The sequence below is a fragment of the Oreochromis aureus genome, linkage group 12 (assembly GCF_013358895.1).
Source record: "Oreochromis aureus strain Israel breed Guangdong linkage group 12, ZZ_aureus, whole genome shotgun sequence".
Classification (NCBI taxonomy): domain Eukaryota; kingdom Metazoa; phylum Chordata; class Actinopteri; order Cichliformes; family Cichlidae; genus Oreochromis; species Oreochromis aureus.
The window spans coordinates 27834443-27978238 of NC_052953.1; the positions used below are offsets into that span (position 1 = coordinate 27834443).

Consider the following 143796-nt stretch of genomic DNA (forward strand, 5'->3'; position numbering starts at 1 on the left):
ATACGAACAGATCAAGTTTGAGACTAGGCTACGTTCACACTGCAGGCGAAAGCGCATCAAATCCGATTTTTTTGACCCTATGCGGCCCATATCCGATCATGGTATGACAGTCTGAACGACACGAATCCGATATTTTCAAATCCGATCTGGGTCACTTACGTATGTGGTACTGATTACGATACATATCCGATGTTTTAGAAAGCGACTGCTGTTTGAACGGTCATGTCGCATTAAATCCGTCTTTTACGTCACTGACACAAGACAGACGCCAACTATCAGCGCCGGAGAAGCGCCCGAGAAGACATCGCGAATGCTTCCTGGCCATCCAGTGTAGATGTCAGTGAAACTGTTGGGAAGACAACGTGAACATTTTATTTGTACTGTATAATCTGCAGATTCTGATAGAAATCTGCAACTATCCTTTGAAGCACCGCTCCTCTAAAACTGCAATAAGGATCATTATTAGGTTATTTACATTATTATGTAAATGTAATGTATTTACATTATTATGTAAATAACAAAATAATTTAAAGCAAAAATTTGGAAACGTAAAGTCCGAAGTCTTTATATTAAGGACCATCAGTCAAACAATATTGTTTGCTCTGGGTCTAAACCAGGGGTCGGCAACCTGCGGCTCCGGAGCCGCATGCGGCTCTTTAGTCCTTATAGTGCGGCTCCGCGTGGTTTGGGCAAATAAATTAGAAGTATTTAGCTGAAGTGTATTTTATTTATGTTAGTTCTTTTTAACTCGTAGTTCTAAAATGGAAGAATATTGTGATACTGAAATATAAAAATAAAATTATATTCTATTATTTTTCATCGCTCAAAATAAGAGTCACACTCGCGGAAGCCGGTGTACCCACTTGAAACACCGTGCATTTATCGAGACTTTCACCCCAGGTAGGCCAATTATGGATCTTCGGATCCACATTATGTCAGCAGCTGTTCTCCACCGTGAACTATGTTAAAGACAAACACCGTTCACGCCTGACAGATGACAGCTTACAGTCCTGCGTAAACTGACTTCAGTATAGCCCGATTTGCGGACTCTGTGCGCAGAGGTTCAGGAGCAGAAGTCCCATTGTAAACAAATCACGGCAGACCCGACGATGTTTCCATGAACACGCTTTTGAGCATCTCTTTATTGACCACTTTTCACACACGGTTGCTGTACGCATACAGCCGGCTGTAGCTTTTCAGCTCACAGCCCGACATACACCACCAACAACACAACAGCACAGATAGCGCAGACGTAAAGGCAGCGAGGCGTGATTGCGGGTGTCGCTCAGGTGCGTCCGCCTCCCCTGCAGGCAGCGGCGCTGCAAACCACGCCCCGCCGCACGCATTAACCAGGTAAAATACATATTTAGGCAGAATTTTGCAAATATCCATTTTTCAGCAGCATAGTGCTTTTTTCCAATTATTTTTTAAGAGTCAGGTCAAGGCTCCAACAGCCCAAAGGCGATATAAGGTTGGCGGCTGACAACAGTTTTTGTTTGCTCCATGGATCATTTTAGTTCAGGTTGGTGTCTTTCCTTTTGTTATATTTCTTTAAGAGTTCAAAATGTGTTGATTACATAAATATAATTTAATTTTCTCTGTTGCACTTCATGGATTTCATAAGCAACACACTTTAGTTGTTCACACAAAGCATAAAGATAAAAAAAACAATATATACAGTGTTATCTTCATTTTAGATGTCAAAAAGTATTTGCGGCTCCCAGTGGTTTCTTTTGCGTGGAAACCAGGTCCAAATGGCTCTTTGGGTGTAAAAGGTTGCAGACCCCTGGTCTAAACAGAGCGCGTTGTGTGTGATATCTTCTTTTGCGCATGCGGGCCGCTTTGAGCGTTCACACTAGAGCGCGTTTGCTGTCGTATTTTATTTGTAGTGTGAACAAGCAGACCAAAAAATCGGATTTGATCAAAAAATCGGAATTGAGCATTAAGACCTGCAGTGTGAACGTAGCCTAACGGGGCCAACCTCGCACAGATCCACAAATGTGAGCTGCTTTCAGGTCCCAGTGTAAAACTGGGACATTTGAACTTCAACCACTACTTTCTCTCCATGCTGATTAGCAAACACAAAGCTAACTGCACTACTAGCAAGGGAGGCTGGTGAAAGAAAATGAACCAGTGTTCCAGCCCTGTTGCATTTGACTAGTAGCATTAAGCTAAGTTGTTCTCCATTTGGCATATTGATTTCTATTTTGACTGATAATTCCAGCTTTCGCTCACGACGGAGGTCAAATGTCACTGCTGTTGTTTTCTTTAATCCCCCTGCACTTTCATCACATCCAGTGGCGAGTGAGCTAACACTATAAATAACACTGAAATTAAATGAATTTCAATTGAATTATAACTCTGAATTATTCTGGCTTGCTTATAATCCACTCTTACAAAATGTTGATCTCAACAGGCCCCTCAAGCTTCACCTTCATCGAAGTCAAGAAAAGTTGGTCTGGTAGTTGAGGATACCTATTCCAGCCAATCGCTACTCATCGTTACAGGTCAGTAGGGACTATGATGTAAGTAATGCAAGGACTTAAAAGAAATTTTTTTATGTGTAAAGTAATACATTTAGCACAGTTGAGGAGACCTGTAAGTATTGCTGTGCCATACTGCAAATTTAGTACAGATACCAAGTAAATACAGGGCCAGTATTGCTGTTACCAATACTTTTGAACTTCGAGCCTATCGCGCTAGTATCAATCTGATACCAATACCAGGACTGGTATCAATACTATCGATATTTTGATCAAACTCTGCTGGTGAGTAACACTGAGCACAGCAGAGTAAGAACAGAGTATTACCTTTATTGACAGAAAACTGCAGTAACAGGACAGTTTAATATATTTCTTTAGCACTGCTGACCCGTGGTAGAAGATGACCACCACATCACGATTGCTGTGGTGAGTCACTAAGAAGTTTAAATATCTCTTATTTATGGTTCATAAAATGTTCATATTTGTATAATTCCCCTTTCAAACTGACAGATGGCTGCTTACAATTCTCAATCTATTCTGTGGATTGTGGGAGATTTCCCACTAATGACTAACAGTAAACTATTATTCAAAATTTGAAAAGGCACTAATCCAAATAATTAGTCAATGCTCAAAATACACTTTTATCACTCACCATGCTTTAACATTGACATATTTCCACAGAAATTACTCATCCAAACCAACCAAGTTAAATCACAGTTCTTAATGTCCCCTGATTTGACATGTAGGATGAATACTTGGGGAAAAAATGTCCCAGAGTTCATATTTAAGGACATTCTGTGATATTTCATTCAAAGTGCACCTCTGAAAGAGCCTTTGATCTAAGTCAAAGGAGAGAAAAAGAGAAGAAAGGGAAAAAAGATCTTGCCCTCCAGGGACTCACTTCCACTCTCCTAACTAATCTTGTTTGGTTGATTACACAGAAGACAAGTGCTTTGTGCAAAGTACTCATTAGGCCCGAAGTAAACAGCAGCCTCTGTTTCTTTCCGCTTCTTTTAAACAAACTGAACGTCCAAATGTTTGAAGTGTTATTAGAGCAGGCAAAATACCCCTAATTTTGTCTTAGTCAGAGATTTTATTTTATTTTATTATTTTAAATATCTGGATAGCCCCTGTATATTTAACTAAGAAGTTTTTAAGAAAATAAACAAAGACAGGACTTTTCATTCTGGATTTTTTATTTATTGCATTAGTTAATATCTGTCTTTTCAGTATAAAATACAAAAATCAAGCGAAAAACAAAAAAGTATCAAAATAAAAATGTGTGTTCTTGAAATATTCTTCCAAGAGTCTCACATTACTGCATGACTCTTTTCACAGCAGTATTTCAGTCATCACACTCAGTAGCTGTGACAAATGCACTTGAATAAGTTAAGGTTTCATATTAAAATGTCAAGAAGGCACATTTACAGTATAACAGTGGATTGTATGTGACTACATGAAATTCCTAAAGGTCTCCTGAGCTGTGGTAGTTTAACATTCACATCACACAAATAAGAGTACATATATATACAACAGGTAAAAAGGATAAAGCATGTACTTGAACATGTAAACACAAAGTATGCCATCAGTGTACAGAGAAGTGAGCTGGTCACATGTTTTGACACTAAAGCAGCAGTTTGATAAAACTGTGACATCCATCAGCTTACACAATTCAGGGTACACCTGGGACAGTCATTCATCTACAGTCAGTTAAACAAACCCCATGTGTGTCTGTGGGAGTACCTAGAGATAACATGTGAACTCCACACAGAAAGGCCCCAGCTAGCTGGTAGACCTGAACCCTGCTGCAGGCAACAGTGCTAACCAGTGTGCCACTCTCTGGGCAGTTGTTGTAGTTTTATTAAATTATGATAAAAGAATGATATGCTCTCATGTCTGTGTTTAATATGAAGCAGCAGCCAGCACCTATCGTAGCCTGGGTAAAAAAAAAAAGTGTCTGTGGCATGTTTATTACTTCAAACATGCAAGTTATACTTAATCCTTTAATCGAACCCTCAACAATCACCCAAATCATTTCCCAAAATGTCAAACTGTTTCTTAAGCACAAACAAATCTATTTAACATGGGGGAAAAATGGCAGCAATATAGAACATCAGTAATCTGTATTGCACAGACGTGCACAGCATAACACAGGGGCCGATGGCGCTCTTGTCTATTGTAACTGGTTCTGTGTGTTGATTGTTGCGTTTTTGTTCAGGGCTGATAGCAATTATGATGTTTTACAATTAAAAAGAGAGAAAGAACTGATATTTGGAATTGATATATTTTTGCAGTGAAAATATAAACCTTGGTGTGAATCTTTAGAACCACACAAAACAGACTACTGCTGGACCACTACTCTGTGACCTAGAGCAATGTCCCAATCACATCCGATTAGTTATATGCATATAGCAAACAATCGAAACTAAAGGCTATTCTGGCACAGTAAAGTACACACAGACTGGAGCTGACCAGTAGCTAGATGAGCTGTGTTTTGAAGGTAGAATAGCAGATATCCTTGAAGTGGTACATCCCACAATCTTACAACCTACTTCTGTTATGACAAGTATGCCCACCTCTTTTCCAGTTTTATTCAATAAAACTCATCAAAAATAGGAACAAATTTCAGAGTATCGTTGATGTGTGCAGCAAAGTTGCTGCCACAACCTTGAATGAATTTTCCCAAGTTATGAGATTAAAGACGACCTGGTCACTCCTGACTGATCCAAGGCATCCCTGACCCAGGATTATAGTATTTTTTACTGATTCTCTCATCAGTACATACAAAACTCCAATTCTATAAATTCGCAGTAAACATATCAGATTTTTCAACTTAAACATTTTACAACTTCATGAAAAGATGAGAAGAGGCTCACCAATTTGCAAGACCAATTATGGAACAATTTCAGAATAAATAATGCTTTATTCTTTCATAAATTTTTTCAGTTTAAACATTTGATATGTTTTCTGTGTCCTATAGTGAATGAAATATGAGGATTTGCTTTTGCGAATCATTACATTCTGCTTTTATTTTTACATTTTATCCCAACTTTATTTTTTAGATTGGAGTTGTGTTGGTACTGCTGGCTAAAATATATTTTGTCTCTTTATCATCAAATATAAGCACCATGTTTTCATTAAGGCATGAAACTGGCGACTGAGGCCATTAACTCCAAAGGAAAGTGTTCAGGAGCCGAGGAATATTTTCCCCACCAAAATCTGTTGCACTGGACTCTGCTGACCACGAGAAGGAATGCATGCTTCTAATTGGACAGGCAAAAATGAAATTTTAAAAAAGCATTCAAGAATAGCAGGGGTACCGGGAAGAAGAAACAAACAGATCTATATCTATATACGCATCTGCTGCTAAGGTTTAAGCTTTGATTCTTTTTTCTTTTAATTAAGAAAAGGTATTAATTAACACCAACATTTGTGTCCATCATGTAAATATGCCAGATCTGCTTTTTTCATATGTAGTGAAGTGATGTAAACAATAAAACTTTCTTTTACCGTAAAAATGTATCAATTCCAAATATCAGCTGTCGGTTGCCGTGTTATCAGGAGTCATTGTTTTAAAAAAAATAACAATAATGGGGAAAAAAGACATCCGTCCTGCACCTCTGCTGGATGGAGGCTGACAGTCTTCTTATGAAGCTTGTAAAAGTTTCATCACTTCTGACTGCTGTGGAACTGCACACGATGAAATTCATTACTCAAAGACTCCGACTATTATGATGAGTAAAAGTATGAAACCTCCACACATGGCAAGATAGAGAAGTTTCTGTCAAAAACAGGAGAAAGGAGTAGTCAGAGGAACTGGCTACATAAGAGAAACCGCAGATCCAGTGAAGCATTCAGCAGATAAACATAATGTATAATATAGATTCATAAATTAAGAGATGGATGTTTGGTTCAAGAAAAGGAAGTTGTGGATGTGGAAGTGTTGTTACCTCACAGGAGGTCTCATGCAGGGGGTTTGGTTAGTCCGACAGACAGGCCGACAATTAGTGCAATAACAGCAAGCAGGATCAACAGAGCAAAGGCAAGAATAATGTATTTCTGGCAAGTGAAGAAGATGACGGTGTTATTTAAAGTTCATGAATGAAAAGAAATGCTGCTTAGATCAGAATATTATATCAAATTTACCTTTGTTAAAAATACAAATATTTGTAACAATGCATCAAGAAAGAACCAGAAAGGAGCACATACCCTCCGGGATTTCTTCTGGTACCTGACTGCTTTTTTGGTCTCTTCCTTTGCGCGACAAATGTATTCAGCTGCATTAGAGACATTTTTCTCGATGTTGTTAACCATATCCCCCTGTAAATGAATACAGGTGCTTTTATTTATGGCAGGGATGTCAAACCTGTTTCACACCGTGGGCCACATACAGGCCACTTTGATGTTAAGCAGACTGGACCATTGAAACTACACGAAGGTTTCGTTAATTCATGAAAAATCAAAACAAACAAAAAAACCCAGTAATTTCTATAGTAGAGGAAAAACAGGAACTTTATGTCCTTTAATTTTGTATCTATTTGGCATAAATAGTGAATGAGAATTTGGGGGGGGGGGTCGTTAAGACAAAGCTGTAAAACTTATTAAATTATAGCTAAAAGTTCAAAATCTATGCACCCCTTCACATTTTCCAAAGCTGTCCAGTGGGCCAGATTAGAGTCCTTGCTGGACAAGTCTTAGTGCCCACAGGCCTTATGTTTCACACCTCTGATTTGATACTGGTATTTATGCTATGAGCTCCATTCTGATATACCAAGTAGACAATATTAGAAACAAGTTTTAAAAGAAAAATCAACAGATCTGCCTGTGAAAGTTTCCACTCAGATGAGGCTCTTACCTGAGTTTCTACCAGCATCGCCATGTCCATGAACATCGCATGGAGCTCTCTGATGCTCGTCTCCAAGCGCATGATGTCCTGGTGTCGTGACTCTATCTCGTTCACGGCTTGCCGTGTGATTTGGGAATCAGAAATGATCTGAGGGAGAAAGATTTAATACCTTCAAAAATCCATCCAAAATCACCCCATCGGCACACAGCCCCAACTGCAAAAAAGATTTACTCATCAGCCACTAGATGGCAGTCGTGGCATTTTACCAAGCAAGCACATTAATGCTTGAGAAACCGTACATCAGAGGTGAAGATGGATGGATTTCCACTTTCTAACATGTCTTCCAGTTCTTCATTGGTGGTCACTCTTCCAGCTAGAATTAAACAAATAAACAAAGAATTAAAAATTGTCTGGCAGTTTTATTTGATTCATAAGTTTTGGCATTCCTAACAAAAGTGACTTTTTTGGACCATGTATATTTGCTCCCACCCATGAAAGTAATATCCCTTCATTTGATGTTAAATCTCATTATGGAACGGAGGAAGAATCCCTCTGAATATATTTTATTTCTTTTGCCCCATCTCTGCCTGCTGCAGCTGTCAGTGGATTCATGCCAAAGGGTTGCATAAGAACTATCTAAGGTACAAAGGAAATCCACACAACCCCCCCAAAGCTCCTGAAACAATCTCTCCAAACAGAGGGCTTTCTTTTACTGCAACCATGCCTCCTGTTGTAAAGTACTCTCCCTGGAGAGAGAGACCGCTGTGCAGGTGCTTACTGTATATCGCACACCTTTACCGGTGGCTGTTCCTCAGAGAGACACTCAAAGCAAAACACACCACACGCTCAGCTCATCGCTACACATCAAGGCTTTTACTTGTGAACGGTGTCGGTTATTGGTGTTCTGCGACAGCACAAACTGAGTCTGGTCAAAGACAGGTGAACTACTGTTGCACAGGCCGCTGAGTGCTCTGCTCGTATCCCGGGCAACGCAAACACAGAGAGGCGTCTCCAGTATCAGGCTCGCCCGTCTGCAGAACTAGAGCCTCTCATTAATGCTGGCCGCAGGGACTGGCTCTGGGAGTCAACCCTATTTTTTTTGCTTTTCACTATTGTTACTCACATGTACTTAATACAATGGATCTGCCTGTTTGTTACAGGGATACTGAACAGCGAGGACTTAACAGAATAAGCAGAAAGCATATTACAAATCTGGAGTTAAAACAAATATGAATCTTAATGTACCTAAACAATCATTTCTATTTGATATAGAATATTTGTTAATGAGACTACATTATATGTTGCTAATGCGGGAACCAATCAGTACATTTCTTTCCAAAACACTGGAAATTTAGTGTCTGGGTGTTGCAGAAACCCTATGCTGTTGCTCTTCTCTGTTTATCAGCACTAAGGCTGGTGTCCAGAGAAGCAAAGAGGAAGCTGGTGTGGTCTGTTTCCTGGATCCTGCCCTAACACAGATGGGGGTTTTACTTCTTTTGTCGCCTTTTTAGCACTACTTTTGTAAGTTTGTCAAAAGAATTGAAAGTGTCATTAAATTCAAGTCCTGTATGGTGATCCATTGGTAGTTAATGTAGCCCATTATTCCTGGGCTTATTCAGATACAGGAGTACAATTATTTGTCACTCACTTATCTCCAGCTGTCTCTGGATTCTTCCTTTGCTTCTTTCCCTGAAGGATACTTGAGTCTCGTTGTACTGGGTCATGACCTCCACAAACTTCCTGGAGAGCACAGTGTGCTGAGGACAAGTCAAAACACAGGGACACAAAGTGATCATGTGCTGCAGGCATTCCAGACTTCTGCTTATCCAGCTCAGGGTTGCCTATCCCAGCTGTTTTAACGGGAGAAGCAGAGTAATCTGCCACAGAGGTAACACATATAGAGAAAACCATTCACTCTTATGTTCACACCTGCAGCCCTTTTAGAATCAGTTCATCTAACCCAGTGCATTTCTTTGGACTGTGGGAGGCCAGAGTACCCAGACCGGATTTAAATCCAGCTCCCTCTTGCTGTGAGCCAACAGGGTTAACAACTGGACCATCATGTCACCCCCTGCAAAGTTTTAACACTTAATACCTTCAGAAGTACAAGATACAAAGTACATGTTGGAAGGTTAATCATACAGTTTTTGCTCTTAAACTAGAGAAATATACCATCAACAAAATATAGAAGTAAAGCTGAGAGCTGGATAGTCAGAAGTTATAATGTCTGGATTTATTTATAATAAAAACAAAACAGCTTTTATGTGTATGAAGTTCTGCATACAGCTAAGAGAGTAGTGCTTGGGTCCTCGTGTGATCAGGTATGTGATAAGTGTGCGTGTGTGAGGAGATCCTGACCTGTGTTTTCTGGATCCTGAAGTCTACGGAGGCCCTGTTAGCAGCATCGTCTTTGGGCATGCTCAGCTCAATGGCTGTGACAAAAAAGTAAAAATGACATCGTTACACAATTTGAAACACATGAAAGAAATGTGGACGACAGCTGAACTCACATTTTAGTTTGGTTCGCACCACATTGGCATTCCCTTTGATATCATTGGTCAGTGCAGCCAGCTGATCCTTTGTTCCTTCGCACACAAACAGGAAACGTGTTAGATTTGAGTTTGTTTAGAAGAAAAGTCGTCATCCAGGTAATCCAAATATTTGATCTGCTCTGATTTCAGCTGGTCACTCGGCAACGACCCCGAGGCAATAATGGAGAGGTTACAAAATAAAGGACAATTTCCACGTCATGGACACTGTGATGAACTACATTAACTGATTCCATGGCAAAGTAAACTGACTTATCCTGTGGCCAGATTTTCCACTCACACAATAAAGAAGGCAAGACACTGATTCGGATCTTGTGTTCCAGTCATAATTTTAAACCATTTGGAATTTGTAGAAATTATTTTTTAGTAAAACAGCATGTTTAAATCCCTGATTGGGTCCTGAATCTCACAGTAGTTTGTCAGGTTTGATACAAATTTGAGTGCTATTTCCTTCACAGGTTTCCGGTCGGCCAGCCATTCATCGCAACTAAGGAAGGAAGACATCTGAAGCACGTTGACTCTGTGCCCAAAAAGACAACTTCCATCCATGCATTTCTAAAAATAAAGCAATAAAAAAACCTAAGGGATGTTAACATCCTAAACGACCCAAACTTACTGTCATCTGTGTTGGGTGCTGATAGGACCATGCTGTGGATCTTCCTCACTTCTTCCACTTGTATGGAGATCTTATCGATGAGTCCTCTGACTTCTTCCACCTACACCAACCGATAAAGAAGTCAAGAACTCATCAGTGTCCTCAATTATTATTATTTTTAGTCTTAATGCACATCCTGGAAGTCACAGGAGTACACACCCTTCTGAAAAAGCTATCCATGAATCCATCTTGGTTAACTGTAACTGCAACATCCTCTTCTGTTTGTGGAGCGCCCTACGAGGATGAAAATGTGTTTGAGTGACTTTTTTAATGCAGCTATGATATTTCATGTCACGGTCCACGAAGTTGAAGCTAAAACAAAAACACTTACAGCGGTCAGTTCAGCCAGTCGATCCTTCATCACACCGGTCAGCTCGTCTCTCGCTCAGCTAGTTGTAAACCATAGGCTGGCTCATCCTGTACATCTCCATGTGGAGAGGAACATTGCCGCGCAGTCAGGTCCAGGTGGCTGAAAAAATAGATTTAGTTTAATCTCTGAGATCCAGGCCCACGAGGTTGTGAGATGACAGTCGCAGAAATAGGAAGTCAGTGCCACAGGTCGAGCAATTGTTTTATCAAAACTGGGTCCAAGACACAAGTCAGAAATAAACCCAGAAAGGTTGTTGTTCCTGTTTCAACTCTGCCGATATTCCCCGCTCAACAAGTGCATCGGATCCGTAATAGATCCACAGTAATATCCCTTTCCCCGGGATACGCCTCTCTCTCTGTCTCCCTCTCTCTCTCAGATGACGTCGATGGATGATTGGGTCCTCCCTTAATCAAATTTGAACTTTATGATAAATAAACTAAATGACTGCAATCATATTTCTAAAGGGCTGAACTTTGTAGAACTATTACACAAATCTGAAACTATTTGAGGTAACAATGTCAGACTTTAATCTTTTGTGGCATTTGTGAGTTTGTTATAAAGCGATATTTTTTATTTCAATTCGATTTCTTTATTTAATTAATTATTTTTTTAGACAGCAACAACAGTTTGTGGTTACATGAGAAGGTTTCTATAAATAATATATGAGCGCTGCTGGATGGCCGCTAAGCTATTATTCACCTGGCCACACAGTGGCGCTGTTTACCCGCGTAAATTGACTTTTGGAGCCTTCGACGGGACTCCTGATGACTTCCCCATATGTGGATATCATCCAAACTCTAAATGCCCAACTCTCATTAAGCATTTCACAAACTGAAATTACCGAGCCAAAAGTCAAACAAGGGCCCACTTCTCATCTGACAACAACATATGTCTTGTTTTATGTTTCCACTTGGAGTGCTCTAAGTTCTTATTTAATACTGATCTTATTTACAGAACTTTCATTCTTTAGTGTGTGTGTGTGTGTGTGTGTGTGTGTGTGTGTGTTGTTTAACTGTAACTCAATTTGTTTTTAAAAAAGGTTTCCGCTCCTTTCCCACATATCTAGGCATATCTGTGCAACTTCGCAGATTTACACACTGTTAAAAAGGAAGGAGCACTCAGCGTATTCCTATTATTCCTAGAAAGGTTTTGCATGCTGCTTGTGTAGCTACTTAGTCATCCAGGTTATTGCAGTCTTCAGAGCTTGAAAAGAAAGCAGCTAGACAACTGCTAGACGACTCTCCACCAGTTGTCGGAAGAAGCTTGCTCGAAACGTCTTTAAAATCGTATGCTATTTACAAATATTTTGAATACAAACTCAGATGTGCATCTGTGGATCACACGGTGCACACCCTGATCTCACTCCTCGTGCAATCTCCAATTACGCACAAGTAACGCCTTTTACGCACAAACTTTAACGCCCCTCCTTAGAAGATCCAAAAAGAATGACATCACATTTTGCAGTTCCCACGTTCAGTCCAGCAGCAGCCCAGCACAGCTCAGCGGAGCTCCTGTACTCCTTGAGGCTCCCAGATGCAGGCAGAGAAATTCTAAGAAAACTGCTTTTTAAATTTTCGGATAAATATTAAGGATTACAATTTTCTGGAGTTGGGCTTCAGTTTTTTATCATGAAAAGACAACTTCTGAAGTTTTTCGGCCTCACGCCACAACTCTAAATTGAATGCTTTATTGAGTCAGTGCTTCTATTTATTTTTCTTTGGGTATTTCTAACCTTGGACAAATGGACTGATCCGAAGTTTTATCTTTTTTCTATTGGAACAATGAGCGGCGCTTATTGGATTCATCTTCATCCGTGGAATTAAGTTGTTTCGGAGAATTGGTGTTATATTTTGCAGAGACTATGGCATTTTGTTTGCGGATTCGCATTTTTACAGCTTTTGTCTCCTTTATTAAGGTAAACTTAAGAAAAACACATCATGCGGAAAATGACTAGCAATTCCTCCCATATAGCAGAACGAACTGTGCACTGCAGACTTTATAAGTGATAATAAACCTGTTCATTTCTTAACAGGTTTATGCTCAAGTGGCGCAAGCTCAGAAGCATCCAGGTAGTAAGAAATTTCTGGACTGACAATTTTCCTGTGTTTTCAGTTGCTAGATTAAAATAATTATTGGATAAAAAAAAAAAAGAAATAATTTGTGAGATCCTGTTTTACCATCTGCTAATTTCCATGCCAGAGGATGTTATTGCTTTGTTTACTTCTTCTGCTTAATCAAAATAGTCTGCTGCATAAACAACTTTTTCCAGTTGTTTGCATCATTATTATCATCACTGTTTTTTTAATCCACCCCAAACCCAAAATGTGGTTCTTGGAATGTAAATTCTGATTAATGAGGCAGTGCTTGATTGGATGAAAAGCCCTTTCTGGATGCCTGTCTATGCTTGACTTGTCCATCCAGGCCTGGAGGTGTTGGACACAGCCTCGCATTACTGGCCGCTGGATGCAGTGGAAGGAATCCATGAACTGTGGGATCACAATGGAAACAGATCAGGTTATATTAACGGAAGCAACATAAGTATGTGAATATGAAAACACCTGTTCCATTTAAATGTGTTTTTACCACTCATCTTCCAGCCAAAGCCATCGTGATTTTAATTTTAATGCCAGATTTATGAGTGAAATTACAATTTAAAAAATCTAGGATTTAAGAACGCTGCAGTACATCATGTACAAAAATCTATATTTGGAGATGACATTTGCCTAATTTTTAATTAAATATCATTTGTAGCAGTGTTATAAATTGATCATTCAGTGAAAGATTAAAGTTAAAGAGGGATCGGGTATAGACTTGGGCATGATGTGTGAAGTCACACTGAGTTTCTCTGACCGCTGCCACCGCGCACGCTGGTCACCATCACTCTGTCTCATACCTGTGCATCACGTCCCTCCCATCGCTTTCCTTTCACTGTTCTGTCTTCTGTTTTTTTTGTCCGTATTAGTGTGAATCACTTTTTTTGTCTCTGTTGTCTTTGTCCAGCTATCAGAATCCACAACCACACTGTGCTCCCTTCTTCCCATAATTCTTCCTATGTGTATACCAATGACTCTGCCTACACTAACATTTCTGCAACACTAGGTGAGGATCCATCACTTTTCCTCTCACTGAAATCATTTGTGCATCACCCACTGCCCTCTGTTGTTCCCTCTGTATTGCCACACGGTTGTGCTGAGCCCTCCACACTTTTCTCCCCGTTCAGTCTTCGGTTCTTGCAGACTGAAATGAGGACTTCTTGGTATGTTGATGATAAGGGATCGTTCTTTAACATTAATTAAACCTGAAGTCAAGTAGGAGACTTATTGACTGGCTTCTGAGATGAGATGCAAGGAAAGCTGCAAAATCTTTATGTTTATCAGATGCAAAACAACATGTGGTTACATGACTATAAAGTCACATAAAAGGGTTACAACACCTTCCTGTTTTTAAAAGAAAATTTTCCTCTAAATTGTGCTTTGTCCCAGACATTGTTGAAGGAATGGTCAACAAGGGCATCTTTCTGAATGGAGATAACGGTGGCACCTTTCTTCACTTTGGTAACTACCAGAACACGTGCATTAGTGACCCTAATTTATGTGGTCCTGAGGGTGAGTGCACTGTACTTAGTCTATAATTGAACAAGTTATCGTTTAGCTTGTAAAACCGTTCTGTTCCTGTACTGACGGCTGCTGGGTTTTCATCATCCCCTAGGCATTACCTTCTCCTTTTTTTGGAAAAACCACGAGTCAGCCTCCCGCTTTGCTGTCGCTTCTGGAGGAAAAGTTATCTCCAATGGCTTCTCAGTCTACACAAACCCTTTAGGAGGATATGTGGAGTTTTACACTCGTAGCAACAAGCACAGATGGCGGGCCAACATCGACGTTCCAGGTACTCTGAATACATTTCCTTTCACATAGTTACATTTCCCACAAGGAATCTATTTTGGTCTTGAACACACCATAAACTAATGGTTATATAATTGCATTCATCACTTGGTTAACTGAGACCAGATGTAACTACGGACAGTTGATTTGGCAAAGGCGGTGGTATATTTCTCAATCTTTTGCCGTAGCACTAAACATACAATTTGTTGGAGATGGCAGACAACGTGCAAAATAATGTTCGGTGTTTAGTTTTGATGTCAAGTTAGAAGAGATATGAAACACAATAAAAGTCAGAGTGTGACCAATATTTTGAATTCATTTCTGAAAATGAAATTACTTTCTTTTCTTTTTTTTTTCATGAGATGGGCTGATACTGTAAACAGTTGACAAAATGGAATAAACCATATGAGATTCAACATTACGTGAAACTTTTACCGATCGCTATTCTCTTCTCAAATGACTTGTGTCATCCTTGTTTTTCCTGCAGTTACTCAAGGTCTTGGTCGTAACTCAATTTTGATGCTAGTGTTCGGTTATAAAGATCCAAACGTCATCTGGTTCTCATACAATGACATGTTGAGCCTTGGGGACATAATGTCAAAATATGTCACATCTCTTTCTTCTGATTTGTGAGAAAAGGTTTTTGTGGGTGAATGAGTAAGACTCGAGGGCCTGTGTGACCCAGCGTGTGATTGTAAGGCGAAAGTTAACAATATAAAAATGTACATATAGAAGTGAATGAGAGACTTGAAAGCTGAGCTTGGTCTTTGGTGCATCCAGTACTGCTTATATTGTAACCACAAATGACATGTGTTTTGGTGGTTTTGGCTGTCTGGCATGTGTGACGGAGAAGGCATTGTCTTTTGGGACTTCTCTACTGTTCATTAATTTCTCTGTTCTTGTGATGCACAATTCATTGTAAATATTGGCTGGAGTTTTTGGTTTGTGCAAACCATAAAATCTAGCATCTGGAACTGAAGGAGTTATAAATTACTCTATCAGTCAAAAGATTAAGCTGGATCAATTAATGGAAAAATCAAGCATTTTAGTTGACAAAGTTAATTCAATTCAGTTCTGTTTTATTTATAAAGTGCCAAATCATAACAAGAGTCGCCTCAAGGCGCTTAATGTTAGTTGAGTTTTGGTTCTTTGCTTAAGACGGCGCCATCAGCTGGTCAAAATGTAAAATTGTGTAGTGTTCTTGCTATTCTAACTATTCTTGCTAAACTAACTTAGCATCATTCTGACCTTAATAGGCTATCTCACAAAAGCCATGTATCTCTGTTCAGCCTCACATAGCTGTTGGCGCGGCTAGGAACTAGTGCTTAAGACACACAAAAATTCTGTTCAGTTCAAGCCAATATTGTTTATATAGGCTCAGGTAGTAGGACAGGTCACCTACAAACTGGAAGGCTTGTGGGCTGATCCATGGCTGCCCTCCGATGCATCCATCGGAGTCCAAATTTGCAAAGCACTTGGTGACAGCGGGAATGAAAAACTCCCTTTTAACAGGAAGAAAGCTCGAGCAGAACCAGGCTCAGGGAGGGACAGCTATCTGCCGTGACCGGTTTGGGATGAGGGGAGGGAGACGGGCAAAAAAGACACAATTTAAAAAACAAATATTAAATTTAAAAAGCTAGAACCAGCAAATATCAGTGTGAGTTTTATTTGATAAAAGCTACTGTGTATTGAGTACACGTCATCATTTACTTTCTGGGTTAACCCAAGCATGAAACATGGTGTCTGCAATATCAGTCGCTTTAAAAAGGCGACCAATGACTGAGAACATTTGCAACACCACACTTCCTGCTAAACTTATTCACACTTATTCACACATGAAAAGCTACAATACCTAAAATATTATAAAGAAATCCCAACAATCAGGTAACCCCCTGTGAGCAAGCACTTGGCAACAATGGGAAAGAAAAAACTTCCTTTAAACAGGAAGGAAGCTCCGGCAGAATCAGACTCAGGGAGGGGTGCATTCAATTCTTCAACAATTGAGCGTTTCTTTCATTTTATGTTTACCTTATTAGGGCCATACTGGACGCACATCCTCTTTACATGGACTAAGAAAGATGGCCTGAAGGTCTACATCAATGCGACCCTAACAGCTGAGAACAAAAATGGAAGCATCTCAGAGGAAACCTATGGAGACCCCTACCCTGACCTCGTCATTGGAACTGCCAACAATAAGAGATATAGTCACTATGTAACAGGAGCCTTTGATGAATTCGTCATCTGGGAAAAGGCCCTTTCACCTGAGAACATCTCACTCTACTACAATGCAACTATAGGTAGGACCTGTCTACTATTAGAAAAAACCTCCTGACATTCTTGGAGATGCCGTATTTATGAAAATGCTTCCTCTCTTTTGACTTTGCTCTGAGGAAATCATGGGTTAAAAAGCAATTTCCGTCCTTATCCATGCTACATTCCATCCACAGAATTCATGCTTAACAGAAGGACATCAAACCATGCAAATAAAACCTGCCTCACTGTCATATGGCTCTTCTTGCAGAAACCATTTTCATGACCTTCAAGTGCCATGGCTTACAGTTTTTCCTTCTAAGTATTTGTAAGAGTGCAAAGACCTGAGTTGAGTTGCAGGGGGCAAATCATTTTAATATAATGTGACAAGTTACAACAAGCTAGGACAAAACACCCAGAATCTTGTCTGTTTTTGTTCTCTTTACCTCTGTTGTTCAGTAGAGTGCCATAAAAGGACACAAAATGGCATTTATGAGAATGTAGAAAAAAATTAACATTCTGTTTTGTGGCGCTTTATATTGTAAGGTAAAAACTTAAAAACAATATTAAAACAGAGAAAACCACAACAATGAGCTTTGGCAACACTGGGAAGGAAAACCTCCCTTTTAACGGGAAGAAACCTCCAGCAGAACCAGCTGGGGTGAGGGGAGGAAGACAGGATAGACTTTCTGTGGAAAAGAGCAAGAGATTAATAATAACTATATTGCAATATATAGTTATGGTTATATTTTCTAATATAAGATATTAGAAAATTTCCTTTTAATCTGAAAAATATTCTAAGCGTAATGAAATGTAGCTTTTTAGCTGAGAGGTTAGAGCATTTTTGGTTTGGTTTTACCGATCAGTAAAGTTGAACTCCTCTTGTGTTGACATATAAAGACTGCTACTGAGAATTATTTATGTGGTCACGATAAAGCCAGAGAGTCTTGATTTCTTTATTACCTGACAAGAAGAGCCTGACTGTTGTGGTTACAGAGAAATATTTTTACCTCTCCAGAACATGCATATAAAATGCTGTATTGAACCGAAGAAGAGCTGACTAACATGTCTAATGTACATCCATATATGGTGTTTTTCTGGTAGCTGCTTAGAGCTGTTTTCATTAAATGACAGCAAAGATATAAAATGTGTCTGAGCCCGGTACAGAAATTAGTGGCAGAGTATTATGTGGTGGAGTATCCCACTTTTGCGGAGGCTGTAAAATACCTCCTCTCATGACCGGGCATTACACTCACACTGTAAGCTTGAAGGTGATAAAATCCAGCCACACTACTGCAGCCTGACCCAGCTGCACTCAACAAAGGACCTAAAAAAAGTCGCAAAAAGGCAAGGTTAGACTAAACCATGACTAAAGACAGGAGTGATGCTAAGCTATTCCCTGTCCTGTTTTAACCCTTTGTATTGTCTTTTCTAGCTTGGGACATGGTTTCTAAAACAACACCTAGAATCTCCAAGGAAGTGATCTCAACTACGCCGATGGCCGTAAGTGTCTCAGGGTGTCTTTGAACAATAAAGCCCAGTAGAGGGGACAGTAGAGGAGGGTCTTGCCACAGAACACAAGTGAGAACTGAGGCCCTAAAAAATTGGTTTTATATCATTAAACATATTAGATTATTTTTGTAACAGAGAATGACTGAGCACTCAGTGTCTTGTTAGCTGTACAGAAGGTAATCTTAGCTCCTTGTTAGCAAACTACATTTGTTAGCTAAGACACATTACTCACAGTTTGAAACTCCAAGAGCTATAACTCCATGGGCTTCAGTTAGCATGCTAAATGTTAAAGTTCATGATAGTACAATTAGCAAAATGCTGTATGTCTTTTTTGGAAGGACTGCCAGAAGAAAAGCCTCTTCTCTTAAAAAAAAATCATGGTGGCTTATCTTTGGTTTGCAAAGCTGCATCTGAAGTAATCATAAGCCTTCTGGAACAGTGTCCTTTAGATAGATAAGATAAAAGCGGAGTTGTTTGGGCAACACGCCCAGCGAGATGTTCGGCGAAAAACCAAAGCATATCAGCGCAAACACCTCATACCAACTGGCAAGCACAGTGTTGGAGGGGTGATGATTTGTGCTTGTTTTGCAGCCAAAGGACCGGAGTGCCTCGCAATTTTTTAGTCGACCATGAACTTCTCTGTATACCAAAGTGTTCTAGAGTCATATGTGAGGCTATCTGTCCGACAGAAGCTTTACCCAAAATGGATCGTGCAACAGGATTACAAGCACGCCAGCAAATCTACGACAGAATGGCTGAAAAGAAAAGATTGACAAATACTGTACGACGGTAATTTGTCAGTTTTGGTATAGATTAGGAATAACTTATTGGATGTTAAAAATATAGTACTCTTACAATGTGTGGGTGATGACACCACATCTCTGTACCTCAACATCATTGGGACTATTACCAGAGCGTCTTTAAGCTAAAACACATATGAAAGTCGATAAAGAAGTAACAATGAAGGACTTTTGGTTGAATCCACACTAAGAGTTTATTTCCTGTTGAGGCATTGTTTCCTTTTAAAGACAAATGCAAAAAAGCAAATAGATAACACATGTAAATAGAAGCAATCTTTTTATCGAAAGGCTTTGTTTGCAGGAAACTAATAAAGAAATAGAAGATAGTAGGCAGAGCCAGTCAACAGTGCACACTACAGCGCACTCCTTGTTGGGCACTAATCTGAAAAAGACCAATGCCAAAACTCTCGTCTAAATTCAAGCTATCAGTCACTAAACATCCTGTGTATGCTGGAACTCGCTGTTCCTGGCAGTAAACTTCATTTGATGCCTGATGTGCTGTCTCCCCAGAGGGCCGCTGATATGAGTCCCCCTGTCATCAGCAGTCTCCAGGAGGAGCTCCGACCCACAGACTTCTTGCCAGTGCAGAGTTTCCTGAAGACGCTGCCCAATGGAACCATTTCTCGTAATACTGCGAACAACCTCACGCAGGTCTCGGCGCGCAGTCCAAAACACATGTTGCTGTTGCAAAACCAATTCATACACACAGATACAATGCCCACCCATGCGCCTATGATGCAACAGTTCTGTGATGTCCATTTTCTTCCACCCAGGGTTTGCTCAAAAGTGTGGAAGAAATGCTGTCTTTTCCTGGACTGACAGAGGTAAATGGGTTCACTCTGTAGTTGTGCAGTGTCCAAACATGACGCAATGTAACGTATGCAATGTGGCGATTAGGTTAATGTAACACACCGAGGATATCTGGATGTTTAAAACTGCGTAACTGACTATAAAGATCTCTGCTTCCTCCACTGTGCAATCGTTATGGCCAAATCACAAACACAAGAGAGCGGTTTCAGTACACTGGGTGTTCAGAACAACCTTGCTTGTTTTTGTAAGAGCAAGCTGAAACAGATGTTCACATCAAACTTGGACAGTAGATACAGTGTAGAGTGAGTTTGAGCCAACCGAATTATCAAGTTTTTGTCAGGTTTACAGTGTAACTCTAGACGGTGACACTATCACCTGTTTTTATACTCTGAGCAGTACTCTCCGTGACAAATAACCTGGTGTTTTATGTTTGTATAAGACATCTGCGAAAGCTCGAAAGAAAAACGTGAGACCATTTTAATAGGTCAACATGAGTCAATGCTAGATGCCGAAAATCAGAAAGAGTGAATCAGTTGTCAACTTTTTCACGTTGGGTCATTGTTCTCTAGCAGCAGTCCACCCCTGTGGTCAACGGTCTGGTCAAGACAGTGGACAGAGTGATGGAACATGTAGTGACTAACCTGGAGGACAGCCCGAACTCTCTCATCTCCCTGGATGGAACATCTTTTGTTGCAGGTCAGTAAAGTGTCAGGTTCTCCATAAAGTAAGTCATTGTTTGTAGCTTTTGCGGACTCCAAGCCTCAAGTTGACATCATTAGTTTTGTAATCACGTCAGCCAACTGTTGTTCAGATAAGCACAAGTTAAGCTTCTCCACTTTTCCTCTCCTGGGTTTTTTTCCTCATATTTTATTACTGTCTCTCTCCCAAGGGGTCGTTTGATGTTTGTGATTCCCCCCCGACAAAGCAAATCGATCTTGTTACTTGCTTGTCACTTTGTTTTTCTCAACAGTTCTCCCTTTTCTTAACCTTTGACCTCCGCAGATTACTCTCTGATGAAACTCCCACAGAATTTTGAGCTGTCACATTACCGCTTCCCCACAGAAGGCAAGAGCTACATCTCTGTGCCTGGAGAGGCGTTCGCAATGGAGTGTAAGTACTAGCATTACAGCCTCTCCGTGTTCGCTGACAGGTGCTCATCGACGTGCAAGGAGGAACTTTCGGAGGATTCTTTGCGTAGACAAACTAGTAGCTGGGTTTGAGTTTGAATACCTCACATTAGCCGTGCACTGATTCTGCCAAGAGAAAATTGTCCAGCTGGGAGACTCTTGTTACCGAACGGTAATTTATTATCGTAAGATTTAGGACTACTAACATGGCATACAGTTAAGGACAGGAGTGCCATGAGAGCTTTTGTGTGGCTTTATGGTGTACTGTAGAAATCCAGCTATGACTTTAATGTTGGCAGTTACCCTTTTATTCAGAACAGAAAGAATGAGAGAGAGCGCACTTTTTCTCCACTTTCCTCCACCGTTAAAAGGAATGGATCCACGTAGTGGAGCAAGGGAGAGCAGTAATTACAGTGGGCATTAAAACTCTGTTTGTTTGACTTTGTGTTCAGGTCAGATTCCCTTGGCTCCACCTGGCTCTCGCATGCACTGAGTTGCCATACGGAACGAGCTCTTAATAATTCGTTAAAGGGCTATTATCAGAAGTGGAATACATGTTATTGCTTGACACATTAGAGCCAGGACCAAATTAACTCTGAATACCTGGCTGCCCAAAGTGCTCCAAGGGCAGATTTTATATTCTAATTAAGAACAGAAAATGCTGCATATTTTGCATTTTGTTTTTTCTTGTTCTCTCTCTCTCTTCTGTAGGAGAGTTGTACAAGCATGCTGGCCCAGTCTGTGCTGAGGCTCACTGGGAGGCATTCTGCTGAAATATACATAATACATAGTACATAAATGTACTATTGTTTTGTGATTTATTACTATTACTCTATTACTGAAGGCTACTTGCCACCAAGCTAACATTGTTAGCTAGTGTTAGCTGAGTTCATAGAGCGCAGACTGTAGACTTGATGGATAGCATTAACAACCTGCTAGCTGCAAATGATCACATGCAGTTCTGAAAGCAATACCAGCTAGATTCTTAAATCTTAATATAAAATGAGTAACAGTTGGGTGGACTTTAGGTAAGGCTGCACTTTTTGCAGTGATCTCACATAGAAAACTATTTCTGTATCAGTAATATGTTTTCTTTTTGTCTGCTTTCAAAACTGCACATGATTATTTGCAGCTAGCGGGTTGTAATGCAGCTTTCAGTAATAGTAATATATCACACAGCAATAGTACATCGAAGATACTGAAGTGGCACATAACCCAGGTAGCTACTACAACTAAAACAAGGCAGTTGCAGTAGGCTAACGTTAGTTTTTTAAAAAGAACTTACTCCCAGATGTTTCCTTAGGTTGGAGTCTTTTGACGCTGAGAGCAGCTTGGTTGCTGACAAACAGTTTGCATTGCACAGTCAGCTTTCTGGTCAGAGCCTCTTATTGCGTTTTGTTTGGGTTTCCACCGGCGTGAAATTACCAAAATTAGAGAGGAGATAGAGAGGGGATAGCCTAACATTTGAAACAGGAAAAGACCACCGTGTAATTCACTGATTTCAACAACGTAGCTGTATTCCAATTATCACCTATTTAAGCAGTAACTGTAACGGAATACAGTTACTCATATTTTGTATTTTAAATACGTAACGCCGGTACATGTATTCCCCAACACTGCATGTATTACATATTTATTAACAGTCTTCTGTTGCGTATCCATATTGTTTGACATCTGCTTTTGTTGCTCTAGAGCAGTTCCCAAGTGAAAGGCCTTTGAAAGGAGGAACAGGGCCATTAAGCATTTCCTCCAATTTCATTGTTTATCTTAAAGTATTAAGGTGGGACCGAGCTGAATGATAGGTCAAGCCAGGGGTGGGGGAGCAGACCCCCAGCTCTCCTGGTGAAGTCATTTAGACATTTCACAAGCTTTCCAGCATCCACATGGGTTTGTGGCAGTCTTGCTTTTCACCCCTGTGCGAGTATAGGACTGTCCCATTAGCCCGCCGGTGCCACCACACGGTAGCGAGCCAATGTTAATTAACTTGCCTTCTTTGTGAGTGTTTTAGCAGCACTGCTTTACATTCCCGGCCCTCGGCTCATTTTTTTCATATTCAGTCTGCGCGTGTTGTCTTCTTCTCCTCAGCTCAAACCACCATTGTTGGCCTCTTTTACCACAACATGCACAGCTACTACAAAGAGATCAGCCCTGTGAAGACCAGGTAAGATGACACAGCATGCCACCAAACGTGAAAAGTAAAATCTTGAAAGGTCTAACTAATAATAAACAGCAACAAGAACAAAAGCGCCAAGTCAGGGACGCTGTCTTTGTACGTCCTGTGTGGGAAATGGGTAAGCTGGCACCAAAGGCGCCCCTGCTTCCTGAATTGCAGAACAGCTGATGCCCCAGGCCAAGGACTTATCTGTTTTTTTCTCTCCTATCTCTCATCACACCACTCAGCTCCCACTGACTGATACACCCTGCTATTAGCTCTTTCACTTACTGTTCCAACACTGGATCAGCTTGTTCCAGCTTTTAACCCAATTTGACATAACAGTGATTAAGCATCTTGTTGTTCCCCACTTTTGCATCCATCTAAATTAAGTCAGAAATGTTTACGCCAGTACATTTGGAGGCTGCTAGGCCTCCCTTTGTATCGTAAGAGGGAGACGATGTTCGTGTGACCGCAATGTCAAATTGGGGTCACATGATCATCTCGAAAAACTTGTCATGGAATAATTCTGGCACTAAGTGTGATTCATTAAACAGACAGATGGTTAAAGTCTCATCTAAATGTCACTGCTCTGGTCCTGTGTTTAACACGTATGTGGGAATGCCAGTTGCAGATAACAGTGGTTATAGATGCTATTGTGAAACAAGAGATCTGGAGTACTTCTCCTTTTAACCAAATATCAACTTTGATCCCCTGCTGAATTTGTAAGTTTGCTCACTTACCAAGAAATGAACAGTCTCTCATTTTTATGCAATCCTCTTTTAATGAAGAGACAGGAAATATTACCAAATATCCAGAAAACAAAAACACATTATATAAAGGTTATAAATTGATTTGCATGTCATTTCCCGAAATAAGTATTTGATCCCCTACAACCCAGCCAGGATCAGTGCTTAAACAGACAGTCAAGCACGGAGGAGGAAACATTAGGTAATGGATGAGGCCATGTAATGTAAAATCAGCCAGAACACTGAGGATGGGTCATGGATCGGTCTTCCTGCATAACAATGACTCAAAACATACTGCTAACTAGATACTCAAAGGAGTAGCTAAAGAAGAAGCATGTAAAGGTCAGCTGCCTAGACAGTCTTCAGACTTCAGTCCTATAGAAAATTTGTAGAGGAGCTGAAGCTTCAAGTTGGCAAACGACAGCCAAGAAACCTAAAGGATTTAGAAAGTTTCTGTAGAGAGGAGTGTAACAAAATCCCTCCTGAGATGTGTGCAAGCCTGGTGACCACCTACAAGAAGCATCTTACTGCTGTGCTTGCCAACAAGAGTTTCTCCAACAAGTGCTAAGTCATGTTTCGCCTCTGGATCAAATACTTTTTTCACTCAATGATGCAATGTCTTTTTTTTCTATATTTTTGGTTGTTATTCTGTCTTTCTCCATTAAATTGAAGCTACTATAAAATTGGAGATGTTTCATTTCTTTGTAAGTGAGCAAACTTACAAAGAGTTGGGATCTGCAGGGGATCAAATAAATCTCCCCCACTGTATGTCTGCCATTTCTTTCCGTCTCTTTCTTTTGTATGTTTGTCTGGATTTCTGCTTCAGTTTCTTTCTTAGATTATCTAAGCCTGTTCTCCCCTTTTTATCTCTTAGGATTAATGAAGCAGCTGATTACAAGGATCACAAAATCCATGTAGCAAGCTGTCTGATTTCTTTGAAAGTGGAGCCTCTGCCAGCCCTGTCGGTCAACCTTTCTGGAGCGCCACTCATAAAGATTGTGCTCACCCATGTTTTGGTAAGACTGTAATTTGCGTGTCCCATTTCTTCCTCTCTGACTCATTTATTTATCAGTCTTTTTTTCCATCTTGGTGAGTAATACTGGGAAAACTAAGAGAGTTTCTGCTTGGCACAATTGTTGGGTGTGGGATGTTATCAGAGGGGAGAGGTCTGCCTATGGTTACGGTAGCGGTCTGATCTCGTCACATGAAAACTATCGGCTCTATTTTTGGTATGTGCTTATGTAAGATGATGACTGTCCATCACTGACTGACTGAGGTTTGCGCAGCTGGGCATTTACCAGCACAAAGAGCGAAGCCTGGTTTGGTTTTCATTAGGCTGCCTAGCTTTTCCCTTGCGGAGCATTTGGCTTCTAGAAAGCGAGCTGATTATGGGCATTTGAACTGCAAGCTTAGGGCACTTTAAAAGAAACAATAACTTTATTTTATGAACAACATATTTTTCTTTGGTACTTTATGGCAGGGACAGTGCCAGCTTTCCATGGGAAATTCAGTCAAAACTGGAAATTAATTGACCAATGTCTATTGCATTAGCTTGTGTTCCTGCAAAGTCATAAATATGGTGGTGTGCTTCACAATCTTGTATTTGTTTTATCTTAATTAGTTGTGTTGATAAGCTGTTAGATTATCATGCAATGGTATTAATGAGGCTGTTGACTTAACCACACTGTAATGTATTTCTGTTTCTTTTATAAGTCCTGCATGAATGATCGACTTTCTGTAGAAGTGAATCAACCCCCCTCCCCACCCCCCAACCCCAACTCATAAAAGCAAAAAAGAAACTCATGCAGCTTTATGAAACCATGGTAATATTGCTTTGTTTGCCTTCATCTTCCCTGGTGAAATAAATGTTTATGCTGTAATTATCTGGCCTGGTTTCTGTGACAATGATTGCTGTGTTTGTTTTAGCGGACACCATGGGAGAGGAGTTAAAATTTCCTTTGTTATGGTAGTGCTGGAGATGCTCAGCAGTTCTCCGTTCTGTTTCTGTTTTAAGGTGTTTCTATTTTAGTTGGATTGCCCTTACGACTGATGTAAGGATAAATCAGGTTACTTGCATTCTTTCCTCTCTATCCCATTACAAATAGGCTGTTATACTTATTACTAATGCATGCTGATTGGAACGCACCGAGCCAGCGCATTTCTGTTGCACATAGCTCAGGCCGTGATTTATTATGAGGAGCCACATCGTAATTTGGCATGCAGAACTTTTGGCTCTGGTCGCATCCAGAACAGGTTGTTTTTGCTAAAACTGCACAGACCTGTTGTTGGATTTAGTCAAAAAGAAACTATTTTGGTTGTTTTACTGTTTTTGGCGGGGTGTCGATACTTATCACCTCCCTAGCTTGAAGGCAGGGTGGGCTGCTCACACAGTATGTGGCAGACATTACCCGTCATTGTTTATGTTGGTCTTTACTGTCCGTACTAAACCTCAAACATGTCTGCTCATGGCACCGGTTCACTGGGCTGGAGCAAGTGATTTGCCGCTGACCTCTCTGTTTACCCCCTGAGAATAGGTAAGTGCACAGTGACTTCATTAAAGCCCAGTGGGAGTGCTGAATGTGTCTAGCACAGAAATATGTCAGCTCCCTCATCCGTCTTTTCGTGCTGTCGTGGCTACGACAAGCTCTGTGTTTCGTCTCTGGTACTGTACAGTCAACTACTATCCTGGCTCAGACACAAAGTCTCATCCATTTTCTCTATCTGACACTTGGAATGCTAAAACAAATGATATCATGGAGTGATGGAGTCACCAGCCTGTAAATAAACTTTTGTTATAGCAGGTACTACTCATTCAAGTCAAGGTCTAAATCATGTGGTTGCCATCTGAGTGACCTTGCATCCTTGATTGATGCTCCGAGCTCAGTGAAACGACACTGTGTTCATGCCGTTCCTACCCGACTCAATCGCTTCTGCAACCACGCTTTGTGGCATGGAGCTGGTTTGATAACCTGACTAGGTGTTATCATCAAAGGCCCACAGGCTTTCTCACGCCATTCAGCTGCGGTGGTGATTGGACCCTGGCTCTTTTGGTGATTTATTACGGCTGTCTGACTCTGGTTTACTTTGAGAGGGGTGAAGGCGGCGAAGAGGGGAAAAAAAAGGTGTGAAGCACTGAGGTCTGTAGTTAAACATTAATATATACATAAAAAAAGAGGCTGGCACCTTCTTCTTATCCTCTACTGGCATCAAAGCATCACACTGATGGTATGAAGTGAACAAATGGAAAGATTGACTTCATGGGTGAGGTCTATTTATAGAATTAAAACTATGAGGATTAAAAAAATGATTTTGATGAGGGCGCCTGACTTTAGAGGCATATAAAGAAGTGTATTCGCTCAGAAGGTTTATAAGAAGATCCAGAGTCACGAGTGGAATGGCACGGCAGTATTTTGCTGCTAGTCTCTCAATTCACTTGAATGATTTTTATGGTGATGTTTAGCTTTTAATGACTTCTTTGAACTGTTGTTTTTCCCGATTGGAATGACTGTACACAGCATACATCTTTAATGACTTAAGAAAAGAATTGGGTGCACAAGTTTAAATGTATTTGTGTGACAGTGACTTCTGTCGGTAGCCTTAAGCAGATGTAGGTTAGAAACTCACAGCTTGAGTAACTTTATACATCTGTTCAACTGCTTAATAATACAAATACCTAATCAGCCAGTCAGATGGCAGCAATTCAGTTCATTTGGGCATGTAGACATGGTGAAGACAGCGTGCTGAAAACTTGAAAACTGAGTATCAAAATTGCAAAGAGGGGTATTTTATGTGGCTTTGAGTGTAGCCTGGTTGTTGGTGCCAGACAAGCTGGCCTGAATATTTCAGAAACTGCTGATCTGTTGGAATTTTCCTGCACAACCATTTCTAGGGTTTATAGATAATAGTCTGAAAAGCGAAGCTATGCAGATCTGATTGGAAGGCAGTAATAATTCCAACAACCTCTTGTTACAACCAGTATGTGCAGAAGAGCATCTCTGAAAACACAACATGACCAGCCTTGAAGCAGATGGTGCTACAGCAACAGAAGTCTGAAGTCTGCACCACTGCTGTCACCTAAGAAAGGAAACAATTTTCACAGGTTTACCAAAATTGGACAACAAGAGATTATAAAACACATTGCCTGGTCCAATGAGTCTAGATTTTTGCTCCGACAGTCAGACAGTGCAGTCAGAATACGGCATAAATGAAAGTATGGATCCAACCTGTCTTTTATCAGTGGGTCAGGCTGCTGCTGCTGGTCTAATGGTTTTCTTGGCACACTTTCAGCCCCACAGTACCACCTATTGTTTAAACACTGTTGCTGAGCACACTGTACGCCTCTTCTGATGGCTGCTTCCAGCAGGATAGTGTGCCATGTCACAAAACTCAGATCACTTCAAACTGGTTTCAGTGGGATCACTGTACTCAGGTGGCATCCACAGTCACTGCATATCAGTCCAATATAACATCTTAGGGATGTGGTGATTCTCATCATGGACGTGCAGCTGACAAATCTGAATTTATGTGATGTTGTCGCGTCATTATGGCCCGAAATCTCGGAGGAATGTTTCAAGCTTCTTGACGGAACTGATCCAGAAAGCATTACAGCATTTTTGAAAGCAAAATGAGGTCCAACCTAGCACCTGAGAGGTGTACCTAATAAAGTGTCCAGTGAGTGTGTTATGCTTCTACTCTTAAAGACCTCAAATATTTACCAGGTAGCCATACAAAACCTCTGAGAGGCTAACTTTTTGATTTATTTTCACCCACTGGTTCCCGCTTATAACAAAGAAAATGAGAGTTCAGCAGGAAGTAATTCTTGTAATAAGGTCAGGAGAGAAGAAGGAAAAATGCTTACTTGTGCATGAAAACATGTCAAGGCTTGTTAGAGCTTTCTATATGTGTGGAAAATAATGGGCTAATTGTTCAGTACCATTGAAAATAAACACGCAAAGGTTATTCAAAACATACTGATACCCACGCTCTTATTCGTTTAATCACGCAAGCCATGCTGATCCTGATCAGACCTTTCTGCCACAATAGCATATCTGCTCTTTTTTGCCAGTCTTTTTATAACTCCAGCACACGCCCAGCTTAAACCTTATGGGCAAAACCCATCACTCTGTTTTTCTCTCTCTCTCCCTCTCTCTCCAGATTTCCCAGCCACCCACACCCACCCGTGCACTTGCGCACACAAACACAAGACGTGTGAGCCAACTCACTGATCAATCACAGATGGAGGTCTGGCTATTGCAATTCCCACTGCAATAGACAGCTCCTCCCATTTAGCGCCCCCTTTCTGTCACCGCTCCAACTTCGCGACCACCACCTCTCGCTACGTGATAAAAAGCAGATCTTTTTTTTTAAGCAAGCCCCCCATCTGTGCCCACAGATACAGGCAGTTTTCTTAAAAGAACGATGAAAAAAAAGGATTTGGTGCTTGTGAAGTAATGTTCAAAAAGAATTTCATTGCCTAGTAGAAGCAGTTTCATGTCCGCTCTTTTAAACTCGCGGCAAAACGATGAAATAGCAATTCAAGATTGTGAATGTGCAGAATAGATTTATAGCCGTAGATAAAAAAAATCTCGCCAAGATAAAGACAAAACAAAAAAAGCTGCTTTTATGGAATAAGTTAGTCTTTAAAAAGTCAAAGTGAATTTATTTCCCTCAAACAAACTCTTCAGTTTAATAAATGGCTGAAATATTTTCCCTCCCCTGCTGCAGGCAGTAATGTTAGTCATGCAGTGTCAGGGAAACTAAGACCTAAACTAAGACTGGGATCTTTGTAATGAGGGATATTGCTGCACAATATAGCAGATTTTTTGATATCGATACCATACCAAGTACATACAGTCAGTGGGCTAAACAAAGTATTGATCCTCTCATGCTAGCATCGATGCAGTACCAATATCAGTATTGATACTGTTGATTTGGAGCAATCTACCCACCTCTAACAGTTGATCGTGCACACAGGAAGCTCAGTCATTTTGGAGAGCACTATCAGTGTCACACTAGCTGGCAAGGAGGCTCATCATCTCATAGTGACAGTGCTTATTTTCATTTAAAGAATTTATTTAGTTAAATGCATCTATTTCTGTTGTTTATCCACACTCAGGATGCATTGATCTGGTGCTTATATAATAAGGAGTTATTGCCGTACTCTAATCGAATGGAAAGGGCAAACAAATGTATCCAATCAGCTGATTAACAGGTGTCGTCGTCATCATCTGAATCTTGGAATTTTTTCATGATAAGCACAAAATTAAAAACTGGCGATTTGAAGACGCTGATAATGCTTTTCTGTCAGCAGCTGAGAAAAACTGTAATTCCTGACTGTTTTGATATTTGCACATTAAACAAATAATCAGTTCATGTATTGATAAAGATGTATGATTGCTTAAAATTTTCATGAGTTACAGTTAGCGTGAGTCGTCCCAAATAAAAGCTCTTTCTTTCTTGGCGTATCCTCAGCGTCGATATGTTTACGTACCAATAGAAGTGCAAGCTTTATCGGGGAACATCATCACCTAAAAATCGTATGTATTGTTAAACTTCACTACAAAGAGTCTAAATATGCAGCCCTTTGACTTTTTTTTTTTTTTTTTAATGTGAATGTGTCATTGCTCTGAAGCAGACCAGAAAACAGAGAAACATTGCAGTGGTTCCATGTGAAACCCCTTTGGATTTAAACTTATGAATTCATGCATGTGAGGCTGGTGATAAAAAGGGGGGAGGGGATCACTTTCTCTTTTCTTCTTTTCTTTTGAGTCGACTTGATATCAGCGATACAGTATATCTGCAAATCAAAACCATCTCCCTGACTTTTAGAGCTGTTTAATTGTTCCTGGTTTTCCTCACACCCAGCGTCACTATCAACACTCGTCTCGTTGTTTTCGATGTCTACCTCCGAGGCTGAGCTGGGACCACAGCTGCATGTCTTTTTACATTTCCCCTGACAGCATGATCTCACTCATGGCCAGTTGTGTTATGCTGCATGGATTTTTGTTGTTGCTCCTCGTGCTGTGTGTGCGGATCAAGCCAAGTACAGACTCTGATTGAAAAGCTGTGTTACAGCAACGGCGCGACCTGCGCCTCATCACAGTCACAGGATGCTATAGTTTATACTGAGTAGAGGATTTTTTTCTCAGGCTCCGTGTGTGTTTGTGTGACTGAGGAATGTTCCACCATACCTCGTTGTGCGTTGCCCAGACATAGTGCAATAAAATATTTCCTTCCCTTACTAAATTTAACAGCAGTCAGTTCAGCTTTCTAAGCTTATACGTGTATGGCCTCATTGTTTTTATGCAGAGCAGTTAAGCCATTGTCAAACCCTGTGCACCTCACAGGCCTACTCTAAAAAGTGAAGGTGATTTTAAATTATGCCTTCCACTTTTACAAAAGCAAGATTGATCATTGTTTTTATGGCGCTCGCTGCAAAATAAATACGTGTACCAAATCCAGAAATTGCAGCCCAAATTACACCTCAGCTCTCTGCATTTCAAAACGATTTGGAACATTTCAGGGAACGGGAAACGAACGCTCCTTTTCTCTTCTCACGCTCACACCGCTCTGTAATTTCTCTCTGGTTTTTAAATTTAGCACAACTGAAACTGTCCGATTACTCTTGCGGCCGCATATTGTTGTATCAGTGCTGGATGGATGGAATGAGTGGGTGATGCAGGACTGACCTCAAGCTCTAGAGGATAGTAGTAGATATAAAAAAAAAAGAATGTTTTAAGACTGAGGTCAAGATTGATGTTACGTTAGCTCAGACTCGATTTGTTTAATTGTTGTCAAGGTTCCACGATTTTGTGCTGTTTCTGAGTTTTGAATCCTTAGTTAATATTACCTTCGTTGAGTTTCTGTTCCTGTTTTTTTTCTGTGTGAAGGAGTTTTCTCTGGTTCGCTTTCTAGTTTTACTTCTTTTTACTTCTTCGGCTTCTAGCTCTGCTACACGTGGAAGGCCTAAAAGACTCCACAAAGGACAGACAGGCTGGCACTTCTGTATAAATTGCTGGGTTGTGTATAATGTTAAGATTTTGTGCTGTGTGTTATTTTTATCCTTCATTATCTCACCCAAAAACCACGGATGGATGGATGGATGGATGGATGGATGGATGGTGATCAAAACCATAAAGACAAAGAACTGATTTGGTTTAGAGGGATATGTGCGTCAGACAGCAGCCAGTGATTATCACTTTTATTCCGAAGGTGGTGTGTATGCCTGGTAGAGATGTGCTGCCATGAGCAAGACAGGAATGGGTTGTCCTAACTTCCTCCCCTCCGGTCACGGCGGATCGCATTTCCTCCCTGAGACTGCTGCAGGTTTCTTCCTGTAAAAAGGGAGTTTTTCCTTCCCACTGTCGCCAAGTGCTTACTGATAGGTGGTCGTTTGTTTGTTGGAGTTTTCTCTGTATTACTGTAGGGTCTTTACCTTACATTATAAAATGCCTTGAGGCGACTGTGAGTGATATATTAAGCTATATTAATGAATGAAATTGAATTGAATTTCAAAATACAAAACAATCTGTCTCACATTGGCTGGTTGTTAGTCAGTCCAGGATGTACAACAGCCTCTAATATCAGCTTATACAGGCTCCATTGCATCTAGTACATGAATGAAAAGATGGAAGTTACAGGTGCATGCATTGATCCAACACCAACAGCTCTAAAGCTGGAGTTTTTCCATTCAAGCCCTCGATGAATGGTTTCATGCAGTGTTGATTAAGCCTTTCAGCACTTAGTAAATGTCTCTTTACTCCTTAGAATACCTGAGTTTAAGCGTGAAGCGAAGCACTGGTAGGCAGAGATGGGCAGTAACGCGTTACTTGTAACGCGTTACTGTAATCTGATTACTTTTTTCAAGTAACGAGTAATGTAAGGGATTACTATTCCAAAAACGGTAATTAGATTACCGTTATTTCACGTAGGAACGCTGCGTTACTGCGTTACTAAAACCGTGATTTTTTGCAATAACGTCTCATGACAGTGACGTAAGCGAGTGCGAATATGGGCTCAAAATGTGGTCATAAATATTTTGTACTTGTAAATCAGTTTTGTACTTGTAAATCAGGATTTGTATGTGTAAAAAGAATTTGTGCGTGCGTAAAAAAGATTTGTATGTGTAAAAAAGATTTGTGTGTGGACTTAGCCAAAAATCCCCCTGCAAGTTACAAGTACGAATTTTGACCCTATTTTTCTTCCTGTCATCTGATTGGTCAATGTCATGTCAATCACAAATGTAACAATCCAATCAGAGAACAGATGGGTTTGGCTGTCGGAGGGCACTTTTTGAACTGCAGGTCCTTGAAGGGTAATACAGTTTGAAGCTGGAGGATCTCTGTATAAATATCCGATAGCAGCTAGGTCCCCTTACTTTCAGCAGCTGTTGAAAGGATAAAGTTGTGGTATGTCAGTGGTTAGAAATACCATTATTACTTTAGGATTAGTTTAACACAAAGTCAGGGCTGACCGGGACCATTGCTGTGAGTCACAGTGCGCAGCATAAAGGTCCTTTCACATCGGACGCAGGATGTGCTGCTAATGCTAACTGCTAACTAAAAGCAAAGGATCCAGAATTTGTTGCGCTGGCTGCTGAGCTCTGTGGGTTTTTGCAGCAGCTCTACCTGTACTAGATGCACCTGCTCCTTGTCGTTTCTATCTCTGACTTTATGTCCTCTACAACAGTTTCTGTTTTTTTTGCTAGTTCTTCAAATGTTCAATAAAAACATGTATGCTAATTCATAGAAGAAAGCTTTGTAATGAAGACTGTCATTTCCAAAACACTGCCCCCCCCGCGGTCCGCAGCGCTGTTGAAAAGGCTGTGGAAGTCCCTGTATAAAGCACGTAGACCTGTGACACAAAAATCACCAAACTCGGACGACCACAGACTGTTTTCCTTCGTGGTGATGAAGGAAAACGCTGGGTTGGCATGTAAAGGGCATTTATTCCTTCAAGGACCTGCAGTTCAAAAAAGTGCCCCTCCGACAGCCAAACCCATCTGTTCTCTGATTGGATTGTTACATTTGTGATTGACATGACATTGACCAATCAGATGACAGGAAGAAAAATAGGGTCAAAATTCGTACTTGTAACTTGCAGGGTTTTTTTTGGCTAAGTCCACACACAAATCTTTTTTACACATACAAATCTTTTTTACGCACGCACAAATTCTTTTTACACATACAAATCCTGATTTACAAGTACAAAACTGATTTACAAGTACAAAATATTTATGACCACATTTTGAGCCCATAGTGCGACATTCGTGACAACAGCTGTGTGCAGATCATAATATATCGAGTGTAGCGTTTAAAGCGTGGAAGTACTGACCTTATTTTGAGTTTGATTCCATAAAAAGTAACAAAAACATTAGTGTCCGTTGTGCGTGGGAAGAAAACTTCTTTTTACAGCGAAAACCCCCTAAACTTCCAAGCAAGCACCGAGTGTACTAAGAAACTCGCGGATTCTTCCACTGACCACTGCGGCACACCTGCACCAGGGTAAACCTCCGCCTACCCCACTCCTGCTTTACAGGTGAAAATAGAGCAACAGGGCCGCTGAGTCTTTGATTTTATTTATTTTCTGCTGTGTTTTACTTGCATCTATTTGAAAGAGTGAGTGTAAACACAAAAAAATATTTTATTTTATATGCTGGAATGTGCAGAAAATAGGTTTAAATGTTAAACAAATTTCTTCCAGTCAGAGAATGTTGCATATAATTAAGTTTTTGCTTGATGCATAAAGTTAAAAGATTTAAAGTTTAAAGTTTTAAAAAGAGACGTTTCCATTTGATTACATTTTGTATGATGGATTATGCAGAAAAAGTAGAATTGGGCTGAAAGATCTATCGCTTTATCACCTATTCAGGTTGTAAATCGTGTTTTTAAAAAGTAACTAAGTAACTAAGTAATTAATTACTTTTGAAAATAAGTAATCAGTAAAGTAACGGGATTACTTTTTGGGGGAAGTAATCAGTAATTAGTAACTGATTACTTTTTTCAAGTAACTTGACCAACACTGCTGGTAGGCCAATGTGATGCATCACCTTAACAATTTAACGTAGCTGAAAAGAGTCCAAATAAACTTTTTAGAGGAAAGATTAAAGTCTGACAAAGTGAGCTATTGACCGCAAAGACATTTTCTTGTTAGAACTGAGTTCCCTAATGTTTATGGAAATGCTCCCACAGCCAGAAGGTGGAGACAAAATTTCCACTCTGCTGATTTGATGCTTAATTCAGAGTTTACCCACTTTACTGCTGCAAAAAGAAACAAATGTTTATTTGTTTGGTTTTTTTTGCTTTTAAGTATTTTAACAGTGCGTTATGCAGTATAAAAATGAATGTGAAATGAGTCTGTTTTGAGTAATTTAATAATGGTTTCCCTCGATCATGCCTCAGTTTATACAACTATTCACTGTGGCAGTGAAGAAAATCCCACCTGAACCCTGAACAAAGTAACAGGATGTGTGATTAAGCCAAATAATACCTCACTGTTTTTTTCTTACAAATTCAGTGACAGTAGCTAATCTCCTGACAAAAATGTTATCAGAGTCTTTTGGGGAAAAATATTTAAAATATCTAATCTTGTAACAGTTTATTACATAATCTTCTCAAAGGAAGAAGATAGGAAAGCTATCGACTGCAAAAAAAAACAGTCTGCCAAATCAAAGACTTGGATTTATGGGAGCAGCTAAAACTGCTTTGAATATATTATCATTATTATTATTATTATTATTATTATTATTATTATCAAAAGAAGCGGTACAACTCTCCTCTATCTGTTCTATTCTGTTCTATACCCCCCCCCCAAAAAAAAGCCAGAAGCAAGCACGCGCCAGCATATGCTTCATATCCCAAAAGTTATATCAGTGTCGCAATAGCTTCAAACAGGACCAAGCCCCTGCTCCCAAGTGATAATCCTCCGCTTAACCCGTTGCACCGTCACATCCTATTCTACTCACGCAATCGGGTCTGAAAAGACCTCTGATTGGCTCCTTTGCAGACTCCGTGTGCCTGGAGTCTGGTTCTCTCCTGAAATTCGTGAGTGGCAATATGCTGAAAGGTTGTTTTTGATTTCTTGTCCAGTGACAGCAAAACTGTGTTGCCTTCTCCAGCTGTTAGATTTTTAAAGGTTTTACTAAGAAACTTATGATAAATTGCTAAGCATGAATCACGCCTGCCTGCCTTTTGTTGTGCTTTAAGTCATTTGTCCACTTTGATGCATCAATAATTGTTATTAAATAATATTATATTAGATGTATTATATGCAAGTATTTGTACCTGCATTAATTACATTTAATTGATAAGTCTACTGCATGCTTAAATAACTAAGAATTTTAAATAGTTTTTACTTGTACTGGCATATCTGATATGTTTGAAACCACAGGCAGCTACAACAGACACTGTAGTGGGACATTGTAACAAAGAGGCACCAGAAACATCTTGTCTATCTATGATTTATCAGCCTCTCTCTCCCAGGCTCTTCTCCTTTATCAGCCTGTCACTCTGCATCACTCTCCTGTCACTAGTTTTTCCTCTCCCTTATTCCTCCCTGTTCTGCTCGCCTTACAAGGCTCAAAGTGACTTCCAGGGCGGTGTTTCCTGGCCCTCTGTTGTTAATAAAGACTTGGAGCGCCAGCTGCAGTCTTGGCTGGTAGATGCTGAGGCCCCAGGGCACTGGGGAAACAACAGCGTGCTCTCAAAGCTCGACCAGATCTCCAAGTACATTTTAAACGCTCACCAGTGACTTTCGGAGTCCTGCATCTCTCCTCAGATATCAGCTGGAAAATGCAAACTGGATACACCGCAAAACAGTTGTTAGAGCAGGAACATGGCCAAGAAGCGTGCTCATACTGTATGCGTGATGGTCTGTTAGTTAATGTATGTTTCAGCTTGTGTCTGGTACGCATCAGGGTTTGATGATTAGCGTTTGAAGCTGAGTTTACATTGTATTGTTAACAAGAATAATTAGTCTTCCTTTGCTCTACAAAGCCCCAGTTAGAGCAGATTTGGCCCTTTACTGATGGACTTCCAGTGGGCAAGTTGCAGTTTTTCTTATTTCCATCTGCTTTCATTTACACCCAGCAAGAAAAAAAAGAACATATTAGAGCCCACAGGAGACCAGTAAATTCATCCACGGGGTTGCTTGCAGATCACCAAAGCTGGCCAGCTGCTGGTGATGACGGGGTACTTTCTAAGCACTCTCATGGCTCTTGCCCTGCCTGCTGTAATGGGCCACATAAATAGCTAATTGTTAAATCCATCTCGGGGGTCGCAATACACGGTGAGTAAGGAGGTGCATCTGCGAAACAGACAGAATGAGAGCACGCAGTGAAATCTAGGTAATGTGTTATGCTTTTGTAATATGAATCTCGGAGCCTATGGGCCAGTCACACAGCCTGACTGTCAGTTTCACTCTCACTCTCACTTTTTCCAGAAGGAAATAGTGCAGACACACTCCATCTAATCATATAGTCGTTGAGTCTGAGAGGAAAGGCAACAGTGCCTATGAAGAGGTGTGCAACACTTAGTGTTGTTTTCCTCAGTTGACAGATTGAGGAGGATAGTGGTTTGACCCGTAATCAGGGCCAAGTCCCAATTACTGCAGTCTTGCACTGTAGCCATTAGCTCACTGTCTCTGGAGACTCCAAATCTCATTTTAAGGGAATGACACGGAAAAAGTGATTTATAATCGAATAAGATTCTCAAAGACAGCAGGGATTTTCGCTCAGCGTGCTAATCACCTTAGCCGAGTGACGATCTGCACTTTGTCTTTCCCAGCGAATGATCTCAGATCTCCTTAGCTGTCATGTTTTACGCTGGTCATTTAAGCAGCAATGAAGAATTTATTGTCACTTTAATATTGCTTAATGTGTGCATTGAACACAGAGATAAAAAGATGGAAAAGTCAAGCAGCCTGTAAGAAATAATGATGCTGACTGCTGTCTAAAATATTCAAGGTTTATACACGCAAGCAGTCCACAAGCAAGCACGTCCTCATCTCACGCACTTCTCTTACTCTCTGCCTTTTTGACTTCTTTATTTTCAGACTAAAGAGCAACAGGACCAAGTACAGAATCAGAGCAATAAAGTCTTCCTCTACTGTGCCTTCTTGGACTACAGGTGGGTCTGTGTTCATGATTTTGACAGAGAACTTCTGAGTTATCCATTCAGATCCAGCGCCAAAGGGATTTTTATCTTGATTGTTCACTCGTTGCATGCATTTCTTTCTTGACTCTTTAAATCATAAGAAATCACTGGTGATTGGGAGAAGGTGGGGTATTTTTTTTCTTTTACTCTTTCAAATCAGAAACATCCAGTTTTACATGTGTTGCTGTTTCGGCTTCTTGAGCCACAGCCCTCAATGTAAAACAAAGAAGAAAAAAAAAGCTGAAGCTCTGATACGCGGAGCCAAAACACTTTTTGGTAAGCTTAACTCATTTTTTTTAAAAGGGAGTGCGGTTACGTTGGGTTCAAACACATCCTTCTCCTACTCCACTTAGCCCTGAAGCTTAAGCAAAATGTGAATAATTGGGTCGCCCTGTCAGATTGCCCTAATAAAGTCAACTTAATCTCTGTGTGCCTCCCACGGGGGGATATTGGATTATACTGAGTGCACCCTCTCACAGCGTTCCAGTGAAAACGTGCCCCGTCTGTTTCTCTGCATCCTGTTTGTTCTAGTTTTTCATGTTTGATCTCGAATTAAATACATTTTCTCTGCTAACAGCACCTAATTGTCATTCATTTCAGTTCTAAAGAGGGAGTATGGTCCAACGAAGGCTGCGTGCGCGCAGATGGAAACATGACATACTCCGTGTGTTTGTGCAACCACCTTACCAACTTCGCCATCCTCATGCAAGTTGTGCCCTTAAAGGTATGAATGCTCTGGCTGCTCTTCAAAAGTCTGAATATTAGGCAGCATTTGCAACAGATCTCATTTTCGTTTTGTTGTTTTGAAGGAGTTCAACACAGTTTGATGTTTATAGTCTTCAGCTTTGTATGTTTCTCCTATTTGTACTGAAACTTCTAATCTCACCAGACCCCAGACTTTTATCAGCATGGCGCCTGGTAGCTAGTAACTCATTCTATGTTTCTTGTTCACTGGTGGTTTGCAAACAGTTTTTAGTGGAATAACTGCAAGTAGTAGTGTTTTACATACTATCAGACTCCTGCAACAACAAAGGAAGATGTATATTTTAAGAAAACAATAAAAAAAAAGTAAAATCATTTAAAATTATTACAGTTTAATTGAAGAGTAAGAAGTGAAAATAGAATCTCTGTAAAATATAATATTCAAGTGCAGACAGAGCCTGTGGCAGATACTCGGGTCAGGTGATGTGGCAGCCAGGCAGCTTGGTCAGTACACTCTGCAAGCAACTTTATAAGTGAATGTGCAGCATCAGTGAGTGAAAGGATGGAGCCACTATATTAGGAACACTTGCAGAGCTAACTGATTTGTTGGATGGCGTTCCTTCAGTTCAGCCGTGTTCAAAAGTGTATCCCTCTCGCCAAGATACAAAATACGCTGGTTAGCTTGTAGGAGAGTAAGTAAACAGGAAGCAGTGGTTTACCAGTGCCTTCTTTACCACTAGTGGTGGTTTCTCTATCAAACCACCAGAGAAGTGCTTTGTGCAGCCATGATTAAGTGTGGTTGTTTTAGGTCACTGAACGGGTCAGTGGAGCATTCCTCAGATTTATGGGCTCTCAAGGGGCCAAAAAAAATCTCTTTCAATCATCCTTCATTTATTCTTTTCTGTTTTCTCTTTTTCACGTTTACATCATCATCTTAAAAGCACAAAACCTGTGCATGATTTTTGCTTCTTGTCTAACTCTGTTGCATCCAAGAATATGCACCCATGGGAGTATGGTTAGCATCCACAATGGCTTCTTAAAATAGAAAAAGCAGACTTCTTATTGCAGCTTAAGTGCGCCAGTGCTGTATTTAAGGCGCACGAGTCTATTTGATGCTATGCTTTCCCTTAGCAAGTCTCTAATTAGTGGGGTGCCTCATCCCTCAGTTGCAAGGGAACATCTCACGTATCCCAGCTCTGGATGGCTGAGACTCCTCTACCCTTATAATGACAAGGCACATGAGTAGACAGTTAATGGAAAATTAAACCCAAACACTCAAAATAGCCTGAAATCCAAAACAACATCAACACACTGGGCTGGATGCACACTGCGTGGATTATAAACATTTTTGCTTTTGCTGAAAATATAAAAATTAGTGTTTTTTTAACTTTTGCAATGGCTGTAAGAGGACATTACCTCAAAAACTTGTGAACAAAACATGTAAACAAAAGCAAAAAATATAGTTTTGTGATCAAGAATCATTTTAATTGCAACATCTGTGCTATCCTATTTCACATGAGAGGTTATAAGTAACTTTTTGAGGCTATGAGATTGTGTCCACTTGTAGAAGTGCTAATGGTATTTGGTAGTCTTGTGTTCACTGTGCTAAACTCTACAGACTCCCTTTGATGAAAAAGGATGCACTACATTTGGATGTATGTGGGATGCCACATGTACCAACACTCCACGTGCTGTGTTGTCAGATCTGATGATGACGATGCCTCTCTCCACAGATTTCTACTGGCCACAAGGTGGCACTATCAACCATTGGTTACGTTGGCTGCTCTATTTCCATCTTCTGCCTTGCCATCACTCTGGTCACCTTTGCAGTCTTATCGTAAGTATTACTTTTAACATTAAGTAGATTTACAAGAATTCAGTGTAATTAACCTTTTATTATTTTCACTTCATACCTGGTCAAAGACATGTAGTGTGATGAGTCTGATGTCAGAATATGCAATGTTTTTATTACCATAGTAGTGTATGAAGTTATACTGTAGTTAAGTATTTTTCCTTTTGCTTCTTTTCAGGTCAGTGAGTACCATCCGTAACCAGCGCTACCACATCCACGCCAACCTCTCCTTCGCCATCCTGGTGGCAGAGATCTTACTGCTGATCAGCGCTCGCTTTGACCCTGGCACGGTACGTACACGGCACAGTGACTGCTTGATGATTGCAGTGACAATGATTAGCGGCATAATGATGACAGGAATGGTTTTAATGGTTTTACAGCTGTTACTATGATGAGGATAGAAATACGTCATGTAGAAAATGATGAGAAGTATAGAAAGCAGTGTAAAAAATGAGGGTTTAAGAAAAAGATACACATTGAAAGAGACTGTTTTGATCTTTTCGCAGCTGCCATGTAAGGTTATGGCTGTCCTGCTACATTTCTTCTTTCTGAGTGCTTTTGCCTGGATGCTGGTGGAGGGCCTTCACCTGTACAGTATGGTGATCAAGGTGTTCGGCTCTGAAGACAGCAAACACTTCTACTACTATGGCATTGGCTGGGGTGGGTCTGTCTTGCTTCTTTCTTTTTTTTTGAAAATATGTATTTAAAAAAGATAATTATTCAGTAATATTTTCCTCATTTCTGTCCTTACATCATCTTATTTTATTGTCGCAAATCTGATCCAAAGCCCTGCCTCTACCCTGGGCGACCTCATCTAAAGATGATTTCTTTAAAATTGATCTTTCTTTGTCAAATATAATAAAAACAGCTGTGGCAGTGTTGAATAAATCAACTTTAAGGTGCACTACATTCCAGTCCATCTTTTAGGTCTCTTGATCTTTGTGAACTGGAGTGTGATGGACAGATAAAACAAATCTGGAACATACGTGTACCATCTTTGGCTGCTGGGGAACGCCTCTCTTACATGTTGAACCCATTTGTGGAAAAACATTGGCTTTTTTTTAATGACTTCCTTTCTTCTGGCCAGAGTATTTTTTTTTTCATTTTGTGTTTTTTTTTACTGCACATTACTCACTGGAGACTTCATCCCTGTCAGCTTCAAGTACAGTTGTTATCAAAAGAAAGTAAATACATACTTTTATAATGAATTATTTCTCTGTTACACTGTGATAAAGGCTTTCAACTGCTTTATCCTTCATTTCCTCACTCTAAGTAACAAATTCCTCCCAGCATAGTGTCCTCAAAACCTTTGGGCCTCGGAGGCCAAGAGATCAAAGCAGTGAAATCTAAGGACTTGTTTTCAAGGAAACAAGCAATTAGCAGCACCGCGGAGAAATAAAAACCACTACAGGGAGTTTATACAGGCCCGGGTCCTGCACGGTGCACAGTTCCAAAGTGTTTGCAATGAAGTTTATCCTGTGGCGCTTTGACAACAAGGCAAAGAAAAGAAATGGGAAGGGAAAAAACTCTGCGAGCAAGCACCCATGGATTTAAAACAAAACATTTGTATTTGTAGGCATTTCTATGGCATTTATCTAACATAACGTACAGTAAGGCACAGTGAGAACTTGTAAACTAGACACAGAAAGGCCTCAGCTGGGGGTAACCAGGAGCCTTCCTGCTGTGAGGTGACAGTGCTAACCACTGCATGAAATGTATCGTAATATAACAGATATGTATTTTATATACTATAATTACCACAAACTAAAATATACATCATACTATAATGAAGCTGCCATGCTATTCTATGTGTGTAGGTACTGTACACAATCCCCATTTGAGGAGTGTATGGAGGAAATAGGTGGCCATCGTGCTGCTATTACTGAATATGTGTTTGTTTGTTTTTTTGGACCAGGTTCTCCGTTCTTGATCTGTGTCGTGTCCATGACATCAGCTCTTGACAGTTATGGTAAAGTTGATAAGTAAGTATAAAAAAAAGAAATCTTTGGGGAAATTTACTTTTTTCCATTAAAGCTCTTTGCAGTTGCATAAGAGTGACATCACCTGTGTGCAAGAAATTGCAAACAGAAATTGTTATTTAAAAGCATTTGGTTACCAGTGTGTTGCTCCATGTTTGCATTGCAACATTATTTCCTTTTTGTTGTGAGGGAAAACAATCCGAAGTCTAAATGAAGGAGGTATCCTCGGCTCGGATGCATAATTTACTGTGGGCGGAGAATACTGATGTTTTCTGGTGGCTTTTCCATGAAACACATTCCAAAAACAGAGAAATTCCAGTGCATGTTAAAATGCCTACTACACTAAAATACTTACTTAATTTGATTAAATTGTTGAAACTTTATATTAAGGTCAGATAAAGTTCTACACGTTTTTGTTTTTTTGTGTAATTAAACAGCAAGTCACAGAGAACGGTATAAAGAATTTATTTATGTTTATTTTATTATTTATTTATATTGTTTCAAAATTATTGCAAGTTTGTAATCAAAATTCTGATATACCAAACTTAAAATTTTGAGACATTGTGGATGGCAAAAAGTTTGTCATTTTTAATGGTGACAAAAAGCATCATGTTAAAATAGAGCCAACCTTTTATTTGTGAACTGTGGATTCCTCTTTAGTAAGGGTTACTGTGAGAGACCATGAGTTGTTTACTTATTTACAGCAAAATGGCTGTAAAGTCATATTACAGATACATTTTGGCCTACATGTTGTGTATAAATAGCTCCTCTGTTTTTATATGATATACAGTAGTGTTGGTTTCTTGTTGAGGTATTTGTCGTCATCCTGTATCTACTAGAAAACATTGTTATACAGTTATACATGCATAGACTACATAAACACTGACTAAAAATCTTTTGGGGTTGGAATGTGATTATCAAATAATCGTCAGTAAAAGCCTTTCAACATTTCTTCCAGAGGATAATCTTGTTTTTGTCTTCTATCTTTTTGAACACTGTCTCATCTGTTTATTTCAGCTGCTGGCTGTCACTGCAGAACGGAGCCATCTGGGCATTTGTGGCACCGGCTCTTTTCGTGATTGTGGTGAGAAATTTGCAAAAGTTTCCTTTTGTTGTTTTACACGAGTCACAATTTGTCACCTAATTTACAAAAAGTCTGTATTCTGTTCAAACACGACTTTGTTTCAGGTAAACATAGGCATTCTGATATCCGTGACCAGGATCATATCTCGAATCAGCGGAGAGAATTACAAGGTTCATGGAGACGCCAATGCAGTCAAGTGAGGGTTTTTTGTTTATTGTTTTTTTTTTACATAATCAGGCTTATTATCAAATGCTGATATTTGAATAAAAATTCATAACATAACCATGTTATCTCTTGGATTGTCTCCAGGCTGACCATAAAGGCAGTAGCTGTGCTTCTGCCTATACTTGGCATTTCCTGGATCTTTGGCGTTCTCGTGGTCAACACACAGTCTTTGCCATTCCTTTATATATTTGCAGTTTTCAACTCATTACAAGTAGGTTCTTTACAATATGATCAATTTTAGATTTTTATTTTTTAACGCTATTTCTAAAACTATTTATTAATTCTTTTCTCTCGTTTAGGGGTTCTTTGTCTTCTTATTTCACTGTCTTCTCAACTCTGAGGTATAGTGCTGAATATGTTTTCACTTCCCCACACACACAAACAACTATAATTTCATATTATGAAATTAGATATTTAGTCTAATTAGCGAGAAGGGGGACAAAGTTCTCTGCTGTAACAACTTCTAACTTGTGATGAATGCACAGCATACTTTGCCTCATATTTCTCAGTGTTTGTGATGGATTTACTTCTTTCTGTAGGTCAGAGCTGCTTTCAAACACAAAACCAAGGTGTGGTCTCTTACCAGCAGCTCCATCCGAAATATTAATGTGAAGCCCTTCAACTCTGACATAGTGAGTCCTGATCATGAAAAAAAAGCACTGATAAAGCAAAAATGGCTGCTTCAGTCTGACTTTCTCTCTGTTTTTGCTGTTTTAAAGATGAATGGACACAAGGAGGGTGTAACTCCCACCAAGATGAACACATGGGACAAGAGCACCAACTCAGCCAACCGCATTGACCTCTCTGCCGTGTAGAACCCCACATCACTATTTCCGCCTGTGGTGGGAGAGCAGTCTGAAGCCCCCAGAGTGTCCTCCCACGTTATTATGTAATGAATTGGACAGTGGTCTGCTTAAGTTAAAAATGTCACCAAAAGAGGTGTTTTGTAGCTACGTGATAGCTTCATTTTTAAAGACAAACAGATTCTTAGGACTGTGCCTTACTATCCACTCAAAATAACATGCCGCGTTCCCAAAAAGAAAAGCAGAAGGAGAAAGAAGGATCTGTGAAGTTATTGGAAAGATCCACGAGCGTAGCTCGAGGCCTGATGATGAAACTCTGTAGTGTAGCATGTCAGCTTGTCTGCCTGCATACTGTACTGTAGATAGGGGAGCTAGGGTTAGATGACACAGCTTTTATGTATGTTTAGTACATATGTAGAATGAAAAAAGGAAGTTATTTTTGGTGCCAAGGGTGTACTTACTGTTCGCACTCAAAGAGTAACATTTATTAATATTTTTTATGACAAGAAAGAAAGAAATAATTGAAAATATTAACTTTATCTCTGGGCATCAAATGTCTTTTTCAAAAATTTCAGAATCTCTGTTGGTTGTACTTATTTTTTCCACAACTCCACAAAGTTAGCTCCAGCTACTTGCTAGCATAGCTTAGCACAAAAATGGGAAGCTAGCTAGCTCGCTTGAACAAAGGAGACGAAATTCACCTACCAGACACCACTAATGAGGCTCATTTGTTAAATATGTACAAAAACAGATGTAAAAATAACAAGCTGTAGCTTTACAGTCATGTGCCAGATTAGCGGTATCCATCTTTTTGACGAATCTGTGCTCTGCCAAACTAGTTTGCTGCTGTTTAGCTGCAGACTCAATAGCGGTGGTGTCTAATCTTTTTATGTAACTCTTGGCAAGAAAGCAAACAAGCTTATCTTCCAAAATGTCAACCTGTTTATTTGAATCACAGGGACGTGCTTATCATAGCCCAAGCTGTCTCACATGATAAAATAGTGCAATTACATCCAATTTCGAAAATGAAACGCAGTAATAGGCTAACTATTTTCAAGATATAGCTGAGTAAAAAACAAACCCATGCCCTCAGATAGAAAAAGACCAAGGAAAGTTTCTGTTTTCCTTTAACATAGTGTTATATTTATGTTTTAAAAACTATGACAAAGTGGTTTGACCAACAGGCAACAGAATTCCTCATCATAAGGGACACATTGTAAATTTTATCTGGGTGAAACCTTTTTTATATTCACATGATAAACACAGCTTTAATTCAGTTCTGGTGATGGCACAACACAATAACGGCATAATAACCATGGATGATGTAATAGTGGATTAGAATCTTATAACGTATTTATTTATTTTGTGAATCTGAATTTATCTTTATCTTGTCTTCTGCAAAGTGTCACAGCTCAACAATCAGTATGTTCTTATGTTAAATTGTGTGTTTGTTTCTGTTTAAAGTGAATAAAATGAATTGACTGGCATAGTTGCAGTACCTCACATCTTAGTAAGCTGCCATATATTATTCTTTTCATGGAATAATGAAGACTAGTTGTGTATCGAACACAGTTCTGTGAAGTTTTGATTTCGTGTTTAGCCTCATCTGTTGCTATTTCTTCAGAGGGACTTGATAAGGTTGTTGCTTTTTTTTTCTTACTATACTGTGAGAATTAGGGGAGATTACATTATTTAAAACATCATCAATCTTACACTGAGACATCAATAAGTTTCCTAGAATAGGATTTACTGTAAGTCACAGATTAAAATGAAATATTTCAGTATTCCCAAGCATGTATGATGTTTGTTGTCTTACGGTACTATGGTTTGAGCTTTCGGTTATCTTTATTAAAAACCTTTTAGTATAAGAAATCAGTGTGTGCTTAAATAAATGATTTTCAGCATTATAAAAACATATTTAAATGACTTATGGGACCGTTTTGGTGGATACTTGTGTGCGCACCTGTTATTTACATTGTTATGAAATCCATTTTTGGCAAGAATGATTTTGAAGAATAACAACACCACACATTTTCTGCCAGACAAAAACTGCATTTCACAAAAGCTACAAGAAAAACTGCTAAACACTATTGCTTTTTTTAAATGTATTAAAGAGTGACTGAAGATACATACTTGATTTGATTAAATCACATTGCTGAAACCTTTTAAATTTAAATTTAAATTTCACTGAAATAACACTGAACCTTGCAATGACCAAATCCTGTTTAAATCCAGGAAATTGTTTTGGGTTTTTTGCTATTGCTTTGTGTTGGCATAGAGAAAATATTAGCAGAGAAGCTCTTCATTTGAATGCGTGATGGCCTTTTACCCTTTGATAACAACTGAACTGCTAATTACAGAGCTTAAAGAGCTTAACCCCCTGTGGGCACTGGGCCGTGGGGTTGGGTTTAATCGCGGGAGGCCAAGAGCCTTTGTGATAATGAATGCATATTAGTTGGGGGAGGAAAGATTGAGTTTATCTCACTAAGTGAGGTTAAATGCAGTGGATTTTATTGTAATAGAATGCAATTCATGTCTCTACTCTAGTAGTCCTCCACAGCGTAACACTAGTATTTGATTTTTTTTTTTCTTTAATTAAAATTACAGCAAGTCCTGAAGAACTGCGTCGAAACTTGTTTCTTCAATTGAAAAAAAAAGTTTGTCAGAGTTAAGTTGACATGTTATTATTCAACCTAATTTTCTACGTTTTTAATGTTTAAGTATCTGCGTGAGTTTTTAAAAGTTATTTCCCCAGAAGTTTTAGCCAGTAAGTAGAAAGTATGAGATACCAAACTTTTACATTTTAAGATAATACGGTAACCCCAAACCCCGAAACAAGCTACCAATGCGAAGTGGACGAGTTTACAAGTTGTCCCTGAAGGCGACACCATGAAACAGCTGCCTGCCTGTTTGCGCATGCTCACCAAAAGACATGAATAACCCCTGGGTAGATGGGTAGAAAGGTGAGGAGGAATACAATAAAGTTTAAACATAGTCGTGTGGACACTAACTGTGTTGACGAGCGGTCATTTTAACTTTTACCGGTTCTAGCAAAGCGACATGGACTAGTTAACCTCGTTAAATAAGCACAGTGTGCCGCTAATATTTTGTTTACATACTGTTTACGACGAGGTTATTTCAACTTTTTGTGCTTGCCGAAACTTTGTTATGTTTTTTATCGACATTTGCTATGAACACAAAGCTTGCTTCGTGCCATGACGGTGTTTTTCATCAGTGGCATGGGATTTGCTAGCAGGAGAAAAGTGCCGTGGGACCGCGCGTTTGTTTCATTTGGAAAATCAACCACTTAAACACTGTCGGATATTTTAACACATTTATTTTTGTAATGTCCATGGAGTCTATTGGGAAGTTTGAGTTCAGCAGGAAAGACCTGATTGGTCATGGCGCATTTGCAGTTGTGTTCAAAGGCAGACATAAAGAGGTAACTTTCATATCTGATGTTAATTTTGAATTATGTGGATCTCTGGAGATGAATAGGTTGTGTTGTTGTTGTTGTGTTTATGTACTCCCTTTGTTTACCTTCCAAGAAACGTGATTGGGAAGTTGCCGTGAAGTGCATAAACAAGAAAAACCTTGGCAAGTCTCAGTGTTTGCTTGCCAAAGAAATCAAAATATTAAAGGTATGTATTTTTTTTTTTAATGGTGCTGTGGCATGTCTCCAAGAATACCTTTGACAAATATGTTTTGTTTTTCCCCCCACGCCTCTGCTAGGAACTGAAACATGAGAACATTGTTAGACTACTTGACTATCAGGTAAGGTTGCTCCCCCCATCCTCATCCTCATCTTCACAGCACATGCACAACAAAACACACGGACATGCTGTACTGTTGACTTTGCTGCCACATGATGCAAATGTTGCTGAAACACTGGCAACCAGTTACACAGCCAAGGCCAGAGCTTGATCTGAAAGGTTTAAGGGTCCTCCATCACAAATAAATTATTATATAAAATGCATAAAAGTAACCGTGTGGTTGATGTTCACTTCTAATGTATAGCACTAAATTTTGGATTTGCTTCTCGGGCTAACTGCTAAAACCTAAAAGGCTTTTAGCTTAGCAGATGACTCTATCACAGAACATTAATTTACCTGAGTATGCGCTTTCCTCTTCTCAACTTACTGACACTCAGATAGCCAGGCAGCCAGACATGGGTGAGGTGATCTATTTCTGACAGATGGCAGACTGCAGCCAGAGACAATGGCTTATAAAACACACAACCTGAGAAACACTGGAGAAACACCCACACACAAGAAAAATGAGTGCAGGTGACACGGGGAGATTTCAGGTCTGATGGCAGAAGCTTATGCAGGCATTAATGTGTGTAATTTACCTGGCATCTGTGCAATCTAAACCCTCTGGTATCTGTTATAGCCAGACATATTACACCACCACTGGCTTTATTATGGCTCTTCTCTATGGTTGTTGTTGGTAATGGTGGTTATATATATATATATTTGAATCATTTTAATCCTGTATTTTTCCTGTACTGTAATGAGGTTTTAAAACTGAAAACCTCATTACACCATAATAGCCTTGAGGTGTTTTGTGCAATAGTGCGAGTGGTAAACAGTTCTAAGGTTTCAGTCCTGCACACAGAGAGCTCATCGGCTTTAACCTGGTGTAATAAAAGCAAGACGCAACTTGATTTCCCACTTGTTACTTTCCATTAGAGTCAAGTGGACCTGGCTCGCTGAACATCTCTCGCTCCACTTCATATTACCTCGTTAGCTTTTTCAGTGGTATTGACAGGATCGAATTTCCCTGCGTCAAAGATGAATTTCTAGAAGCTGCTGCCGATGGGCCAAAAGAGTCTTACAAATCAGCTGATGTAACTCGTTGTGGCTATTGCAACACTGAATAGCCTGAACATCTAATCCAGTGTTTACAATGCCAGTGTTGTATTTAAGCAGTTTAAATATTTGTGACTTTAGTGACTCAAACTTCAACTCTGTTTTTTTAGCTATCATGTAGCCAGTGCTTAATAATACTACATGTAGCTTCATTGTGAATGATTTGCATATTATCTGCTTTTATTAACAGGAGACTGGGGGATGTGTGTATCTTGTTATGGAGGTGAGTTGTGTTTGAAATGCTAATGGTTGGTCTTGTTTTCATGGGAAAATGCAAATCTCATCCTCTACTCGGGCAGCATTGTCAGCCGATCTGATGCTTGTCTTTCTTGTCTTTTCAGTATTGCAATGGAGGTGACCTGGCAGAGTACCTTCATTGTAAGTTTGCTGCAAAACAAGTGGCTTAAAGCTCAGAATGTGCACGGTTTTTGCAAAAGCACAAAAGAAAAACAGGACATTCACACCTTATCTTTCCATTGCATTCGAGTGCTTGTTAACATGTCGTACTGGTGTGGCTTTTAAGAGGCTTAGCTAAGCTTTTTTGTAGTGTTTTGGGTGAATAATAGGATTCTACCAGGGCAGTGCGACCTAAGAAGTCAGGTTTAAAGTTCATTCTGTGAATTATCATTAATACTACCAAGTACTTAACCTAGATAAAAACCTGTTGACCTAAAGTTTCTCTCCAGTGTTTGCTTACAGCGTGAAAAACAGAGCAAAATGAGCAGCCTAAAAATAAACCCCCACCTTTTTTCTTTTTTTTTTTTTACAGTACAACATTAAATAAAACTCCTCTCACTTGAAAATTCCCCTGCTTCAAGTTTCAAGCCATGTTTCCAATAATGATGACACATGGAGTTAATTTTTCCTGGGGCTAGGCTTGCCCCGCTGGTGCGGCGCGTCGGTCTAATACGGCCCCAGTGCCAGCGGTCCTTAAAGACTAGAGCTGCCAATTCTGCCTCTCTGCCAAGGAGACACATACAGCTATTTGCAGCGCAGCACTCGGGCACATTTGGCAAGGTTCTTGCTGCACCCACATGACCTCACCCATCTGTCACTCCCTTATGCTCTGTCCTCTGGTGGAAAACAAGACGGCTACGGGGTGGTGATGCACTGGGAGGGAGGGGGTGTTGAGTGGAGCAGTAGGTGGCGGTGGTGGAATTTGTGGGGGGTGCTAGTGTGTCAGACAGCCTTGACCTTAATTTCTAATTGAGGCATTATGAATAAAATCTTCCTCCGTGAGGCATAGCAGCATTGACGCTGACACTTTACACCATAAATAAGTTACGGTGAACATGTGATAGCAAACAAAGTATATATTTATATCGCAATCCTTACAGCATGTACGTCAGATATTCTTCCAGATATCTGCTGGTAGCTGCATCATTTCTATGCTTGGCTTTGCTTTCCTGGTGTGTTTTCATATTTTGAGGTTTTAAAAAAAAAAGTCTCACATAAGTAAGCTAATGCATTTTCTTTTTATCCAGTATAATAAATCTTCTATCAGGCTGACTTTCTTTTTCTCTTTCTGTATCGACAGCTAAAGGCACTCTGAGTGAAGACACCATCCGTGTATTCCTGCAGCAGATATCACGGGCCATGAAGGTCCTACATAGCAAAGGCATCGTCCACAGAGACCTCAAACCCCAGAACATTTTACTCTGCCATCCAGAGGGGCGCAGGTCCAGTTCCATCAATACCACCTTTAAGTTAGGTAATGACTTACACTAGCATTAGATGGTCTAAATGTAAAATAAATACAAATGTGTTAATATAGATTTAAAAGGAAAACACTGTCACCTGTTTCTCTCACCCTCCAGCTGACTTTGGGTTTGCGCGTCATCTCCAGACAAACACTATGGCAGCCACGCTGTGTGGCTCTCCCATGTATATGGTAAGCATTAAAGTAGCTCACTCTGGTATCCTGTGCCAAGCAGGTGTGATGGCATCGTGCCTCTAAGCTGTTTTGGGGTTTTTCTCGGCCACAGGCTCCCGAGGTCATCATGTCCAGGAACTATAATGCCAAGGCTGATCTGTGGAGCATCGGTACCATCGTGTACCAGTCTCTGACTGGAAAAGCACCATTTTATGTGAGTAGCACTTTAAAAAAAACAAAAAAATCCCATGTGAACAAATACTAACAAAGACTTGCTAAGGTCCCTTGCATAATCACAAGCAGTCATGAAATTGTTTTGCCTCAGTTCACACAAACGACAAACTAACTGATGTCAAAGTGTAACATGATGCATCTTGTTCATAACATTAAAACGGAAAAACATGATTCGCGACATTGCCTGCTGGGTGATACTTCTCCACATCTCCTGTGTTGTTAGCTGGAAAACGTTGGGGCATCTTGTTAGAAATGAGCCTTGTTTACCTAAGATGGGATGATGAGAGAGGCAGCTGGAAATTACTGTGAGCCATTTCTGTGAACCCAGAGTAAATGCTGTTTCACAACCCCAGCTATTACTTTCCCCTGTTCACGTGTCTGCTCAGATGCCACTGTTGCACTGTTATTTGCAAGCTGCCTCAGCTGTGATTCACACATATATAGACACGTGCCAATAGTTTTACCTCCTCGTTGGTTGTGTATTTTGTGCTAAAGTTGCCCCTTCTGTCCCCGTGTAGACAGAGAAACATTGTGTTTGGCCCTTTCTGCCGTTACGTCTCTTGAGGTTATTTATATTGCAGTTTATTTTCTCTGACAATGGTTGGTTGCCTTTTATTTCTGCCTGGCAGGTCAGTGAGTTAAGTCCAAAGGTTAGCGAGAGGTGAGGCGCTGCTGCTGATGCCTCTGAGAATGATGTTTATTTGGTTTAGCCGGCAAGCATTCATTACACTTTGGCCTTTCTGGAAACCTGATTGTGTTTATGCTTGGGCTATATGGACCTTTACACAACCGTCCATTCAGTTCAAATGCTTCTATATAGCGACAAATAACAACAACAGTCACCTGAAGGTGCTTTATTTTATAAGACAAAGACCTCAGAGTATTAGAAAGAAAAACCACAACAATCAGACAATCCTTTATTAGCAACTGCTTGGTGACAGTGGGAAGGAAGAACTCCCTTATGATGTCGAGAGACCTAGAGCAGAGCTAGGCTCGGGTTATGGGGTGAGGGGATGGAGAAGAGAAAAAAGCAGTGGCGAGAGATCAAAATTTACATTTGTAAAGCTTTAGGCCAGAAGATCGGTTATTCAAATGCTTGTTTGTAAAGTCCAGACTCATTCATTTGCATTGTTATAGTCTGTGGGTGGTCATCTCCAAGTCTTACTCTTGTCTCTGTGTCTTTTGTATACAGGCCAGCACACCACATGAGCTTCGTCTCTTCTATGAAAGTAACAGGAACCTGTTCCCCAAGTGAGTACAAACAGCTTTCACTTAAGCACTCCAGCCCCAAACATTTTTAGACATTACCCTGCAGGTATATATTTCTGGCACCAATGCAAAACATCACAAAACTTAATTTTTTCCCCAAATGGAGAAAAAGACTGAGTTGAAAACTTTTAAAGATGAGCCTGGAACAAAGCAACATGCATAATAAACAGAGGAAGACGGTAGAAAGGCGACATAAACTGGCACTACTAAGAAATCTACCCTGGATGCTGATAATGTTTGTCTATAAATACACACTTCTGTCTACATGAATGATGTTTGATGTATATTTGGACACATGCACACACATATATAATTAGCTCTGAGTAACTAAGTCGCACAACTCTTCTAAGAATAGTGCTGTTGTGGAAGAAACTCATCCGGACACCTGACGGGACCGATCATTGACAACATTCTCCATCAGCAACTCTCACACAATTCATATTTTAGAGTTACAAACAACAGTGTGGAAATATAGAGAAATCCTTCTTCCTGTGAAGGATTTAATTCTCTATAAACGATTCTGCCTCGGCTTTGTTATCAGTGCATACAGAGGCCTTTGCAGCGAGGCCTCGTGGCTATTTGCAGTCGTTTTGAACGCAGCTTCTCTGATGTTCAGAATTTGGACTTGGAAAGTGTTCAGAGGGATTTATGGATTGTTTGCCCACTGCTTTCATGGTGTACTTTGCCAGCCTGTGTGTGGCTTGGAGCCATGCTTATCTTTTTCAGTGATTAAGCTGGGAGATAAGAAAGGCTCTGCCTGCCTGTGTGTGTGTGTGTGTGTGTGTGTGTGTGTGTGTGTGTGTGTGTGTGTGTGTGTGTGTGTGTGTGTGTGTGAGGGAATAGTTTGTTGTTTTCCTTTGGCTCTATATATAACCTGCCCTGAAGTGCTAGCTACTGGTCTGTATGGCTGTTGCTTTCCATATGACCCACATGCTGTAGGTCAGCACTTAAATAAACACATACACTATGGCTGACTGCCTGGAGTGTCATGACATCTCAAGGTCTTGTACTGAAGCCATAAATTAGATTAAGATGTCATATTTTAGAGTTCACAGTATGGAACTGAAGCAGTCTATCCACAAAATAACTCAGTGAACAAACTTGAACATGAAGTCAAAATATTAGCATGATCTAAATAAAGGCTATAATACACTGGGCTGTAAAAAGCTACAGAATAATCGTCCCATACTTTCTCCTCTCCCTACATCTTATTTTGTAATTAAAATGATTAGAATGATTGAATAGTGATAACCTTTAACAATTTGTTTTCCTGGGATTTGTATTATTAGCTGTGTTCTTATTTTCCCAGCATCCCAAAGGAGACCTCTGATAACCTAAAGCACCTGCTGCTGGGGCTTCTACGAAGAAACCATAAAGATCGGATCAGCTTTGGTAAGTCTGCCCCTTTTTATTAGTAAAAAACATAATTTAATAATTTAATTTAAAATATTTTTCTTATGTCTTTATCTTTTTTTTCAGAGGAATTTTTTAACCATCCCTTTTTGGAAACAAGCTCATCAACAAAGAAATGTAAGTGTCGCGTTGTTGTGAGGAGAGCTTAGTATCAGTGACGCTGTTATAGCTGAGGTCGTAACACAAGTGCTTTACTCTATTTTCTGTCGCAGGCTCATCAGTCCCTGTGCTCTCCTACCCCAGTTCTGGCTCCGGCAGCTCCTCCAGCAGCTCCTCCACATCTCATCTAGCCTCACCTCAAGTATGTTTTCTCGTGAAGTGAAGTGACCTGAAACCAGTTGGTCATCCTGTGAAATCCATAATTAATATTAGTTTTAGTTAAATCTGTGTTTTTTCTTCACTCTGTCAGCATTCCGATGGAGAGACGCACCAACCTCAGGCCAAGCTGCCTTACACCCCCGTGCAGGACAAACCTGGCTTCCTGCAGAAAGAAACAGCTAATCAAGATGGTAGATATATCCAATCTTTCACAGAAGATTATGTCTTGGTGCCTGCCCAGTTTCCCAGTAAGACTTCTGAGCATCAGGAGATATCAGATTCATCAGGATGTTTTTAGTGCATTATTTTTTGACATTAGCACAAAAAGACTGACTGCTCCTGTTATGCTGCTTTACAGGTGAGCATATATGCGAAGTAAACGTTGGGTCACCCCCAGAAAGTTCCCTTAAAGACCGTGGGTGAGTGTTCCCTTCTTGGCCTGAACACTATATGGGTTCAGTTAAGTATTACTCATTTATGTAATTTATAAATGTGTTTGTATAGGAGCTCACCACTGGCCGAAAGAGGTGGAAAGACACCCCCACGCTCTCCTATGCTGCGCTCTCCCCCCAAGCCTGTTAGGTAAGAGAAAGACTGTCAGAAAGCCAATTTTAGAGTTCAGCTGGTGGAAAATAAAAGAGGTCCGTTATGGATAATTAAATTGAACGTGAAGCTAGATCCAACAGTATTTATATTCATGGTATACAGAAAGTGTGATTTCATAACATGTTTGTTCCACTGCTGTTTATAACTGCTTTATAAAATCAGCTGCCCACTCTTCTGCGTTTCCCCTTTTAACCATGCAGCAAGCCAGCTGAAACACTTGGCAGTAACTTCAGCCCGTCTGTTCCCATTCCCGTCCCAACTCAGATCCAAAACTACCAGCGTATGCAGTGTGTCGGCTCTCATGGCTCCACCAGGCATGTCCATCCATCTTATCTGTGCACCAACCCCACCTCAGAGTCTGACTCTTATGTGTTCTCTGTTTCCTTTGTCTAACAATGTCTCATCTCATTCAGGGTCACGTTATACTGTCCCAGCAGTCCCAGCAGCAGTGAAAGCCCACCACAGTATGAAGAATGTGGATCTCCCAGTCCAGTCTTTACCTTCAACTCTGGAGGGAGCCAACCTCAACATTCTTCCCCACCGGGTAACTATATCAGTTGGCTTCTGTATTACCTATGGAGGCATTCATCTGTATGTGTCATACACAAATACATCACTTTTAAATTGATCCCAGTCAACTTTTATATACACAGTTGACTGGACATTGGAAATGCACACAGAGACTGCAGCTCAGATGATTATTGTTATAAGAAGGTTAAAAAAATAGTTAATTATTATCAGAGACTGATGTTTATGTGGCCTTTTTTTAATGTCTGAAAGGGGCTTTTGTTAAGCAGACCTATTCCACTGTAGCTTTCCAACAGAAATACACACACTCTCAATTTCACCATCTCACACAAACATTATTTTTTTGTGGATTTCTAAATTTGTTTTGAGGTAAACTGTCGGTATTTGATTTTCTCTGTAGCTTCTTTTGCTCTCACTCATCTATTTTTTTATTCTAAACTCCTAGAGTCAAAGAATGCATTTACAAATATCATGTGCTCTTTAAAACAGCGGTTTTATATGTATAATGTTCTGTTCTCCAGTGGGAACAAGCCCAAAGACGTCAGAGCAGACTCTCCCACTCAGCACAAGAACTGGGCTCCTCGCTGCTTCTCCCGACATGCAGGACAGGCCCAAGGTCAGCTTCAACATGCCATACAGAAACAGTGTATCTAATTAATATTAATAAACATTTTACAGTTAATATTAAGTCATCCACTCTACTCTGCCATTCTGTCTGTGACATTGGAAATTGTTTTGCAATGCACACACCACAAAAACTGGGGCGATTTCCTTCCACATCTCTTTAAAACAGCACATTTTTACACTTCCTATGGTGTCAGCGGATAATAGAAGATAAAATGGGGACAGAGGGAAAGATGTTTCAACATTTCCATTTCCTTTTCAGCAGCAGGTTCAGCCAAGAATGCCAAACAGAACCAGGACAGTCCCAAACCTGCAATCCCTTGACCCCGCTTCCCAGGCCAACCTCAGCCGTAAAGCAGCCATTAAAAAGGGCTCTTTTAAAAGGTATGAGCAGTGTAATACTCCCACACTGTTGTTATAAATGGTTGGAAAAATAAATAAATGGTTAAATCATTATGAATTGTTTGACAATATTTTAGCATTCTGGAAAATTACAAGCTAATATCGCAAGTCTAATTAAGACTTCATATGAGAGCCTGCTACTAAGAGATAACACACAGTCAAACATATGCTGGTTGATTAATTATTAATGCTCACGAGGGTGTCTGTGGATATATTACATGTGCAGATCAGTGAGCACGGGAAGGTTATCTGACATGCTACTGAAGGCGGCCCTCGGAGCTCAGCTCTTTGAAGAAGGAAGAGACGAGAGCCTCAGCAGTGAGAAAAGCATGGAGATAACAGGTATCAGTGCAACGTGCTAAAAGTAAAACCAGTCAAATGACTTCTAAAGGGGCAGCGTCTGTTTTCTGTACGAACGAGTCCATTCATCATGACTTTAAGTGAAGAAGGTTTTACAATCACCGCACATGTAGGGAAATGTGACACATGTTTGGAACATGCAGTAGGCACAAAGCGCCCTTTGTGAAGTATCTAATTCAGTCACCATGACCACTGCATTACTTTACTTCAGTTCATCCAGGCTACCTTACCAGTGGGGTCAGCCATCTGACTCTTCTTACTTGTTCCTACAGCACCCCCTGCTGGCTGTCATGGAGTTTTCCGGTGCTCAGACAGCCCAGTTCCTGTGATTTTCACTATGGGCTCTCCATCCAGTGGAAACTCACCTCCTGATACCATGTCAATGAGGAGGTTCTCAGGTAGGTGTCCTGGCTTCCCTCACTACTAACTTTCTACTGAGGGCTTTTATTTTGAACCGTCATTTTAGTTTTGCTTATAGGAAGGTTTAAATAAGTCTCTTAATTTCAGCACGCTTACGATATAACCGCTTAATCTGATTGTAATATGCTGCTTTTTGAGTTTGGACATCACTGAGACTCTTAACATAAAAGAAAATTGTTGTGATTAACCAAGGAAAACTATTATTACAGGCCATTTTCCATTTGTTAAGTGTTTATATTTTCCATCATTTTTTTAAAGCTAAAACGTGTTATCAGTTAACTATTTACATATTCATGAATTATGTATCAGCTGTATGTGGTAAAGCTAACTTTGCCTTTTTATTAAATACAGACACTCCCAGCTACTTAAACTCAGGCTGGCGTCTTCAACGAAGAAACCGTAGGCACAGTGACACTGAAGCCATGAATGTTATTCCACGCAGCGGCCTGATTTTTCATCCTCCAGAGCTCCCTGAAGACACATTAATGGAGGTACAGTCAAATGCCGATAGTGGTCCACAGTGAACACTCCAGGATCGTCAGTAATGTACATTTGCGGGTTCCACATGAAAGTTTTCCATATTGAGAGTATTTTATGCGCTCTTTTCACAGGAGGCTCACACAGATGCTCTGACTGACTTGCGGTTCACTTTGGCTTTCGTCCAGTGTGTCATGGAACTGGCTTCCTCTAAGGACCCGGGGCTCGAGCCCATCAGCAGTCCCGACGTTTCCTTCCTAGATCAGAGCTTGGTGGCTGATCAGATCAGCCTTCTAAGTAGAGAATGGAGGTAAGAGGCATTACAGTTTCTCCACATGTGGAGTAGCTCCATTTGTTTAATAAAAAAAGAAAATCTTAAAAGTAACTTCTTATGTTTCCCATCTAATGTTCCAGCTATGCAGAGCAGTTGGTGCTGTACATGAAGGCTGAAGAGTTTCTGTCATCAGCTCTGCACAGCGCTAAAGAAAATATCAAGAAAGGCGAGCTGTTTCCATCTGCTACAGTCAAACAAGGTGAGAACAACAGTCACTTCTGTAGATTTGTAAGGTAAATGTTAAACGTGTGAATTTCTCCAGAATCTCCCATAATTTAAATCACATGACCATGTAGGTCAAATTGTTTCAACATTATTTGACATATTTGGCTCAAAGCTCCAAACTGTGACTGTGTTTGTTACACAGTTAAAACCGCTTCTCTGCTTGCAGACTGCGCAAACTTAGGTGATTACCATAAACAGTATGTAAGATGGACTTATCTTTCAAGTCTGGCATGCTGTTTAAGGCCACCAGGGCGTCCGCTTCTATAGACATCGGCAAGCAAACTGCCTTCTTCTCTGACATCTGTAAACACTTTAATCATGAGTTTATACCCACAGTCACTTCTCACAGGTCGTCCCGAATAAAACATTAAGTCCTGTTTGTGAATTTTTATCATTCTAAGTTTCAGAAATGATTGTTATGCAGGGTACGTAGAGAAGATGCCGGCCTATGACTCTGCAGATTCGCATTCAGTTCCACCCCTCATTTGTCACATCCAGTAACAAAAACCAACATGTGACATTGAAAACGCCCATTCTGACCCTTTAAAATTACATTTCACAAAATAGTGGGCGACGTCATGGAGGCTACATCAATCTTTTATATTGTCTATGGTGTTTATTCAAGATGCCCTATATTTGTGGCTACCACTGAAAAAGTAAACCTGACTGAATATTCCTGCCTCACTGTCATTTTCTCTGCTCCTATGGGTCTCTATATTTACTGCTGCCACACATACATACAAGCTAAAAAGGAGAATGGAAACAGTGACTAAAACTGAGATGAAAGAATGCACGTTGGCCACAAAGTGCACCAAAATCTGTCAGTCAGGAAGACAATATAAGAAACTGAAGTCATTCTTTAAACTCCTGTTGTATGAGCACAACCACTTAGGCACAAATATTGTGTGTATCTGTGTGTATATATTAACAGTTAATGAAAGTAAAATGTTCCTGTATTAATTCTGTTTTTGCAGTGATCAGGAAGCTGAATGAATTGTACAAGAACTGTGTGGCCTACTGTCGCTCCCTCAGCGATCAGCTGCAGACCTTCTTGCTTAACAAGCAGAAACTTATGGACAACTTCAATGCACTCACAGCAGAGAAGCTCATCTACAACCACACTGTGCACATGGTGAGCTCATTTCACAGGAGGATATTGATATTCACTCCAAGATGGACTCTGTCCATGCTATGAATCGTTATCTTAGCTCTTTAAATATGTGCATGTGTGTCTTGTTTTTTTCCCTCCATTCAGGTAAAGTCTGCTGCTTTAGATGAGATGTTCCACCATGGCACCACATCAGTGCAGCGCTACCATAAAGCGCTTGTGCTCATGGAGGGTCTGTCCCGAACCCTCACAGAGCAAGAGGACATTGACGGCATAGAAAAATGTACGTGGAAGCTCTGTGACGCAGAAACCATTAAAGAGAAATTTTAAATGCTAACATTAGTCATTGTATTCATGCATTTGTCATGTGGTCACTGAGTTTTTCCCTTATCTCTTTAGGTAAGCAATGCATTGAGCGACGGCTCTCAACTCTGCACACAAAGCAGTATTTATGAGCGCCACGGCTGCATCAATAGCAACTGCATTATCTTGCCTCATCCATCTGCCATCACTGTCTGCACTTTGATCTCTCCTAAGGGAAACGACCACTGGAGCGTCTGCTCCTCTCATTTCTCCACCCAATCTGTAATTGAAAGATAAAGGTTTGAAAAGGCTGGAAGTTCTTGAACACAGGTTGGGTTATGAATGTTTAACAGCTATGATCAGGTAAATCGTTTTCAGTATTTGTTTTGTTACAAACCGTACGTGTTAGTGTGTTTTGGTGTTTTCCACATAGAATGACGAGCTAAATTAAGAAATGATTGCAAGTGTTTTATACTTGAAGCAAAGATTACTTTGTGGTTTTCTGTGTTCGAAACATTTGTGTTATGTGTCTGGTGAATCATCACCAGCCTGCGAGACTCTGAAGAGTTTGAATGAGATGACCAAATATTGCCAATGTGTAGCAACACTTGTAAACCTGTGCCTGTATTTTTCTGTCTTTGCATTATAACAGAAGAGTGAATATGAATGTAATGAAAGTATGCTCTAACCTGATACACAATAATTGCCTTACGACTGCCAGTCTTATGGCCATATAGTGTGGAGTGCAATAAGTATTTGACATTTGAATGAGATTTTAGTTTTACACATGATCCAAAAATCCCTCCCTTGGGTGGGTGATATACTCAGCTACGAGGTACTTCAAGTGACTTTTTCTTCTTGCCGCATTGCTACTGCTGTTCGTGTGTATCTATGCATATTTCTTTTTTTCTTGTGTGTGTTGTACATTTGGAGATTTGCTGATTTTGAATTTAGATATGTATGTTTGCATTCAATCCATGTGCAAATTAACTGTGCATGACATTAGGTGATTTTAAGTAATTGTTTGAAGTCTGTTTACCAAATGCCTTTTGTATTGTTTTAAGACTGTCTGTCAAATGTTGCCAAGATAAGTTGTTATACTGTGTTTGATCAAAATAAATATTTATTATAAAGTCACTTACAGTTTGCAGTAGAAGTCAATTTCAGTCTTCTTACTCAAATGGTAAATGGCCTGCATTTGTATAGCGCTTTACTCAGTCCCTAAGGGCCCCAAAGCACTTTACATTACATTCAGTCATTCACCCATTCACACACAGGCGATGGCAAGCTACATTGTAGCCACTGACAGAGGGAGGCTGCCGGACACTGGCGCCACCGGGCCCTCTGACCACCACCAGTAGGCAAACATGGGGTTAGTATCTTGCCCAAGGATATTTGGCATGCAGTCAGGAGGCAGCCTGGGATCGAACCACCGAGCTACAGCCACCCAAAAGTCAAATGTTGACTTTTGTCATAGCTTCTGTTTAATTCAAAGCCATAAGTAATTATAGTTATTACAAACTTTATAATCAGGATTTAGCTGAAAGTATACCATTTTACTACATAATATCCTTGTTAACTAATAAGCTGTGAATGTATGAATCATCCAGGCTTTATTCAGTGTCATAATGAGCAAACATATAAGACACACAAGAGTAAAGAAAAAAAACAACAACTATTCAAACTCTCCTCGTTAGCATTCTATTCAAGCACTCTCCTCGATTAGCATTCTTCTTCAGGCGATTGCTGTATCTCTTATTTAGTGAACTTAGAACGTTGTTCCAGTGCAGACCTCGGTGTACTCACCATCCGCACGCCCCCATGTGGTTATCATGGTGAGACGTGAAACCTGTCATTTATCTTGTATTTGCAGCGGATTCTTCGGCTAGAGTAAAACTCCCCTCTTGAAATTAATACCGTACTGTGACCATAAAAACCATGTGGTTATATTAAATATATTGAGAACGTAATATGAATGAAACCATGAAAAAATAAATATGAATGAATAAAAATAAAATGAATAAATAAATATCCCGTTCATTTCAATACGCATGATCTGAGCATGCGCGGAATGATACGGAGCGCTTCTTTGATCTTCTCAAAGGAGAGTGTGACGTGATGTCACCGTCACAGTTTCGACGTCACCATCTCTGCCACAGGAGTCCATAAATAGAGGTGCTATAACACAGTTTGGTACGTCTTCAGAAACAGCGAGTTGTTTTTGCAAAGCGAGTTGTCTTTGACAAAGATAATACTTTCATACAATTCATACAAAGTTTTTTTCTTTTGACACTGTGCTTTTATACTATTAAAGAAATGTCGGAGGAAACATTAAATAATTCACCGAAGGACAGAGATAATACAAAGGAATTACATTTTACGCGACAGATAGCGTTTCTCGCTGTGGATCTGGCCAAGGCTACAACTAAGTCCCGTCAATTACAGAAAGAGAACAGGACTCTCAGGAAAACTATACATGATCTTGAGACTAGTAGCTTTGAGCCTCTGCAGCAGTTGCAAAGAGAGAATGAGAGATTAGCTCAGCGTGCAGAGCTTCTCCAGGAGCAAAATAGAATGAATATTACTAGGATCAACAACCTTGAAAGGAAGTTGAATGAACGAAATACTCGTGTCACAAAACCACCTACTGACGAGTCTCAGACTAGTGGTTGGTGGAGTGCTGGTGTCAACCTCGCACTTCAAGTAGGTGAATGTCTTGTCACACCAGAAGTTGTTCTTCCTCTAGCTCACGCCATCGCAACTATTTTCGTCATGTAGAATGAATATTACTAGGATCGACAACCTTGAAAGGAAGTTGAATGAACGAAATACTCCTGTCACAAAACCACCTACTGACGAGTCTCAGACTAGTGGTTGGTGGCGTGCTGGTGTCAAACTCGCACTTCTAGTAGGTGAATGTCTTGTCACACCAGAAGTTGTTCTTCCTCTAGCTCGGGCCATCGTAACTATTTTCTGCTGAAGTGAATGTCCGTCCTCTGTGGGATTATCCTTATTATCCATTCCAGCCCTACTGTAGTTGTGGATGTGGACCGGGTGCCTTTTGAAAACAGTAATAATCTTTTCCAGCCACGGTCCACAATCTGTGCTCTCCTTTATGTCCAATTTTATTTTGCCCTCACCTCCCAACCAGTCATGACAGAAGACTGCCCCTCCCTGAGCCTGGTTCTGTCACAGGTTTCTTCCTGTTAAAAGGGAGTTTTTCCTGTCCACTGTTGCTCATAGGGGATCACTTGATTGTTGGGATTGAATTTTTGGATTGAATTTAATTGCCTTAAACTGAAATTCAAAAATTCAAGTGAGGGGTTGACCAGGGCTCGCAAAATCGCTAGCCCGACGTCCCGGGGCTAGCGATTTCTCCAATCGGGCTACCAAAATCCATCTCAGCCCAGCCCATCGGCCCGTCGGGCTGGGCTGAGATACATTTTGGTAGGTTCTGATAGTAGAGAGCACAAAATGGGTTAGCTGGATTGTTTTTTTTTTTATTTGTAGTTTTTGTGGTGCTCCATACTTCAAAAACTACAAATATAAACAATGCGGTTGGTGGCTAATCAAAATAAAGAAAAATAATATTTTTAAAAAAAACATCGACTACTGCTCTGTGTGTTTACTTCAATGAAGACTTGTATTTATTGTGATAGAAAAATATAAATTGTCCAAAATATTTGAGAGTTTTTAAATTAGCACTGCATGAGTTTAACTGTGGCACAGACGGCTGTCGGCCTGGTGAGTGAGAGTTCAACCTCCAAACTGAACCCAGTGTGTTACTCACAGAATCACAGATTTACTCACATTTACTGATTGTTCTGTAGGGTCTTTACAATTTTCAGCCCCTTCAGGTGACTGTTGTCTTCTGACTCCATCTTTAGGGTTTAGTTAGATTAAATATTTAACCAGTTAATTTAAGAATGAAAGACACATTTATCACAAAGACACTCTTATAATGTAGATTAAATGTGTGTTGACATAACATCTAGATGTATGATTAGAAAGAGAGAAATGTTGTAATGACATGAACAAAGTGCAGTATTCCAAGATGGCATCAGAGTTGTAACACCTTTTATACTCATGTTTTTATAATTATGTTAAGTGTAAAAGCTCAAAGATAATGACATAGATGCATCTGTTTCTGTTATTATCACAATAATCACAACATAAAATGATTATTGTGACATTTTTTCTGTGCTGTATTAAGGTTACCAGAGTCAGCTGGGGATTCATGAACATCATCAGTGATGTTTCTCCACAGCGGGCTCATCAGTACCTGGTGACAGAAGGTCAATCCAGCTCTGACTTGAGGCTGTTCAAGAATCAGCTCCACTTGATCTGGTTCCACCTCTACCACAGGCAGAGAAACACAGGGTGAGATCGCCTCCTGCCAGTCATCACGCTGTAACTGTGTTCAGGTGTTAAATTCATCCATGTGATTCAGCAACACTGTAAAATAATATTAATTTCTTTGGTAAGAAGTGTGTGTTTCTGTTCTTAAATTGATCATCACCAGCCTGGACTCTTTGTTGGCCAGACAAAATCAGAAACGGAAATCATTGGTTTTTACAACTGGGTCCAGTTCTACCTGCAAAGGATATAAGACCAGGGAGCATGATTTGGTAAGTATAACATTTCACCAGACAGAAGAGTTTGATTTCCTTTGATTTCAGTATTCTCAGCCGGTCGGCCTCATGTGTGCCTGATCACAAGTCGGTCCACTTCATACATGCACAGTAGCGCGGGCAAATAGTTGCTCACACGCTCACTGTGGCCATTATTGAGCTCGCGTTGGGTGGAGATGAGAAGTTTCAAAGAGATTTAATTTATATATTTTATATAATCAAGTAAATGTACGAATGACCGGCAATAATTCAGTCACTGAAATTATCCATGAAATTAGCTAAGTAATTCCTAAAAGTCTGTAGATTGACTTTTACAACAAGGAAGCAGGTTTTCTCATTAGCAGAAATGCTCAATAGACAGAAAAACAGAAACCCTAAAAGAAAGTTACCACGAGATTAAGAGAAACGGTTTTGTTTTACACACACCACGGAATAATTTTGTGTGTGTGTGTATATTTGTGTGTATTTATCCCACTTTTCGAGTTTCATCGCTAAATTGGTGTACTTAGGTGCACAAGATTGAAAACAATTTGTTCTGAAAAAATGCAGATGAAGAGTTGTTTGTTGACAGTATAGATGGTTTGTTTTTAAACCTCTTACCACTCACAGAGTCCCCGGTGACGGTCTAGCTATGTCAGATGCCAGTCATTTAAGAGACTAATCATTTTTTGAATTTAAATTGTGCTAACTCACTTTGTTCAACACAGCCCAGAGTAAGATTAAAAATAAAACATATTAGAACTAATTTTGTTGGACATAAGAAAAACTGGAGCATCTTTGTAGGGAGCTGAACTAGGGCTTACAAGTTTTGCAGTGCCTTTGCAGTGACTTTGCTATCTGCACAGAGCGTTTCTGGTGTGGCTTATGCAAAAGAGAATTGCAACAATACAGCGTGTTTCTCTGCTCCCTTTCACACAGTAAGTATGTCTGTTGTAGACTGTGCTTTATAAATGTTTCTTTGATTATTCAAACAGTGTTTGAAAACTTTATCGTCATCGCCGGCATGCTTTGTACCTCAGGCTCATCAGAGACAATCGTATCCAGGTAAAATAATTTTCTTTAATCCACACACTTTTAGGAATTACTTAGCTAATTTCATGGATAATTTCAGTGACTGAATTATTGCCGGTCATTCGTACATTTACTTTATTATATAAAATATATAAATTAAATCTCTTTGAAACTTATAGAATCTAATCTTTTGGTTTTTTTTTTTCATAGCATTTTATCAAACTGTTGTCTGCTACAGAGTTAAAAGTATTGTACTAGTAGTAATATAGCATCCACCATCTCCTGCTTGCATATTTCTGAAAACATCTTAGTGGTGTGGCAGCCATGGGTTGAGCCAGCCCTGCAAACCCTGTGGATGGACGATGCAGTGGACAGTGGGAGGAAGCATCCTAAAGCTCTCTTTGCAGACCAGCCTGTGTGATTCTCCACTCGCCGACCAGAAAAGACAAACGGCAGGTCTCAGTTGCAGCACCTCATCCATCCATGTCTGATCTTGCATCGGCAGATTCAGCAACACAGCCAGAGACTTCCTGTAATCTATTACAGTTGTTAAAAAACGGTCCAGGAACAGGTCACTCAGGTTAATCCTGTATAAACAACTGTAAATATTGTTTTTCCTTCTTTAAATATTGTTGGCTTATTAGAAATATTCTTGTTTAATTGTTGTTCTCCAAAAAGTTGATTCTGTTCATCTGGACGTAGCGTTTTGTGGGAGAAACGTTTCATCACTCATCCAAGTGACTTCTTCGGTCTCAGCTGACTGCAGGCTCCCCCAATCTCATAAACAGTACATTTGCATAATGACTGAAACTGGCCCACTGAATTGTTGTTGTTATTTACTTTATTGCCATATTGGGGCGATCGTGGCTCAAGAGTTGGGAGGTTGCCTTGTAATCGGAAGGTTGCCGATTCGAGCCCGGCTTGAACAGTCTCGGTCGTTGTGTCCTTGGGCAAAACACTTCACCCGTTGCCTACTGGTGGTGGTCAGAGGGCCCGGTGCCACCAGTGTCGGCAGCCTCGTCTCTGTCAGTGCGCCCCAGGGTGGCTGTGACTACAATGTAGCTTACCATCACCAGTGTGTGAATGGTTGGATGACTGGATGTGTAAAGCGCTATACAAATACAGGCCATTTACCATCAAATAAATATCCATGTAAAATTGTTCAAAGTGACCATTATGTTCATAGATGTTAAAATACCTGAAAATAAGATGAGTTCAGTGACAGTTAGTGTTTGTTGTAATCAATTTATTAATAACAAAACACTTTTAAACTAATGCAACACATATAACAATGTCACAAAATATTCAAATAAATACATTTCTTAATGCATAACTGATTTTGGAACTGATCTTTCAAGAAGTGAAATCAGTCTGTCCATCCTCTCCCTGATCAAATCGATCGATTCGGGACCTCGTGAATCTGAATCGAATCGATTCTAGAAACAGTTATAGCGTGATGACTGGCAGGAGGCGATCTCACCCTGTGTTTCTCTACCTGTGGTAGAGGTGGAACCAGATCAAGTGGAGCTGATTCTTGAACAGCCTCAAGTCAGAGCTGGATTGACCTTCTGTCGCCAGGTACTGATGAGCCCGCTGTGGAGAAACATCACTGATGATGTTCATGAATCCCCAGCTGACTCTGGTAACCTTAATACAGCACAGAAAAAATGTCACAATAATCATTTTATGTTGTGATTATTGTGATAATAACAGAAACAGATGCATCTATGTCATTATCTTTGAGCTTTTACACTTAACATAATTATAAAAACATGAGTATAAAAGGTGTTACAACTCTGATGCCATCTTGGAATACTGCACTTTGTTTATGTCATTACAACATTTCTCTCTTTCTAATCATACATCTAGATGTTATGTCAACACACATTTAATCTACATTATAAGAGTGCCTTTGTGATAAATGTTCTTAAATTAACTGGTTAAATATTTAATCTAACTAAACCCTAAAGATGGAGTCAGAAGACAACAGTCACCTGAAGGGGCTGAAAATTGTAAAGACCCTACAGAACAATCAGTAAATGTGAGTAAATCTGTGATTCTGCGAGTAACACACTGGGTTCAGTTTGGAGGTTGAACTCTCACTCACCAGGCCGACAGCCGTCTGTGCCACAGTTAAACTCATGCAGTGCTAATTTAAAAACTCTCAAATATTTTGGACAATTTATATTTTTCTATCACAATAAATACAAGTCTTCATTGAAGTAAACACACAGAGCAGTAGTCGATGTTTTTTTTAAAAATATTATTTTTCTTTATTTTGATTAGCCACCAACCGCATTGTTTATATTTGTAGTTTTTGAAGTATGGAGCACCACAAAAACTACAAATAAAAAAAACAACAGTCCAGCTAACCCATTTTGTGCTCTCTACTATCAGAACCTACCAAATTGTATCTCAGCCCAGCCCGACGGGCCGATGGGCTGGGCTGAGATGGATTTTGGTAGCCCGACTGGAGAAATCGCTAGCCCGGGACGCCGGGCTAGCGATTTTGCGAGCCCTGGTCAACCCCTCACTTGAATTTTTGAATTTCAGTTTAAGGCAATTAAATTCAATCCAAAAATTCAATCCCAACAATCAAGCCATAAGTAATTATAGTTATTACAAGCTTTATAATCAGGATTTAGCTGAAAGTATACCATTTTACTACATAATATCCTTGTTAACTAATAAGCTGTGAATGTATGAATCATCCAGGCTTTATTCAGTGTCATAATGAGCAAACATATAAGACACACAAGAGTAAAGAGAAAAAAAAACAACTATTCAAGCACTCTCCTCGTTAGCATTCTCAGGCGCTATCTTAGACTTGGAACTTTCCAGTCCTCTTTTCGCTCCTGTCTGATTCGGCATTCTGCTGCTTCTGGCCCTATGATTGCTGTATCCTCTCTTATTTAGTGAATTGTTAATGTTAGCAGCATAAAGTTGAGGTTTTACCGTTGTTCACGAACTTTCTGTGCAGACCTCGGTAGAGAGCGTCTACTCACTCCGCCATCTTCGCACGCCCCCCCATCTTTTATACAGTCATTGGTGAGACGTGAAACCTGTCATTTATCTTGTGCCTTTTGCAGCGGATTCTTCAGCTACTGTAGTAAATCTTGTCCTGTTCAGTTTGTGGGTAATCTCCCCTCTTTCCCCAGCGTATGGTTTTACCGTCGCTGTTGCTAACGACAACGCATAAAAGCAGTCGCTTGTCCATCCGTAGTGTGGTTATATTAATATAAGCGAAAGAGAGAACTTTAAGAAATTAATACTACAGTGACCATAAAACCATGAAAAAATATTGCCGTAATATGAATGAATAAAAATAAAATGAATAAATAAATATCCCGTTCATTTCAATACGCATGATCTGAGCATGCGCGGAATGATACGGAGCGCTTCTTTGATCTTCTCAAAGGAGAGTGTGACGTGATGTCACCGTCACAGTTTCGACGTCACCATCTCTGCCACAGGAGTGCATAAATAGAGGTGCTATAACACAGTTTGGTACGTCTTCAGAAACAGCGAGTTGTTTTTGCAAAGCGAGTTGTCTTTGACAAAGATAATACTTTCATACAATTCATACAAAGTTTTTTTTCTTTTGACACTGTGCTTTTATACTATTAAAGAAATGTCGGAGGAAACATTAAATAATTCACCGAAGGACAGAGATAATACAAAGGAATTACATTTTACGCGACAGATAGCGTTTCTCACTGTGGATCTGGCCAAGGCTACAATTAAGTCCGTCAATTACAGAAAGAGAACAGGACTCTCAGGAAAACTATACATGATCTTGAGACTAGTAGCTTTGAGCCTCTGCAGCAGTTGCAAAGAGAGAATGAGAGATTAGCTCAGCGTGCAAAGCTTCTCCAGGAGCAAAATAGAATGAATATTACTAGGATCAACAACCTTGAAAGGAAGTTGAATGAACGAAATACTCCTGTCACAAAACCACCTACTGACAAGTCTCAGACTAGTGGTTGGTGTAGTGCTGGTGTCCAACTCGCACTTCTAGTAGGTGAATGTCTTGTCACACCAGAAGTTGTTCTTCCTCTAGCTCGGGCCATCTTAACTACTTTCTTCATGTAGAATGAATATTACTAGGATCGACAACCTTGAAAGGGAGTTGAATGAACGAAATACTCCTGTCACAGAACCACCTACTGACAAGTCTCAGACTAGTGGTTGGTGGAGTGCTGGTGTCCAACTCGCACTTCTAGTAGGTGAATGTCTTGTCACACCAGAAATGGTTCTTCCTCTAACTCGGGCCATCTTAACTATTTTCTGCTGAAGTGAGTGTCCGTCCTCTGTGGGATTATCCTTATTATCCATTCCAGCCCTACTGTAGTTGTGGATGTGGACCGGTGCCTTTTGAAAACAGTAATAATCTTTTCCAGCCACGGTCCACAATCTGTGCTCTCCTTTATGTTCAATTTTATTTTGCCCTCACCTCCCAACCAGTCATGACAGAAGACTGCCCCTCCCTGAGCCTGGTTCTGTCACAGGTTTCTTCCTGTTAAAGGGAGTTTTCCTGTCCACTGTTGCTCATAGAGGATCACTTGATTGTTGGGATTGAATTTTTGGATTGAATTTAATTGCCTTAAACTGAAATTCAAAATTCAAGTGAGGGGTTGACCAGGGCTGCATAAAATCGCTAGCCCGACGTCCCGGGCTAGCGATTTCTCCAGTCGGGCTACCAAAATCCATCTCAGCCCAGCCCATCGGCCCGTCGGGCAGGGCTGAGATACAATTTGGTAGGTTCTGATAGTAGAGAGCACAAAATTGGTTAGCTGGATTGTTTTTTTTATTTGTAGTTTTGTGGTGCTCCATACTTCAAAAACTACAAATATAAACAATGCGGTTGGTGGCTAATCAAAATAAAGAAAAATAATATTTAAAAAAAACATCGACTACTGCTCTGTGTGTTTACTTCAATGAAGACTTGTATTTATTGTGATAGAAAATATAAATTGTCCAAAATATTTGAGAGTTTTAAATTAGCACTGCATGAGTTTAACTGTGGCACAGACGGCTGTCGGCCTGGTGAGTGAGAGTTCAACCTCCAAACTGAACCCAGTGTGTTACTCACAGAATCACAGATTTACTCACATTTACTGATTGTTCTGTAGGGTCTTTACAATTTTCAGCCCCTTCAGGTGACTGTTGTCTTCTGACTCCATCTTTAGGGTTTAGTTAGATTAAATATTTAACCAGTTAATTTAAGAACATTTATCACAAAGGCACTCTTATAATGTAGATTAAATGTGTGTTGACATAACATCTAGATGTATGATTAGAAAGAGAGAAATGTTGTAATGACATGAACAAAGTGCAGTATTCCAAGATGGCATCAGAGTTGTAACACCTTTTATACTCATGTTTTTATAATTATGTTAAGTGTAAAAGCTCAAAGATAATGACATAGATGCATCTGTTTCTGTTATTATCACAATAATCACAACATAAAATGATTATTGTGACATTTTTCTGTGCTGTATTAAGGTTACCAGAGTCAGCTGGGGATTCATGAACATCATCAGTGATGTTTCTCCACAGCGGGCTCATCAGTACCTGGTGACAGAAGGTCAATCCAGCTCTGACTTGAGGCTGTTCAAGAATCAGCTCCACTTGATCTGGTTCTACCTCTACCACAGGCAGAGAAACACAGGGTGAGATCGCCTCCTGCCAGTCATCACGCTGTAACTGTTTCTAGAATCGATTCGATTCAGATTCACGAGGTCCCGAATCGATCGATTTGATCAGGGAGAGGATGGACAGACTGATTTCACTTCTTGAAAGATCAGTTCCAAAATCAGTTATGCATTAAGAAATGTATTTATTTGAATATTTTGTGACATTGTTATATGTGTTGCATTAGTTTAAAAGTGTTTTGTTATTAATAAATTGATTACAACAAACACTAACTGTCACTGAACTCATCTTATTTTCAGGTATTTTTAACATCTATGAACATAATGGTCACTTTGAACAATTTTACATGGATATTTATTTGATGGTAAATGGCCTGTATTTGTATAGCGCTTTACACATCCAGTCATCCAACCATTCACACACACACACACACTGGTGATGGTAAGCTACATTGTAGTCACAGCCACCCTGGGGCGCACTGACAGAGACGAGGCTGCCGACACTGGTGGCACCGGGCCCTCTGACCACCACCAGTAGGCAACGGGTGAAGTGTTTTGCCCAAGGACACAACGACCGAGACTGTTCAAGCCGGGCTCGAATCGGCAACCTTCCGATTACAAGGCAACCTCCCAACTCTTGAGCCACGATCGCCCAATATGGCAATAAAGTAAATAACAACAACAATTCAGTGGGCCAGTTTCAGTCATTATGCAAATGTACTGTTTATGAGATTGGGGAGCCTGCAGTCAGCTGAGACCGAAGAAGTCACTTGGATGAGTGTTTAAACGTTTCTCCCACAAAACGCTACGTCCAGATGAACAGAATCAACTTTTGGAGAACAACAATTAAACAAGAATATTTCTAATAAGCCAACAATATTTAAAGAAGGAAAAACAATATTTACAGTTGTTTATACAGGATTAACCTGAGTGACCTGTTCCTGGACCGTTTTTAACAACTGTAATAGATTACAGGAAGTCTCTGGCTGTGTTGCTGAATCTGCCGATGCAAGATCAGACATGGATGGATGAGGTGCTGCAACTGAGACCTGCCGTTTGTCTTTTCTGGTCGGCGAGTGGAGAATCACACAGGCTGGTCTGCAAAGAGAGCTTTAGGATGCTTCCTCCCACTGTCCACTGCATCGTCCATCCACAGGGTTTGCAGGGCTGGCTCAACCCATGGCTGCCACACCACTAAGATGTTTTCAGAAATATGCAAGCAGGAGATGGTGGATGCTATATTACTACTAGTACAATACTTTTAACTCTGTAGCAGACAACAGTTTGATAAAATGCTATGAAAAAAAAAAGAAACCAAAAGATTAGATTCTATAAGTTTCAAAGAGATTTAATTTATATATTTTATATAATAAAGTAAATGTACGAATGACCGGCAATAATTCAGTCACTGAAATTATCTGAAATTTTTATTAATTAAAGTAATTCCTAAAAGTGTGTAGATTGACTTTTACAACAAGGAAGCAGGTTTTCTCATTAGCAGAAATGCTCAATAGACAGAAAAACAGAAACCCTAAAAGAAAGTTACCACGAGATTAAGAGAAACGGGTTTTGTTTTACACACACCACGGAATAATTTTTGTGTGTGTGTGTATATTTGTGTGTATTTATCCCACTTTTCGAGTTTCATCGCTAAATTGGTGTACTTAGGTGCACAAGATTGAAAACAATTTGTTCTGAAAAAATGCAGATGAAGAGTTGTTTGTTGACAGTATAGATGGTTTGTTTTTAAACCTCTTACCACTCACAGAGTCCCCGGTGACGGTCTAGCTATGTCAGATGCCAGTCATTTAAGAGACTAATCATTTTTTGGAATTTAAATTGTGCTAACTCACTTTGTTCAACACAGCCCAGAGTAAGATTAAAAATAAAACATATTAGAACTAATTTTGTTGGACGCAAGAAAAACTGGAGCATCTTTGTAGGGAGCTGAACTAGGGCTTACAAGTTTTGCAGTGCCTTTGCAGTGACTTTGCTATCTGCACAGAGCGTTTCTGGTGTGGCTTATGCAAAAGAGAATTGCAACAATACAGCGTGTTTCTCTGCTCCCTTTCACACAGTAAGTATGTCTGTTGTAGACTGTGCTTTATAAATGTTTCTTTGATTATTCAAACAGTGTTTGAAAACTTTATCGTCATCGCCGGCATGCTTTGTACCTCAGGCTCATCAGAGACAATCGTATCCAGGTAAAATAATTTTCTTTAATCTACACACTTTTAGGAATTACTTAGCTAATTTCATGGATAATTTCAGTGACTGAATTATTGCCGGTCATTCGTACATTTACTTTATTATATAAAATATATAAATTAAATCTCTTTGAAACTTATAGAATCTAATCTTTTGTTTTTTTTTTTTTCATAGCATTTTATCAAACTGTTGTCTGCTACAGAGTTAAAAGTATTGTACTAGTAGTAATATAGCATCCACCATCTCCTGCTTGCATATTTCTGAAAACATCTTAGTGGTGTGGCAGCCATGGGTTGAGCCAGCCCTGCAAACCCTGTGGATGGACGATGCAGTGGACAGTGGGAGGAAGCATCCTAAAGCTCTCTTTGCAGACCAGCCTGTGTGATTCTCCACTGCGCCGACCAGAAAAGACAAACGGCAGGTCTCAGTTGCAGCACCTCATCCATCCATGTCTGATCTTGCATCGGCAGATTCAGCAACACAGCCAGAGACTTCCTGTAATCTATTACAGTTGTTAAAAAACGGTCCAGGAACAGGTCACTCAGGTTAATCCTGTATAAACAACTGTAAATATTGTTTTTCCTTCTTTAAATATTGTTGGCTTATTAGAAATATTCTTGTTTAATTGTTGTTCTCAAAAAGTTGATTCTGTTCATCTGGACGTAGCGTTTTGTGGGAGAAACGTTTCGTCACTCATCCAAGTGACTTCTTCGGTCTCAGCTGACTGCAGGTTCCCCAATCTCATAAACAGTACATTTGCATAATGACTGAAACTGGCCCACTGAATTGTTGTTGTTATTTACTTTATTGCCATATTGGGGCGATCGTGGCTCAAGAGTTGGGAGGTTGCCTTGTAATCGGAAGGTTGCCCGATTCGAGCCCCGGCTTGAACAGTCTCGGTCGTTGTGTGTCTTGGGCAAACACTTCACCGTTGCCTACTGGTGGTGGTCAGAGGGCCCGGTGCCACCAGTGTCGGCAGCCTCGTCTCTGTCAGCGCGCCCCAGGGTGGCTGTGGCTACAATGTAGCTTACCATCACCAGTGTGTGTGTGTGTGTGTGTGTGTGTGTGTGTGTGTGTGTGTGTGTGTGTGTGTGTGTGTGTGTGTGTGTGTGTGTGTGTGTGTGTGTGTGTGTGTGTGTGTGTGTGTGTGTGTGTGTGTGTGTGTGTGTGTGTGTGAGTGTGAATGGTTGGATGACTGGATGTGTAAAGCGCTATACAAATACAGGCCATTTACCATCAAATAAATATCCATGTAAAATTGTTCAAAGTGACCATTATGTTCATAGATGTTAAAAATACCTGAAAATAAGATGAGTTTAGTGACAGTTAGTGTTTGTTGTAATCAATTTATTAATAACAAAACACTTTTAAACTAATGCAACACATATAACAATGTCACAAAATATTCAAATAAATACATTTCTTAATGCATAACTGATTTTGGAACTGATCTTTCAAGAAGTGAAATCAGTCTGTCCATCCTCTCCCTGATCAAATCGATCGATTCGGGACCTCGTGAATCTGAATCGAATCGATTCTAGAAACAGTTACAGCGTGATGACTGGCAGGAGGCGATCTCACCCTGTGTTTCTCTGCCTGTGGTAGAGGTGGAACCAGATCAAGTGGAGCTGATTCTTGAACAGCCTCAAGTCAGAGCTGGATTGACCTTCTGTCACCAGGTACTGATGAGCCCGCTGTGGAGAAACATCACTGATGATGTTCATGAATCCCCAGCTGACTCTGGTAACCTTAATACAGCACAGAAAAATGTCACAATAATCATTTTATGTTGTGATTATTGTGATAATAACAGAAACAGATGCATCTATGTCATTATCTTTGAGCTTTTACACTTAACATAATTATAAAAACATGAGTATAAAAGGTGTTACAACTCTGATGCCATCTTGGAATACTGCACTTTGTTCATGTCATTACAACATTTCTCTCTTTCTAATCATACATCTAGATGTTATGTCAACACACATTTAATCTACATTATAAGAGTGCCTTTGTGATAAATGTTCTTAAATTAACTGGTTAAATATTTAATCTAACTAAACCCTAAAGACGGAGTCAGAAGACAACAGTCACCTGAAGGGGCTGAAAATTGTAAAGACCCTACAGAACAATCAGTAAATGTGAGTAAATCTGTGATTCTGCGAGTAACACACTGGGTTCAGTTTGGAGGTTGAACTCTCACTCACCAGGCCGACAGCCGTCTGTGCCACAGTTAAACTCATGCAGTGCTAATTTAAAAACTCTCAAATATTTTGGACAATTTATATTTTTCTATCACAATAAATACAAGTCTTCATTGAAGTAAACACACAGAGCAGTAGTCGATGTTTTTTTTTAAATATTATTTTTCTTTATTTTGATTAGCCACCAACCGCATTGTTTATATTTGTAGTTTTTGAAGTATGGAGCACCACAAAAACTACAAATAAAAAAAACAACAGTCCAGCTAACCCATTTTGTGCTCTCTACTATCAGAACCTACCAAATTGTATCTCAGCCCAGCCCCGACGGGCCGATGGGCTGGGCTGAGATGGATTTTGGTAGCCCGACTGGAGAAATCGCTAGCCCGGGACGCCGGGCTAGCGATTTTATGAGCCCTGGTCAACCCCTCACTTGAATTTTTGAATTTCAGTTTAAGGGCAATTAAATTCAATCCAAAAATTCAATCCCAACAATCAAGCCATAAGTAATTATAGTTATTACAAGCTTTATAATCAGGATTTAGCTGAAAGTATACCATTTTACTACATAATATCCTTGTTAACTAATAAGCTGTGAATGTATGAATCATCCAGGCTTTATTCAGTGTCATAATGAGCAAACATATAAGACACACAAGAGTAAAGAGAAAACCCCAACAACTATTCAAGCACTCTCCTCGTTAGCATTCTCAGGCGCTATCTTAGACTTGGAACTTTCCAGTCCCCTTTTCGCTCCTGTCTGATTCGGCATTCTGCTGCTTCTTGCCCTATGATTGCTGTATCTCTCTTATTTAGTGAATTGTTAATGTTAGCAGCATAAAGTTGAGGTTTTACCGTTGTTCACGAACTTTCTGTGCAGACCTCGGTAGAGAGCGTCTACTCACTCCGCCATCTTCGCACGCCCCCCCATCTTTTATACAGTCATTGGTGAGACGTGAAACCTGTCATTTATCTTGTGCCTTTTGCAGCGGATTCTTCAGCTACTGTAGTAAATCTTGTCCTGTTCAGTTTGTGGGTAATCTCCCCTCTTTCCCCAGCGTATGGTTTTACCGTCGCTGTTGCTAACGACAACGCATAAAAGCAGTCGCTTGTCCATCCGTAGTGTGGTTATATTAAATATAAGCGAAAGAGAGAACTTTAAGAAATTAATACTACAGTGACCATAAAAACCATGAAAAAATATTGCCGTAATATGAATGAATAAAAATAAAAATGAATAAATAAATATCCCGTTCATTTCAATACGCATGATCTGAGCATGCGCGGAATGATACGGAGCGCTTCTTTGATCTTCTCAAAGGAGAGTGTGACGTGATGTCACCGTCACAGTTTCGACGTCACCATCTCTGCCACAGGAGTGCATAAATAGAGGTGCTATAACACAGTTTGGTACGTCTTCAGAAACAGCGAGTTGTTTTGCAAAGCGAGTTGTCTTTGACAAAGATAATACTTTCATACAATTCATACAAAGTTTTTTTTCTTTTGACACTGTGCTTTTATACTATTAAAGAAATGTCGGAGGAAACATTAAATAATTCACCGAAGGACAGAGATAATACAAAGGAATTACATTTTACGCGACAGATAGCGTTTCTCACTGTGGATCTGGCCAAGGCTACAATTAAGTCCGTCAATTACAGAAAGAGAACAGGACTCTCAGGAAAACTATACATGATCTTGAGACTAGTAGCTTTGAGCCTCTGCAGCAGTTGCAAAGAGAGAATGAGAGATTAGCTCAGCGTGCAAAGCTTCTCCAGGAGCAAAATAGAATGAATATTACTAGGATCAACAACCTTGAAAGGAAGTTGAATGAACGAAATACTCCTGTCACAAAACCACCTACTGACAAGTCTCAGACTAGTGGTTGGTGTAGTGCTGGTGTCCAACTCGCACTTCTAGTAGGTGAATGTCTTGTCACACCAGAAGTTGTTCTTCCTCTAGCTCGGGCCATCTTAACTACTTTCTTCATGTAGAATGAATATTACTAGGATCGACAACCTTGAAAGGGAGTTGAATGAACGAAATACTCCTGTCACAGAACCACCTACTGACAAGTCTCAGACTAGTGGTTGGTGGAGTGCTGGTGTCCAACTCGCACTTCTAGTAGGTGAATGTCTTGTCACACCAGAAATGGTTCTTCCTCTAACTCGGGCCATCTTAACTATTTTCTGCTGAAGTGAGTGTCCGTCCTCTGTGGGATTATCCTTATTATCCATTCCAGCCCTACTGTAGTTGTGGATGTGGACCGGTGCCTTTTGAAAACAGTAATAATCTTTTCCAGCCACGGTCCACAATCTGTGCTCTCCTTTATGTTCAATTTTATTTTGCCCTCACCTCCCAACCAGTCATGACAGAAGACTGCCCCTCCCTGAGCCTGGTTCTGTCACAGGTTTCTTCCTGTTAAAAGGGAGTTTTTCCTGTCCACTGTTGCTCATAGAGGATCACTTGATTGTTGGGATTGAATTTTGGATTGAATTTAATTGCCTTAAACTGAAATTCAAAAATTCAAGTGAGGGGTTGACCAGGGCTCATAAAATCGCTAGCCCGACGTCCCGGGCTAGCGATTTCTCCAGTCGGGCTACCAAAATCCATCTCAGCCCAGCCCATCGGCCCCCGCCGGGCAGGGCTGAGATACAATTTGGTAGGTTCTGATAGTAGAGAGCACAAAATTGGTTAGCTGGATTGTTTTTTTTTATTTGTAGTTTTTGTGGTGCTCCATACTTCAAAAACTACAAATATAAACAATGCGGTTGGTGGCTAATCAAAATAAAGAAAAATAATATTTTAAAAAAAACATCGACTACTGCTCTGTGTGTTTACTTCAATGAAGACTTGTATTTATTGTGATAGAAAAATATAAATTGTCCAAAATATTTGAGAGTTTTTAAATTAGCACTGCATGAGTTTAACTGTGGCACAGACGGCTGTCGGCCTGGTGAGTGAGAGTTCAACCTCCAAACTGAACCCAGTGTGTTACTCACAGAATCACAGATTTACTCACATTTACTGATTGTTCTGTAGGGTCTTTACAATTTTCAGCCCCTTCAGGTGACTGTTGTCTTCTGACTCCATCTTTAGGGTTTAGTTAGATTAAATATTTAACCAGTTAATTTAAGAACATTTATCACAAAGGCACTCTTATAATGTAGATTAAATGTGTGTTGACATAACATCTAGATGTATGATTAGAAAGAGAGAAATGTTGTAATGACATGAACAAAGTGCAGTATTCCAAGATGGCGTCAGAGTTGTAACACCTTTTATACTCATGTTTTTATAATTATGTTAAGTGTAAAAGCTCAAAGATAATGACATAGATGCATCTGTTTCTGTTATTATCACAATAATCACAACATAAAATGATTATTGTGACATTTTTTTCTGTGCTGTATTAAGGTTACCAGAGTCAGCTGGGGATTCATGAACATCATCAGTGATGTTTCTCCACAGCGGGCTCATCAGTACCTGGTGACAGAAGGTCAATCCAGCTCTGACTTGAGGCTGTTCAAGAATCAGCTCCACTTGATCTGGTTCTACCTCTACCACAGGCAGAGAAACACAGGGTGAGATCTCCTCCTGCCAGTCATCACGCTGTAACTGTTTCTAGAATCGATTCGATTCAGATTCACGAGGTCCCGAATCGATCGATTTGATCAGGGAGAGGATGGACAGACTGATTTCACTTCTTGAAAGATCAGTTCCAAAATCAGTTATGCATTAAGAAATGTATTTATTTGAATATTTTGTGACATTGTTATATGTGTTGCATTAGTTTAAAAGTGTTTTGTTATTAATAAATTGATTACAACAAACACTAACTGTCACTGAACTCATCTTATTTTCAGGTATTTTTAACATCTATGAACATAATGGTCACTTTGAACAATTTTACATGGATATTTATTTGATGGTAAATGGCCTGTATTTGTATAGCGCTTTACACATCCAGTCATCCAACCATTCACACACACACACACACTGGTGATGGTAAGCTACATTGTAGTCACAGCCACCCTGGGGCGCACTGACAGAGACGAGGCTGCCGACACTGGTGGCACCGGGCCCTCTGACCACCACCAGTAGGCAACGGGTGAAGTGTTTTGCCCAAGGACACAACGACCGAGACTGTTCAAGCCGGGGCTCGAATCGGCAACCTTCCGATTACAAGGCAACCTCCCAACTCTTGAGCCACGATCGCCCCAATATGGCAATAAAGTAAATAACAACAACAATTCAGTGGGCCAGTTTCAGTCATTATGCAAATGTACTGTTTATGAGATTGGGGGAGCCTGCAGTCAGCTGAGACCGAAGAAGTCACTTGGATGAGTGACGAAACGTTTCTCCCACAAAACGCTACGTCCAGATGAACAGAATCAACTTTTTGGAGAACAACAATTAAACAAGAATATTTCTAATAAGCCAACAATATTTAAAGAAGGAAAAACAATATTTACAGTTGTTTATACAGGATTAACCTGAGTGACCTGTTCCTGGACCGTTTTTTTAACAACTGTAATAGATTACAGGAAGTCTCTGGCTGTGTTGCTGAATCTGCCGATGCAAGATCAGACATGGATGGATGAGGTGCTGCAACTGAGACCTGCCGTTTGTCTTTTCTGGTCGGCGAGTGGAGAATCACACAGGCTGGTCTGCAAAGAGAGCTTTAGGATGCTTCCTCCCACTGTCCACTGCATCGTCCATCCACAGGGTTTGCAGGGCTGGCTCAACCCATGGCTGCCACACCACTAAGATGTTTTCAGAAATATGCAAGCAGGAGATGGTGGATGCTATATTACTACTAGTACAATACTTTTAACTCTGTAGCAGACAACAGTTTGATAAAATGCTATGAAAAAAAAGAAACCAAAAGATTAGATTCTATAAGTTTCAAAGAGATTTAATTTATATATTTTATATAATAAAGTAAATGTACGAATGACCGGCAATAATTCAGTCACTGAAATTATCTGAAATTTTTATTAATTAAAGTAATTCCTAAAAGTGTGTAGATTGACTTTTACAACAAGGAAGCAGGTTTTCTCATTAGCAGAAATGCTCAATAGACAGAAAAACAGAAACCCTAAAAGAAAGTTACCACGAGATTAAGAGAAACGGCCTTGTTTTACACACACCACGGAATAATTTTTGTGTGTGTGTGTATATTTGTGTGTATTTATCCCACTTTTCGAGTTTCATCGCTAAATTGGTGTACTTAGGTGCACAAGATTGAAAACAATTTGTTCTGAAAAAATGCAGATGAAGAGTTGTTTGTTGACAGTATAGATGGTTTGTTTTTAAACCTCTTACCACTCACAGAGTCCCCGGTGACGGTCTAGCTATGTCAGATGCCAGTCATTTAAGAGACTAATCATTTTTTGAATTTAAATTGTGCTAACTCACTTTGTTCAACACAGCCCAGAGTAAGATTAAAAATAAAACATATTAGAACTAATTTTGTTGGACATAAGAAAAACTGGAGCATCTTTGTAGGGAGCTGAACTAGGGCTTACAAGTTTTGCAGTGCCTTTGCAGTGACTTTGCTATCTGCACAGAGCGTTTCTGGTGTGGCTTATGCAAAAGAGAATTGCAACAATACAGCGTGTTTCTCTGCTCCCTTTCACACAGTAAGTATGTCTGTTGTAGACTGTGCTTTATAAATGTTTCTTTGATTATTCAAACAGTGTTTGAAAACTTTATAAATCATCGCCGGCATGCTTTGTACCTCAGGCTCATCAGAGACAATCGTATCCAGGTAAAATAATTTTCTTTAATCTACACACTTTTAGGAATTACTTAGCTAATTTCATGGATAATTTCAGTGACTGAATTATTGCCGGTCATTCGTACATTTACTTTATTATATAAAATATATAAATTAAATCTCTTTGAAACTTATAGAATCTAATCTTTTGGTTTCTTTTTTTTTTTCATAGCATTTTATCAAACTGTTGTCTGCTACAGAGTTAAAAGTATTGTACTAGTAGTAATATAGCATCCACCATCTCCTGCTTGCATATTTCTGAAAACATCTTAGTGGTGTGGCAGCCATGGGTTGAGCCAGCCCTGCAAACCCTGTGGATGGACGATGCAGTGGACAGTGGGAGGAAGCATCCTAAAGCTCTCTTTGCAGACCAGCCTGTGTGATTCTCCACTCGCCGACCAGAAAAGACAAACGGCAGGTCTCAGTTGCAGCACCTCATCCATCCATGTCTGATCTTGCATCGGCAGATTCAGCAACACAGCCAGAGACTTCCTGTAATCTATTACAGTTGTTAAAAAACGGTCCAGGAACAGGTCACTCAGGTTAATCCTGTATAAACAACTGTAAATATTGTTTTTCCTTCTTTAAATATTGTTGGCTTATTAGAAATATTCTTGTTTAATTGTTGTTCTCCAAAAGTTGATTCTGTTCATCTGGACGTAGCGTTTTGTGGGAGAAACGTTTCGTCACTCATCCAAGTGACTTCTTCGGTCTCAGCTGACTGCAGGTTCCCCAATCTCATAAACAGTACATTTGCATAATGACTGAAACTGGCCCACTGAATTGTTGTTGTTATTTACTTTATTGCCATATTGGGGCGATCGTGGCTCAAGAGTTGGGAGGTTGCCTTGTAATCGGAAGGTTGCCGATTCGAGCCCCGGCTTGAACAGTCTCGGTCGTTGTGTCCTTGGGCAAAACACTTCACCCGTTGCCTACTGGTGGTGGTCAGAGGGCCGGTGCCACCAGTGTCGGCAGCCTGTCTCTGTCAGCGCCCAGGGTGGCTGTGGCTACAATGTAGCTTACCATCACCAGTGTGTGTGTGTGTGTGTGTGTGTGTGTGTGTGTGTGTGTGTGTGTGTGTGTGTGTGTGTGTGTGTGTGTGTGTGTGTGTGTGTGTGTGTGTGTGTGTGTGTGTGTGTGTGTGAGTGTGAATGGTTGGATGACTGGATGTGTAAAGCGCTATACAAATACAGGCCATTTACCATCAAATAAATATCCATGTAAAATTGTTCAAAGTGACCATTATGTTCATAGATGTTAAAAATACCTGAAAATAAGATGAGTTTAGTGACAGTTAGTGTTTGTTGTAATCAATTTATTAATAACAAAACACTTTTAAACTAATGCAACACATATAACAATGTCACAAAATATTCAAATAAATACATTTCTTAATGCATAACTGATTTTGGAACTGATCTTTCAAGAAGTGAAATCAGTCTGTCCATCCTCTCCCTGATCAAATCGATCGATTCGGGACCTCGTGAATCTGAATCGAATCGATTCTAGAAACAGTTACAGCGTGATGACTGGCAGGAGGCGATCTCACCCTGTGTTTCTCTGCCTGTGGTAGAGGTGGAACCAGATCAAGTGGAGCTGATTCTTGAACAGCCTCAAGTCAGAGCTGGATTGACCTTCTGTCACCAGGTACTGATGAGCCCGCTGTGGAGAAACATCACTGATGATGTTCATGAATCCCCAGCTGACTCTGGTAACCTTAATACAGCACAGAAAAATGTCACAATAATCATTTTATGTTGTGATTATTGTGATAATAACAGAAACAGATGCATCTATGTCATTATCTTTGAGCTTTTACACTTAACATAATTATAAAACATGAGTATAAAAGGTGTTACAACTCTGATGCCATCTTGGAATACTGCACTTTGTTCCATGTCATTACAACATTTCTCTCTTTCTAATCATACATCTAGATGTTATGTCAACACACATTTAATCTACATTATAAGAGTGCCTTTGTGATAAATGTTCTTAAATTAACTGGTTAAATATTTAATCTAACTAAACCCTAAAGACGGAGTCAGAAGACAACAGTCACCTGAAGGGGCTGAAAATTGTAAAGACCCTACAGAACAATCAGTAAATGTGAGTAAATCTGTGATTCTGCGAGTAACACACTGGGTTCAGTTTGGAGGTTGAACTCTCACTCACCAGGCCGACAGCCGTCTGTGCCACAGTTAAACTCATGCAGTGCTAATTTAAAAACTCTCAAATATTTTGGACAATTTATATTTTTCTATCACAATAAATACAAGTCTTCATTGAAGTAAACACACAGAGCAGTAGTCGATGTTTTTTTAAAATATTATTTTTCTTTATTTTGATTAGCCACCAACCGCATTGTTTATATTTGTAGTTTTTGAAGTATGGAGCACCACAAAACTACAAATAAAAAAAAAACAACAGTCCAGCTAACCCATTTTGTGCTCTCTACTATCAGAACCTACCAAATTGTATCTCAGCCCAGCCCGACGGGCCGATGGGCTGGGCTGAGATGGATTTTGGTAGCCCGACTGGAGAAATCGCTAGCCCCGGGACGTCGGGCTAGCGATTTTGCGAGCCCTGGTCAACCCCTCACTTGAATTTTTGAATTTCAGTTTAAGGGCAATTAAATTCAATCCAAAAATTCAATCCCAACAATCAAGCCATAAGTAATTATAGTTATTACAAGCTTTATAATCAGGATTTAGCTGAAAGTATACCATTTTACTACATAATATCCTTGTTAACTAATAAGCTGTGAATGTATGAATCATCCAGGCTTTATTCAGTGTCATAATGAGCAAACATATAAGACACACAAGAGTAAAGAGAAAAAACCCCAACAACTATTCAAGCACTCTCCTCGTTAGCATTCTCAGGCGCTATCTTAGACTTGGAACTTTCCAGTCCCCTTTTCGCTCCTGTCTGATTCGGCATTCTGCTGCTTCTTGCCCTATGATTGCTGTATCCTCTCTTATTTAGTGAATTGTTAATGTTAGCAGCATAAAGTTGAGGTTTTACCGTTGTTCACGAACTTTCTGTGCAGACCTCGGTAGAGAGCGTCTACTCACTCCGCCATCTTCGCACGCCCCCCCATCTTTTATACAGTCATTGGTGAGACGTGAAACCTGTCATTTATCTTGTGCCTTTTGCAGCGGATTCTTCAGCTACTGTAGTAAATCTTGTCCTGTTCAGTTTGTGGGTAATCTCCCCCTCTTTCCCCAGCGTATGGTTTTACCGTCGCTGTTGCTAACGACAACGCATAAAAGCAGTCGCTTGTCCATCCGTAGTGTGGTTATATTAAATATAAGCGAAAGAGAGAACTTTAAGAAATTAATACTACAGTGACCATAAAAACCATGAAAAATATTGCCGTAATATGAATGAATAAAAAAAAATGAATAAATAAATATCCCGTTCATTTCAATACGCATGATCTGAGCATGCGCGGAATGATACGGAGCGCTTCTTTGATCTTCTCAAAGGAGAGTGTGACGTGATGTCACCGTCACAGTTTCGACGTCACCATCTCTGCCACAGGAGTGCATAAATAGAGGTGCTATAACACAGTTTGGTACGTCTTCAGAAACAGCGAGTTGTTTTTGCAAAGCGAGTTGTCTTTGACAAAGATAATACTTTCATACAATTCATACAAAGTTTTTTTTTCTTTTGACACTGTGCTTTTATACTATTAAAGAAATGTCGGAGGAAACATTAAATAATTCACCGAAGGACAGAGATAATACAAAGGAATTACATTTACGCGACAGATAGCGTTTCTCACTGTGGATCTGGCCAAGGCTACAATTAAGTCCCGTCAATTACAGAAAGAGAACAGGACTCTCAGGAAAACTATACATGATCTTGAGACTAGTAGCTTTGAGCCTCTGCAGCAGTTGCAAAGAGAGAATGAGAGATTAGCTCAGCGTGCAAAGCTTCTCCAGGAGCAAAATAGAATGAATATTACTAGGATCAACAACCTTGAAAGGAAGTTGAATGAGCGAAATACTCCTGTCACAAAACCACCTACTGACAAGTCTCAGACTAGTGGTTGGTGTAGTGCTGGTGTCCAACTCGCACTTCTAGTAGGTGAATGTCTTGTCACACCAGAAGTTGTTCTTCCTCTAGCTCGGGCCATCTTAACTACTTTCTTCATGTAGAATGAATATTACTAGGATCGACAACCTTGAAAGGGAGTTGAATGAGCGAAATACTCCTGTCACAGAACCACCTACTGACAAGTCTCAGACTAGTGGTTGGTGGAGTGCTGGTGTCCAACTCGCACTTCTAGTAGGTGAATGTCTTGTCACACCAGAAATGGTTCTTCCTCTAACTCGGGCCATCTTAACTATTTTCTGCTGAAGTGAGTGTCCGTCCTCTGTGGGATTATCCTTATTATCCATTCCAGCCCTACTGTAGTTGTGGATGTGGACCGGTGCCTTTTGAAAACAGTAATAATCTTTTCCAGCCACGGTCCACAATCTGTGCTCTCCTTTATGTTCAATTTTATTTTGCCCTCACCTCCCAACCAGTCATGACAGAAGACTGCCCCTCCCTGAGCCTGGTTCTGTCACAGGTTTCTTCCTGTTAAAAGGAGTTTTCCTGTCCACTGTTGCTCATAGAGGATCACTTGATTGTTGGGATTGAATTTTGGATTGAATTTAATTGCCTTAAACTGAAATTCAAAAATTCAAGTGAGGGGTTGACCAGGGCTTCATAAAATCGCTAGCCCGACGTCCCGGGCTAGCGATTTCTCCAGTCGGGCTACCAAAATCCATCTCAGCCCAGCCCATCGGCCCGTCGGGCAGGGCTGAGATACAATTTGGTAGGTTCTGATAGTAGAGAGCACAAAATTGGTTAGCTGGATTGTTTTTTTTATTTGTAGTTTTGTGGTGCTCCATACTTCAAAAACTACAAATATAAACAATCTTGCGGTTGGTGGCTAATCAAAATAAAGAAAATAATATTTTAAAAAAAAACATCGACTACTGCTCTGTGTGTTTACTTCAATGAAGACTTGTATTTATTGTGATAGAAAAATATAAATTGTCCAAAATATTTGAGAGTTTTTAAATTAGCACTGCATGAGTTTAACTGTGGCACAGACGGCTGTCGGCCTGGTGAGTGAGAGTTCAACCTCCAAACTGAACCCAGTGTGTTACTCACAGAATCACAGATTTACTCACATTTACTGATTGTTCTGTAGGGTCTTTACAATTTTCAGCCCCTTCAGGTGACTGTTGTCTTCTGACTCCATCTTTAGGGTTTAGTTAGATTAAATATTTAACCAGTTAATTTAAGAACATTTATCACAAAGGCACTCTTATAATGTAGATTAAATGTGTGTTGACATAACATCTAGATGTATGATTAGAAAGAGAGAAATGTTGTAATGACATGAACAAAGTGCAGTATTCCAAGATGGCGTCAGAGTTGTAACACCTTTTATACTCATGTTTTTATAATTATGTTAAGTGTAAAAGCTCAAAGATAATGACATAGATGCATCTGTTTCTGTTATTATCACAATAATCACAACATAAAATGATTATTGTGACATTTTTCTGTGCTGTATTAAGGTTACCAGAGTCAGCTGGGGATTCATGAACATCATCAGTGATGTTTCTCCACAGCGGGCTCATCAGTACCTGGTGACAGAAGGTCAATCCAGCTCTGACTTGAGGCTGTTCAAGAATCAGCTCCACTTGATCTGGTTCTACCTCTACCACAGGCAGAGAAACACAGGGTGAGATCGCCTCCTGCCAGTCATCACGCTGTAACTGTTTCTAGAATCGATTCGATTCAGATTCACGAGGTCCCGAATCGATCGATTTGATCAGGAGAGGATGGACAGACTGATTTCACTTCTTGAAAGATCAGTTCCAAAATCAGTTATGCATTAAGAAATGTATTTATTTGAATATTTTGTGACATTGTTATATGTGTTGCATTAGTTTAAAAGTGTTTTGTTATTAATAAATTGATTACAACAAACACTAACTGTCACTGAACTCATCTTATTTTCAGGTATTTTTAACATCTATGAACATAATGGTCACTTTGAACAATTTTACATGGATATTTATTTGATGGTAAATGGCCTGTATTTGTATAGCGCTTTACACATCCAGTCATCCAACCATTCACACACACACACACACTGGTGATGGTAAGCTACATTGTAGTCACAGCCACCCTGGGGGCGCACTGACAGAGGCGAGGCTGCCGACACTGGTGGCACTGGGCCCTCTGACCACCACCAGTAGGCAGCGGGTGAAGTGTTTTGCCCAAGGACACAACGACCGAGACTGTTCAAGCCGGGGCTCGAATCGGCAACCTTCCGATTACAAGGCAACCTCCCAACTCTTGAGCCACGATCGCCCCAATATGGCAATAAAGTAAATAACAACAACAATTCAGTGGGCCAGTTTCAGTCATTATGCAAATGTACTGTTTATGAGATTGGGGAGCCTGCAGTCAGCTGAGACCGAAGAAGTCACTTGGATGAGTGTAAACGTTTCTCCCACAAAACGCACGTCCAGATGAACAGAATCAACTTTTGGAGAACAACAATTAAACAAGAATATTTCTAATAAGCCAACAATATTTAAAGAAGGAAAAACAATATTTACAGTTGTTTATACAGGATTAACCTGAGTGACCTGTTCCTGGACCGTTTTTTTAACAACTGTAATAGATTACAGGAAGTCTCTGGCTGTGTTGCTGAATCTGCCGATGCAAGATCAGACATGGATGGATGAGGTGCTGCAACTGAGACCTGCCGTTTGTCTTTTCTGGTCGGCGAGTGGAGAATCACACAGGCTGGTCTGCAAAGAGAGCTTTAGGATGCTTCCTCCCACTGTCCACTGCATCGTCCATCCACAGGGTTTGCAGGGCTGGCTCAACCCATGGCTGCCACACCACTAAGATGTTTTCAGAAATATGCAAGCAGGAGATGGTGGATGCTATATTACTACTAGTACAATACTTTTAACTCTGTAGCAGACAACAGTTTGATAAAATGCTATGAAAAAAAAAGAAACCAAAAGATTAGATTCTATAAGTTTCAAAGAGATTTAATTTATATATTTTATATAATAAAGTAAATGTACGAATGACCGGCAATAATTCAGTCACTGAAATTATCTGAAATTTTTATTAATTAAAGTAATTCCTAAAAGTGTGTAGATTGACTTTTACAACAAGGAAGCAGGTTTTCTCATTAGCAGAAATGCTCAATAGACAGAAAAACAGAAACCCTAAAAGAAAGTTACCACGAGATTAAGAGAAACGGCCTTGTTTTACACACACCACGGAATAATTTTTGTGTGTGTGTGTATATTTGTGTGTATTTATCCCACTTTTCGAGTTTCATCGCTAAATTGGTGTACTTAGGTGCACAAGATTGAAAACAATTTGTTCTGAAAAATGCAGATGAAGAGTTGTTTGTTGACAGTATAGATGGTTTGTTTTTAAACCTCTTACCACTCACAGAGTCCCCGGTGACGGTCTAGCTATGTCAGATGCCAGTCATTTAAGAGACTAATCATTTTTTGGAATTTAAATTGTGCTAACTCACTTTGTTCAACACAGCCCAGAGTAAGATTAAAAATAAAACATATTAGAACTAATTTTGTTGGACGCAAGAAAAACTGGAGCATCTTTGTAGGGAGCTGAACTAGGGCTTACAAGTTTTGCAGTGCCTTTGCAGTGACTTTGCTATCTGCACAGAGCGTTTCTGGTGTGGCTTATGCAAAAGAGAATTGCAACAATACAGCGTGTTTCTCTGCTCCCTTTCACACAGTAAGTATGTCTGTTGTAGACTGTGCTTTATAAATGTTTCTTTGATTATTCAAACAGTGTTTGAAAACTTTATCGTCATCGCCGGCATGCTTTGTACCTCAGGCTCATCAGAGACAATCGTATCCAGGTAAAATAATTTTCTTTAATCTACACACTTTTAGGAATTACTTAGCTAATTTCATGGATAATTTCAGTGACTGAATTATTGCGGTCATTCGTACATTTACTTTATTATATAAAATATATAAATTAAATCTCTTTGAAACTTATAGAATCTAATCTTTTGGTTTCTTTTTTTTCATAGCATTTTATCAAACTGTTGTCTGCTACAGAGTTAAAAGTATTGTACTAGTAGTAATATAGCATCCACCATCTCCTGCTTGCATATTTCTGAAAACATCTTAGTGGTGTGGCAGCCATGGGTTGAGCCAGCCCTGCAAACCCTGTGGATGGACGATGCAGTGGACAGTGGGAGGAAGCATCCTAAAGCTCTCTTTGCAGACCAGCCTGTGTGATTCTCCACCGCCGACCAGAAAAGACAAACGGCAGGTCTCAGTTGCAGCACCTCATCCATCCATGTCTGATCTTGCATCGGCAGATTCAGCAACACAGCCAGAGACTTCCTGTAATCTATTACAGTTGTTAAAAAAACGGTCCAGGAACAGGTCACTCAGGTTAATCCTGTATAAACAACTGTAAATATTGTTTTTCCTTCTTTAAATATTGTTGGCTTATTAGAAATATTCTTGTTTAATTGTTGTTCTCCAAAAAGTTGATTCTGTTCATCTGGACGTAGCGTTTTGTGGAGAAACGTTTCGTCACTCATCCAAGTGACTTCTTCGGTCTCAGCTGACTGCAGGCTCCCCAATCTCATAAACAGTACATTTGCATAATGACTGAAACTGGCCCACTGAATTGTTGTTGTTATTTACTTTATTGCCATATTGGGGCGATCGTGGCTCAAGAGTTGGGAGGTTGCCTTGTAATCGGAAGGTTGCCGATTCGAGCCCCGGCTTGAACAGTCTCGGTCGTTGTGTCCTTGGGCAAAACACTTCACCCGTTGCCTACTGGTGGTGGTCAGAGGGCCCGGTGCCACCAGTGTCGGCAGCCTCGTCTCTGTCAGTGCGCCCCAGGGTGGCTGTGACTACAATGTAGCTTACCATCACCAGTGTGTGTGTGTGTGTGAATGGTTGGATGACTGGATGTGTAAAGCGCTATACAAATACAGGCCATTTACCATCAAATAAATATCCATGTAAAATTGTTCAAAGTGACCATTATGTTCATAGATGTTAAAAATACCTGAAAATAAGATGAGTTCAGTGACAGTTAGTGTTTGTTGTAATCAATTTATTAATAACAAAACACTTTTAAACTAATGCAACACATATAACAATGTCACAAAATATTCAAATAAATACATTTCTTAATGCATAACTGATTTTGGAACTGATCTTTCAAGAAGTGAAATCAGTCTGTCCATCCTCTCCCTGATCAAATCGATCGATTCGGGACCTCGTGAATCTGAATCGAATCGATTCTAGAAACAGTTACAGCGTGATGACTGGCAGGAGGCGATCTCACCCTGTGTTTCTCTGCCTGTGGTAGAGGTGGAACCAGATCAAGTGGAGCTGATTCTTGAACAGCCTCAAGTCAGAGCTGGATTGACCTTCTGTCACCAGGTACTGATGAGCCCGCTGTGGAGAAACATCACTGATGATGTTCATGAATCCCCAGCTGACTCTGGTAACCTTAATACAGCACAGAAAAAATGTCACAATAATCATTTTATGTTGTGATTATTGTGATAATAACAGAAACAGATGCATCTATGTCATTATCTTTGAGCTTTTACACTTAACATAATTATAAAAACATGAGTATAAAAGGTGTTACAACTCTGACGCCATCTTGGAATACTGCACTTTGTTCATGTCATTACAACATTTCTCTCTTTCTAATCATACATCTAGATGTTATGTCAACACACATTTAATCTACATTATAAGAGTGCCTTTGTGATAAATGTTCTTAAATTAACTGGTTAAATATTTAATCTAACTAAACCCTAAAGACGGAGTCAGAAGACAACAGTCACCTGAAGGGGCTGAAAATTGTAAAGACCCTACAGAACAATCAGTAAATGTGAGTAAATCTGTGATTCTGCATGTAGTAACACACTGGGTTCAGTTTGGAGGTTGAACTCTCACTCACCAGGCCGACAGCCGTCTGTGCCACAGTTAAACTCATGCAGTGCTAATTTAAAAACTCTCAAATATTTTGGACAATTTATATTTTTCTATCACAATAAATACAAGTCTTCATTGAAGTAAACACACAGAGCAGTAGTCGATGTTTTTTTTAAAATATTATTTTTCTTTATTTTGATTAGCCACCAACCGCATTGTTTATATTTGTAGTTTTTGAAGTATGGAGCACCACAAAAACTACAAATAAAAAAAAACAATCCAGCTAACCAATTTTGTGCTCTCTACTATCAGAACCCACCAAATTGTATCTCAGCCCTGCCCGACGGGCCGATGGGCTGGGCTGAGATGGATTTTGGTAGCCCGACTGGAGAAATCGCTAGCCCCGGGACGTCGGGCTAGCGATTTTGCGAGCCCTGGTCAACCCCTCACTTGAATTTTTGAATTTCAGTTTAAGGCAATTAAATTCAATCCAAAAATTCAATCCCAACAATCAAGTGATCCTCTATGAGCAACAGTGGACAGGAAAAACTCCCTTTTAACAGGAAGAAACCTGTGACAGAACCAGGCTCAGGGAGGGGCAGTCTTCTGTCATGACTGGTTGGGAGGTGAGGGCAAAATAAAATTGAACATAAAGGAGAGCACAGATTGTGGACCGTGGCTGGAAAAGATTATTACTGTTTTCAAAAGGCACCCGGTCCACATCCACAACTACAGTAGGGCTGGAATGGATAATAAGGATAATCCCACAGAGGACGGACACTCACTTCAGCAGAAAATAGTTAAGATGGCCCGAGTTAGAGGAAGAACCATTTCTGGTGTGACAAGACATTCACCTACTAGAAGTGCGAGTTGGACACCAGCACTCCACCAACCACTAGTCTGAGACTTGTCAGTAGGTGGTTCTGTGACAGGAGTATTTCGTTCATTCAACTCCCTTTCAAGGTTGTCGATCCTAGTAATATTCATTCTACATGAAGAAAATAGTTAAGATGTCCTGAGCTAGAGGAAGAACAATTTCTGGTGTGACAAGACATTCACCTACTAGAAGTGCGAGTTGGACACCAGCACTACACCAACCACTAGTCTGAGACTTGTCAGTAGGTGGTTTTGTGACAGGAGTATTTCGTTCATTCAACTTCCTTTCAAGGTTGTTGATCCTAGTAATATTCATTCTATTTTGCTCCTGGAGAAGCTTTGCACGCTGAGCTAATCTCTCATTCTCTCTTTGCAATTGCTGCAGAGGCTCAAAGCTACTAGTCTCAAGATCATGTATAGTTTTCCTGAGAGTCCTGTTCTCTTTCTGTAATTGACGGGACTTAATTGTAGCCTTGGCCAGATCCACAGTGAGAAACGCTATCTGTCGCGTAAAATGTAATTCCTTTGTATTATCTCTGTCCTTAGGTGAATTATTTAATGTTTCCTCCGACATTTCTTTAATAGTATAAAAGCACAGTGTCAAAAGAAAAAAAAACTTTGTATGAATTGTATGAAAGTATTATCTTTGTCAAAGACAACTCGCTTTGCAAAAACAACTCGCTGTTTCTGAAGACTACCAAACTGTGTTATAGCACCTCTATTTATGCACTCCTGTGGCAGAGATGGTGACGTCGAAACTGTGACGGTGACATCACGTCACACTCTCCTTTGAGAAGATCAAAGAAGCGCTCCGTATCATTCCGCGCATGCTCAGATCATGCGTATTGAAATGAACGGGATATTTATTTATTCATTTTTATTTTTATTCATTCATATTACGGCAATATTTTTTCATGGTTTTTATGGTCACTGTAGTATTAATTTCTTAAAGTTCTCTCTTTCGCTTATATTTAATATAACCACACTACGGATGGACAAGCGACTGCTTTTATGCGTTGTCGTTAGCAACAGCGACGGTAAAACCATACGCTGGGGCAAGAGGGGGAGATTACCCACAAACTGAACAGGACAAGATTTACTACAGTAGCTGAAGAATCCGCTGCAAACGGCACAAGATAAATGACAGGTTTCACGTCTCACCAATGACTGTATAAAAGATGGGGGGGCGTGCGAAGATGGCGGAGTGAGTAGACGCTCTCTACCGAGGTCTGCACAGAAAGTTCGTGAACAACGGTAAAACCAGAAGCAGCAGAATGCCGAATCAGACAGGAGCGAAAAGGGGACTGGAAAGTTCCAAGTCTAAGATAGCGCCTGAGAATGCTAACGAGGAGAGTACTACGCCCAGCAACATGCTAATGGATAGCTTCCATAACTACGCAGCTACTACGGTGGCACTCACGTTAGCCGAAGAAGAAATGGATGAGTTCCCACCTCTCCCTGTCACACCTCTTAAATCGCCAGCTCTGAAGAAAGTGATGTACGAACGCAGCAGCTCTGACCCAGTTGATGTAAACCAGATAATTTCCAGTTTGTCGGCATTAATTAACTCCAGGTCTGATAACATTGAGAGCATGGTGAGAGAAAACTCGAACATGGTGAAAAGAATACGCTCTAGATTGAGGGTCTCAAAAAGACGATTGATTTTGTGTGCGCGGAAATGAAAGATATGAAGGGGAAAGTTTGCGACCTGGAAAAAAAGTAACTAACGAGGAAGGTCGAGTGGACAACTGCCAACAGAGAATATCTGAGTTGGAAAGATATTCCAGGAGGTGGAATCTCAGACTACATGGAGTCAAGGAGGCTGAGAAAGAAGACGTAAGGGGAAAGGTGATCGAGATATGCCAGTCTGTCTGCCAGAGCAAAATCATAGGCTGCCTGACGTCATCGACACCGTACACCGACTCGGAGCCAAGCGACAAGGTAGCACCAGACCTAGAGGCATCATCGTGCAGTTCACCTCCCGAATCTACAGAGATGCTGTATGGAAAGCAGCCAAAACATCCTCCTACCTGCAGGACAATCATTTGAGGTTCGCTGAAGATCTGTCCAGGGAGGACAGAGAACGTCGTGACAAACTGTGGCCGATGATAGACAAAGCCCGTAAGGAGGGTAAGTCGGCTTATTTCGTGGGAGGCCGAGGATTCATCAGTGGATCAGAAGTTTTCCCTCCTTCATAGAGACGCTTTTTCAGTCTCCAAAATGACATTTCTGTAAGCTTGTTTACATGGTGAACTTGATATTTTCACCCTCAGGTTAAAGTTTTATTTTGTGTTGAAGAGTGTGTTTTTCTATAAAAAGCTAGATTTGAACCATAGCAGATAGTTAAATACTATATTTTTATAAGCTTAGTCACTCAGGGTTTTTACTGTTCTATTACCTAAATTGTGCAGCACCCGGTCCCTTTATTCTATAGATCTATTCTTAGCTGTAGAAGTTTAGAACTTACTTTTCTCTTTCTTTTTCTAATAACTTTGTCTTTTCATTTGTTTCTCTTAATACCAGGGGTTTAAGACAAACATGTAAACGCATAAAGCTTTGTTTTTGTTTGCCAAACAATTTAAAACAGATTTTTGCTTTTTCCGAGAGAGTCATTCCACACCTGCTGATACAAATTTTTGGAAATCTCAATGGGGTAATGAAGTCTGGTTGTCCCATGGCTCTGAGCGTTCTGCTGGAGTTGGCACGCTTAAAAATTCTTTTTCTGGGGATGTGTTACATTCTGACTGTGACACCTTAGGACACTACCTCTGCTCAATAATCAGACACAATAACAGTACTTTCATTGCAGTAAATATATATGGTTACAATAATAAAACTGAAAATGATAAATTACTTGACTCCTTAGAAGAAAGAATTACTTTCTGGCTCTCCAAATACCCAAATTCAGTCCTCTTAATTGGTGGAGACTTTAACATTGCTTTAGATAATATGGTTGATAGGTGGCCTCCAGGGCAGCAGTCTTCATACAGTGCAAACTTAAAAAATTTTATGGGAAAATTTAATGTTGTGGATATTTGGAGAGAAAAATTTCCAGACGATAGAATCTTTACTTGGAGCAATAAGACAGGATCCAGGCAATCACGTATTGACTTTTGGCTTGTTTCTGACTGTATTGATAAAGATAATATTACTGTTAATATACTTGCCACCCCCCTCACTGATCATAGAGCAATTCACATTAGCGTCCAAATGTTTACACTAGATAATATACCTCATAAATTCTCTTATTGGAAGTTAAATAATTCTTTACTAAAAGATAAGATGGTTAACATGCAGATTAATAAATTAATTGTTTATTATTGGAATAAAGCTAACAGAGAGAAGTCCTTTTGTACCAATTGGGAACTTTTTAAATTTGAAGCATGCAAATTCTTGAGAAGATATGGGAGTCAAATTACTAAATTAAGGAAAGCTGAAGAACAAGAAGTGATAAGCAGAATTGCCTCTTATTACCAGAAGTCCCCAGAAGAAATCTCAGAGGACGATAAATTAACTTTACTAGAACTTCAAAATAAATTGAACGGTTTATATCGACGCAAGGCTGAGGGTGCTTTTGTAAGATCCAGGAAGAGGTGGCTGGAGGAGGGTGAACAAAATTCTGCTTACTTTTTCAGGTTTGAAAAATACAGATCAAAAACAAACTCTATTCATCAACTAAATATTAATGGCATTGTCTCCGACAATCCTAGAGAAATTTCATATTTCTGTGCCGAATTTTATTCTAAACTATATAACTCAAAATATAATGATGTTGTCTCAACGCGATTTTTCAATAATATTAAAAACCTAAAAACTATTGTTGTGGAAGATAGGAGTTATTGTGACAGCCCTCTGACTGTGGAGGAAGTCTGTACTTCCATTTCTGCACTTAAGGCCAATAAATCTCCTGGCACAGATGGTTTGACTGCAGAGTTTTATAAATCATTTTCTAATCTCCTGGCTCCGTTTTTACTGCAGGTTTTCACAGAAAGTATAGAGAAGAACACCCTCCCTCCTACTCTTACTCAAGGCCTCATAACACTTATTCCAAAACCAAACAAAGACTTACTTTTTATTGATAATTGGAGACCCATCTCCTTGCTCAATAATGACTATAAGATTATGGCTTTAATACTTGCTAACAGAATTAAAGAGGTCTTGGACACAATTATCGATGAGACACAATCAGGCTTTATGAGAAATAGACACATTTCTAATAACATTAGACTGGTTCTGGATTTACTTGATTACTCTGATTTGGTACCTGACAATAGCTTTATTCTCTTCCTGGATTTTTATAAGGCTTTTGATACAATTGAACATCAATTTATTTTCTACTCTTTGGAAAAATTTGGCTTTGGTGAATTTTTCTGTAAAGCTGTCAAAACCTTATACACGAATGGCAATAGTTCTATTAAAATGATTAACGGCTCCACCCCGAGATTTGACCTGAAACGTGGTATTCGCCAAGGATGTCCTATTTCACCATATTTATTTTTACTTTGTACACAAATTCTTGCAACTAATATCTCAAACAGTGTTGTACAGGGAATCACCATAGCTGATAAGGAGCTCGTCATCAGCCAGTTAGCCGATGACGCCACACTCTTCTTGAAGAATGCAAACCAAATCCCTCCAGCCCTTAGTGTGATTAATGATTTCTCTGAGGCCTCTGGTTTATCCCTAAATCTAAGAAAGTGTGAGTTACTAGCAATTAAAGACTGCCCTGCAAATACTATCTGTAATATTTCTGTTAAACAAGAAGTCACATACTTGGGACTGTTGATATCCAAAGGCCAAAAATCAAGATGCTCCTCAAACTTCACTCCAATTATACAGAAAACCCTAAAAAAGTTCAACCAGTGGCTGCAAAGGGACTTGTCGTTGAAAGGTAGAGTGTTAATTACTAAAGCTGAAGGGATATCCCGATTAACATATGCTGCTCTCTCCTTACATCTGGATAAGAAAATTAGTAAAGATATTGACCGTATGCTCTTTAATTTTATATGGAAAAACCGTACGCATTATATTAGAAAAACTGTTGTGATGAATAAGTACGAGTCAGGTGGGCTTAACATCTTAGACTTTTCTACTTTAAATAACACTTTCAAAATTAATTGGGCTAAACATTTTCTTAAAAACCCTACCTCTATCTGGAACTTTATACCATATCATATTTTCTCTCGTTTTGGTGGCTTTAATTTTATTTTAAGTTGTAATTACAATGTTGAGAAACTCCCTGTAAAACTTTCATCCTTCCATAAGCAAGTCCTCTTAGCGTGGACCCTCATTTATAAACACAACTTCTCACCTCACAAATACCTTATCTGGAACAACAGAGACATTTTATTTAAAAATAAATCACTTTTCCTGGAAACTTGGGTCCAAAATGGGATCCTATTGGTGGCTCAGCTGGTTAATAAAGAGGGACAACTACTTACTTACGACTTCATTGCACTATATAATTTTCCAATCAGTGTTCAGGAATTCTCAATGGTGCTTGGTGCCATACCCTCAGGGACTCTAATGTTATATAAAAACACTGACAGCTCAATATCTACCTCAGTCACTCTCCCTGATCCAGCTGAGTCACCAATAGGAAAAATTTGCTTTTCACAGGAACTTGGTAACAGCAATAAGAGAATACGTAGTTTATTCCAAGAAGATGTCGTCTCTCTCCCATATGTAATATCTTACTGGAACCAATATGTTCCAGATATCAAGTGGAAGACAGTCTGGATGATCCCCCATAAATATTTGATTGTAAATAAGGTGAAGGAAGTCTCATTTAAAATTCTACATAAATGTTATCCAGCCAGTCACTACATGGTAAAATTTAAAAGAGACATAAATACTAATTGTACTTTCTGTGGGGATCATCCAGAAACTGTGACACATCTTTTTTGGTACTGTTCTTTTACACAGAGATTCTGGAAGGAATTTAGCAGTTTTGTTATTGTCCATATTTTAAGGGAATTTTCTTTACGATGGGAAAATGTTTTGTTCTGTTTCTTTAAGTTCCCCAAGAGGAATGATAAATGTTTTTTTATGATAAATTTGTTAATACTTTTAGCTAAATTTTTTATCCATAAATGTAAGTTTACTAACAAAACACCATATTTCTGTCATTTTTTTAAGGATGTGGAAATGTATATACAATCAATATCAGACTCTACCAACAAAAAGACTCTCAAAACAATATATATCTGTAAATTTTTGCGTGTATTCTTGTAACTTTTTACCCCTGGCTTTGTGTGTTCATGTTCTGTTGTTTTGTATACTTCATCTGTTCGTATGTTGTATACTCATTGTTTGTTAAATAAAGTTTAACAAAAAAAAAAAAAAAAATGGCGACCGCGGTAACCTGCTGTGTAACCCGGATGCCGTTCTGAATTCGAGGAAGCAAAAATATGACGTAATCTAAAATGGTGGATTGCGTGAGTGATTATGATTCTAGATGAAAATGCGGTTGATTTGAACATACGTTCATATTAAAAACTCTGCAGTCTTTTGGTTTTGGAGAGGAATTTATCGATGTCATAGAGATGCTTTATAATGACATTAATAGCTCTGTTTTGCTAGAACATGGTACATGCTCAAGGTTTGAGGTTAATAGAGGGATAAGGCAGGGATGTAGCAGCTCACCACTTCTGTTCATCATGGTTGCTGAGCTGTTGTCTATTCTGATTTAAAAACAGTCACATTGAGGGGTGAACGGATAATAATCAGTCAGCTGGCAGATGATACCACCCTGTTTTTAAAAAATGAGGACCAGATTCCTTTAGCCTTACAGGTGATCAACCACTTCTCCAAAGCTTCTGGCCTACAGCTGAATATTAATAAATGTGAAATTCTAGCTCTGCATGAGTGTCCCCTTCAAGCGATAAATAATATACAGATCAAAAAAGAGGTGAAGTATCTGGGCATTGTAATTTGTAAGGATAAGACATCAACAGAAAATAAGAATATCTGTACCAATATAGAAAAGTGTAAGTCAATTTTGAACAGGTGGCTGCAAAGGGACATAACTCTGTTTGGGAGAATCTTGCTAACCAAAATGGACAGTCTATCCAGACTAATCTATCCAGCCTTTTCTCTGCCCATATCTCCAAAACTGATTAAATCTATAAATAATCTTAATTTTAGATTCATATGGAGGAACAAATGTCATTATATAAAGAAAAATGATATGATTAAGAATTATGAAGAGGGTGGGGCTAATGCCATTGACTTTGATGTTATGAATGGTGTACTAAAATTGAAATGGTTAAGATCTTTCATTAGGAACAAAAATTCCTTTTGGAACATTATTCCCAATTTGATTTTTGGCAAAATGGGTGGAATAGACTTTTTGTTACTTTGTGACTTTGATTGCAGTTCGTTACCTGTTAAACTCTCAGCTTTCCATCAGCAGGCCCTTCTGTACTGGAAATTAATCTATAAACATAACTTTACTCCTCACAATACCCCTATATGGAACAACAGGTATATCTGTTTGTGTAGGAAATCTGTGTACATGGATGAATGGGGTCTTATTAAAACATGAGACGTTTTGTGAGAAATTTGATGTAAGATGTACTGCTAAGAGATATAAATCCTTAATAAAAGCCATCCCAGTCCCTTTGAGATCAATGATAAAAGAAGATATTGTGCACTCTAAAATTTCTCCTGGACTGAGGCAGCTCTGCATAGCTGGAGTTGAATTTGATGACAGCAGGTTTACAAACAAGGTGATCAGGAATATTTTGATAAATGAAATTTGCCCTAATCCGGTTAAAAGAAATTATATCCTTAAAGAATTTGAGTCCATGGAGGTTAAGGTGATAAGAAAAAAGTATATTTCACTTCCTCTTTCCCCTAAAGTAAAAGAGGTTCACTTTAAAATCATTAATGAGGTTTATCCAACCAATGAATTCTTAAGACGGAAATTTAACTTAGATGTGAACGCCTGCACATTTTGTGAAAATGATATTGAAAGTCTGGATCACTTGTTTTTCTACTGTGAGTCAGTGCACTCCTTCTGGACTGACATGTGGACCTGGCTACAGTCCAGGAGAATTCAGTTACCACATTTAACGGTGACAGCACTAAAATTTGGAATACTTGCTGAGAATGCAGATTTTGACTTGTTGTTTAGGATGTTTTTGTTAATGGGAAAATTTTTTATTCATAAATGTAGATATTTTAAAGCTAAACCATGTATAAACAGATGGCTGAATGACTTTAAACTCTGGGCTAAATCGCTGAAACTTGTGAATAATAAGAAAGCTCATAAGCTTGTTGTTTTATTTAACAAGTTTGATCTATGTTAAAAAAAAAAAAAAAAAAAAAAAACCTCCCTATGTTATAATCATGACTGCCCTTTTTTGCTCATGGTATTTTTTTTCCTTTGGTTCAAATCCTTCATTGATTGTTCACTCTTTTTGTAGCTTTGTGTTTATTGTTTTTTTTTGTTTTTTGTTTTTCTTGCTATATTGCTCAACCGAGGATGTTACATATTGAGATTAATGATTGTGGCTTGTATGTTATACTATCTGTAAATAAAGTTCTTAAAAAAAAAAAAAAATTCACACACAGGCGATGGCAAGCTACATTGTAGCCACTGACAGAGGGAGGCTGCCGGACACTGGCGCCACCGGGCCCTCTGACCACCACCAGTAGGCAAACATGGGGTTAGTATCTTGCCCAAGGATATTTGGCATGCAGTCAGGAGGCAGCCTGGGATCGAACCACCGCCCTTCTGGTTAGTGGCGGACCTGCTCTACCACCTGAGCTACACCCAAAAGTCAAATGTTGACTTTTGTCATAGCTTCTGTTTAATTCAAAGCCATAAGTAATTATAGTTATTACAAACTTTATAATCAGGATTTAGCTGAAAGTATACCATTTTACTACATAATATCCTTGTTAACTAATAAGCTGTGAATGTATGAATCATCCAGGCTTTATTCAGTGTCATAATGAGCAAACATGCACATAAGACACACAAGAGTAAAGAGAAAAAAACAAACAAACTATTCAACTAACTTAATTACATTTTATAATGCCGGGATGTCATTTAGGTTGCGTATCATATGCATTCAACAAACCTAGGTCTTATTGTCTTGACTTGTAAAATATTCCTTCTATGTATGGAAAAGGAGACGAGACATGCTTTCATTTTCCAGTTCACAGTAGTCACATTTATACTGCAAATACATTTTGAATGTTTTCAGTTCTTTTGTCACTGGGTAGATCCTATGCAGTGGTTTCCTTAAACTTGTTTTTGATACAATATTTATCATAAGTTTTCAGTGCTTTCTCTCACTGTGTATCACTAAATAAATAAAACTTTGTAGACAGATAGTAACAAAATTAAATTGCTAATATTCTTATAAGAGCATCGTTCTTCTTATTATATTATTATTTCAATATTCAGGGCTACCAATATAAAGCTGTCATAAAATCTTCAGAATTAAAGCTTAGATGAGGAACATCAGTTTTGTAACATTATAGGGAATTTTTTTCTGGTATAGCATCAAAACTGTAGTATATTATTTTGGTTTAATATATATTTTGAATTTATAAAGAAATTACCTGCATGATAAAAACAGATGAAAGATTAAACACCTCAAAGTCAGAATTCCATTATCAAACCATATCGGATGTCCTCATTCTTTAATATTCAGTACCTTTGTGGGGAGGAGTTATATTTAAACACCAAGCTGTCAGTGCTTGCTTTTAAAAACCTTAAAAGGATTTTATCAACCGCATTTTCATCTAGAATCATAATCACTCACGCAATCCACCATTTTAGATTACGTCATATTTTTGCTTCCTCGAATTCAGAACGGCATCCGGGTTACACAGCAGGTTACCGCGGTCGCCATGTTGCTGAATGAAATTAACTTAGCTTCAAAACAGTGAATAGCAGCTAACAATATCAAGATTTTATTTTTCGCAGAATAGTCCTTGTTGCAGCACGTGACCTATTGTAAATATGACTTAGGATTTATGAAACTACTACAGAAGCCCCATTCCCTGTAAGTAACGCCGCTGAAGTAATAACTGTGTTTATTCATTGGTAGCTGGCCTGTTAGCAAAAACAAGCTAATCAATAGCATCGGCTAGCACGCGTCATGTAGCACGGGTTATTGTAATAAGTCAAAAGCCATACACAGTGTTATTGTAAATGTTACGGGTTAATTTTTACATTCCATATTACTCTGTTAATATATATTTGGATCTACCATTCACCTAGACATGATTGTTCCGATACCTGCATTTATTATTTTTCATCGCAGCTAACCTAAGCTAACGTTACGCCCCGGAGAAATTGTAGGCGGGTGAAGCTAATATGTTAACAAGCGCTGTAAATATAAGACAGTACCAAGAAACGACTGCTCTACGGCTGTCGACTGGAAATCTTGGTTGTAAATGTAATGTTCTTCTTACGGTGTTGCAACGACTGGGTTTCACTAACTCATAAATTTCGCAGCGCTGTTATCAAGGCGTCGTTGTCAACACCTCGGTACCGTTAAGGTACATCACCTTTGTTTTAAATGATCGTTGGCTTTGGCTGAATCAGTATCAAACCAAATAAGCCATATCGTTTTTACCACAGGACAATGTGTATATGGTACCTGGCGTTCACCTGCAGGTGCAAACAGATGTAAAAATAAACAAAAGCTGTACGTCGGTGAAGATGCTCTGATAAGACCTCCACCTGAATAATTAAGGGGTGTATGTAGGTAACAGTCCCTGTCTTTCTTGCACACGATATCAAACTTTAATGACATTTGAGATAAGATTTACTGATGGCTGATTTTTGTCTGTGTCATTACTTCAGTGTGTGCTTGTTAAATGTTCAAAAATAGTGTATGGAGAAGCCAAAAGCCTGATTATTTATAACTAGACACAGTGAAACAAAAGAAAAAAGGCAACCCTGGAAGAGATTACTTGGTTTTAGCTACCAGGGTCTCCATTTTATCACAGGAAATGGGTATTACAGAGACAATCTTTGGTCCTGATTTATGTCATTTCACATGAAGTTGTTGATATGTTGACATGTTATGGTTCATTTTCAAATATTTTCCTCCCAGATGACAAGCAAACTTTATTTCTGCATCACATATAGTCATTAAAAAAGTAAAAAATAAATAAAAATCATTTTTACCTTTGTCCTTTTCACAGATTGTGTTTAAACATTGTAACCATATCACGCAATGCACCATGGAAGTGGATCACAGAATATGCAACGACCTCTTCAGAGACCCAAGTCTGTCAGCGGGTCAGAAACAGAGGAGCAGCAGTCGCAGCCGACCATGGCAACTACACAGCAGCAAGCTACAGTTAACCATCCTCAATCACCTGTGACCCCTTTTTCCTCCGCTGCCAGTCCTTCAGCTCCCCAGTCACCCAATTATCAGATAATCATGAGTCGTAGTCCAGCCGCTGGCCCGAACATGAACATAACATTACAAAATGTGGGACAGATGGTTACTGCTAACCAACAAATAACCCTAACCACACTTCCCATCCAGAACCCCGCATCCCCAGGATTCCAGCATACGACACCTCAGTGGAGGTTTGAGCATACTCCACCCTCCTACATCCAGGTCACCTCACCTGTGCCCCAGCCCATTCAACCTCAAAGTCCTACCCAGCATAGTCCAGTCTCTCTGCAAGGTGTGACGAGGCCAGCAGCTCCTGCAGCAGCATTGGGTGTGCACGGACAGAGTCCAACGCGTTTTGTTGACGCTGGCATGTTAGTGAGGCAAATCAGTTTAGGGAGTCCATCAGGCAGTGGTCACTTTGTTTATCAAGAGGGAACAGGACTGGCCCAGATTGCCCCAGCCACACCTGGCCAGGTACAGCTGGCCTCTCCAGGAGCGCCAGGGTCTGTGAGGGAACGACGACTTTCTCAGCCTCATTCACAGACTGGCGGCACCATCCACCACCATGCACCTCAAAGTCCAGTGGCCACCACTCTCTCAACTCTGGGCAGCCCTGGTCACATCACCACCTCAAACCTACCTCCCCAGATCAGATCAGCCATTCAAGAACAACTTAGAAGCCCTTTGATATTTGAGAAGACTCAACAAGGTGTGGTCTCTGGAGTAGGAACCACAGCCACGTCATTCAGTATACCTTCCTCTATCCCACCCTCTAGCCCATCCCTCACCAGTCCATCTCAAGGGATCCCCAGCAATTCTCTTGCACCCACCAGCATGACTGTGGGCACTGTAAAGAAGCAAGCTGCCAAGAAATTAGAAGAAATTGCTCCTTCTACACCAGAGATTGCTCAGCTGAGAAAACAGTGCTTGGAGCACCACACCAAGAAGATGGAGAATCTGAAAGAAGTGTTCAAAGAATATCTGATTGAACTTTTTTTCCTGCAGCACCTCCAAGGGAACATGATGGACTATCTAGCTTTTAAGAAGAAGCCTTGTGTTCCCTTGTATACTTACTTGAGACAGAGTGACTTGGACCTTGAAGACGAAGAGGAGGAGGAAGAACAGTCTGAGGTTATTAATGATGAGGTATTACATCAGCTGGCTCTTGGTGTGAGATCAAATATGTATTTTCTTTCCTGTTATTCCATTGAATTTTGTGCCTATATCAATTGGGTGTCTTTTTTCAGGTAAAGGTTGTTACTGGAAAGGATGGCCAGGCAGTGACACCAGTTGCCATAGCAACACAGCTTCCTCCCAATGTTTCTGCAGCTTTCTCTACCCAACAGCAGTTTCAGGTGATAGAGGAGGCACTTATTTTAAACATTTATTTTAATGAAATCATCTATAATGCACTTAGTTAAAGTCTGTTGAAAATATCTCACTAATTTCATGAGAGGCTGTTTTTGCAGGGACATCAAGGAGCTACTTCTGGCACAATTACAAACCCTGGAGACATTGATGCATTTAAAAGGCAACAGGCTATGGTGCAGGCAGGTAGGGCAAAGATCGTAGACTCCTGTTTTATGTTGCTTTGTTTTCTCCCCGTTTGCTTTGTTTTCTGTTTGTTTTCTTTTCTCCCTCTAATTGCTTCTGCTTTTAGATATTTGGCATCCTCTACTAGCGCTCTGTGTTGAAGTCTTAAACCGAGGAAGGAGAGGTGACCTGTACGGTCTTCAGAAGGTCATTGCTGTGTGCCGAGTGCTTTTTTTTGCGTTATGAGGGTATTGTGTGTTTTAAATCCCAGATCAGGCTAAGAGGCCCCGGATTGACGTTGGTCGCCATGGGCTGATTTTCCAGCATCCTGGTGTAGCTCCTTTAGGATCACCTGGCGTTCCACTCCAGCAGCTTATGCCAACTGCGCAAGGTAGGAGTGCTTCTACCAGGCCGTTCTGTGTTCTGTTCGATGCTGCTGGACCTATGCCCTTTCCTCATACTAAGGAGATGTTAAAAAGGGAATCACAACATTCATCTTCTACAAACAAACTCCAAGCAGCATCAACAAACAGATCTTCCATCTGCTGGATTTCTCAGCAGTCCTCAGGAAGTTCAGGCTTAAGCTCTCTCTGTCAGGATAAATGGGGAAGAAGACAATCCAAGTCTGAAGAATGAGTAGCCACTCAATGGGAAGATGCCATGTCTTATGATTTTCTTTATTTGTTTTAACTATTGATCACCTGTCGTCATCCATCTCTTCTTTTCTGAAGTTTGTTCCTGTTTGTCGTCTTTATTTGGAAAGACCTTCCCGTGCTGATGGATTTTCATCTTATCTGGCGGTGGATCACAGAAAGTGGGAAGCCTGTGGGAATGAATTCACTTTCCAATGGGTTTTGCTTGATCTCCCATTTTATGAATCCACATGTCATGCTTCCCTTTGGTTTCCCATCGTCATTCCCTCACACGCCCCTCTTCAATTGTCCGTCTTTGCGTGAGCCATCAACAGGAACTCAAAATCATCAGTCTTCAAGACTTTTTATTTATCTCATGTCCACTTTTAGTTTATTTCCTTCCATGTTTTTTCATGACATTTTGTTCTGACTTGGCTTCTTTCCCTCAGTCTAAGTAGGAGGGGAATCATTTGGAGGAGTTGTGTTCACGGCACAGGTTTTTGCGATTGTGGTGGTGTGGGTGTGTCAGGGCCAGGTGTTGATGGCGTCTAGGCAAGGTGGTGTGACGTGCAGGGAGGTAAGGCAGGTGATGCTTTAGTGTGCACAGCTCCGCTCAGGCCTGCTATCTGCAAGACCCCATGTCTGTCCTTTTGCTCACCTCTGTGCTTTGTCGCTATGTGAGGCATCCAGATGCCTTGGTTACGGCTAGAATGACATTGCTTCATGCATGCCAAACATACAGTGTTTTTGTGAGTGTCTGCTTTAGTTCTTTCCCCTTACTTCTCCCTGTCTCTTTGTTTTCTGAAATTCTTTTTTTCATGTTTCTTTGTTACATTTCTTTTTCTTTCTAAAACCTTTCTTCTTGCATGAGTAATTTTGAATGTTTTTTAACCACATTCTCTCAACATTTGAAATGCAATGTTTTAGTTTTGCATTAATCAAAGTAGTATTTTATTTGAGAGACATGTAGATTTTCATATTGATTTCATTTCCTCTGTAATCATTTTGCTGTATGAGTTTCATTAGTTTCTGCTCTGATCATCAGGTAGTCGTAGACTACTGTTAAGTACAGTACATGTAGTTCATTAAGAGAAGGTTCTGAGGAGCTCTTATAGCTGAAACTCAAACAAATGTTTAATAGTTAAAAGTTAAATTTTATATTTTACCTTTTAGACTCAAAATATATAACTTCTATAAGGGGGTCTCTCAAATGAATATTAAGGGAAGGCTGCCGAACACTTAACGACATCTATTAATCTGTATTGTAGGAACACAAAAGCATTTATTTAAAAAAAAACAAAAAACTCTGCACATTTGGCAATAACGTTAACAACTCATTTTTTTACCATTTGTCTCTGTGTCACTTTCTATACTACCCTTTTATCCTATACTTTGGTTACCATGTATACAGGCGGGATGCCGCCTACTCCTCAAGCAGTCCAGATCGCAGGACAGAAACAGAACCAGCAACAGTACGACCCATCCAAAGGACCTCCAGTGCAGAATGCAGCCAGCCTGCACACTCCGCCTCCTCAGCTGCCTGGCAGGTTGCCACAAGGTGCCCCTCCTATGACAGGCTTGCCCATGGCACTCTCCCAGCAGGCTCAGTTAGTAGAGAATCCAACTCAGCCAGGGGGTCAGCTGCAGGCACAGGTGAAGGTGCAGACAGGTGCCGCGGTCCTGACCACAGTGAACCCCCACACGCAGCTCCAGGCCCAGCTGCAGCATCAGATGCAGTCAGGTCTTCATCTCCAGTTGCAGCCCCAGCAGCAACAATCCCAGGCCATTCTGCAGTCCGGACAAGCGGTCAGTTTGTGTGAAGTGGTCAGCCTCCATGCAAATGACTAAAAGACGATGCTGTAAACTTTATATTACCAATGTTTTTTCTTTGCTCTACAGACTGTGGCACTTGCTCGCCCCGGAACAGAGTCAAACCAGACAATTCAGAGGATTATGACCAACTCAGTATCAATCACATCTGTGTCTCCTGCTCCGCTCTCTGCTCCCAACTCTGTTCCAACCCCACATACTGCAAGCCCTCTTCGTCCTGTTGGTTCTAACGTCAACCCAAGCACCCAGTCAAAAATGACTGGAACCAATGGCATATCAGCGGTCAAAATAGGCGGCTTTGGTCAAAGCACAGCCGTGCAGCCTTCACAGGAGGGTTCTCAAGATAAGCAAGTGGAACAGGCCAAACTGGTGAGTACCTTAGTTTGGATACAGATGTCAGCAGGTGGTTAAAAGCCTTGCCTGGAAAAGATTTGGTGCCTTTTAATGTCGTCATTACATGTTTTTTGTTCTTTTCAAGTTTGTAATATTCCATATTAACACTTCCTGTTGATGTCCATTATTTTAATTTTTTTGATGTTCCATTGTTGTGCATTGTCATAAATGTATTTAGTAAGTTTTAATCTTATCAACATATAAAGTCTAATGGACCAAATGATTGCCAGGAGAGTCAAGTGCATCAGCGCATATCTGAGCTAAGGAAGGAGGGCCGGTGGTCTGCCAGTAGGCTCCCTAAGCTTGTGGAAGCCTCACGTCCAAAGTCCCACTGGGACTATCTCCTGGAGGAGATGCAGTGGATGGCAGCTGACTTTGCACAGGAAAGGAGGTGGAAGGAAGCTGCTGCTAAGAAGGTATGAAAAACGTATAATAATTAACTGAAGAAAAGAAGGGTAAATCACAAATTGACACAAAAACAAAGAGGAGGAAACCCTCAGAAAGACAAACTCGTGTCTTCTGTGTCTCTGCCACAGCTCGTTCGCACATGTGCCCGTTATCATCAAGAGCAGAAGAAAAGTGAAGAGCGATCAAAGAAAGAAAGGGAAATTCATCTTCGTCACATTGCCAGCACAATTGCCCGAGAGGTGGAATTCTTCTGGTCAAACATTGAACAGGTTTGTTTGTTTATTCTTATGCATAATAGTTTCAGGACTTAGAAAGATGACAGATATCTGTTTTGAATGAAACCCTTTCCCCATCAGGTCGTGGAAATCAAACTCCAGTTTGAAATTTATGAGAAGAGGCTCAAAGCACTTGGTTTACAAAAAGCCAAAGGTACGTCCCATCGAGCAGGTACTGAACACGAGAGACAGAACATTTGCTCTGTATCATCACCTTTTACTTTATGTTGCTCCTTGTTCCAAGCTAACACATGCCAGGTTATCTGACCTCGGACAGTTCTTTTTGTATTAATCTTGCTTTACTTGCTTTACAGTATCTGGTCAGTCAGCAGCTGAGAAGGCTGATAAAGAGGTAGGTACTGCACTGGCATACCAATTAATAATGATATAGAAGCACATATTGTGTCTAAGATAGAGTTTTACAATTATACATTTCATTTTGTAGCAGGTGACCACTTCAGTTAGAAAAAGAAAAGCAAGTTTGTCCTTGGTTGATGAAAACGGTAAGTGTCAAATAATCAAGGTATATATGATTAAAAACAGAGAAAATAAAAAACAAGGATTTATAAAGACTGATTTTACTTTTAGTTACAGATGAAGAGAGCACCATCGAGGAACAGGAGGGCATGGAAGGGGAAACGGACCACAAAGCAGAGTTGGTTGACCTTGCCAAAGATGGTACTTACTTTAATCTTTCTCTGTAACTACGCTCTATTTGCAGATTCAGGATAAAGGAAGAGAAATTTATTAGTGTGATATTGTCTTGCTACTGCTGTGTTTATTCAGTTAAATTAGATTTTGGTGTAATCTAATGGTGCTTAAAGGGACGAGCCTGTATGGAGACTAGATGATTTCATAAACTCCACTGTGAGCTTTGAGACACAACACCACACACACGTCATGTGCAGGCTGTGCCTCAATGAAGAATGTTCGTTAGAAGAACTCGAAAACATAATAAACCACCCACAACTGCATACCTACCTCTTAAAATACAACTGACTGTTTTGTTTTATTGACCTCACACTACAGTGCAGAGAGTCGATCAATGAATTTAAAGTTTGACCCACCATGGCAATAAACTGTTACAGAAATTTTGAAACAGCTTAGGTAGTATACAGGCTAAGAGAGAGTTATGTCAGGTGATTGTATACCAAATGTGATTAGATTATTAATTTAATATTCCACTTTTCACAAATTATGCATCCAGTTCTACAGACAACCATCGCCTCTTGCTGAAGGTCCATAGTAATAGTATTGAATTTTCATCATTTTTCCACCTCCTGCATGAGTTGAATTGATTTCAGAGGATGAAACGATAAATGGTGGATCTTGATTGGCCACAGGATGGTGCTAAAATACATTGGCAGTTATATAGATGATTGAAATAGATTAAATTACTAATGTGCAGAATTATACATTTTTGAGTTTTTTTCTACTTAGTTCATTAAAACCAGCAACTATGAAGATTATTTATCTTTTTCTTTTTTTTTCTTTTTTTTTAAATAAAATGTTTTTTGTGTTCGTCTTGCAGCTGAGATGCCCCTGGATGCTTTGATGAAGCAATATGCCGGTGCTTATGCTGACACCTTTGATTGGCCACAGCCTGGTTCTCACAGTGATGAGGATGAAATGGAAGAGACTGAAGGTAAGTTTGTCATTATAAAGTTAAACTGTGCAGATAAGTTGATTTTTTTTATTTTTTTATTTTTTTTTCTGGCCATTTGTGAATGATGAGATTCCAAAATACCTCCACTTAATTTTTATTTTCTAGAAATAGAATGTGCCATCAGTCCACCGGAGGCTGTACTGATTGACTCCCTTCTGAGTGTGGACCAGTACCGCGGTGCTGACAAAGCCGCTTCCTCTGACTCTGATGGGAAACCCTGCAAAGACATAGCCGAAGTAGCTGCAGCCACAGAGCTCATCCTGCCCAAGGGCAGCTTCAGAACTACTTCATCTGTGAGACACATTCAGATACTCTCACGCATTTAAACAAAAGAACATGTATGTTTTTGTTTTTCTCAAACTAATTTTTTTATTGTCATTATCTTTTTTACTAGACCCGCAGCCCAGCTCCTTTTCTATTGCATGGGTTTCTGCGTGAGTATCAGCAGATTGGTGTGGACTGGCTTGTAAACCTTTACAAGAAGCACCTCAATGGCATCTTAGCTGATGAGACGGGCCTTGGCAAAACTGTACAGACAGTTGCTTACATGGCCCACTTGGCTGGGCAAGAGGGTATGTTTGTTTTTGGTGTTCTTTTTGTTTTACAATAGTGAACCTTTTTCCTGTATTTATAAATTTTGACTGGGATAAAGACAACCCTTTTTTGACCACAGGCATCTGGGGTCCCCATCTCGTTGTGGTAAGAACATGCAAGTTGTTAAGTTGGGAGGTGGAGTTCAAACGTTGGTGTCCTGGCCTTAAGATCCTCTTGTACCTTGGCAACAGAAGGGAACGGCGGTCTAAAAGAAGGGTAATTTCTTGTGTATTTAAATACAATAATATCATTAATATGATATTAAAAAGTGCTTTGAGGTGACTGTTGTTGTGATTCAGTGCTATATAAGTAAAATTGAAGTGAACTGAAGAAAAAGTGTTTTTGATCTGCAGTGGTGGGGGGAAGCCAACAGCTTCCATGTATGTGTTACATCCTACAAGCTGCTGATGAAAGACCAGAGTCATTTTCTAAAGAGAAGGTGGAGGCACCTAGTCCTGGATGAGGTGCAGCTCATCAAAAACATGACGGAGAAACATTGGGAAACAGTTTTTGCTCTCAGAAGGTAAGCTATATGATAATGTTATTATTTCTAGTCAATAATGTGCATGTTGTTTTGGGTGAATCGATTCCCTGATGAGATCAATTCAATGTGAGAAACGTTAAGGCTGTCTCTATGAAATTGCCCTAATTTTTTACTGGATCGTTAAAAAATTGCTCAGCTGACTGAATGAATGACAGAGATATTTCTGTGCATTTTCCAGTGAGCAACGGATTCTCCTCATCAACACTCCTCTACAGAACACTCTTAAGGAGCTGTGGACCATGATCCACTTCCTTTTGCCAGGAATCACCAGGCCTTACTCTGATTTTCCTGTTAAGGCGGGCACAGACCAGAACCAGGACTACTGCCACAAGCTGGTCATCCGCCTACACAGGGTGGGTATACCACCAGCACTCTTCTATAAATCTGTGTTACTGTGGTGTTTTCCTTTAAATTAAATATGAAAACCCTGTTACTCTTAACTGTAGATGATTCAACCTTTCATCCTGAGGCGCTCAAAAAGGGATGTGGAGAAACAGCTTCCCAAGAAGTATGAGCACATCCTAAAATGCCGACTGTCAAACAGGCAGAAGAGCCTTTATGAGGATATCCTCACTCAACCAGGGTAAAATATTTACTCCTCTCTCACAGTTTCTTTTGACACACAGCCCAGTTTATGGTATAATAAAGTTTTGGAAAAATATTAAAAGTACATCATGAACTGTAATTCCATAGTTCTTTTCATTTCTATTACTGTGTATTATGCGTCCACGAGACGTCAGATTTATTTTGACCTGATCTTTCTTGTCAGAAAAGATACTTTATAATTGGAAATACCTTTTATTGTGTCTGTTCTTTGGAGAAAACTGTCAAGGGACACATGTTTTGCACATATGTTGTCAGTCTTCTATAATCATTTCTTCTATGTGGCTGTGTTTCCCCTAGAGCTCAGGAGGCACTGAAAACAGGTCATTTTGTCAGCGTGCTGCAGGTTTTGATGCAGTTACAAAGAGTTTGTAACCATCCTGAGCTGGTGGTACCCAGAGTGACCAGTAGCTCCTATTTCTTCTCCTCTCTCGAATATAACGTGCCATCACTAGTGCTGGGAGCAATTCAGACTGATTCGAGTAAGGTAAGTGTTTTAGTAGTGTAATTAACGTTGTTAATGGTAACAAGATCAGTCAGTAAGTACCATAATAGAAAGTCAATCCGTGATAAATTTGCATAATGAGTAATCTTAAAGAGACTCTACACTGTTCCACTAATGTTTTATCTATTCCTAATTTATTATCTCCATAGATTGCCAACCTGTCCATATTTGATCTGATCAGTAATGAGAACAGACTGACCCGGTATCAGACTGAAGAGGCAGTACCCAAACTAAAGGTCACTCAGCAGCTCATAGAAGAGATCTACAACAATCCAGATCCACCACCAAGGCCCAAACCATGTCCAATAAAACCCATGAGGTCTGCAACAATCTTAAGAAGTTTTAAAATAAAATGTAACCTCAGTATCATGGAATATTCAAATCCTGTTTTTCTCTGATTAGATTGTTCCAGCCAGTGCAGTATGGCACAAAACCAGAGGGCCGCCTTGCCGCCTTTGCAAATGCAGCAGGTCAGCGTCCTCCAACGAGCTCTCCTGCTACTGGCACCTCTCCTTCCACCACCAGTCAGGCAGGCCAGACCAGGGGCAAGTCCCCAGTCACCACTTCATCGACTGCAGCCACTGCTCCTGGTAAGATCATTTCAGGGGCCCTATCCAGTATAAGACAGGAAATTACATTCTCAAATTATCTAAAGCAGTGGTCCCCAACCCCCGGGCCTCGGACCGGTACCGGTCCGTGAGTCGTTTGGTACCGGGCCGCGAGAGTTGAGGCTCAGGTGTGAAATGTATGGTTTTCAGGGTTTTTATCGGTTTTCAGCGTTATTCTGTTATCGTTTTATTGTTAACTTTCGGTTTTCCTGGGTCTTTTCACGTGTGTTATGAATAAATCTTTTTTTCGGTACCGGTACTAGTTTTATTTTGTTGTATTTATCCGCGACACCTTCAAGGCCGGTCCGTGAAAATATTGTCGGGCATAAACCGGTCCGTGGCGCAAAAAAGGTTGGGGACCGCTGATCTAAAGGATTCCTGGTGGTGTCCAGTTCAGACTTAAATAGTACCTTTCACCTCTCATATTGTTTTTTTGTTTTTTCTTCACCTGTACATAATGTGTCTTAACTAGTTTTAAGCTTGTGATGTGTGCAGTGTTATTTTGCATGATTTGGAATACAAGTGAGCCTAATGTACTGCTTAACAACTATTAATAGGTAGCCTTAGAGGCATACATTAGAGTTTGAAGCTCATTAAGAACTGTACTGCCTGCACATATTTTATGCACAGTGCTGCTATTTGAAAAAGTCAGATGCTTGTTGTTCAACCTTTTTGGAGAGGTTTGGTATACTTTGACTGAAAAGTTTTACTTTAAGGTTTCATATATTTAAATTTATACTTCCATGCAGCAGTGGTGGGTTGGCAATATTGTTTTCCCCTGATAGCAGCACAACCTTTATGGCAAGGCTGAATATAACACTCACTACTGGTTTCTGTCCTCAGTGACGACTGCGGATTAAGGAAAAGTCATTATATTTTAACAGAGGATACAATGACAGTAATGGTAGACGAGTCCAATAAAGAGATGGAGGCAAAAGTCAAACATTGCAGCCTTGGCTGTTACTGAATACACTTTCACAGATTGAGCTGACAGTTTAAACACACACATTTCCCATCATACCAGCTTTTACCATAGTGGTACACAAAATTCACAGTTTTTCAGTTGTTTCAGACCAATGAACAGATGCAATGATACATTGACATATTTTTCATTCATATTAAAAAAACAAATTTCAGGTTCACATTCAGGTTTCTCTATTTTAACTATAATTTCTAATTTAATAAGTAATTACCTTAGATACTGTCATACTGTCAACAACACTGCCAAAAATAAAATATTAGATAAATAAAAATGTCCATTAAGAGAAGTACACCATATGTATAATTGCAAATATATAAAGAGTGCAAATACATATGTTTAACAACATTCATTGACATTGCACACCATCTTCCATCTTTCAGTGCAAACCCTGACAAGAGCTTGTGAAGTGTCAAATAGTTGCAGATGGAAGTTATGCCCGACTGTTCCCATTTCTGCCTTCTGTATCACTGGACATACCCAAGTGTATCCATTCTTCCCGTACTGAGTAGTTGGGACCAATGCACATATTTTAAGTAAAAGTGTTTGCAGTTATTATCATTGACATCAGTAACAGCCCTAATAATCGTTGCTGAGTTGGCTCACCACTGCTGAATGAAGTTATGGAGAAACTGTTTGATCACACTGATTTGACTAAATATTGGGTTACCCCCTAACATGGAGTCCCATACCCCATTGCCTTGTATTTCACAGCGGTTGGAGCAGCAGCTCAGAGAGCCCAGGCTACAACTCCTGTCAGCAGCAGCAACAGCACTGCAGCCTCCACTGTAGCCTCCTCTGGGAATAGTGGCATTGGACAGCATGTGTTGGGGGCTGCCCCTGTGGCCTTAGGCCAGAGCTTAGCGGGCACAGTTGTGGGATCTGTTGCTCCCAACAGCCAGCCTGGATTAACACAGGTCCCCAGGTCGACTTTAGCCCCCAGCCATGCCATCCAGCCCAGCTTAGTATCCCAGAGGCTGGTTCTTACGTCCCAGGCCCAGGCACGGTTGCCTAGTAAGTGGCCTGCCCTCCCCCTCTGTCTCAGCATTTTCCCTCTACCTCTGGCACTACAGTACTGGCTGCTCTTCACTGAAGCCTTTACTTGAGGCACTGCTGATATGTGTTCACTCAGGAATTCTGGTTAAATATCTTGTATTGATTGTGGTGGGGGGGAAAAAGTCCTCTAAATTTAGATCTGCAGCCATATCAGCAGCATCTCCACAGCCACAGCATTCCCCAGTTTCTTTCTTAAAACCTGCATGTACACTATGAATGTACACCACTGCACTATTTAACATATGTTATATCCTCGCACTTCCTTATAATATTTTTTTCTCCCACTTACTAATATTCTTTTGTCTCTTGCATCAGCCCAGCTGCAGGAAGAACTTCCAAAGCTTTGTTTCTGTTTTTGCTGTCTTTTTTATTGTTATTATTTTAGTCTGAGCTTCAGCATGAATACTAAGCATGTGAAAATGGCCCCACAGTCATGAACTGACAAACTGCAGTATTTGAATTTATAAAAAAAAAAGAAAAAAAGAAAAATTTAATAAAACTAACTTATTTGTATAAGTTTTAAATGGTTTCAGAAAACTTTTCAGAGTTTTCTGAAACCATTTGAATTTGGTTATTTTCAAGTAAATTGTTTAGGTATGATTTTAGCCTAGAATGTGTAAAAATCCTAATGATGTGTGCAGATGTTGGATAAACTTGACTTACGGATTCATGCCCCCCATCAACACCATAGCAAACGAGGCCCTTAATCACAAGGGCATCATTGGAGCTGCTTGATGGCCAAGACAGCAGACTGTACTGGTTATACTGGTCAGATTACAGAGGGTTTCATTCTCAGTGAATCTACTTTGAATTTGTAGTACTTTGTGTGTTTGGGGTAGACAAACATCCAAACACAACAACAAAGAAGAGGCTGAGCTGGGGGCTGTAAATCCATTTATCTCTTCTTAGAATTTGTTAAAATTGGCAGAGAAAATATATACATGCAGCTGAGTATCTAAGACATGCTTTTAAGCCCCTTTTCCATTAGTACCTCCTTGGATTGACTCGGATCGACTCTACTCGGATTGACTGGTTTACAGTTTAGTACCTCCTAATGTGCCTGGTGTGTGTGTCAGAGCATCCCGCGACGTAAGTAACATGCAACACAAACGCTACAACAAAGGTGGACATTGAGGCAAGAATATGCCTGCCGCTCAGTCTGTGGCTTTTCGTCAGACTCGGGGACCAGGGCTTTGTTGTTTGTAGCCATTTCCCCCATTGCCGGGTTTCAAAAATGGCAGTTTTGATTTTCGTGAACAAACTCTCTCATTACTCGTCGAGTGACACTACTGACCAGCCAGTCGATCGCATTCAGTCTGACGATGTCACATTTTAGTACCTGCTTGGATCGCTTGGAACCCTGGACAAGCAGGTAATAAAAACGTACCTGGTCCCAGGTACTTGGACCTAATGAAAAACCCTGAAAACCGTGGCGAACCGTGCTGAGTTGCTTCGAGTAGGTACTAGTAATAGTAAAGGAAAAGAGGCTTTAGTAATCCAGTCTTGCAGTTTAACAACATCAAACGGATGTGCTATGGCTTTTGAGAGCACTCTCCATCACCATCATCAGATAATGAAATCTCATTTTTGGCGAATGCTGTTCCATTCATGAGCAGATATTCAATATCAAGTTCAACAAAAGTGTTCTGAAGACACATGGTGGCCCAGTGTAACCCTAACCCTAAGACACCTTGTGTGTCCCTCCCTCACCCCTCCTCTTAATTTGTCACTTTTGAGTTTCAGGCTCCCTGTCTCACCTGAGGACTGTCCTTAGGCATTTTCTTCCCCTTCTGTTGCAGAGAGGAGCTGTGCTCGTTCCACTGATTAATCCACCCTGGTTCTGCATGTCTTTTCTTTTTTTTCACCCTTTAACTAACTCAGTATATTGCTTTGGAACCATAAAAATACTTTTTAGTGCTCTCTGTGTTAAAGTTTTTGTTTTTTCTATTAAAGGTGGAGATGTGGTGAAGATTGCCCAGCTGGCTAACATAGCAGGCAGTCAGAATCGAATCTCCCAGCCGGAGACCCCTGTTACTCTGCAGTTTCAGGGCAACAAGTTCACTTTGTCCCCAAGTCAGCTCCGTCAGCTCACCACTGGACAGCCCTTGCAGCTCCAAGGTACACTTGGTAATGTATATCCCATCGTCACACTTTCTTTCCTCTCCACATATTTTTCTTCATTCCTTGTTTTGTGTCCTACCGACTCATCCATGTAATTCTGTTGCTTTTATTTATAGTCAGCAAAAAGTTTTTGTCAATTTTAAGACATTATTATAAAATTCTGCATGTTTCTATGTGTAAAACTCTTACCATATATTTACAACGTCCTTGGTCTGGTTCTGGTGTCAGACCTATGCCTCGACCTGTCAGACTCAACTAGGTGTCAAAGAAAGTCAGTTAGCAATTTAATATGTCTTGAATACAACTATATTGAAATTTATGTTTATTAGCCTTTTGCTTTAATTCGCTTTTATTCCTGTTTATTTCCGTCATTAAAATCCTTCAATACCATGACAGTTCTTTTAATTTTAGATTTTCACATTTCATGCCTATGTTATTTTCTGAGTAAGCGTCATTTAATTGGCTGCTTAATGTCTCATGCATTCAGGCAACATCCTGCAGATTGTGTCAGCTCCAGGGCAGCAGATTATTAGGCCCCAGGCATCCATGGTAATGCAGACAATGCCTCAAGCTGTTCCTGCCTCCAGTGCCTCAGCTACTCCTGGCACACCTCATCCTGCAGTGTCAACAGCTCAGCAAGGTGACTTGGAAACAGTGAAGATTCTGCACTATTGTCTCTGCCTCTTAATCAGTTATTTTGAAAACAGCTGCCATTATAATTACATCTGTCATGATAATTCTGACAGTTGTGTGACATAATCTGCCAGATTGGGCATATAATTGCACCTCTTGTCCTCTTTTCCTTCTGTTGACACTGTGTTTCTTTTTAAGCGGTGAGTACGACCGCAAATGCCACGTCAGCCCCCATCAAGCCGCCTCCTGCAACTCACGCTAGCTCTCAGGTCAGCACATCACTTTGCAGAAAAATCCTGTTTATAATTTCAGTTTTCTGTTTCATCAAATAATTTTAGTCTAGTCACATTACAAGAATAGCAGTTCTGATTGTATGTACCATCTGTCACTGTGATACTCAGGAGTCATCTGAAGAAAAGACTCAACTGATGAAGGCGCGATTGAGCCGTCTCTTCGAAGCAAATGAGCAGCGCTGCAGCCGCAGAGTGTTGTATGGGTCAGACCTGCTACAGGCATGCACTTTAGGCTCAGAGCCCGGTCACTCTGCCCTGACTGCTGGAGGCTGGAGCTGGGTGGGCAGAGAGAGCTGTATCAGAGCCCAGAGAACCTGCGTGGCTACTACCTCTGCACTGAAGTCCTCTCTGCTCTCTGTGGAGGACCGCCTGGAGGCTGCCAGCAGCCTTGTCAAAAGGTACTTGAGATTTGTTTGTTCTGTGCTGCTTGTGTTGTTATAAATCCATTCCATGAATATTTTACAGTGTGTCCTAATATTTTCTGAAATTGTATTATAGCTACAAAGGTAAAAGAAATGACCAGCTAAGATTTCATTGTTGTATTCCAAATCAGTTTTGAATTTTTCCTCTTTTAATCCAAATATCTAATTATATGTGCTACCTTTTAGACTGGTGTGCGTGGTGCCTCCAGCTGTGGCTTCAGCTCCTCACCTGTATGCAGCCAATCCCCCAGTTCCCTACAGACTTGAGCAGAAGTCCCATCGCCGTCAGCTTCAGGAGGCCTCTGTCCCTCACAGTGCAGACATCCACTTAGCATCCAGACATCTCTTCTGTTGTCCTGACTTGCAGTTAATGCAAATGGACTCAGGTTAGTCCATGTAACACACCATTACGCCTGGCTAAAACAAACCACTTTGACCTCTGATTTTGTTCATCAAAGGTGAAGAAGCACCTTGTTTTAGCCTTAACTCAAGAACTGATGCTAGTTTTTACAAGACTTCACAAGTTATTAGTATTCAACAAAACAAAAGTGCTAAATTTTACAAATAAACAAAAAACAAAGCAATAGTTATTTATATTCAATAATTGTGACTTTCACCATTATCATTTAAAATCAGAAAAAGATGAAACCTTCAGCTCTCTCTCCGTCTTTCATTGACTGTATGTTCACTTCCCTGTTGTTTCTCTTCAGTCTGTGGATTGCTTCATTGAGGGGAAAATGTAATTGGGGCCAGAAGTTTGATATATAACCACAAAAAAATACAAAAGCTGAGAAACCAACATGACAATTAAGAGAAATGTATTCTGTCTTTCTGTTCCTCACCCTCCAATCACATCTCTGCACCTACAAACGCATTACTGTGTGACCTGAGTTATTGATGTTGACCAGAAGTAAAATATCTCAAGAGTAGACAAACAAGAAATCCAGTAACTTCAGTGATAAACCTGAGAACAAAAGAATGGATACCTAGAATACTAAACATGGGGCATTAACACATTTGATTGTAAAAAGAGGTACCAGAGCCATATAACTAGGTGTCAGTGACCCAGGACTCGACTTGTGATGACTGTCAGCCATCAGTGACACACAAGCCACAGGAAGCTTGAACTGTCAAACCTATTCTTTTAAAGCTCTGTACGGTGTTCTTACTAAAAACATCACAGAAAAAAGGTTCCAGGTAAGGACAAAAACCTGCTTACACAGGCTGAGTGACTCATCTCATGTTTTGCCTTGGATCTGCCTTGGATAATAACATGATCATTTTCTTTCCCAAAGGTAAACTGGAAGCTCTTGCCATCCTGCTGCAGAAGCTGAAGTCAGAGAGTCGCCGTGTCCTCATCTTTACACAGATGTTGAAGATGCTAGACATCCTGGAGGCCTTCCTAGATTACAGGCAGCTCACTTACGTGCGCATTGATGAGAGCTTCAGTTGTGATGAAAGACAGGTAAAATCATACCACATTTAATTTGTTCCTTATAAACATTTTTGCTGAAATCAAGTTTAAAGAAATGAATGTTGACAGAGGGTCTTGTCATTTTAAATATTTTCATGTGAATTAAACTATTTTTCCCCCTTATCTGTCTTTTTTTATTAGTTCATCTTTGAGTTAATTTGTTTCCAGTTACAAATAATCTAAAGATGCAGGCAACTAACTGACAACAGCAGTCTTAAAAATAAACAATGAAGATAAAAATATCTAAAACATCTGTTTCATATTAGAAAGGATAGTTTGTTTATATACATGGCAAAGCAAATGCATCAATACAATTATTAGTATACAATAATTAAAACTAAACTGCGCCGTCAACTTCTTCTCCAACTCTGTTCATGTGTTTTGTGCCTGCAGGAAAATATGAAGAAGTTCAACAGGAACAGGCAGGTGTTCTGCAGCATCCTCACCAACCGCTGCTGTTCTGCAGTTGGGACTGTGTTTGACGCAGACACCATCATCTTCTACGACACAGACCTCAATCCCAGCATGGACGCACGCACCCAGGAGTGGTGTGACAAAATAGGGCGTTCCAAGGATATTCACATATACAGGTGATATTATAAAAACAGGGCATTCTGATTTTGTTTCATATTTTTGTGCTCCTTATTCTGCCCCCAGATAAAACAGTTTTATCTGTTTTATCAAGTCTTTACTGAAGGACTCGACTTGCGCTTTTATTTCCTTTTGCATGTCCCAAGGTTGGAGAGTGGGAATTCTATTGAGGAGAAGCTCCTGAAGAATGGTACCAAGGACCTGATAAGAGAGGTGGCTGCTCAGGGTACTGACTACACCTTGGCTTTCCTCACTCAAGTAAGATAAACTCACTGAAGCTTCTACAAATATTCAAACTATAAATATATGGAAAAAAGTTTAGATCCCGCATTATTTAGTTCTACCCAAGACATGAAATAACTGGCCTGATATTGTGTTTGTGTAGCGGACAATCCAGGATTTGTTTGAAGTGGAGGCAGGCTCGGGAGAGAAGGTGGAGGAGTTTGTCGTCCTTCACCAGGAGCCTTCAGCCTCTGAGGCCATCTCTCCCAGAGTAGCTAGACCATACATCCAGGCTCTCCAAAGCATAAACTTGGATGCCCTGACAGAGGATGAAGAGCAGCAAAAGCAGGAGGACAAGTTGCCAGACCAGGAGTCAACAGAACGGGACCAGGAGTCAGAAATCCACGCTAAAGAAGAGCCTGCTCAGATAGAGGAGCTTAATGCAGTCATGGAACAGGTGGGTTTGCTTATTTTTTTAATTTATATATGCAGCTTGAAAACTGGTTCAAGCAAAAATAAATTGCCATAATATTAAACGCTGGTTTGTTTTGTTTTTTCATTTACTTGTCATTGAAACAGCTTACACCTATTGAAAGATATGCCCTGCATTATTTGGAGTACCTCCACGTCAGCGATGATGAAAAAGCTCTAAGGGTAAGATTTAAGGCACATCTTTACAGATTTATTGCAGCGAAAATGTGGGAATCTGTTCACCAACAGGTTTTTTATTTTTGTTGTTTTGTTCCTCAGGAGAAGTTGGAGTGTTCAAAGAGAAGCTGGGAGCTGCAGCAGTTGCAAAGGTTGAAGGAGGAGGAGCAGCAGCAGCACATGATGGAGGGAGATGAAGATCTCTTCACCTACACCAGAGAGGATGCCTACAACATGGTGGGTGGGACAGTTTGATCTCTGCTAATCAAGTAAGAAGTGGTGCGTGGATTATTGTGCTGTAGTTGACCTGAACATTTTCTCTGTACTTCAACAGGAGTATGTGTTTGATGTGGAGGATGGCCACACAGAAATTATGCCGGTAAGATGCCAAATGTGACCTCATCTGTAAATGTTTACACAGATTCTTGAATGATGTAGACGCCTGTATCTCTTCCTCGTTCGATGTATTTGTATTGAGCCACAACATGAAATCCTATTTTGCCTTTGGACGGTTTTTGACGTGTGATTTTTCCACCATAGCTTTGGACTCCACCCACACCACCACAGGATGACAACGACATCTACATTGATTCTGTAATGATGCTGATGTATGACACCACACCCATGCCAGAGTCCAAGTTGCCTCCTGTCTACATTCGCAAGGAGCATAAGAGACTGAAAATGGATCCCTCAGGTAAGAAAAATATCTCTCCTTTTAGAGAAGTTGTTGTAAATCTTGGGTTAAAGACCAGAAGAATGAACAAAATGCAAAAGTATCATTGCAAATTTGTTTGGTTTTCTCCCCTAACTTAAGTGTGTTTCTTCAGCAGCAGCCAGAAAGAAGAAGAAGGGCCACGGGGAGACGGTCATTCCTCCACGTTCGCTTTTTGAAAAAGCCAGTATGCTCAAAGTTCGCCGCGAGGTTAAAGACCAGAAAAAGAATTTCTCCCTCAAGCAGCAGGCACCCTTTGCCAAGCCCCTCCCCTCGCTGGCTAAACCTGCTATGGAGGCAGGGCAGGACAATCCAGAGTGGCTCATCAGTGAAGACTGGGCCCTGCTTCAGGTACTGGCTTTATTTACTCCTGCCGCCATGATGGTCTAAGCATCGTTAATACATCCTGTGTTGCATTTCAGTTAACAAGTTATCTTTGCTGTGTGTCCGTTAGGCTGTGAAGCAGCTGTTGGAGTTGCCGCTCAACCTGACAATCGTGTCTCCTGCGCACACTCCTAACTGGGATCTGGTGAGTGATGTGGTGAACTCCTGCAGCCGCATCTACCGCTCACCCAAACAGTGCCGCAATCGCTACGAGAACGTCATTATTCCCAGGGAAGAGGGCAAGGTAATGAAAACAGGGTCACTGTACTTTACTGTCTTGCACACATTTTGCTTGTTTTTCTCAACAATCACTCTTTTTTCCTTTTCTTTTTTTTTTTTAAGTTGGTGTATGAGGCAAACCCCAAAAAGAAAACCAAGAGTATATACAAGGTACTCTGTCTTGCTTGGTCTTTGCTTTCAGCTGTTATTTCTTCTTGAATTCTGGGCCTCATTTTTATTCTTTTTGTGTGTCCACGTTTAGTCTAAGAACAGCCGTCCTCTGAGGACCTGTCAGATCTACACACAGGATGACAATGCCACTCACATCCAGCTATACAACAGCCGCTTTGAACTCATGAAGATCATTGCCAGCAAGAGAAGCCCACCAATCAAACCACTGTAAGTACTGAGAATATGGAAAAAAACTACATTTACAAAATAAAATAAAAAACTGCACTACATTATGTTCAGATAAGATATTTCCATTTAAATGTATTCATCTATACTGCTTACAGACTCGGCATGAATCCATTTCAGAAGAACCCCAAGCATGCGTCTGTCTTGGCAGAAAGGTGCGACTTAAGTTTGTAATCACTGGGAATCAAAACCTAAACTCGTTAAGCAAACAAAGAAGTGTAAGGTTTTATTTTTTCTCATCTTCAGTGGGATCAGCTACGACAAGCCGCTACCTCCCATCCAGGTGGCATCTCAACGGGCTGAAAGGATTGCCAAAGAGAAAAAGGTGCTTATCAGCAGTGTGCCGCCGCTTGTGTTTTTATTTATCCAGGTGCTATGCCATGCTAGGAGAATGTAAGACTTATTACAGCAAATGTCTGTGAATAATTCTTTAGGTGTTGAGAGAAATCTGGTTAATGTTAGTTTCCACCTGTCAGGACAGTTTTCATGCATGCGATGCACAAAGGTAGTAGTGTGCACGCTGTAGCTGTTGGATTTAAAAGCAATTATGCTATTATCTAGATATAAATCAGTGATCACTTCAAATGTTTTAATAGAATAAAAATTGAAAAAAACAAGAGTGAACTACTAAAAACAGACGTCCATGCATCATCTTCAGTCTGGTTTTTGTTCATCTTTACAAATATATTTGCTTTTGTGTTGCCTCCATGCATTGTTTGTGGATGTGTGTGTTTGCAGGCGCTTGCAGAGCAACAGAAGGCTCAGCAGTTGGCCCAGCAGCAGGCTGGAACCCCCCAGACTCAGGCCGCACCTGGCCAAGCCCAGGCTCCTGCTTCTGGCCAGGCCCAGGTCCCTCAGGCTGCAGCAGTCGCCGGCGCTCCTGCTGTGCCTAATGCCGTACTGGTGAGACTCAGTAGTTGAGCTACTTGTTTTTACATAGTCAGATTCAAAACAAGCTAATGAAAGCTTTAAACATGCTTCTCATGTTTCACAGGCTGGGGGCATAAAAAATGCCACTGTGGGCACTACCATTCAGGCTGGTACGTACACACACACACATGTATGGTTTAGATTACAGTGCAGCTTGTGTCCCAGTAGTTAATTCCTTTCACTTTGTTTCTTCTAGCCACTGTTGGAGGGAATGTGATTGTCAACACGATAGCTGGAGTTCCTCAAAGCCCTTTCCAGCCCAACAAACGCCTGGCGTCTTCGGTCATGCCAGGAACGCTGTCTGTGAGTCATGCTTTCTTGCCACTGGTGACCTGGCACTATTAACGTACAATGATATAAATAGTATTTGGATTGGAATAAAGCAGCAAACTCAGTGCAGAGAAAGATCTTCACAAGCATCAAAACCTTTATTCATACTGTTGCTGTTATTTTGATTAATGTAGCCTGCAGGTACAGCTGGAGCACAGGTGGTCCATGCACAACAGAGGCCTGTTACAGCTGCTGGCCCGGCTGAGGTGGTTGCCATAGCTACAGGTCAGGCTGTTAGAGCGGTTACCCCAGTGACAGCATCTGCAGTCGTTTCTACCACTGTGAGCCCAGTGCGCTCACTGGTCACTCAGGTCACAGGTAATGAGCTTATCACTGGCTTTCTTCAGGTGCACATTTTGTTTTACAGCCCTGACCTGTCCTCTGTCCTTTTTCATGCATCGACTGTGCTGTCTCAAGGAAAGCCAATCAGCGCAGCCCAGCTCCATGTGCTCAGACAGCATCTGCCACAGGCTACATCCCCTCAGATGAAAGCTGTTAGCAAAGCCCAGGTAGGCCACTACCACCTTTACAGAATAACTACCCCAAATGCAACAGTAACAGTCGCTTATAGAAAAAGTCATTTCATCTCTTGGATAAGGTGGACATGTGGTTATGGTTACACAGATGACAATATTTCAGCTTTACCCACTAAAAAATGCAGTGCACTATTGTGTCAATGTGTGTAACTTATCTGTATGACCTCTAAGTTAACTTGCATGGAAATATCTGGTGACTTTTTTTTCTTTTTTTTAAGGTGCACAAGCAAAAGTTGCAGCAACAGGCAACAGCAACTCAGGGCCAGCAGGCTACAGGGGCCCAGCAGGCCACACAGGTGCCAGCTGCACAGACTGTACAAGCTAATCCTCAGCTAGCAGCTGTGACAACACAAAGACCCGGAGCTGTGCTGGCCACCAACCTGCCGATGGGCAGATTGGTAAGATTAGGGAAATAGTGATTAGATATTGATGCAGTTGTGCATGTCCACAACAAGATAAATGCTATTTTCAGCATATATTATCAACACAGATCAAAAAGGTATAACATTAATGAGAGAGACTGTTACAATTCACTGGTGGATCCTCAGAAACACTGTCCTCTGCTTATGTTAGTGATTGAGCTTGTGCCACCTTTCTTACTCTTCTTTTTTTCACCCCACAGACTGCTCGAGTACCCAATCAGAGCGGGATTCAGGCCCAGGCAGGACAGACGGCTCAGGTGACTCTGACCAAGCCTCCTGTAGTTTCTATGCCAGCTGTGGTCTCATCAGCCGGAGTGATGCCAGTGACTGTAGCAGGCATTAGTGTGGCTATCCCCCAGAAAACAGGTGTGTTGAAATTCTTGAATTGCATACATCACAAGATGCAACAGTATTTGCTGCTGATTATATCTGCATCATTTGGATTGGAAACCCTTTTATGGTAGCAAAATGTATGTTCTCATCATCACAATCTTCTAATATGTCTTTTAATCTGACGCACTTTCTCCGCTCTGTCAACAGTCGGACCCTTCCCACAGATGCAGGTCCAGCAGCTGATTCAGATGAAGAAACAACAGCAGCAGACAGTTCAGGTGACAGCTGCACCCCAGCAGAAGGCAGGGCAGCCACAGCCAGGACAGGCCACTGTACAGCAAAAGGTAATGTCTTTGTTTGCATATAGAGATTTGTGTTTATTTAGAGTATCGGGAAGTAATAGTTCACTAGTAATATTACTGTATTCGATAGCGCCAATCACAGTATTTAATGTATTTTCATTTCCCTTAGATTGGCACACAGCAGGTGACAGTGCAGACCGCCCAGCAAGGTCAGCAGCCACAGCAAAAGTTGACCTATACCACCACCCAACTCCAATCGGGAATCAAGACCCAGTTCTTCGCTACATCGCTCCCCCAGGGCCAAAAAGCAGCTGGAGCACAGCAAATCCAGGTGCATCATTAGTGGCAACCCATACAACAGAATAGTTTCAGTGAAATGGCGAGTTTGTGTGTGTGTGTGTGTGTTAACATTTTCTTGTTTACTGATTGTAGCAGCTGCCTAAGATCCCGCAAATAGTGCAGCAGCAACCAACTGTGGCCAATATTCAACAACTTGTGTCTTCTCCTCAGGTAAGAGTTTTAGGCTTTTTACTTGATTGATTCTACAGACATTGGAGTAACCATCACTGCAGGCTTTCAGGTGTGCTACCATTGACAAAATGCTTATATTTGATCTGGTATTATGTCCTCACTGGTGACAGCTGCAACTGAATGTTTTGTGTTTTCAAGTTGTCCATCCCATTTACCCTCTCACGAACATAAATAATCTATTTTATTACATCTGGCATAATTGTTATCCTACATGTGAATGAACTGATAAAGTATGAATGTAACAGGTCAAGGTGGGACCTTGCAAAACATCTTTGGCCATAACTCAAGGATTTGGACACTAATTAAAGGGCTTAAAATTCTCCAGCACTGTACCAGAATTCCAGCTCGAGGCCAGTTTGACGTTAATAAATTGTTAATATTGTTTGAAAGGGTTTTTTGTTCTGTTTTGTTTTTTCACACTGTCACTCAAGCAAGAATCTAGTTTCCTATGTTTACAGCAATAAACAGGCTGTTCATTTGTTGCACACAGTTAAGAGATCAAAGGAGGAGGGAGCATTAAAAGTTTGAAAGATGGGCATGTTTTGTCCTTTGAGGCTTGTATTTAGAACCAATTATAGACTACAGCTTTCAGCTAAAACCAAGGGTGACTGTTTGGATCGTGTGAAGAGAGGATTCACGTTTAGCAACAAATAGATGTGCTCCTGTCTTTGTGAAAGGGGTCATGCTATCATCCATCATGCTTACAGAACTGTGCTGTGTTTTAATTCATCATTGATGTGAAGTTATGCACAATTTGGTGCAGCTGCCCAGAGTGTGGAAAGTAAAATATCAGATGAGATTTCTGTGGGGTTACTTTGTTTTGCTGTCTCTGTCACACTGAACCTTTTGACAGTTCATTTTCATTTCTGATTTTGATTCATCACCAATTTTGTTAGCATTCTGTTTGCTTTGATATGCAGGAGAAAGGCTCATATCAAATCTTTGAGACAGGACGGAAATGCTTAGTTTGTGTTGTTTCTCTTCAGATCCAGGCTCAGCCTCAGACTGTGACTCTGACCCAGGCTGCCACGTCAGCTACCGCTCAGGTGCAGATGATTCCCGCTGGTACGGCGACAGCCCAGGTGGTCCAGCAGAAGATCATCCAGCAACAGGTGGTGACCGCAGCCGCCTCACCCCAGATCCAGACACCACCTCCACACAGCCCAGCCCAGCAGCCCGCTGCAACCACTACTGCCGAGTCCCCGGTGCAGCAGTCCGCTCAGCCACAGCAGGCCTCCAAGGGTCAGGCTCGCCAGGGGGGCATCAGAGCCAAAACCCCTGCCAAGCCCAGTGGGGGGAGCAGTTAGGAGATACACACTAATGAGACTGTACGTACCAAGCGTTTTCCCGCAGTACAACGACAAGGTTGTGCTTTCTTGTGGATCCTGCAACAACAACAAACCTTTACTTTACTCCAACCTCTCTAATCTTGTGTTCAACATAATTTCAGTGCTTGTATCTAAATCATTCTGGAAGATCAATCATGATGCTTCTGCCCATAATTCTGCTGGGATCCATAACTATCTCTCACTTGAAGAGCAGAATGTTATTGATCATTTGTTTGTTGTAGAGCGTTTCTCAAAATTTCCCCCACACCTACCACATAATCCCACTGTATGACAGCCACAGCAGTCATGCCTTCTGCACAGTGGTTATATGACTCAACAGATGTATGAGGCTGAGGATTATGGGTGATTTTTGTTTGTTTGTTTGGTTTTTTTTTTGCATTGGGAAATGAGCTCTCTATTAGAGTAAGTGTATTCATAAATAGTCTTGTTTTATGTCCGATTCTCTTGTTGTCTATAGATACTGAATGGAGAATAATGCACGTTCCTTTAGTCATTTTTTTTATTATTATTTCAGCAAATACACTGTAAACATGTACTTTAGTGTTTTGTTTCCTCATAAATTCTCCTTTTTTTATTGATGTGAAAGGAAAAAAAACATGTAAATATCAACAGCGGACATTTGTACTTGTAAAGTAGTTGTGTTTTCATTGGATTTTTCAGCCCAATTGTAATAAAGTGTTTTGTTTTTATACACAAATTCATCTTTTCCTTTCATTAAATCGTTGTAAGTACTTTGAAATCTTGTGACTTCTTACATCTTATTTCAGCACACATCCTCTTTTGTTTTTACAGCCTTGTATACTGTGGAAATAAACACTTGATTCGAAGAGTTAAGACTAGAAAAGAAATCAGTTTGTCTGCAAGACCTGTAAGATTATTACACTTGGTAAGATTTCTTCAGATGAAGGCCAGAAAATAAAAAAGAAATTGAAAGACCCTTCACCCTAAGCCTAAATTGAGCTTGAGCTGCAGAGCCACATAATCTGGTCTGCACTTACTCAGCACCTTTAAACCTACAGAGCCCTAGATTTTGTTCAGTTTCACCCGTTTACACACACATGGCGGAGCAGCAAACCCAAGAACGCTTTAGGATGCAGAGGAGTCTGACATCAAGCCACTGAAACCACAGCCGACCCACTCTGATGTGTGCATCAGCTTCAAGTTAAACCACCGTTACACCGCCTCATTTTGGTCCATATTGACATGATGGCATCACACAGTTGCTGCAGATTTCCCAGCTGCACACCCATGATGTGAATCACCTGTGTCACCACATCCCAATGTGCTCTATTGAGCTGAGATAAGGTGACTGGAAGCCATTCAAGTACTAAGAAGTTATTGTCATGTTCAAGAAACCAGTATGAGATGAGCTTTGTGACCAGCATTATCCCGCTGGAACCAGTCAACAGACGATGAGTACACTGTGGTCATAAAGGGATGGACACTCGGGTAGGCTGTGACATTGTAGTGTGCAAAACAAACTATACTCTACACCATTACACGACCAGCAGCTTGAACTGTTGATCCATGCTTTCATGCTGTTCATGCCAAATTCTGACCCTGCCATCCAAATCTTAGCAGACCAGGCAACATTTTTCCAATCTTCTTTTGTACAATTTTAAATGGTAGCTTCAGTTTCTTGTTCTTAGCTGACAGGTGTGGCACCGGGGGTGGTCTTCTGCTGGTTTGATGTGCTCTTCTGCACGTCTCAGTTGTAACATGTGTGACTTCCTGTTGCCTTTCTCTTAGTTTGAAGCGGTCTGAACTCTGAGATCAACAAAGCATTTTCACCCAGAGAACAGCTGCGCACTGTGGAGTGCTCCCAGCAGATGAGCAGTGTGTGAAATACTCACAGCATTCTCCCCCTTCCTGATGCTCAGTTTAAACTTCAGCAGGTCGTCTTAACCTTGTGTACATGCACTGACTGAACTGGGCTGAACTTTAAGTTGAAATGGTTACTGTAACAAACTCTTTTGTCACGCATCTATTAACAAAAAAAAATTATGTTACACTAACCCCCCCCCCCGAGTACAAAAAGAAAGATAAAAGTTTTGCTTCCTGGCATGAAGTTGTGAGCAATCAGTGTTGGACTTCCTGCCTGTTTGCACGCTGACTTTCTGAATTAAGAAAATTGGAGGGTTCAAATTCAAATTTTTTATTTGTCACATACACAGTCATACACAGTACGATATGCAGTGAAATGCTTAGACAACTGCTCGTGACCTAAAATAAAAGACTATGAATAGGATAGGAAATAAATATGAAAATTAAAATGAAGGGTAAATTTAACTAGGAAAGAATAAAGTAAAATATAAAAATTAAAGTTAAAAATAAAATAACTGTACAACAAAATACACAATATAGAAAATATAGAACAATGAAGAAATATAGAACAAATTTCATACAAATTTGATTCCAAAGGTGGTGCAAATGGAGATTTGTGATTGTCCAGAAGGGGTCGCTGGTGTATCAGTATCGCCTTGTCTGCTTTCCGAGGGAGGCCCCAATACTGCTCCAGATTTTCCAGCTCAGTGATATTTCCCATCTGCTCCTCAGTGCACGCCCTGCCTCTTCCACTGGCACTCGGTGGCCGGCCCGCATTCACCGCTAAACGAGTGAGACAAGAGAGGTGAGGTGGAAGAGAGGACTCAGAGATGACCAGATGGACAGAGCTGGTTTCTTTTGGCCAGGACATCATTCCATCCCTGAGCCCAACCTCTGTCATTGATACTAGTAAAATGCGTCCTTTTTCTCGTATATCTGCGGTGTTTAAAGAGATAAATGCAGAAAAAGATCTGCTCGCCTCTTATTTAAATGGAAGTTTACAGCAGACAGAGGCAGGATGAAGTGAAACCTTTTCTACTGTGATTTTAAACCAAAGAAACAACAGGCGCTTTGTGATCCGGGCACTGAGAGTGACACATTTCCAGCAGCAGGCTCTGTTTGCAGAGATCCCTCACAGCAGCAGGTTGTTATTTTGATATTTTCATTCCCAATGAGAAAGTCATGCATTTAGGAGGAGGAGGGTGCGGGATAAGCAGTGTGGCGTAAAGGCTGCTGAGTGCTGTCAGTCGCTTTTATCTTCCTGCTCAGACACTAGCCGCCCACCAAGTGAGTGTTTACCTCAGCTGGGTCTTTAAAGCCTCTGAAGAGTGTCAAATACACGAGGGAGAAATGAAGGCTGCTCTTTCACTATTGTGTGCAGCTCTTTTTCCCCCCCTGCATTTGCACAGAGCCGTGAACAAATGCCCCTGAAGCATGTGGAAAAGCAGAGGAGCCCATTTGAGTGACAGCCTCTGGAAAACCGGGATGATACAATGATTACATGTGTTGACACAGCTCCAGTGAAGAGATCAACATGGCAAACGGCTTTGTTGTTGCCTAAGAAACAAGCAGAGCTGAAGGCAACGCGTGCACAAGCAAGCTCAGCAGGCCCGTACGGAGGGCCAAGACTGCCTAAATAAATGGCCAAACACTTAAAAATAAAAGGAGACATTACAAAGCCGCGTGAGCATGAAACAACCCATCTTCAAATTATATTCTTGTTTGCTTTTGCCTACGATTGTGTTACTTTCACATTTACTTTCCGATGTTATCGGTTTGATGAGTTGGTGTATTTATTTATATACTAGTTTCCCTTCCCCTCTCTCTCTCTCACATACGCACACAGACACACACTCGTATTCTTTTTACAGTTCTTCCGGTACGCAGCTGAGGGCTGTCAGTCAAACTGGGTCATGGGTTCAGCTTTGCACCTGTTGGTTGATCAAAACAGGATCACAACACAAGTGGTTGCCTCATTGCGGGAAGTTGCTAAAGAAGCGAGGTTAAACAGCCCAACTGAAAATAACGCCGTCAATCAGTACAGTGGAACGGAAATGTAAGCGAATAGGGGAATTTCCACAAAAGCCATTAAATATACAAGAAAATGAAGACAGAGCCGACTCGTTTATTCTTTGTGAGTGCACAGAGTGACAGATAAATAGAGAGAGTATGGCAGTTTCTGTCCTCTGTGAGTGAGTGTGGGGATAAAAAAGAAGGAGATCAGGTATTAGGGAGCGAGCTCTGCCTCACCCTGCAGATGATAAAGTCCAAATCCTCCCTCTCTCTCTCTCTCTCTCTCTAATGTTCTGGCCAGACGCTGATCACACAGCCCCGGGGGCTCGGTGCTAATGATGCTCCTTCAATGATGCTGATGATCACCGCCGCTGGAAAAGAAGCAGGCCATCTATACTGAAAGGTTGCCATGGCAACCAACTGTGACCCCCTTTAGTGCAAATCACAGGGCTGGTGGAACAATGGTTTATGTAGCACACACTGGCAACACAGCCCTCTAAGCTTCTCAGACACGTCTCGCTTCGGGCTTTTATTTTATTTATGCTTTTCCTTTAAATAGATGCATCACATTAGGAACATGTCAGACCGTGCTGTCCAAATGCTGCTCATGTGCCCTTGAGCATGGTATTTGACCTTTTGTTGCTGCTGCTGTGGAGCTTTTCGACAAACGGTGGAACGTCGACGCTTCCCAGGTTTAAAAAAAGAAAGCCTTTTAGCGTCTTGTGACTAGCATTGAAAGCCAGCCTTTTCGATCCGTACTAATAAACATTAAAGCTGATATCAGAGGTGATTTCTGTGAAGTCCTCCCGTCTGTAACGAGACAGCTTCACTCAGTTTAGTTATCTCCCCGTGCTCCTTAAACCTCCTACAACCTGTGAGACTCCTGAGGCCAAAGCAGGACAGGCCTATTACTCTAACTGATGAGTCACAGGTCTGCTGGCTGATTTCACTGAATTGCAGCGAGGCGGTGAGGTGGGGGGGTGGAGGTGGGGGTGTAGGGGGGGGGTTTATGTGCCGGTGGTAATTGCTCTGCATGTAAGATGCAGCGAGAGAGAGCTCACCGGAGCTGACACGCTCCACTTCCTTCACCACAGTGATAGGAAGTGTCATTCAGCACTTTGAAAACATACCACGTAGATCCACAATATAAGTCTGCCACTCTCTGCTCCCACCTCCCACTCATTTCCTCTGAATCTCTCCCTCTCCGTCTCCCTGGGCTTCTCTTTCTTACCTCCGTGCCTCTCGCCTCTTTCTCTCTGTCTGCTCCTGTCAGCTCACTACGCTCGGCTGCTCTCATCTTCCACGCAAATGTCTTGTGGCATGACAGTCATGTAAGCGAGTGGCTGTGAACCACAAAGAGGATCTCTGTCTTCTCTCCCAGCCTTGCCGATAACCTTGGCTGAAGTGTGGCCCCTGCCCTTCCTTTCCAGCTCCGGCCTTTAACGCGCGAGCCACTCTCCAGTCTGTCGACATGCCTGTCGTCTGCCTGCCGCTCCTGAGCGTGAGCGTACATGCGGTTTGCGTGCCACACCTAGGTCCATACACTTCGAACGCTGATACGATTATTGTTGTTTTATTTTTCAAGTAGACCCGAGACACATAGCATTTGCAAGTGACAGTTAAAGTACAGACTCTCGGCTTTAATTTGAGGTTATTCGCACCCAAATTGCAGGAAGGGTTTTGGAATTACAACTCTTTAATATGTGGCCCCGTCTTTTTCAAGGGCTCGAACATAATTGAGCAATTTACTGAAAAGCTTTTTCCTGGAGTGGGGCTCTTTCTTTTAGAAATTCGCTCAGGAGCAGGACTCTTTGGACAGATAAAACTAAAATCAAGATGTACCAGACAAAAAAAAAAATAGTAGGAAGGAGGACCATGTGTAAAAAACATTAGAGGCGATGTGATGCATGAGCATGTGGAGTGACACCGGGTCACTGGTGTTTATAGATGATGTGACAGAAGACGGCAGCAGCTGGATCAATTCTGCAGTTTATAGATATAATCTGTGAGTCCAGATTCATCCACATTTAGTAAAAGCTTATGAGTCAATCAGCTGATCTCAGTCCAGGTGATTTACACTTCAGCTGCTGAAGGCAAAACTAAATGCAGAAAGGCCCACGATCTGAAAGGTGGAAACCCATTCTCTGCTGATGTGCTGACCAAGTTTTATAAAACACCTCATTTCTGACTGTACAACTGCATTTGGGCTTCTAAAAATAAGAGGAAAGTCTTCCAGTCTCATTTGCACTTTTACTTTGGAGTTTCTCATTTCCAGGCACGCTGGCAATATCCACCTCCTCGATCAGAGCACAAAACATAATGTCCCCTGTCAGTATTCATGTGCAGAACCTTAGGCTGTCAGTTCTTCCATATCGTGATATAGTTTCTGAATTTTACGAGCAATGTGGAGGATCGAGCCTACAGCCACTCATACTGAGAAATAAAGTGTGTCATATTGGCCCATTTTTGATCACAGATTGTAACAGATTGTACCCCAGCTATTAAGAATTTTATATTTAGAAGAAAGACAGGTTGAGTATTTTTAGTTTGAGCCTTGGCGTGCTTAAAATAATGTTTAAAAGACTATTTCCGCTAACATGTGAGTGAAACTGGCGAATGCTCGTACGACAGCTGCGATGCCAGAAATGTAACTGGCTTCGAGGGGAACGGGGAGGACCGTATCCAGTCTGAGGGGAGACGACGAGCTCCTTCTCTTCTTCCCGGCCTCTGTGGAGCGCAGCCCAAAGCGGCTAATGTTTAAACCACCCAACTGTCTTAGTGGAACCACAGCGCAGAGCCTCGCGGTGGTCTGGGATAGGGAGAGAGATAGAGCAGTGTTTGGGAGGGGGATGGGTGCATTGGAAAGGGAGATGATGTGAAGAACATCCACCCCACACACACCCTTCCATCACTCCATCCCTGCGTCTGCACCCCCTCTCGTCCGCTCTGCATGAACCCCCTAAACAAACTCACACACATGCTGAAAGATGAATGTCCAACAAATGGAGGCAAGAGGTGAGTGAGGGCCGTATGAGAGGCGTATTGTGCAGCCCCCCCCCACCCCGTATGAGAGGCCAGTAATCAAGGGGGCCCAGTCGGCGGGGCCAAAGGGGTTATGGGTGGAACGGGGTGATTGCTGCTGAGGTGGGGGCAGTCGCTGTCTCACTAGGATGTTATTTATTGGCTTACTTTGAATCTCCTGCTGCCGCCTGCATTCTCTGTCACACCCACTGATCTTGTCCCCCCCCCATGGATGGTCCTGTAGGCCGTTCTCCACCTCTCTTCCCCACATGAAGTATATTGTTCGAAAGCCTTCTGCTGAATACCAAGGAATCAAGAGTTATCTACCTTATGTGAACATAATTCCACCTCCACGGCAGCTGGGATCGAGTACCAGCCACCAGCAATGAAGATGGATGTATAAAGAGCATCACCTCTTACCGTGTAATATCCTCGGGTGAAAGTTTAGATACTTTTCAGCAACTGACAGAAACCTATCATCTGGAGAAATGCCATTAAAGATGGCATTTTGAAATAAACTGTCAAAACCACAGAGAAATGTAGAACACAATGCACCCGCCTTAAGCTCAGACCTACAGGGAGATTTCTCCCAGGAAAAAAACACTTTAAGGTTTGTCGTAACTCCAAAGACAGAGTAATATGCACTGCTGGGAAGAACTAAGTACCTCCCATGATTTAGTGGCTTATTGCTTCAGTTCATTGACGTTTGCAGGCATTTGTTTATGCACAGCTCTCTTAAGATCCCGCTACAGCATTTCAGTCCGGCTGACGTCTGGGCTTTGCCTGGGTCAGTGAAACATTTTGACGCTGTAGACTTGCTGCTGCGCTTGGGATCATTGTCCTGTTGCGTGACCCAGTTTGGGCCAAGCTTTATCTGTGAGACAGCCGGCCTCACATTTGACCCTACATTACTTTTGTATACAGAGGAGTCGACTCAATGACTGCACGGTGCTCCGGCAAAACAAGCCCAAATCCTCACCCGTCCACCGCCGTGCTGACAGCTGGTATGAGGTGTTTGTGCTGCTTTGTTGTTTGTTCCTAGCTGAGCTGCAACGTTCCTTTTAGAAAGAAGAAGCTTCCTCCTGGTAACCCTTCCAAACAAGCCACACTTGTTCAGCCTCTTTCTAATTGCACTGTCATGAACTTTAACATTTAACATGCTAACCGAGGCCTGTGGAGTCTGAGATATAGCTCTTAGGGGGTTTTTTGCATTTTCTGCAAGCATTGCACTGTCTGACCTCGGGGTCAGTTTGCTGGGACCTGCATTCCTGGAAAGATTGCGACACTGTCATAGCACAAACCGTTTATTTATTTACATATTCTTTTTCTGTGGAAGAAGAAACAGATTCAGATCTGTGAATGTGTAATCTAGCTACAAATGTGAGTCACAGGGACTTTTTGAATATAAAGGACAAAAAAAAGATTCAGTAATTTAATCTTTTCCTTTACTTTTTGTGAAACCTTATGTGTTTCACTCTACCACCGATGGCTCGGTTTGTGTTTGTATGATTTATTTGTTCCATTTTTTCCTGAAGAACTCTCGCAATTCTCCAGAATGACTGGGCAAAGTGCTCTGAACTCCAGCTGTGTTTACACACCTTGTACGACCCCTCCATTTGATCTGTACTTTGAGGAAAATACGAGACCACGTGAAAGGAAATAATCATCAAGATCTTCTTATTTCTGCGTTTAGTTTTTTTTGCACCCATGTTAAAAACCGAGTAAAATTAAGTTTCAGCTAAAACTTAAATATGAGGTGCTCTGCAGAGGTTAGGGCTCTGATCATGAACCACACTCTCCGTTAAATGCATAAAACGCCCCTATATACACCCATGTGTATATTTGACCTGTTATCTGAACAACCAAAGTGCAAAGTACCACAAGTCACAAACAAGAGATCAGACATGGCAGCTTTTGTTTTAGAAAAAATGACCCTAACTGTGCTTTAGCTTGTCGTTCTGCCTCTCTGTTGGAGGCAGTGAATGTATATTAGAGGGATCCCAGAAGCTACAAAAATAATCTTCTCCCACACAGACGTGCCCAAGTTGCTGGCACAGGAAACTGCAATGTGGCAGAAACGATCCCACGCAATTTGTTTGCCTCCCGTGGCTCTTCATCGCGGGAGGTGACTGTTAGCGCTTCACAGCACAGAAGGTTCAAACCTCCTGGTCAGCTTTCTCCTTACTGTGTGGATCTGCGTGTTCTGCTTTCAGCCTGTGTGGGTTTCCTCCAGCTGCTCTGGCTTCCTCCCATCATCCAAAGACATGCTCTCCAGGTCAACCGGTGATTCTAAATTGACTTTAGGTGTGCATAAAGAGTCTGTGCTTGTCTGTCTCTCTGTGTTGGATGGGGGTAGTATTAGGGATGGGCAGGTGGTCACTGCGTTACCTTTGCTGATGTTTTCCGCTACAATCCTGCCGCACATCTTCTACGTCTGCACAAAATCTTGCACTATCAGACGTATGAGGGAAAACATGTAGACCGACTGATGGTGCACGATCAAAAACAGGAAATCACAATGAGTGTCTGTGCAAAAATGTGGTAATCAATCTGCACTCAACAGAGCAACAGACCAACTGATCAATACACCCCCTGAAAAAAGCCACGCCACAAGCTGAACACCACAGCACACAGCATCAGTGTGCTGGTGTGGATGTGACCAATAACTTACTGTAGGACTTTGGGGTGTCCTAAAACAAAGCATCATATTTATGGCATATTCCTGCAAATATTCCAGATATTTGATAAAAAATGACCAGTTTTATTTATTAGGGTTGCTATTTCAGCCCGGTAAAGCCCTGAGCGTCACTCCTGGTTTCTTCATAGACTGCTCTTTCATATAACCTATACTACCTGTATTTGTTTCTACATTAATTAAACTGAACAAATAAAATTAGCCATTCCTTTCAAGTTCCTGTGCTCGGTACATGACAGATCTTTTCTTTCAGTGGAATTTTTTCGTGGAATGTTTGGAATGCCCCCAGCATGATAGGAAACATGTGTGTTAGATGAAGCAGTTGGTTGATTTGGTTGTTGGGAGATAATGAGATAATGGGATTCACAGTCACGTGGAGCGTACAGTACAGTGGATTACGGACGCATGATCCAAAAACACACATTCCAGCCGCAAACACTTGTGAAACTTAACACAGCGAGTTTGAGCAATGCAGAGGAACAGGAGCCATTAATCCGAGGATTGTTATTCTGGTCTGGCAGGATCCACAATCCCCCCTTCCACCGCCCCCACCCTCACCCTCCTGGACAGTTACCATACTGAGGATTCGGGCATTCAGACAAACTATATCTTATAACATTCCTGTTTCAAAATAGCTGTAAGCCTTGCACATGCAGCCAAAGTGCTTCAGGCTAGGTGGGGTTTGGCTTTAAGCTGCAACAGATTAACAACCAGCAGCATTTTTTTTAAGCCACACAGATGCAGGGACTCTAGTGATGGCAATTCCAGTCAGCTTTGGTCCAGACTGAAATATCTCAGTGAGTCTCAGATAGAATACCACACTTTCTTTCTTCCCTGTTTCTGTTTATATCATTTCTCTTCCGCTGAGAATAAATTCCCTGGTGATCCCTGGATTTTTTTTTTCCTGTGACACCATTAGCAGATCCAGCTCAAGATCAATGAAATATCTCAAAGTACCAGATGGATGTGTTCTAAATCCATTCATGGTTATCAGATGGTGCATCCTGGTGATTTCGGTGCTAATAATCACTGATGAGAATTCATTTAAAGCAATAATGGCCATCACATCCTCACTTCTCCAGCTGCACGCACTCTGCTTGAATCACTGCACATCACCTCACTGCAGAGGTCCTTTTTGAGTTTAAACGTGCTGCTGTGTTCCAGTATTATAGCTGATCCATAATGCACTCGATCATCGCCCATTGCTGTTGTTGTGAGGCAGAGGCTGCACTGCTTCAGCAGGAACCGCTGCGGCGCCCGCAACTTCCAGCCTGCGAGCACGTCGATAACGAGCGGCGTGCCTCGCTGACAGAATCGTTTACTGCCCGGAGGGGTTGGAGACGAAAGTGGAGTGTGCATGCCTGCCTCTAACCTACTTAAAGCCTCTCGCTGCACAAATGGAAGTGTTGATATGCAACATGAGATCTCCTGGTGAATTCCTCCCTGCAAGTAGACTGACCAGAATAAATGTGTGAGATTAATGCCAGAGGAAGCACTGATGCGGTTGCTGTGCATGGCTGTGTGTGTGTGTGTTTGCCTTTTTCTTTGCTTGTGTCAGCATGTAAGTGTACAAGGATAATATTTAGCAAGTGTATCATATTTCAGGGGGATTCAGTGCACAGTGCTGGCCAAAAGCTGTGCGCAGTTCCTCTCCACATATACGGATGGCTGTTATGTAAAACAAAAAAGTGTGCAGGTATGAGAAAGAAATAGAAACAGGGAGAGGGAGTGCTGTCTGTCCTGGGCGTGTACTCTTGCTGTCAGCTGAGGAGCTATAGCATAGTTTCAGCTCCTTAATTCTATTTGCCTCTCAGGGGAACCTCCCCCCAAACCTCTGACACACATTTTTAAAGAGCTTTGTTGGGCAATTGGAGGAGGGAGAATGGAGGTGGTGTTGGTGGTGGTGGTGGGTGGGGGAGGGGGGCAGTGTACTTCCAGCTCTTACTGAGCTGAGTCTGGAGAAGACACATAAATCACACACGCGCAGACACGCGTACGTGCACGAGTCCCGCTGCTTCATGAGGCGATGGAGTCCAATATCTTGGTCAGGGGCCTCGCTCCTTGCCTGAAATGTTGGAAAGGGGCGGAAAAAAAAAAGGAAAAAGAAGAAGAAGAAAAGGGAACGGAGAGAAGAGCAAGACATCTTGTCATCTTCTGGGTGCTGTTACTGGGTGTTGTGGTTTCCAGGACTGGGTTACAGTTTTTCCTGTGTGTATAATTACAAGGACACGGTGATTACTATGCTTATGTATTTATCTCAATCATGCAGAGAGGGGGGTATATTTTGGTCGCTCCTTTTCTTCTTCTTTTTTTTAAACCTTAACTTTAACTTTGTTTTCTCATGACTTTTATTCAGTTAGCTGTTTCCCAACATCCACCCTGCTTTGATTCCCTGCCTATAGATTTTAGTCAGGAATCTCATATGTTTATTTAGTACAGTCCAAGCTTTGTTTTTTTTAATTTATCAAAGCTTTAATTTACACAGCTGAAGACAGCAGCTCTGTGGAGGACCCGTGACCTATACCAGCAGCAAAGCAAAACCAACACTAATCGGGTAATTGGCAGCCTTTTATGCCCTGCTGCTGATGAGCCACACTTTGCTCATAACCTGCCAGAGTTGTTCCCACACTCTACAAAAGGACAATAGAGCCATGTAAGCATGGTATAATTCTTCATAATTAAAACTATTACCCAAAAGTATCTATAAACTCTGTATTTACTTTAAAAACATGTAATGCTACAAATCTCAAAGGATATCTAAAAACCCCAATCATCTTTGCCACCCAGCCCCCCAGGGACACATTTGCCTGAACACCCTGGAGAAGACAAGGGAGAAAACAGGTGAGCGGTTGTGACACCACAAACCCACTTGCAATAAATCAGCACCCATTTTTGCAATCATTGCACAAATAAATTGCCCTCATTTTTCCAAACTACGTGCTAATCAGTTATAGTTGTGGCTAATACTGTGTCGTTGTATTACAGCATCTGCTCACCATGCACTAAGCAGAGACAGAATCACACAAATTGTTAAAACTTTACCGCAAATAAGCAATAAATATTTAAGAGTTTCTAAATGTGCAAAGATCTCGTCATACCCGAGACAAAAATACAAATTGCTCTAAATGAGTGATGAAGCGTCTTCATTACATCTATCTGAGAATAAGAGGGTCATGTTTTGGTCCTATAGAATTATATGCATGCAGCACTAAACCCATAACCTAAATCAGGTGTAGAACTGACTGTATTAGCTCTGACTTTAACCTAGCAGATGCTTTTAGAGTGTTTACCCTTTAGCGAGATAGTTGAGCTTCTTCTCCAGCAGACACAGAAGCTATTTACATACACACCGCCTATTTCTCTCCCACAGCCATTTCTGCGCTGCGCAGCGCCCCTCTTGTCTCGACACTCTGTCATAACTGTCAGCCTTGCATTACTAAGTGCACCTACACAACCACCGTGCGGGCGTCTCAGCATCACTTTGCTGAGAAATACTGATTATTACGAGCAGGGTATCCCAAAGTTTCAATGATTTAAGTGCCGGGGAGTTAGCACAGGCCTGCGGGCCAGACAGGAAAAATGCACACACAGACACCTGTCATTAGTGTTTGTAATGTGTCCGTTCAGGACATTATGTTAGTAAGGGTGATAATTGTGCTGATTTACTAATATATGTCTCGACGCCAGCTTTGTTTGGCAGTGTTAGGGAGGCTTATTATGCGGTGATGGCTTTAACAGGTGAGAAATGCTCCTGTAGTCTCGTTGTGAGCTGCCAAATCATAGCATGACATGAACTGCAGCTATGATAAATTATTCTTTCTGTGTCATGCTTGAAGGCTTCATTTTTTTTTAAAAAAGAGACGCTACTGCTCCTTAAACTATTTAACGGGTGAACTAAGTTTATATCTTAAAAATCCTGCTACTGTGGATGACTGCTGTGTAATCTGGTGTTGTTTGCATGCACTGCATTATAACGCTAAATTGAACTTTGTTCCCTTTAGAGAGGCACAGCTACATTTTTCATTGAAAGGACTAGAAGTGAGGACCTGTGTCCAAACGTCCAAATCTTAAAAAGCTTAAAAAGGACAAACAGTGATGGAGTAAATAATATGCCTCTTGAAGTACACAACAGTAGTTAAATACCTCAAGGCCACACAAGCATGCAGGTCCATTATTTTTTTTAAAAAGGGTATTTGAGGGTGATATCTAATTCCACTGTGATACTGAGAACAAGCTTGAGGTAAGCTGTTTTTCAAAACGTCTAGAAGGCAATAGGGGCCAACTTGGCCTCTCCTCGTTGTTTAAACTGCTAGTATCTGCTCGAATATTCATATTTAAATCTTAACCGGGCCTCATGATGTTTTATCGGTTTGGCACGCTGTGGAAAAAGCTGCTCGTTCTCAGTTAACACGGCACACCCACAGTCCTACTTTTCATAATAGGGCGCTCATCGCTGGAGGAGTTCCTTTTACTTTCACTTTTCTTTAGTGGAGCAAAAAATGTAACCAGACTCTAACGTCTGTGACGAGGGGGGGTCTTAGAGACATTCAGTCACTCGCCCATATAGTTTGAATTATCCTCCTCTTCGCTTTCCCTTTGCCCACAGGTTTGATCTTCCTTGCATGCTCGCTGCGTAGCCCGGGGGAATCCTTTATGCATCCTTGAGCTCCATGTTATAATAGATGTGGCTGCTCAGAGTTAGTGGTTTGGCCTAATATTGAACTTTTCTTGCGCTTCCCCCACGTGTGGGAAAGAAACCTTGGCCATCACACTGGTGTAATGGATTGGTTTAATATCAGAGAAAACTAATTTCTTCTTTCTTTTTTTAATACAGACACTACATTTCACTCCTGGAAGATGTCGCCTCGAGAGACTCGCACCTATTCAGATGAGAAAAAGAAACCATATGTGGTAAATATTTATTTGATGTTGTTGATCCAATCACAGCTGCGGAAAAGTGCTTTTCACGCTGTATTTTTCAAAAATTGATCGAATTGAGTCAATCCCTTTTTAGTCATTTTTGGCAAAAGTGACTTTTATATTTCCTTTATTTATCTGGGTAAAAAGTGTCACTGACATTAAAAATTAATTTTTCTTTTTTTTTTTTTTTTTTTTTTTTATACTTTTATTTAACTTTTTTTCCCCAACAAATACAGAACTGGTCCAATAATAATAACACTGCACAGAGCGATACGGCCAAGATGGCAGCAGAAATTGCAACAATAGTAACATCAGTGTTCTATAAAGATATTTTTTAATGGGCCAGAAAAGACTGATTTGATTCTAAAGTAGGTACAATGACACAGAGTCATAAAGATGCTGCAAAACAAGTCTTTTTTAAAATTTTATATCTAATCACTTCATAAATTCTGTTGACTATAGCCTAGTTCTTATTATAAGGAAAATATTGCACACATAAAAACACATAGAAACATCAGAAATCCCTCTTTGGCAGTTGATAGCTTTTTGGCACAACACTGGCCCACTTGTCAACCAATCAGCATTCAACCAACGCACGGCGTCATCCACATCGAGCAATGTGCAGTTGGGACTTTGGAGAACTGCATGGCAGTTGGCTGAAAACCGCTTTCTGTAAGCTGTCCGGAGGCAAATACCTCTGCAGACACACACAATCACAGTACCATAAGTGAAGCATCAGCCACAAGCC

General features: G+C 40.6%; 4 protein-coding genes and 1 long non-coding RNA gene across 19 annotated transcripts; 4 read left to right on the forward strand and 1 right to left on the reverse strand.

The window, feature by feature from the left end:
• The first annotated feature begins 1907 nt into the window (after positions 1-1907).
• LOC120442959 lies at positions 1908-10161 on the forward strand. 3 transcript variants are annotated; one of them, XR_005615012.1, is made up of 4 exons: positions 1908-2000; positions 2417-2507; positions 2862-2909; positions 10011-10161. It is a non-coding gene; the product is annotated as an uncharacterized LOC120442959 (long non-coding RNA). The 3 variants fall into 3 exon arrangements; XR_005615011.1 differs by lacking the exon at positions 1908-2000 and adding an exon at positions 2124-2304; XR_005615013.1 differs by lacking the exons at positions 1908-2000; positions 2862-2909 and adding an exon at positions 2124-2304.
• On the reverse strand, positions 3669-11186 carry stx2b (syntaxin 2b). Of its 2 annotated transcripts, XM_031743118.2 has the most exons (11): positions 10865-11186; positions 10693-10767; positions 10495-10594; positions 9840-9914; positions 9688-9761; positions 8978-9086; positions 7629-7702; positions 7339-7476; positions 6693-6803; positions 6434-6542; positions 3669-6264 (listed from the first exon to the last, which is right to left on the reverse strand). In XM_031743118.2, the coding sequence occupies exons 1-10, from the start codon at positions 10892-10894 to the stop codon at positions 6447-6449; spliced, it is 882 nt and encodes a 293-aa protein (XP_031598978.1). In that variant the 5' UTR covers positions 10895-11186; the 3' UTR covers positions 3669-6264; positions 6434-6446. The 2 variants fall into 2 exon arrangements, with proteins under 2 accessions (XP_031598978.1, XP_031598986.1); XM_031743126.2 differs by lacking the exon at positions 6434-6542.
• A 1166-nt stretch (positions 11187-12352) lies between these two features.
• adgrd1 (adhesion G protein-coupled receptor D1) lies at positions 12353-46851 on the forward strand. Of its 6 annotated transcripts, none has more exons than XM_039621051.1 (26): positions 12353-12818; positions 12936-12972; positions 13325-13417; positions 13904-14002; positions 14386-14508; positions 14612-14788; positions 16821-17081; positions 18470-18537; positions 19857-19997; positions 20120-20170; positions 20726-20852; positions 21159-21266; positions 23369-23444; positions 25059-25200; positions 38234-38307; positions 38935-39058; positions 40770-40873; positions 41067-41178; positions 41395-41548; positions 42804-42870; positions 43885-43951; positions 44056-44147; positions 44261-44387; positions 44476-44517; positions 44716-44808; positions 44896-46851. In XM_039621051.1, exons 1-26 carry the CDS (start codon positions 12765-12767, stop codon positions 44989-44991), a joined length of 2709 nt encoding a protein of 902 aa, XP_039476985.1. In that variant the 5' UTR covers positions 12353-12764; the 3' UTR covers positions 44992-46851. The 6 variants fall into 6 exon arrangements, with proteins under 6 accessions (XP_039476985.1, XP_039476986.1, XP_039476987.1 ...); XM_039621052.1 differs by having other exon boundaries at positions 20729-20852; XM_039621053.1 differs by having other exon boundaries at positions 14386-14457.
• Positions 46852-47931: 1080 nt separating this feature from the next.
• On the forward strand, positions 47932-61475 carry ulk1a (unc-51 like autophagy activating kinase 1a). 3 transcript variants are annotated; one of them, XM_031743611.2, is made up of 27 exons: positions 47932-48421; positions 48528-48620; positions 48712-48753; positions 50041-50073; positions 50192-50228; positions 51388-51561; positions 51668-51741; positions 51836-51937; positions 53150-53208; positions 54536-54618; positions 54706-54756; positions 54852-54940; positions 55049-55205; positions 55316-55376; positions 55462-55539; positions 55764-55877; positions 55977-56107; positions 56613-56707; positions 56978-57099; positions 57344-57459; positions 57750-57875; positions 58249-58388; positions 58509-58684; positions 58789-58907; positions 59908-60065; positions 60189-60324; positions 60441-61475. In XM_031743611.2, the coding sequence occupies exons 1-27, from the start codon at positions 48326-48328 to the stop codon at positions 60494-60496; spliced, it is 2718 nt and encodes a 905-aa protein (XP_031599471.1). In that variant the 5' UTR covers positions 47932-48325; the 3' UTR covers positions 60497-61475. The 3 variants fall into 3 exon arrangements, with proteins under 3 accessions (XP_031599471.1, XP_031599477.1, XP_031599485.1); XM_031743617.2 differs by having other exon boundaries at positions 56981-57099; XM_031743625.2 differs by having other exon boundaries at positions 55049-55148.
• Positions 61476-102526: 41051 nt separating this feature from the next.
• On the forward strand, positions 102527-129306 carry ep400 (E1A binding protein p400). Of its 5 annotated transcripts, none has more exons than XM_039620598.1 (53): positions 102527-102727; positions 103878-105226; positions 105328-105435; positions 105550-105634; positions 107657-108051; positions 108145-108444; positions 108675-108884; positions 109005-109145; positions 109233-109305; positions 109466-109503; positions 109597-109654; positions 109740-109829; positions 110683-110796; positions 110923-111110; positions 111212-111389; positions 111491-111627; positions 111765-111934; positions 112134-112308; positions 112402-112538; positions 112859-113045; positions 113213-113382; positions 113466-113653; positions 115365-115664; positions 117660-117833; positions 118315-118467; positions 118659-118729; positions 118862-119151; positions 119362-119561; positions 120471-120640; positions 121043-121239; positions 121387-121498; positions 121626-121919; positions 122042-122116; positions 122213-122347; positions 122445-122489; positions 122651-122804; positions 122938-123173; positions 123277-123450; positions 123549-123596; positions 123688-123824; positions 123941-123997; positions 124089-124167; positions 124581-124745; positions 124837-124882; positions 124969-125075; positions 125237-125420; positions 125520-125611; positions 125857-126036; positions 126261-126426; positions 126601-126737; positions 126865-127026; positions 127128-127205; positions 128213-129306. In XM_039620598.1, exons 2-53 carry the CDS (start codon positions 103910-103912, stop codon positions 128531-128533), a joined length of 9198 nt encoding a protein of 3065 aa, XP_039476532.1. In that variant the 5' UTR covers positions 102527-102727; positions 103878-103909; the 3' UTR covers positions 128534-129306. The 5 variants fall into 5 exon arrangements, with proteins under 5 accessions (XP_039476532.1, XP_039476533.1, XP_039476534.1 ...); XM_039620599.1 differs by having other exon boundaries at positions 102528-102727; positions 122941-123173; XM_039620600.1 differs by having other exon boundaries at positions 102528-102727; positions 117660-117824.
• The last annotated feature ends 14490 nt before the right edge of the window (positions 129307-143796 follow it).

What these genes read in the sequence shown, in the direction of transcription:
- stx2b (XM_031743118.2), bottom strand. Translation starts at nt 10,894, where the DNA reads ATGAAGGATCGACTGGCTGAACTGACCGCT. An exon ending in TCAGGATCCAGAAAACACAG is followed by an intron (nt 9,087 to 9,687) that starts GTCAGGATCTCC and finishes ACTTGTCCTCAG; the next exon opens with CACACTGTGCTCTCCAGGAA. An exon ending in ACCAGAAGAAATCCCGGAGG is followed by an intron (nt 6,543 to 6,692) that starts GTATGTGCTCCT and finishes TTCACTTGCCAG; the next exon opens with AAATACATTATTCTTGCCTT.
- adgrd1 (XM_039621051.1), top strand. Translation starts at nt 12,765, where the DNA reads ATGGCATTTTGTTTGCGGATTCGCATTTTTACAGCTTTTGTCTCCTTT. An exon ending in GCAAGCTCAGAAGCATCCAG is followed by an intron (nt 12,973 to 13,324) that starts GTAGTAAGAAAT and finishes TTGTCCATCCAG; the next exon opens with GCCTGGAGGTGTTGGACACA. An exon ending in TAATTTATGTGGTCCTGAGG is followed by an intron (nt 14,509 to 14,611) that starts GTGAGTGCACTG and finishes ATCATCCCCTAG; the next exon opens with GCATTACCTTCTCCTTTTTT.
- ulk1a (XM_031743611.2), top strand. Translation starts at nt 48,326, where the DNA reads ATGTCCATGGAGTCTATTGGGAAGTTTGAGTTCAGCAGGAAAGACCTG. An exon ending in CTGGAAAAGCACCATTTTAT is followed by an intron (nt 51,938 to 53,149) that starts GTGAGTAGCACT and finishes TTTTGTATACAG; the next exon opens with GCCAGCACACCACATGAGCT. An exon ending in TAAAGATCGGATCAGCTTTG is followed by an intron (nt 54,619 to 54,705) that starts GTAAGTCTGCCC and finishes CTTTTTTTTCAG; the next exon opens with AGGAATTTTTTAACCATCCC.
- ep400 (XM_039620598.1), top strand. Translation starts at nt 103,910, where the DNA reads ATGCACCATGGAAGTGGATCACAGAATATGCAACGACCTCTTCAGAGA. An exon ending in GATATCCTCACTCAACCAGG is followed by an intron (nt 112,539 to 112,858) that starts GTAAAATATTTA and finishes TGTTTCCCCTAG; the next exon opens with AGCTCAGGAGGCACTGAAAA. An exon ending in GCAGCTCCAAGGTACACTTG is followed by an intron (nt 117,834 to 118,314) that starts GTAATGTATATC and finishes TCATGCATTCAG; the next exon opens with GCAACATCCTGCAGATTGTG.